Source organism: Kogia breviceps, chromosome 12, assembly GCF_026419965.1.
Source record: "Kogia breviceps isolate mKogBre1 chromosome 12, mKogBre1 haplotype 1, whole genome shotgun sequence".
Taxonomy (NCBI): Eukaryota; Metazoa; Chordata; class Mammalia; order Artiodactyla; family Physeteridae; genus Kogia; species Kogia breviceps.
In genome coordinates, this window is record NC_081321.1 from 95,450,359 (window position 1) to 95,594,537 (window position 144,179).

General features: G+C 40.8%; 4 protein-coding genes, 1 long non-coding RNA gene and 1 other non-coding gene across 8 annotated transcripts; 3 read left to right on the top strand and 3 right to left on the bottom strand.

The window, feature by feature from the left end:
- Positions 1-2,479: 2,479 nt before the first annotated feature.
- ST13 (ST13 Hsp70 interacting protein) lies at positions 2,480-33,308 on the bottom strand. The gene is made up of 12 exons (XM_059081092.2): positions 32,690-33,308; positions 26,388-26,445; positions 24,051-24,126; positions 22,080-22,150; positions 16,654-16,720; positions 12,472-12,556; positions 12,240-12,350; positions 9,895-9,997; positions 8,663-8,779; positions 7,981-8,029; positions 5,531-5,664; positions 2,480-4,958 (listed from the first exon to the last, which is right to left on the bottom strand). Exons 1-12 carry the CDS (start codon positions 32,797-32,799, stop codon positions 4,830-4,832), a joined length of 1,110 nt encoding a protein of 369 aa, XP_058937075.1. The 5' UTR covers positions 32,800-33,308; the 3' UTR covers positions 2,480-4,829.
- Positions 28,067-28,216, bottom strand: LOC131767503 (small nucleolar RNA SNORA62/SNORA6 family). The gene has a single exon (XR_009338713.1). It is a non-coding gene; the product is annotated as a small nucleolar RNA SNORA62/SNORA6 family (small nucleolar RNA).
- XPNPEP3 (X-prolyl aminopeptidase 3) lies at positions 32,552-95,859 on the top strand. 3 transcript variants are annotated; one of them, XM_067010310.1, is made up of 10 exons: positions 32,552-32,601; positions 42,937-43,053; positions 55,122-55,529; positions 57,789-57,991; positions 73,879-73,941; positions 74,783-74,896; positions 81,661-81,746; positions 88,874-89,054; positions 90,132-90,252; positions 92,195-95,859. In XM_067010310.1, exons 2-10 carry the CDS (start codon positions 42,942-42,944, stop codon positions 92,359-92,361), a joined length of 1,455 nt encoding a protein of 484 aa, XP_066866411.1. In that variant the 5' UTR covers positions 32,552-32,601; positions 42,937-42,941; the 3' UTR covers positions 92,362-95,859. The 3 variants fall into 3 exon arrangements, with proteins under 3 accessions (XP_066866411.1, XP_058937072.1, XP_066866412.1); XM_059081089.2 differs by lacking the exon at positions 32,552-32,601 and adding an exon at positions 33,295-33,503; XM_067010311.1 differs by lacking the exons at positions 32,552-32,601; positions 42,937-43,053 and adding an exon at positions 33,336-33,503.
- On the bottom strand, positions 38,392-39,273 carry DNAJB7 (DnaJ heat shock protein family (Hsp40) member B7). The gene is given in 4 exon segments (XM_059081445.1): positions 38,392-38,456; positions 38,459-38,506; positions 38,509-39,189; positions 39,192-39,273. Coding segments are annotated over 4 exon segments (876 nt in total).
- A 1,698-nt stretch (positions 95,860-97,557) lies between the features above and the next one.
- LOC136792227 (uncharacterized) lies at positions 97,558-102,550 on the top strand. The gene is made up of 3 exons (XR_010835695.1): positions 97,558-97,600; positions 100,295-100,399; positions 102,229-102,550. It is a non-coding gene; the product is annotated as an uncharacterized lncRNA (long non-coding RNA).
- Positions 102,551-115,239: 12,689 nt separating this feature from the next.
- Positions 115,240-129,882, top strand: RBX1 (ring-box 1). The gene is made up of 5 exons (XM_059081129.2): positions 115,240-115,411; positions 117,317-117,395; positions 122,581-122,651; positions 125,775-125,860; positions 128,841-129,882. The coding sequence occupies exons 1-5, from the start codon at positions 115,334-115,336 to the stop codon at positions 128,851-128,853; spliced, it is 327 nt and encodes a 108-aa protein (XP_058937112.1). The 5' UTR covers positions 115,240-115,333; the 3' UTR covers positions 128,854-129,882.
- Positions 129,883-144,179: the final 14,297 nt, after the last annotated feature.

Here is a 144,179-nt window from a genome sequence, read left to right on the forward strand (position 1 = left end):
TTGTGCATCTGCCTGTTTCAGTACCAGTAAGTTTACTGTTATAATATCCTTGCTGATAGTCCTTGACTGCTTGCTACAGCTAGGCCCAGTGCTTTACGCCCTTTATCACATTTACTCCCGGGAAAGGGCGCCAACGATGTTTACCTGGTCATGTTTTCACAAAATTTGCATAAAATATTTCAGTTGCTATTGGTTAAGATCCCTTTCCACTTAAACTCCCTTTCATTTACAGTGGTGCTACAGTGACGACAGCTAAGTTAAAAGCAAGTTTGGGCACACAGTCGGATTGAGAGAGAACTGATTTATATGTATTAATACAGGTTACTGCTAGACGTCCTATTTTAGGAATCGCTTCCAGGAATACTCCCACCACTCCCTAATGTCATGACATGAGGTGCAGGTCCAAAAGTCAAAAGAAGATACCGTCCTAGCAGTGGAACATAGAAGCTTGTCCGCTGTAAAATTTAACCAGAGGACTCAGTTCTCAGAGACTCCTACTTAAATTGGAAGCTCTCTCAAGAAAAAACTGGATTATGTAGCATACAGATTTATAAACACACTTCACAAATACTTTCCCTTTATGATGGTAATTGAACACAATATTTTTCAGAATTTCCATTTGTCGGGTATGACCTAGAGCAGACAGCACATCCATCTGTGTGAAATCTTTCGCATCCCAGCTATCAAAAAATATTTTGATCAAGATGGAATTATCTATTCTATTGAAAACACAAGTCATATAATTAGAGTAGGCAGCAGAAAATGTAGCAATTCCATAGGTATATCATTTATTAAATGGAACTATATTAGTTGTGATGTTTGAGATATTTCCAATTTCTAAAAATCATAACATTTTGCTCGTTCTAAACATTCACGTTCACATCTCAGTATTCCTAATTATATAGTTTTCCTTAAAGAGGGCTCCCTGAATTATATAAGCACTAAGTCCCGTACTACATCAACGATATGCTAAAAATTTAGCATCATTCTGTTCACGCCCATACCATCATTCCAAAATAGTTGAAAATAACCTAGCCATAAATGATTACCTTCCTATTTGTTTATACACTGCCATATGGTCAGGTTACTTACACCACAACCTGAAAATGTCCTCGTGATCTGCGAGTGAACTACTTAAGGACATCCGGATTATATACCAGATACCTAGAATTTCACAGCACTTACACACGAGTTTATGCTAATTGTTTACCTCACTACTCTGGTTCTACCTAATATTTAGCATCCATAGTTTTAAAACTTTTGCCAATAGGACATGCCTTACTCAGTTTAGATTTAACTTCTTGAAGTTTACCAGCTATTCTTAACTATATTTTCCTAGGTACTTTAGGTAACACCCCCCCCAACTATATGCACTCCAAAGTATGCTTTATTGGTTGTAAATATTGGTACATATTAAATTTTTAAAATTACGGCACCAAACGTTTTAAAACTAATTTTTTCTTGTCCCTCTAATTGGGCCCATCACAAGTGGACTAATAGCACAATTATGCCATCAGACTTCTCCTCCTAGGAAAAACCCCTGTGGAGGTGCATTATCAGCTGATATGATATGCCTTACTTAACTAATGCCCTTCAAATATACATTTTGTTTTCAATTTCTTAAATGAACAATTCTGCAAGAAGCAACCTAGTACACAGAGGGAAGGCAGCAGAGCATAGAATTCAGGAACAAGACATTTGAAGCCACACGCCTGATGAGAATCTCAGCTCCACAAATCAACTATGTTATCTTGGACAATTTATATAAGTGCTTCAGTTTCATCTATATAAAATGGGGCGGAGTACTCACGCTTGTGGTCATTACCAGAATCAAGTCAATACTTGCAGAATACAAGTGCTTGGCACAGATTCAGTACTCACTTGATGTATGTGCCTACTTGGGTGCATTAATTTTAGATATGGGCAAATCTCTCAAATACTGCTTCTCCCTTATCCCATTAGGCCAGTATTTCCTAGTGTGGCAGATTGCTAGTTGTTACTCTGGGTCTTTTCTCCATTTCTCTGTAGTTGTAATTATTTTTGTTGGGCAGATGACCACACAGCTATGGAATATTTTCTAGGTTTACTTGGAGCTAAATATTGTCTCAAGACAAAACAAAAATGACCAATGGGATATGAGGACAGAATGTTACTTCCATGGATTAGCATCAGTATCTCAGCATACACTTCCCTGGTGCCTTCTCCAGTTTTTTGGGGGCTAGATGAGCACCAGAGCAAGCACCTTTGAACACAGCAGTGGAAGCTCCCTTCTGAATACGGCACAAGTGCTTACCTCTGAACTGCGACCTGAAGAAATGTAAAACTCTGTTTTACTTAAGCTAATATATTTTTAGGGTACCTTGTTAACACTGTATAATCTTAAGTCTACTGTGCTTAGTAAATACCTTAGGATTAGTGATAGAGACAAAAATAGAACATGTGCTGAAAAAAAGGGGAGTGGTGGTGGGAAGAGTCAATATCCAGTCTGAAGCCACACTTTATTTTTAACGTAGCTAGAAATATCCAATAACTATGTATTTTTAAGCAGAAAAAAAGTCCTTTAGTTTTCCTTCTTATAGCATCATTGGCACAAGAACAGAACATTTCTGGTTTAGAAATGATGTTCAGTTTCTACAAAAATGAAGATGTACTTTGTATCAACTTAAAAGTCTAAAAAGCACAGGATACATGTTCAGACCAATTTTACTTTTACCCACTTATGGTAATATGTGCAATGTTAGAAGGTACTTAGGTAATGTGTAAATCACATGAAAAATCCAGAAGCAGCTGGTCCTGAATTACAGCACACACTGGAAATTTTGAGAAAGGAGAACACATATTAACAAAAAGAACACCAGCAAGCTCAAACTCAAGTTTATATGCTGAGTATTTGTAAAGGGTTTAAATTTTCTCACTTAACAGATGCATTTCTATTTGCTTGTGTACAGCAAAGGGTAAAAACTTGAATCAACTTACTTATGATTTCAGAAATGTATTCCATGGAATTTACTTCACTGCTCCTACCACTGATTCTTCAAATAAGCAAAGTACAGGGCTTCCCTAGTGGCGCAGTGGTTGAGAGTCCGCCTGCCGATGCAGGGGACACGGGCTCGTGCCCCGGTCCGGGAAGATCCCACATGCCGCGGAGTGGCTAGGCCCGTGAGCCATGGCCACTGAGCCTGCACGTCCGGAGCCAGTGCTCCGCAACAGGAGAGGCCACAACAGTGAGAGGCCCGTGTATCACAAAAAAAAAAAAACCAAAACAACAAATAAGCAAAGTACAGAGGGTCTCATCCCTTTTAAAAGAAATTGCTTTTAAACTAGCACTTCACATTGAAAAATAAGTAGAAAACTAGCAATTTCTGATACAGTGCCTGGACTTAGCCTCATTTAATATAAGAATTGGATGTACAACAGAAAATTTATCATTTTCTTTATCCTTGGAGGAGAGGGAAGGAGTAAGGACAGGTGGGGACATGGCTGCAGTATTTAAGAGCTGAATAGAACAGTGCATCTTTCACAATGCTGAGAACTCCACAAAGAAGAACCACCATGAATCTCACCAATTTTTTTAGTTCATGCTTGATTAGGAATTTAGATTCCCCTCTTCGTGTATCAATTAATTCAAACTTCTCCAAAAATTAATATTACAAAATAAACTCTAACTCCAATAGGTATTTCCTAAGTAGGAGACCAAACACCAAAGGGAATTCCTTCTTCCAACATCTTTTGGTATGTTAAGATTTCACCAAAGAGGAAATCTAACACTTAAATATGAAATCTCTTGGCCAAGTAAGAAACTACAGCTATTATGGGTATTACCCTACATAGCCACTATTTGTATTACATATTAAATTAAACCCAGCGTTAAATATGCTTGCATAATTATTCTGTGAATGATGGATGATAGCAGTGATGATACTAGAAAAAAAGCATCATCTTTACCCCAAGAAGAGTAAGATGAAAAAAAAAGTGAAAACAAGTAGAAAGCAGACAAAGAGTTGGGCATTTTCTGAAAAAATGTTCTGAAAAGAACATTTTAAACATAGAAATACAAAAAGAAAAGTATTCCCTTATTTTCCCTGTGTGGAAATGTGAAATATTTATTTTAGATATCAGACAAGAACAGAGCTAAGTAATCCAATTTTACTGCAGCAGTATAAAAATCATCCTTTCACCACAGTGTAAGATTTAAATGCATCTGCACAAGGGTGCACATTATATAAAATGTAGTAAGATTACTGCTGCCCTGCCAAGCACTTCCAGTCCCTACCCAGGTCCTACTGCAATACTGGTGGTCCCAATACTTTCATGGAAGCAAATCATTAAAAATAATAATAATAAAGCAATTAAAAAGACAAATCAAAATGCCTCAGTGACCAAATATCCAACTCAAACTTTATCTATTTAAATGTTACATTTGCCTCCCACTAATAAATCTTTATTTCACTCAAACTTGAACAATAAATCTTCCATACTGAAGTATCTTCCTTGCCTAACTAATTCAAAGGAAAAAAACAAAATGATTAGTAAAGAAAAATGTAGGGATTAACACACCCTTTTAATTTGTTTTAAATATTTTTAAGGTTTAAAAATTGTTTAAAGTTTTAAATTTCTAGTAAGAAAACATTATCTGAATGAACACCCTAATGGCAAACCACTGTAAAATGTTTCAGCTGCATGTGGAGCAGAGGGGTAGGGATTATCTTCAAAGCACCCCAGCTTTCTTCATGAGAAGGTCAGAGGTACACTGGTTTGTATTATTGCGACATCCATTAGGTGATCTAAGTTGCTTTTTCTTCAGCAGGGGCTTTATTTGTCAGAGGGCATTATGCTTGACCTCCAAATTTAGCCGACAATTTACTGATGAGATTCATAACCTTTGGGTTGCTCTGATATTTTGACATATTTGCCGGGTTCTGAGCCACATCCTGGAAGGCCACCATAACTTCTGGATCCTGCAAAGAAAGGTGTGTCTGTGTGTGTGTGTGTATGTATGTGTGTGTATATATATATATATATATATACACACACATACATACACACACACATACACACATACATACATACATATATATATGTTTAGTATTAAAAAAATGTTCTATGGGTCATCAATTTTGTTATCCTAAATCCTATCTCTTTATTCAAACCTTTAAATTTTGTCATGGCTAAGTCAACTCAGGTTTGGACAAGTCCCTGAAGCGTAAATATTATTAATGTGTACTTCCAACTCCAACTCAATGATGTCACTTCAGACAATGAAAAAAGGATATACAATTTTGATACAAAGAAAAGGACAATGGGATATAATTACCAACTATTACAGAGTATTTCCCTATAAACCACTTTTAAAAACTTAAGCTACTCATTCTGAAAAAAGAATATGAATGTCACAACTACATAATAAGCTATTTGGTAATTCAGCTCAATAAAATATGGCTAACAGAGTAACCTTAACCCGTCTCCACAAAGAACTCTGAAAGAAATGCCTCAGTGATATAAAGTCCAACTTTGTTCTTCCAAGTCTTACCTGCATGGCTGCAAGAACTTCGGGATCACTAAGAATTTCATTGAGCCCAGGCATTCCTGCCATTCCAGGCATGCCCCCTCCCATTCCAGGCACTCCTCCAGGAAAATTACCAGGCATTCCGCCAGGAAAGCCACCTACAAGAATAAATGAAAGATCTGTACAGACACCAAGCATATTCCCAAGCAGTCTGAGTACACCATTTCCTCCTGATTAAAATAACACATGTGCATGCACAAAGAACAAGGGTGCTACTAAACTCAAAGTAGTCTGAACATTCTAACTGGATGTAACAAGACACAATTTTTAACATTAATTATTTAAAAATAAGGCTGTAAATATCTTTTTCCTAGTAACAAAACTTTAAAAAGAAAACTAGTCTTACCTCAGAGAGAAAACTAACAGTCCCTTGGAATTATAAAATTAAAAAGTCTCGTAAGTCACCTTATATCTTATCTTCTCATTCTTTAATATTGTCTGTTTCAATTTAAAGTTAATTCATAAGAGTTTAGTGTTTTTTTTCCCCCAAAACTATATTCCCCTAAGCTAACTGCTTCCTTCAGTAACTACCTGAAATGCTTGTTATAAAAAGCTGTGGATTTTGGGGAATCCCCTGGTGGTCTAGTGGTTAGGATTTGGTGCTTTTCACTGCTGCGAGCCGAGGTTCAATCCTTGGTCGGGGAACTGAGATCCTGCAAGCTGCAGGACTCAGCCAAAATGTAAAAAAAAAAAAAAAAAAGCTGTGGATTTTAATCTCCACCCTGACTGCCTCAAAATTTCTGAAAGTAAAACTGAAAATCTGCATTTTTAACAAGTGGTCCTGGTGTTTCTTTTTTTACACTGAAAACAATGCTCTAGTAAAAAAGATTTAATCCTTCCAGTATATTTTTAGATTACAAACCCAAATTTTTCTACTCAGTTTTTCACTATCATAAACCTTTTTTTTTTTTTTTTTTTTTTGCGGTATGCGGGCCTCTCCCTGCTGTGGCCTCTTCCATTGCGGAGCACAGGCTCCGGACGCGCAGGCTCAGCGGCCATGGCTCACGGGCCCAGCCGCTCTGTGGCACGTGGGATCTTCCCGGACCAGGGCACAAACCCGTGTCCCCTGCATTGGCAGGCGGATTCTCAACCACTGCGCCACCAGGGAAGCCCTATCATAAACCTTTATGTCCACTGGAGATATTCTAAAATCGCAATTAACACCAATATAGGGACATCTTAAAAAGAAATACAGATAACATTAATCTACAGATCAAGGGTCATTACAAATAAAGCTGTCATAAAGAAGAAACACCTATAACACAGTGATTTCCATCTGTCTCAACAATACAAACATGCCCATAAATAACTAACAATCACAGATACGGAGATCTAATCGGGAGCCTGAAAACAACTTCTAGCTTCTTATGCTACTGCTGAGTTTTTAAAACTACTTTCTACAAAAATTACTGACCCAAGGCAACAATAGTTAGCCGGTCTGCTTGTCAAATCCATATAATAAAACCCACATAACAAAAAATTATCTCTAGTACTAGTCCACATTAGTGGTCATTTTCTAAAACAAAGATACCTGATATAAGATATTATCTTATAAACAGAAAGTAAGCTATGAGCTAAAATTTATTTTCTTGCTTTTTCTCCAAGTAATCCCCAATGTATGTCCCTTTTTTTTTTTTTAGTTCCTTGCATATGACCTTTCAGATTATAGAGGCTACCTTTTCTGGCCTCTGACCATGTGGTAAATTCTAAGCAAGGGAAGCATAAGTGGTGTGCAGCTGCCGCTATAAACCTTTACAAGAAAGCTAGTTGCAGCTGCTGATCCCCCATTACAATTACCAACTTAAAAAAAAAAAACCAAAAAACTCTCTTCTCTTTACGTAAATTTCACACTGCCTCATTCAGGAAGCATTCTGAGTGCCTTTTTAACAGCTCTTCTTCTACCTGAATCCCATAGGCCTCTGCTATCATTCAAGGCTTTGCCTCACTAGTAATTTCTGATCACTTGACATTTGCAAGAAAGGGAAGAATGTGTTGAAATATTAATTTTACACGGGATGCACAACTTTTTGTGCTTAATGATTCCATGCTTTTACCTAGTATCCTCATAAATATCAATGTATAAGAGAACAAAATTCCATTACGGCCATTTAGGAAAACTCTAATACTTACGTCATAATTAATTCTTATATTCTTTTAATAAAATACAGTGCTCAGACCTCAGTAAATTTTATCTATTTTTAAAAAGTATACTGCTCAAAATATGAGGAAAATAATATACTGTATTTCCACTAACAAAATTTTTAACAAGAATGAAACCTACAGGCTGACATTCTAAAGACTCAGTGTTCCAAGGACTAATGGTACAAAATACAATATACATACCTGAGCCTCCAAATCAGAATATTACCCAATTATTAACAATATTAAGAGTTTTCATTTTTCTTTCAAAATACCTGGAAAAGAGCCATACTGAGCTCCTGATTGTCGTCTGGCTTCTTCCTCCTTTAATACAAAAAGGAAATAAATTATGTAATAAAAAGGGGGAAGTCTGCTGTCCATACCTACCTTATCCATGCAAAACCATGAAAAAATTGTAAAATAAGCTAGAGGACTTACAAGAATGACAAGTTTCAAATGGCAATGTTGGACTAAAGGAGACACCCCATCTCCCAAAAAAACAATTTTCAACTGGATTCTCAATAAGTAAGTATTACTTTTGGTAATGCTTTCAAGTAATATTTTTGATTTGTAACTAAAACTAAAAAATAACGAGTCCATTTAAAATAGCTATGAATCCACTATTAAAACGGAAGTAATCATAAAACCTAAAATATCAGGGCTTGCATCCTAAAGAAAGCAAATAATACTGCCAAGTTTTAAATTAATTACTTGATCAGGAAAAAGTCTTGATTTTAGGAGAACACAAACAAGGATATAAATTGGTGCTACACAAACTCACTTAAGAATTTGAAGACTAAGCAATGAAGGGAAGGAAAACTTCCTTTAAGTAGTATCACTATCCTACAGAACTGCAGCCGGCTCTTTTTATTTAAGAAGAGCCAGGAATTAGAATGATATCCAAAAAAGTCTGATCTACTGTATTTCGCTTTAATGGTTTAAGTATAGAAACCTTACCCTCTGGGCTCTCTCATGTTCTTCCCGAGCCTTCTTGACCCTTTCTATTCTTTCTTTGATCTCTCGCTCTTCACGTTTTCGCTCATACTTTCTCCGATGTTCAGCAATTTTCTGGGCCTAGGGAAGAAACAGCCACAGAAAAATGTCTTCTCTGAAAGTTGAATAAGGTCAGCACAAATCAATGGTTTTGTTAAAGAATTACCTTTCTTTGTGGGGAGATTTAATTCAACACATAGTTGTGAAAAATGGGTTAGATTTACCCCATAGAAAAAGACCTAACTCAGGCTTTAACAAGTCCACTGTGAAACAAAGAAGAGGCTGGGATTTGAAGTTAGAAAAAAGTGTTAAAAATTTCAAACAATTACCTAGTTCAAGGATGACAAATAGATGTCAAATTGCATGACAATTTTTGCCTGATACGCAGCTGCCATGGGAAGGCAGAGATTGGGAACACACATACCAGTTACTTCCCACAGTCTAACTATACTGAAGTTTTCCTCATCAATAAAACGAGGGCGGCAGGGAGAAGTATGTTAGTCTTAACTATAAGAATCAAGAGAAAATATGTACCAGGCACTAGTACATAGTCCATGCCAAATATCTGGAATCTAATATTTATTCACAGAATAATATAAACGTAAGAGATTCATATTCAACCATTATTTTAGCTTGTTTATGATTATTTTTTAAGAATCTTGTGTTCTAGAATATCTCATCTGATAACCTTGCTGAGTCAGCCCTGTTACAAAAAGAAAGAAAATCAAATCATCTGATAGATTAAATTCAATAAAACTTCCACCGTCTAAAGCCTAATAGTAAATTCTTGAACTTCCCACAAAGCTGAAAGATTTAACATGTAAACACACTAAGTTGTTTTAACTAACAATTTTAGATAGAAATAAGGACAAACCAGACTCAATCTTGGGCTGCATTTTACAAATTTTCTATTTGTTCTTTTGCTGTAAACTTGATGCCCCTTTTCCATTTCTAACCTTCTGGTTATAATTTTGCAGGCTTGCAAACAAAATAACATAGCTTGCTGTAATACTGCGTGAGAAATTAAAGCATGAAAACCCAATGAGATTTCCTGAGTTCAACACAAATTTAAGAGATTACAGATTATAACTTCCAAAGATTGTTTCTTTGCATCTGGTTTCACAGTTAATTTACTGCTAGGGTGTTAAGTACTAGAGCCATTAATAATGACTTTTCCCCTCTCTACTTTACCATACCCTGGGTTGAACTTCTTTCAGCATTGCACTAGCATCTTCATCATAATCCAGCTTACAGGCAAGGGCAAGATCATGGGCAGCTTCTTCCCAATGGCCCAAAAGTCTGAAACAGATTTTAAGTAATTTTTGGAGCCTTTTACACATATTCACTTATGTACCATGGTGTCTTACTTCCTTACTATAAAAAAGGACTGTTACAAAAGAGGTTTAGATATTCAACTACAAATTTTCATGAACCAATGCAATTAGTATGTTCCACTCTATAAAAATTTAGGAGTTTAAATTTCCTCTATGGTAACTGTGAAGCTGTTCTACTAAAAAATGTTTAAAAGCTTTTAAAAAATTGTTTTAATTCACAGTATTATGATATTTTTAAAAATTATGTAGAGCCACAACCTTCAACTCATTAAAAACAGGGTTAACATGATGCGTATTCAGCATGCTACCTTCTATATGGGATAGAAAACAACATGTGTGCACATATTATTTAAAAAGGAGAGATGGGATGGATCAGAAACTAAAGGTTGGTGGAGATAGGTAAATATGAAGTAGAGGAGATAGCAATGGAAATGAGACTTCTCTGGGTATACCTATTAACTCAGTTTTGACTCTTTAAACATGCAAATGTTTTATATACTCAAATAAGAAAATTAAATCAGGACAGAAATAAAGCAAGCCCAAACCCTGAATACAAACAGAAATAAAAAGAGGCTAATTATTTATCACATTGACAACATAAACCACACAGGAAAAATTAATTCAAGTAATTTTTAAACCAGTATTCTAACTGTATATCTTAAGTGAGACATATTCTAGGGATAAGAAAGAACTGCAAAATAAACTTTATTTAAAGGGTATATTATTTTTAAGGCATGATTCTAGGAGAATACTATCTAAAATACAAAATGGAAAACATTTAATGTTGAATTTTGATTGAGAATATCAGTATAAACTCAAAATTTCTCAATTTCTTTCCCTAAAATCATTATTTTTAAATGTTTTTTCTGACTGTTAATTGAAATGACAATGATGATATCCTGGAAACAATAAACATACCTAGTGGCCAAACTTCAGTTTCCACAAAATAATCCCCACTAAAACCATTTCTGGAGAAATGGTCTATTCCAAGTTGTTTGTTTGTTTTTAAAAATGGTTTTCTTTGATGTTATATATATGTATTTTTAAATTTATTTTTTATTTATTTACTTTTTTGGCTGCGTTGGGTCTTAGTTGTGGCACGTGGGACCTTATAGTTCCCTGACCAGGGATCAAACCTGCGTCCCCTGCATTGGAATGCAGATTCTTTACCACTGGACCACCAGGGAAGTCCCTGGTCTATTCCAAGCTAAAGTACAAGATGAGTTCTTATAACAGAAGGCCAAGACGTGCTCATAGACTAATGGGGTCGACCTCAAGACAATCAACAGCAATGCATGACCTTTCATATACCCAGAGAGCATTAATACAAATTTTCCAATCTTTTACCTGTGTCTTTGACATCTGTCTTCATAATCACTAGAGCTACTTTCTGAGTCACCTAATATAGTTGTGGTCCCAAGCATATTCACCTTCACCTCCATCCACACTTGAAGCACAGTACCTTTTCAATCCAGGTAAGATGTAAACAGCACAGGACATTTCATCCCAAACCACAAAGACTCATCTGTTTATTAAGTTTTGCTTCCAGGTTTGATCACTGATCTGGGTTAAATTCACCTCTTTATTTTCCCCCTTATCTGTTCATGTGACCTAACAGTGACCAAAGTAGTCTGAAGCTAGTATATTCCTTCTTCCATAATATATTGGTTGTTTAATATTAAGTTACGAAGACTAAAAAATAACAGAAAGTTTGTAAGACACTGATATAAAGCCACTCTCTTTTCTTGGAGATAACTGAGAAAAATCCTTACCTTACATTTGGCTGTATGTGGCCAAAAACTGTTAACACTGGTATTCACTGAATGGAAGCAGTGAAAAGAATTTTTATTTTCTTACTTGTTCCTTATGACAGTCTCTCAATTCTACATATTGAGTATGCATTACATTAAAATTAAATCCTTAGGCAATTTTTAAAAGTTTTTTTTGATGTGGACCATTTTTAAAGTCTTTATTTAGTTTGTTACAATAGTGCTTCTGTTTCATGTTTTGGTTTTTTGGTTGTGAGGCATGTGGGATCTTAGCTCCCCAACCAGGGATCAAACCCACACCCCCTGCATTAGAAGGCGAAGTGTCTTTACCACTGGGCAGCCAGGGAAATCCCACAATTTTTTTCTTAAAATAAGGTACATTAAGACATCAGATTTAAACTTAAAGAGCTCTGAAAATAACTGAGTCTCATTATTTACCTGTGTGCTTTCCCTCGCCACTTGTATGGCTGAGCAGAATCAGGATTTATTTCAATAGCTCTGTCACAGTCTCGGATGGCAGCATTTGGCTTCTGCAATTTGATGAAGACACTAAAAAATAAGTATGATATTAAAAAGTATTCATTTCCAATAGTAACTTTTTGGGGACTGCCACAGAAGCAATTCTATCTAAACAAATAAGCAGAAATTAGTTTTTATTTAGAGTTCTCACCTTGCTCTCTTGGCATACAGAATGGCCAAACGAGGATTTAGCTTGATGGCATCTGTGAACAAGTCAATGGCTTTCTGTAGTTCACCTAAAGTGAAACAAAAGTTTATTGAGAAATAGTGGATAAAAAATATTAAAACTGTTGGTCTCTTAAATTAGCCTTTCATATTTCCCTTTTAGCCTAGTAAGACTAGTTTCTAAATTAACATACAAAACTGGCTCTTCAAAGCAAAATCTTTACCATACTTATACTGTATATCACTCAAGACAGACAATTTTGGGGAACATAACCCCCTAAAAAATATTAGAATACCACACATTCTTGGTAGGACTCATTGGCTTTTAAATTTAGATAAAATCAAAGGATAAGTCAATTTTATTCTATTAATTACATTTTCTTTTATCCGTTAAGTTAAAAGGAATAGGGCTTCCCTGGTGGCGCAGTGGTTAAGAACCCGCCTGCCAATGCAGGGGACACGGCTTTGAGCCCTGGTCCAGGAAGATCCCACATGCCGCGGAGCAACTAAGCCCATGCGCCACAGCTACTGAGCCTGCACTCTAGAGCCCACGAGCCACAACTGCTGAGCCCGCGTGCCACAACTACTGAAGCCCATGCGCCTAGAGCCCATGCTCTGCAACGAAAAGCCACCGCCATGAGAAGCCGGCGCACTGCAACGAAGAGTAGCCCCTGCTCACCACAACTAGAGAAAGCCCACGCACAGCAACGAAGACCCAACGCAGCCAAAAATTAATTAATTAATTAATTTTTTTAAAAAGTTCTTTCTATGATAAAAAAGCAAGAACTGTAGAAAAAGAGATGCGGAGCAGTGAGGGTGGCAATGTCCAATCTGATTCCAAGATCTGAGAAGCTGTTTAATGCCCAACATATATCCACAGCTTACTAGAAAATAAACATGGTTATTAAAGAATGAAATTAAATATATTTTCTTTCCATTTGTCTGTATTATTTTTTTCAAACAATCACTAACTTGTTAGGACATAGATACTTAATAAATTGTTTGAACCTAACTACATTATAAACTAAACTCTTATGTATTTCTTTTGGCCTAGGAGTGCTGTGAAAAAAGTGAAAATGGTGAGGACACTATAAACAGAGCAAGTTTGGAAAACTCTGCCCCAATGCAAAGCTATAATCATTAGCTACCTGGACTATAAACATTTCTTCCCTCCCTCTGTGGAGTCATGAAAATGCACCTTAGATTTGCTGCCGTGAGCACAACTGATGGAGAAGACCATCTTCCAGGCTCAAGGCTATACTCCATAAGCTGCTCCCAGCTAATGACTGAATACAGGAAGGATACCCAGGTAGGCCCATTCTTGTGAGACGTGCAACTCCTCTAATGGGCAACCTTGGCTTGCCTAGACTTTTAGAAACACACACACAGCTGAAGATTTTTCCTACACAACCTTCCATCTCTCCTACAGAGGGGTAAGACCTACATGATAGCCTCACTGTCTTCCCAGACTCCTCCAATTCTCCCTGCTCCCCCACCTTCCCTCACAGGTATTTTCCTAATATACCTCTGCCACAAGAACTCATGTCTTGGCTTCTACTTCTCCAATGAACTAACACACCCTTAATTTTCCCCTAAAATCTAATCTACATAGAGTAGCAAGAATAATCCTTTTCAAAGGTAAATTCTTCTCACTATGAAACTCTCCTAGTCAAAAAACCCTCAATGGCTTTGCATAATCAAGGATGAAATCCTAAATCCTTAGCATGATCTACCAAGCTCTTTAGTGAGCTGTCAATCATCTGTCCTCCTCACCACCTTCCCACCATCCATCTCCTACCCCCAGGCACATCTCTGACCTCAACTCTACCACTCTTATCCCTTCGCTCGGCACACTCCAGATAGTCTGGCCTTTCTGCTATTCCTTGAACACATAATTGCCCCCAACGCTCTCCCAATTAACCTCTGTATTTGTTCTCCCCTATGTCCCCCAAACCGCTTCTTTACACGGCTTGCTCCCTGCACTTCATCAGGTGCTTTCCTGACCACCTTATATAAAATATAGCTTCCATCACTGACTATCCCTTTACTCAGCTCTATTTTTCTTCATAGCACTAATTACCACCTAACTTTATATTATAAATTTGTTTATTTTTGTTCTCCCAAAATATAAAGTTCACGAAGTAAAGAACTTGGTCTGCTTTGTTTCCCGCTGTATATCCAGCATCTGGAACATGGTAAGCCTTCAGTAAATACTTGTTGAATAAATACATTAAACTGAAAAAGCTTAACAGAAATACCTCTAATAATGTGACAGCTGGAAACACTAAGGTCTTAATAAGAATAGTACCAGTACCTTAATATTAGTACCAGGTGCTATTCTAGGCATATTATACACATTTACTCATTTATTCCTTATGACTCTATTAGGTAGGTATTATTATCCATATTTTACAAGGGAGGGAACAAAAACAGAGGCAGAGAGAGAGTAACTTCTCTAAGTTTATGTAGCTAGTAAGCCCCAAAGCTGGGATTCAAACCCAGGAACTTGGGCTCCTTAAACCCAGGGTTTAACTATATTCCTGCCTCTCCGACCCCAGGTGGGGCCTGAACCTACAATCCCTAGCTTATAATACTAGTGCTTTATCCCTGTAAGATACACCATAAAATTGCACCTATTCTAAAATTAGAACTAGGCTATATTTACACATAAACATAGCTTGGAAAAAAATAAAAACAAAAATGTGACTTATTAGGTGGTGGCTGCTTCATTTTCACTTTGTTAAATATTGCTTAGACAATATATAAGTAAATTTAAAAAAATACAAGACAATATGCCAAAATAAGTGACAAAAATAATGAGTTGATAGTATGGCACAGTAAGATCCTGGGCAAGTCAAAACCCCTCTAAGCCCTCAGATTATTCACTGATCTGTAAAATGGGATTAGTATAAGATTTTAATGAAATAATGCACATTAAAATATAATAAAGCTGGCAAGAATGTAGAAGGCACAATTATATGCTAGGTAAATAGAAAGCTTAGGTGGTAGGGAAATTAAGAAAAGATTAGTGTGGAAAAGGAATGGTCAGGAAGAGAAGTGGCTGTGATGAATTGATGGGTACAACTTAAAAGGTGATATAGGTGAAGAAGAGCTTTACAGAGAAGCACAAGTAAAGGAACATTCTAGGAAAGTGAGGTCTGGCTGGAATGGAAGGTTAATACTCAAAAAGAATAAGGCTGGGAAGGCAAAATACTGGATCTGACTCTAGCAGGTCCAATGCTATGATGAGCTTCAAAATGTATGCAAAAGTTAGTCACAGGTTACAAGCAAAGGAGTGTGACACACTACACCACACAGCTATAAAGGGGTTTGCACAGAACCCAAGTTAATAAATAATTTGTTCTTATGAATTTTAACTAATTAAACATAACACTTAATACTACCAGCACTCTCCCACTCTGACAGAATTTTCTGAAGGGGTTCTAACATGCAGAGACTAGAACAAGAGTGTTATATCGATGGACAATATTTGTCAAGGGTGTTACTATGTAAAAAGTTGAGGCTCATGGATCTAATACCATTATGGGGGAAAACCTTTCAGCTTTTATTATTATTTTTCCAGGTTTTCCCACCAGGCTTTTATTATAAAGAAGGTTCCAGGGCTTCCCTGGTGGCACAGTGGTTGAGAATCCGCCTGCCGATGCAGGGGACACGGGTTCGTGCCCCGGTCCGGGAAGATCCCACATGCTGCAGAGTGGCTGGGCTCGTGAGCCATGGCCGCTGAGCCTGCGCATCCGGAGCCTGTGCTCCACAACGGGAGAGGCCACAACAGTGAGAGGCCCGCGTACCCGGAAAAAAAAAATAAAAAAATAAAAAATAAAAAATAAAAAAAAAAATAAAGAAGGTTCCAAAGCCTCTTGTCAGTGGAGAAACACTATAGTCAGGAAAGTACAGTCTTTGAGTTACAATCAGGATCTGTACACACCCTGAGGCAAGATAATTGATACCTGAGTGATTTCAGCCTCTTTATTAATGGGAAAAGGGTGAGTGGAGGACAGGACGCTTTCTTCTCCAGTACCATATACTCAATAAATTTAAGTTCCCTTCCAGTTTCCCACCATTAACAGTTACTGCAGCAAAGAAGTAGAGAAGAGAATATTCACACTACTACAGGAAATGTAGCCGAGAAAAAAAAAAAATCACTCACCATCATTTAGGGCATCAATGGCAGCCACTTTTTTATCGTTTGCCTGATCCATCATCTCCTCAGTTATCTACGGGGAAATTGAAGATCAACTAAGAAGTAGTAGAAAAGCAAAGGGAATTTGGACTTTCTTAGGGATATGGCAGTCACAACCCCCATTTCCACTCATTCTTCTCTGGTCTCAAGGGAACAAAGAGGATAATTATAATAAAGGATTAGTAAGAAATCTTAAAGGATACATTTTAATCTTTCATACTAAATAATAAATTTCATTCCCTATACTCTGCCCTAGGCATGACTTTTGCTTCCCTCCATCCTGATCTGAGCAGGTTTTTCTGCCCTAGTTTTTACCAAATCCTTTCTAGTTATTCACAAGTACAGGCATAGCACGTTTTATTGCACTTGGCAGACAGCACTGCACTTTTTACAAATTGAAGGTTTCTGGCAATGCTATGAGTCTACTGGAGCCATTTTTCCAACAACATTTGCTTACTTTGTGTCATTTTGGCAATTCTTCCAGTATTTCAAATTTTTTCATTATAGTATTTGCTATGGTGATCTGTTGATGTACTACTATGACTTGCTGAAGGCTCAGATGGTTAGCATTTTTTAGCAATAAAGTATTTTAAAATTAAGGTATGTACACTGTTTTTTAGACATAATGCTATTGCACACTTAATAGACTATAGTGTAAACATAACTTCTACATGCACTGGGAAACCAAAAACTTTGTGTGACTCACTTTATTGTGGTGGTCTGGAACCTAACTCACAATGAGATCTTGGAGGTATGCCTGTACTAAAACCCAGTCTCCCCGCAAGTGGAAAAGTTAGTTCCTAAGAGGCTTGAATCTTAGAAGAGAAATATCTCATTCTTTTGGTCCAATGAACATCTATTGAGCACCTTTACTAGACAGAACAAACACCGTACAAGATGCTGACAGTACAATGATTATTTGTATCGAAAACATATAGCAAACGTCCTATAAGTTAAGAAGCGATTTCTTTAACAAAAATCCACTTTATCACCATCACTGTAAAATGTTACTGAAGTTGCTGGCTAATCATTAAGAAAATGATTTGATACGCTTAAAAACTGGAAGGAAAATACCAGCTGTCTTTATACACATACCTAGAAAATCTAATAGAACTGACAAGCTATTAGATCTACTATGACAATTCAGTAAAGTTCTCTTTACTGAAGAGAACAAGAGAATACAAGAGCAACATAAAAAACAAACCCAGAGTTCTTCCACATCAGCAACAATTATAAAATATAACAGAACAAGATACCATTCTAAGAGCACACAAGACTTTCATGGGAGGGAGTGGGGGAAAAGATAAAATTCTATTAAAGGACACAGATATATACCATGCTCATGAAAAACTTATCAACTGTATCAATCTACCCCCAAGTGACTCAATTCAAAGCATTTCCAACAAAAATCCCTACAAGTTTTGGACAAACTAAAACTTTTTAAACAAATAAAGGGGGCTTCCCTGGTGGCACAGTGGTTGAGAGTCCGCCTGCCGATGCAGGGGACACAGGTTCGTGCCCCGGTCCGGGAGGATCCCACGTGCCGCGGAGCGGCTGGGCCCGTGAGCCATGGTTGCTGAGCCTGTGCGTCCGGAGCCTGTGCTCCGCAACGGGAGAGGCCACAACAGTGAGAGGCCCGCGTACCGAAAAGAAATAAAAAGAAAGAATAAAAGAAAACACACTTTTCCACATAGTAAGACATCCTACAGAGCCAGGATAATTTGCAAAAAGACAACTTCAGTTTATGGCAATATGATACACATGATACTCTGAACAAGTCTAAAACACACCTTTTATCAATAAAAGCCATCTTTGGCCTAAGAATGTAGAAATCCTCAAAGAACAAAATAAAGTGAAGGCTTGAAATCCAGCCAGGTGCCAAGCGCGATCCATTTGCTATCACCCTTTTGGAAGGTGTCAAACTGGGTGACCCTGCAATTGTTTTTGAAGATAGTGCAGGACACATGAAACAAAGTCTAGATTCAGGTGAAACAAATGTATGTTGTCTAATCAGACATCCACCAAAACAAATCTGGAACCCGAAATGCCTATACCTGCAGGCATAATGCTATACCAAAAATAAACCTGTCCCAAAGAGGGAAACCTATATAGAGAGAAGAAAAAGAAATCTCCCCTGAAAATTCATAACCACAAGCCAGCCTTTCCACTGGAATTTACACTACTTCTGTAGTTAAATAAGCAATGAAAAAACCATGCTGAGAATTTGAAGTGATCCTTGAGCTGGTCACACCAACTTAGCGTCTTGATGGAAGCAAACGTCTCTCTCTTTGGAGGAACACACCTTCTACTCAGGCCTCAAAACCTTTCCACAGGTAAAGTTTACAAGAACTCATGGTCAACACACACACGCATGCGTGCGCACGCACACACACAAACTACAGTAAACAAAGTACCTCAATGAGCAAGAGTCAGGAAAAATAACAGGAGAATAAGACCAGCAAAACAGTCCGATAAAGAATTTAATGTGTTTAAGAAAATAAATGCAAGTTCTGAAAATGAGTAAGGAGCAGGAGACTTATAAATAACCAAGTGGTCTTTAAAAAGAATCAAAGAGAAAGTATCAAAATGAAAATCAAGCATTCAAACTCAAATGTCAATGGAACAGCTGATTAGACAAAGAAAGCATACATAATTTGTCAGAGTGATAAAGAGATGGAACTTAACAGTGAAAAAGTCTGTATCTAACTAAGGCTCCAGAATAAGAGTAAACAGAATGGGAAAGAGGCCATTTTTGAAAGAGATACTAGCTGAAAATATTCCAGAGCTAAAAAAAGTTAACCCTACGATTTACCTTGCCCAGTAAATCCCAAGTAGGATAAATAAAAAGTATTATAAACCTAGACACACCGAGATGAACAGCACCATCAATAAATAAAACATGATTAATTTTTTTAAACAAATATTGACAAAGTATTTATATTTGTTCTTAACAAAGACACATAAGATCTTTATGGAGAAAAAGTTAAATTATTTAAAGACATTAAAAAGGATCTAAAAATAAAACAGATATCACATTCATGGATTATCTCAACAATGAGGAGATGTAGCTTCTCCATATGTTAGTTTAGATTTAATGCAATTCTAACGGAGGGGGGATAACAATCTGATTCTAAAATTTATATGGATGAACAAAAGGCCAATAGCAACAAAAAATTCTCCTAAAGGGTTGGGGGTCCTTGCCCTACAAGATAACAAGACTTAATATAAAGCTATATACAACAATGTGTCATTAGTGCTTGGAAAAAAATTAGACAAGGAGAACAAGAAAACACCAAAACAGACCCACACGTATACAGAAACCGTGTATTTTGGCATTGGTGAGGAAAAGGATTTTTCATTTATGGTGCTGATGCTTAAAGGTGAAAGGCAAACATAAAATTTTCAGAAGGAAAAAAACCAATATATTACAGCAATTATAACCTTAAGGTAATAAAGCATAATATATAAAAGAACTTTCAATTTAACTGCATTAGAAGATTTTGTATGGGGGGAGGGATAAATCAGGAACTTGGGATTAACATACACACACTACTGTATATAAAACAGATATCCAGCAAGGACCTACTGTATAGCACAGGGAACACTACTCAATATTCTGTATTAACCTATATGGGAAAAATTCTGAAAAAGAATGAATAAATGTATATGTATAAGTGAATTACTTTGCTGTACACCTGAAACTAACAACATTGTAAATCAACTATACTCCAATAAAATTAAAAAATTTTTTAAAAGACTATGTATACTAAGACAATGTAAAAAAAGTGAAGAGAAACCACAAACTAGTAGAAAAAAATGTGGAGCACACAGACGACAAATTGTTGGCATCAACTGTTAGCAGAATATAAACTGAACTTAAAAATCAGCAAGAAAGGGCTTCCCTGGTGGCGCAGTGGTTGAGAGTCCGCCTGCCGATGCAGGGGACGCGGGATCGTGCCCCCGTCCGGGAAGATACCGCATGCCACGGAGCGGCTGGGCCCGTGAGCCATGGCCACTGAGCCTGTGCGTCCGGAGCCTGTGCTCCGCAACGGGAGAGGACACAACAGTGAGAGGCCCACATACCACAAAAAAAAAAAAAAAAAAAAAAAAAAAAAATCAGCAAGAAAGAGATGAACCAGTAAAAAAAAAAAAAGGGAAAAGTCAGAATAAAACCTCACAAACACCTGTGAATAACCAATAAACCTGAGAATATGTCAATTTTATTAGAAATCAGCAAAATGCAAATTTAAAAGCCACAAGGACATATCATTTCACACAGTAGGTTGGCAAAGATGAAATATGACAATATCAATAACTGGTGAGAATATGGACCAATCTTTTAAGCTGCAATTAATATACTACAGTGTTTCTCAAGCTTTGTTTCATTATCAACCCCCAAAGAGCCTTTTAAGGCAATTTTTTCTTACTTTTCACCCCCTCCATTTTAATACTGCAGATATAGTGCATATACGTGAATGTGCTATGACTTTTGGAGTACCACTAACCACTGTTAACACCTAAGTTTTTTTTCAAGCCCCCCTCCCAAGAACCAATTTTCACCACCTTGAGGGCACTATCTTTTGTTGAGACAAAACCATTTTAGAAAACTGGCGATAGATATCCCATTAACAGGCAATTCCACTTGTAGAAATAAATGTTAGATGAACTCTATAGTTTCAAGAGCAGTCCAACCAGATGCAAACTGAAATAGGTAAACAGAAAACAAGTATTTCAGAGACTGTTAGAGAGTATGATTAAAAGTAAAGGGAGGGGGCTTCCCTGGTGGCGCAGTGGTTGAGAATCCGCCTGCCAATGCAGGAGACACGGGTTCGTGCCCTGGTCCGGGAAGATCCCACATGCCGCGGAGCAACTAAGCCCGTGAGCCATGGCCGCTAGGCCTGCGCGTCCGGAGCCTGTGCTCCGCAATGGGAGAGGCCACAACAGTGAGAGGCCCGCATGCCGCAAAAAAAAAAAAAAAAAAAAAAAAAAAAAAAAAAAAAAAAAAAAAAGTAAAGGGAGGGCTTCCCTGGTGGCGCAGTGGTTGAGGGTCCACCTGCCGATGCAGGGAACACGGGTTCGTGTCTGAGTCCAGGAGGATCCCACGTGCCACGGAGTGGCTGGGCCAGTGAGCCGTGGCCGCTGAGCCTATGCGTCCGGAGCCTGTGCTCCGCAACGGGAGAGGCCACAGCAGTGAGAGGCCTGCGTACCAAATAAATAAATAAATAAAAACTAAAAAAATAAAAATAAAAGGAATTAAAGTGCTTTCCTACATGCCTTAACTCAGAGAAAGATTCAACTTGTGCTTTTCCTAGAAGAGATATGTCATAAAATTATTACAGTAGGTAGGCTTTCACATTCCTGGCAGCAAGCAGAAAATAAGCCATTGAACTTACCTCTACATTTTCATCTCCCATTTCTTGAGGGGCATCAGTGTCTGGTTCAATCACACCTTCATTGTCAATTTCTGTTGAAGTTAAGAAAATGAAAATAAGACCTGTGCTATCCAATATAGTAGCCACTAGCCGCAAGAGGCTATTAAAAATTAATTAACCTTGGCTAGTGAAACTGATGAACTGAACATTTTACTCTAGATTAATTTAAATGTTTTACTTTTTAAATTTTATTTAAACTGATACACTGTAAAATATTTCCCTGTCAGGCTTCCCTGGTGGCACAGTGGTTGAGAGTCCGCCTGCCGATGCACGGGACGCGGGTTCGTGCCCCGGTCCGGGAGGATCCCACATGCCGTGGAGCGGCTGGGCCCATAAGCCATGGTCGCTGAGCCTGTGCTCCGCAACGGGAGAGGCCACAACAATGAGAAGCCCGCGTACCGCCAAAAAAAAAAAAAAAAAAATCCCACAATCTTATTGTTTCGGTAAAACTATATTTCATCTTAATAGTCACATAATGCAAGGTATTTAGTATCATATTGTAGTAGGTACTCTGGCAAGTACATAGTTTCTATTTGTATTACATATCACACAGACATACTGATTTAGCATCACCAAACTGATTCAGTTGAAATACTGTGTTCTACACATCAATATACTATGTTTTTTTAAAAAATATTTTATGCAGATAGCACAAGTTATAGTGATACTCTGATGTAAATCATGATAAAATATTTAATTTTACCATTTTCTGCCTCTGAAAACACAGTACGGATAAATTTTAAACTAAAGGTATACTACTCATACAGAACTAACCCCCAAAAATAGCACTACAAAGAGCTATGCTGCAAACTTCATGATGGACAACTGTATAAACAAAACAAAGTAACTGTTATATATAAAAAAAATTTTTTAAACAATAAACATTAGGAGACATTTTTAGCAAAGAGTAAATTTGATAAAAGCAGTTTCCTCTCAACAGTCAAAAAAGAATGAAATTAAAATTCGCTACCTGAAATCAGAATTAACATCCAACAAAAAATTTTTAATCAATTTTTAACAGGAACTGAGCTTGTAACTTTTTCTAATTAAAACAGCTTGATTCCTGCACAAAATGCTTTTAGATGGAGTTAATTTTTTAAAAAATATTAGTCATGGTAATTGTTAGAAAATTGTAAGACTAAAAAAATTTTACAAAAAGTAAAAGATCTGATTAAGCCCCCAAAACAACAAACCCTTTCTAACATACCAAAGATCAATGGACTCAAAATTTGAAAAATGAGTATTTTCTTTTTTTTTTTTAGCTTTTAGATAGGTTCTGTGAATTAAGAGACTGCCCAAGTAATAACTGGGGTATATATTTATAGTCTCAAAGGACCTCCAAATTTATGAAGAAATTTGTCAGTTTGCAGTCTAAAAAAAACCAAACCAAACAAACAAATAAAACCCCAAGCCCATGGCATAGACATCAATTCTTCTAAACTGAACCAGTTTTATTAACACAGATGCAGGTACTAAAGGAAAATAATTTTTTGGTACTTGATTCATTTATTGGAAAACTTTTACATATGTCTAGAAAAACCTGGGTATCTGACCCAACTTATTCAAATACAAATTTCATGAAGTCTGAATATTGATCAAGTATTTCCATTAAAAATGTAACATCTGCATTGAGATATGCTATAAATACTCTGGATTTGAAGACCTAGTATGAAAAAAGGAAAACAGCTCATTGATAATTTTCCCATATTGATTACATGCTGAAATGTTAATATTTTACATGTTGTTTAAAATATATTATTTGAATTAACTTCAACTGCTTTAAATTTTTAAAACGTGGTTACTAGAAAATTTTAAATTTCATATGTAGCTCATGTTATACTTCTATTAGATAGCACTGATTTAGTCAATTTAGTAAAAATCAACACAGGACCATATCATGAGATTATCAAATACAAACTACCATCTCCTCACCTAGATCACTCTCCTCACTTGATGGTTCGTCTGTCTTTATGTTTTCCTCCGCCTTCTTACTATCCGTTTTTTCTTCCTAGCAAAAGGAAGGCAAGCAGTGCTATCAGCATTTAATAACACACCCAACATATGCTATTAATTTATACCGATTAATGTATAAACTACTCAGACACACTGTATTTCAGTTGTTGATGCTCCTTCTTGTTTTGTTTTGGTAAACTAGCTTTTGTTTTCTATTTTTATTTCTCTTTTTAAATTAAAGGGACTTCCCTGGTGGCACAGTGGTTAAGAATCCACCTGCCAATGCTGGGGACACAGGTTCGATCCCTGGTCCATAAAGACCCCACATGCAGTGGAGTAACTAAGCCCATGCGCCACAACTACTGAGCCTGCACTCTAGAGCCCATGCACTGCAACCACTGAGACCGTGTGCCACAACACCGAAGCCCGCGTGCTGTAGGGCCCACATGCCGCAACTGAGTCCAAGCGCCTAGAGCCCATGCTCCACGACAAAGAGAAGCCACTGCAATAAGAAGCCCACGCGACGCAACGAAGAGTAGCTTCCGCTCGCCGCAATTAGAGAAAGCCCGTGCATAGTGACGAAGACCCAACGGAGCCAAAAAAATTAATAAATTAAATCAAGCATAGGTCCAGTCCCTCATCCAAACCATTTAGAAAATGAGTTTTAGAATTTTAAAAATTTTGGATTTTAGGAAGCTAATAAAGTGGATATACCACATAGTATGTAACACCCTTATCAGGCACTGTAGTCTACAACTCTCCATAATCAAACACATTACTACTTTTGCAAAATAAAAATTTTTTAGCAGAGATATAAGTTAATACAATTTTGTCTTCACACATCTTTATCACATGGCAAAATATCTTACCTAGGGCTCAAAATCTACCAAACTCTGACAAATGACTCACCAAAAAAAGGAATTACTAATTCTGAAGATTTTACTTAACTTCTCTCATTTCATTGTTCAAAGATATGCTAAATAATAAAACAGCAAATTTTCTTATCAATTTAAGACAGCTAGTCAGAAGACTCTGAGGAAAAAACCCTTTTAGACATGAAGGCAGAAAATAGGAGAAAAAGGAATTCCAAAGGGAGCATTCTTTTTTTAAAAAAATTAATTAATTTTCGGCTGCATTGGGTCTTCTTCGTTGCTGTGCATGGGCTTTCTCTAGTTGCAGCGCGAGCGGGGGCTACTCTTTGTCGCGGTGCACGGGCTTCTCACTGCAGTGGCTTCTCCTGTTGCAGAACTTGGGCTCTAGGTGCATGGGTTTCAGTAGTTGTGGCACGCAGGCTCAGGACTTGTGGCTCGCAGGCTTAGTTGCTCCACAACATGTGGGATCTTCCCAGACCAGGGCTTGAACCCATGTCCCCTGCATTCGCAGGCGGGTTCTCAACCACTGCTCCACCAGGGAAGTCCCAAGGGAGCATTAAGAGTACATCTCCCAAGGGCTTCCCTGGTGGCACAATGGTTGAGAGTCTGCCTGCCGATGCAGGGGACACAGGTTTGTGCCCTGGTCTCAGAGGATCCCACGCGGAGCGGCTGGGCCCGTGAGCCATGGCCACTGAGCCTGCGCATCTGGAGCCTGTGCTCCACAACGGTGAGAGGCCCGCGTACTGCCAAAAAAAAAAAAAAGAGTACATCTCCCCCCACCTCCATCTCTAAACTTTAGATACCAGCAACCTCCTCCTGTTTGTACACACCTTTTTGGCAAATATGCTAAAGCAACTCCATGAACCACACTCAGAAATATCCCTCAGGTGGTAGGACAGAAAAAATTGAGAGTAACTAATTCGGGCTATTTTTTCATTTACTTTCCAAATATTAATAAAGTACCTACAAAAACACCATGCTACGTGCTAAGAAACAAACAAACAAAAATGATGAATGGGAATTCCCTGGCAGTCCAGTAGTTAGAACTCAGCAGTTTCACTGCTGTGGGCCCAGGTTCAATCCCTGGTCGGGGAACTAAGATCCCACAAGCAGCTCTGAGTGGCTTAAAAAAAAAAAAAAAAGATGAAGACTACAAATGCACACAGCCACAGAGCTTACCACTTATAGGTCATGCATATAACATACATCCAGCATTTATTCTCACTTACTCTATACAACATAGTGAACATTCAAGCCCACATTCTCAGTGTTAAATCAGATTATAGAGATTTGACGTCCAAATAGAAATTTTACAAAGATCTTACTTCCAAGTGATTTCTTGGGGAAATCAGGAATGGCAATTTGAGGGCAGAAGGTGACAAACATCCCTAAGAAACCTTATAGTACTTTATCACTAAACACAGAAATGAAATTCATAGCTTACCTTGGTATTTTCTTCCAATTTAGTTTTATGAGTAGCAGGTGGTATTTTACCCCCCATGCTTGAGGAAGATGAAAAAAAAGATATTTGTTTAGAAAACTAAAATTCAGTAAGCCAAGCAACATTTATTTATGCTGAGAAAAAGGTTACATATTTAAATAGTTACCTTTTCAAACCTTTAAGGGTAAACTCATTTGAATGCTTCAGTATTTTAAGGTTTTTTTTCAGCTTAAAAATTTATTTACTTTTAGGATACTAGTTAATAAAAATCTAACCCTTTCATTGTCTCAATAAGTCTAGTAAACTTAATTATATAGCTTCTCTGTCCATTCCCAGAGAAAAAGGAAAAGAGGCAGAAAAACATGCAATGACAAAATCATTTGTACAAATTGTTTAGAACTCAGTGATACACTTGAATCCAAAACTCTGAATTTTTGAATCAAAAGTTTGACATTTAGTAAGAATACCTCAATTAAATTCAAATAGGCAGTTTATAAAATAACCATATGAAGTCACAGTGTAATGATTCAAAACATTTGTTTCCTCTGACTAGTACCTACAAGGATTCTTCTTGGTTATATTCATATGCCCCTCACACTGTAGATTTTCTCCTTATCACCTCTAAACTTCACCCATTAGAATTTCTTCTTGGCCTTGCAAGCCCTTCTTTCCCAAATACTCCAGGCCAACGAAGTGAGTTATACATAATAACGAAAAAATAAGACCATGAAGAATTAGTGTTATATGCTCCTTCTGGGGCAGGCTCTGAAGCATATGGGCCACATGCAACAGTCCAGTGATTAAAAAGTTCAATGGATTAAGAGCACTCCACAATAGTGAGAGCTGGAGATCACAAAGACTTAACATGTGCCTCAAAAAAAAAAAAAAAAAAAAAAAAAAGAGGCCATTAACTTTTATGTAAAAGAGATATGTTAACTTGGAAAACAGAAAGGAACCTAGTCCAAAACACGTGTAAGCATCGATTCTTTATAACTGAAGTTATCAGAGCCATACTTACATTAATTTCAGTTGGGTGGGATATCTGGACATAAGGGATGAGTATACTGGATTGATTGATTGATTTTAGAGTGCCAGGTTATTATAAAGTGATACTTGGCAAACCCCAAACAGCAAGCACCTCCCATTCCACCTAACAGATGGGTCCCTTGGTACTATGTGAACAGACATGTCTTAGTTTAAAAGTGTTTATAGTATAGCAGAAACTAACACAACATTGTAAAGCAACTACACTCCAATAAAAATAATAAAAGACTTCACTTATTTAACAAGATTATTCCATAACTCTGGTTCTCAACCTTGACTGCCACTGGAATGAATCATGGGGATTAATCAAGACTCTGCTCTAGACAACAAAATGAATTACCTGGGGTCAGTGCCTGAACACTGGTAGGAGGGGAAAAAAAACACACCTCTTTGCCTGATTCTTTTGTGTAACCAGGGTTTTGTGACCAGTGACAAACCAGACTAATTTGAACCATATGCAACCCACCTTTTTAGGATCTTACATCAGGATACATCAAGTTAGTCTGAAAACAGAAAGGCCAAGTAATGCCTGAGAGGTCCAGGAGTAAGAAATAATGGAGAAAAGCAGAAGAAAACACAGGCCATTTTTAAAATGTTTTTTCATCTCTCCTTAAAGCTTTCATATATTAAAATCATACATTTGTAGCAAGTACCATTATCAAACTCCAGTCATTGGGCCAGAGACCCTTGTGATGTTAGCGAAAAACCTGCCCCTCATGTAGCACACTACCTACACTTCTGAGCTCATCGGCCAGTGGCCTCAACTGCAAGCTCTAACAATGTGCAAGTATCCTGGATTTAAATAGATATTGGTTTTCCAAAGTTCTTTTACCAACTTACACATCTATCACCAGTGTATGAAAATTAATCTGTTCCACACCTTGGCCAACACTTAGCTATTGTCCATCTTTTAAATTTTCAGCATTTTTAACAGGTGTGTAGTGGTATCTTACTGTAATTTGAGTCTCTTTTCATACATTTAGTGGCCATTTTAAAAGCCTTTTTTGGAAGAATTAAACTTGATAATGGAGGTAAAATGGTCTCCGTAGTCCAATGTGTAATATGCTTTCAGTGAATGGTAACTTTAATGTTTATTATTAAAATAAAACTTAAGCATGTGAAGATACAAAAAATAATAATAATAATAAAAAATAAAAGCCTTTTTTGTAAAGTTCACCTCTTGTCCAGCCTTCTCTTAGGTTGTCTATCATGTTTGTAGGTGCTCTTTGTATATTCCGCATATGCACATTCTGTCAGTTTTACAAGTTGCGAATGTCTTCTCCCACCCTGTGGCTTGCCTATTCACTCAATGGTATCTTCTGATAAAGCCAACATGAAGTAAAAGTATAAATGCAAAGTAACAAACGTAATGAGAAACAAAATTTGCAATTTCTTGTATGTACCATTTAATTAAGAAAAATGTGTACCTTTCCCATTCTGTTTAATGTGACAGTAACAAAAAAAATCTTCAATTACTCAATACCTTTGGTAAGGAAAAATGGCTCCCATGTGCCAATCATTAAATCATTACACAATCCAAAACATCTAACTATGCAATTCAGCAAAGTGAAATGGTTTAATGATAGGGAACAAGCATACAAACAGGACAAAATTCTTTAAAATTCTATTCTACCGAAAATATTTTCGAAAGAGCACAGTAATCAAATACCAGTTCTTTGCAGTTAAATTTTAATGAAGGCACTAGACTTCCTAAACAGTGTTTTTCCTAAGTTTCAAAATGCAGCATCCAGCAATGTATTTAGAGTGACATCCAAACACAGTCCTAACAGTGTAATTTATGTTAAAACTTTGGGAGGTGATAGTCCTGCCAACTAATGTGTTAAACTAAATCTAATCCTAAGGAAATATCAGACAAACCCAAATTGAGGGAAATACTACAAAATAACTGGCCCATAATATTCAAAATTGCCAAGGTCATGAAAATCAGTGGAAGACTGAAGAACTATTTCAGAACGAAGAGACATGACAATGAAGTGCAACATGTAATTCTGAAGATTAGATACTATTAATGTATCACTATCAGTTTCCTAAGTTGATGGCTGTACTGAAGAAGACTGTCCTTGTTTGCAGAAAACACACCCTAAATGGTGTTGGGGACACAGTGTTGGAAACAGTTCAGGAAAAAAGTTCCTTGTACTATATTTGCATTTTGTTTGCAAGCTAGAAACTCTTTCCAAAAAATTAAAAAATTTAAAACTTGGGAGGAAAACCCAAGGGAGTTTATTCATAAACCAGATTTAGAGTTTCTCACATTCCAAATTCTAGTTAACTATTGGAAGGTAACACCAATTTATAGGTACAGAAGTTTCATTTTATGCTTCCAAGATTTAAAACAAGATAGTTCTCTGCCAAAAACTGTAAACTGAACTTTGCCAATACAGGCATTTATGTGGGACCGCACAAGACTTCAGTCATAATTCTCTTAATTTGACCTACTCTGTGCTATATTTACTTACACACATGTACAAAAAACTGGGTGCTATATTTTAAATTCACTGAGGGTACAAATGCATCCTGTTCACTTCATTTAAAATATATGCTGAAAAGTCATGTGCCACGCATGCACTGTGCTGGAGACTAGAATACAAAGATACTCCCTTTGATCTTAAATTGCCATAAAATGAAAGGATAAAAGTAACTGCAAGAGGGGCTTCCCTGGTGGCGCAGTGGTTCAGAGTCCGCCTGCCAATGCAGGGGACACGGGTTCGTGCCCCGGTCCGGGAAGATCCCACAGGCCGCAGAGCGGCTGGGCCCGTGAGCCATGGCCGCTGAGCCTGCGCGTCCGGAGCCTGTGCTCCGCAACGGGAGAGGCCACAACAGCGAGAGGCCCACGTACCACCAAAAAAAAAAAAAAAAAAAAAAAGTAACTGCAAGATACAAAGTAGACTGAGTTGTGATATAGGAGAAAATAGCATCAGAAAATACTTCTCCCCCTAGAAAAACAAAAATATTCCAAAACATATTTCTTGGAAAGAATGTAGTCTCCCTGATTCCCACTGACTATTGGGCCAAAATTTTTTCATATTTCTCTTGTTCAATTTATTAAACTTATATGTTCTTAAAATCAAGTAAAATTTTAAGCTATAAACAATAGTAGAAATTATGGCAAATAAGCAAATGGACTGTCCTTCAATGTCTAAGCCTGGATATCCATGACTAATGTAGCATGGAGTAAAGGAAAACCTGAGATGGTTTCTACTTGAGGAACCCTAAAAGTAGAATTAGGTTTAGGAATATTTCTAGACCTAGAAGTCTCCACGTTCAGCCCTATCTCCTATAACTTTGGACTGCTTTAAGAAGACTAATACCAAGACAGAAAAGAGAGGAACTGATACACTTCAGAAACTACAATACTTGACAGAATTTTCAGACCATAAATCGGAATTCTCTACACAGCCACAATCACTCCAGCACAAGTTACAACACTGTTCTCCGATGCGTGTTAACTTTTTCTTCACAGTGTCCTCTCTCTACCTCTTTAGGAGTGGAACATAACATTGTATCCACTCAATATAACGTTCACTCTTAGTGACAGATATTTCTTCCTGCAGTACAGGTCCGCTTTACCTGGAATTTTAAGAACTTATTAACTGTAGGCTCTTTTCTCCAATGAGTAAATAAAAGGACGACAAAAGCACACAAATATCTTAAGTGACACTTTTGGATCAAGTTACTCAACAGAGAAAACGACTAAAATCTAGACTTCAATTCCTAGTCCTAAAAATTTTTCTGTTAAAAAGCAGAATTTGCAAAACGGTATTAACTGTCAACAACTGTTATTAAGCTACTACAGTAACTAATTTTAAGTGTTCTCAGAATTTTACATAAATAACATGAGCAAAAATCTTACAGTAGCTAGAAAACTGGTGGGGGAAAAAAGGACTGAGAAACTTCTTAGAAGAAAACAATTACTATCCCACCACAGACAACGTTGATAGATTTGAACTTAAGTTTCTTCGTTAGAACAAGCTCACTGGAAGAAATATTCTTTCAAATGTTGGCTAATCGTTGGTTCATCTTCCCCTATAAAAATATTACTAAAATAAACAAATCAACGATTAGGGTAGTACCTTTTAGGAGTCATATTGCATTACACTATTTATCACCTTTTTACTCGCTATTTATCACCGTGAGATGCAATTTGTATGTCATCTCTTTCAAATTCCTCACCAGAGGTACTGACTCTAAAAAATCATCTCGGGGAAGAGTTCCCTTTCTCCCTTAAGTTCCCCTCCAATACGCAGAATACTAATCTCTATTATATGCTAAATATCAAGACGAATTTCTGTACTTATTCATCTGTATCCCTAAACAGATTGTACTTAAACTGTTTCCTAGCTAGCGTCTGGCACAATGCCTGTCCAATTAATTCCACGCTCGTAGCGCCGTACTCTGGAGTTAAAGATAACAAAAGATCGTGTTAACATGTGAGTCCTTGAAAAATCAATTTTTAAAAAGTGTTTGGGGGGAGCTTTCCCTGGTGGCGCAGTGGTTGAGAGTCCGCCTGCCGATGCAGGGGCCACGGGTTCGTGCCCCGGTCCGGGAAGATCCCACATGCCGTGGAGCGGCTGGGCCCGTGAGCCATGGCCGCTGAGCCTGCGCGTCCGGAGCCTGTGCTCCGCAACGAGAGAGGCCACAACAGTGAGAGGCCCGCGTACAGCAAAAAAAAAAAAAAAAAAAAAAGTGTTTGGCATGACGGCACTGCCACTACGGACGTACAATAAGCGATTCCCAAAATAATTCTACGCACTTAGAATTGCTGTAATTGTAAAAGTAATCAAACACAGCTACCACTTTTATTGTAACTTATTAAATAACTTACACATTATCACACCACTTTTTAAAGGTACAGTGCGTAAAGGAGCTGCTTCGGGTCACTACGACCTCAGCAGGACACCAGAGATCTAAAGAAAAACAACTCCATGCGAAAGCGAAGTCTTGCCGCTTTCACCCCTCCCCCTCACGCCTAGTGTCCAGCCCGCAACCATCTGCTACTCCGTATTTCGCCGAAGACACACCCCTGGCGACCTCAGAGTGAAGGGAACCCAGCTCTGCCTTTTCCTTCCCTGCCTCTGAACCATCTAAGCTTCCCGATCCTCCACGAGCCCCTCGAGGTCGCCGCCAGGGAGCGAGACTCGCCGCCGAGCTCCAGGTTCCTCCGCCCCGCGCCAGCTCGGGCCCAGCTCCCCCTCCCGCCGTCCCTGTTCCCTCCCCCATCGGCCCTCAGGCCCGGGTCTCACCTCTCCACCCACTCCCTCAGGAAGCGCATTTCCTCGGTGTGCAGAACGCTTGGGTCCTGCTTGCACATTTTCACGAAGGCTCGAAGCTCGCTCACTTTGCGGGGGTCCATGGTCTGGAGGCGGCGGGAGGTAGCAGGAGGCGGCGGGCGCGGCGGAGGCTGCGGCCCGATCCCAAGCCCGGGCGCTAGCTCAGCGTGACCGAGTAAAGGGGGCGGCTGCTGAGAGGCAGAACAGACTAGAACCTCCCCCGCCGCTGGCTCCGCCCACCCAACGGTCTCGTGACCCCGGGTCCTTCGCCCGTTCCTTCCTATTCCTCTACCGCCGTGCCGCGCACTGGCTAGAATCTTCTAGAAGTGTGGCTGTTCGTGCTGGTGCCTGCCTCTCCACGCACGCATTCTTATCTTCACTCAGAACAGTGCTCTAGATGGATCGACCTCCTATCCGGTGCTTTCAAGGAGGCGGGAGCTGTCAGCCCCTGCGGGGAGTCATTTAGAATAGAATATTCTGTGATTGTGGCCGTTAAATGGAACACGACGTCATGACGCCAAAGTGGCCCTCCGGCCGGAGCGGCGATCACAGCTCTGGGCGTGACGTCAACATTCTGCGCCCCCGTGGGAGGAAAGCCCGGGGAGCAGCGCCGGCCGGAAAGGGAGGGACGCCTGGCCTGGTTTCCGGGCGACTCAACCCTGCCGGCAGCGGCTTCTTCGGCAGTTTTTCGAGTTTCCTTCCTGAAGCGTAAGCGTGGCGGCTATGCCTTGGCTACTCTCGGCAACTAAGCTTGTTCCCGCGGTAGCAAGCTCCCGCAGCCTCTCAGGTTAGACTCACCTCCCACAATGTTTCCTTCGGGGCTTGCTCTGAGAAGCCTGAGGCGCATCAGAGGGGTTCAGGTTGGTCTGAGGCGACCCCTGCTTCACCGGACTCTTCTGCTGGGGTTTCCACTCTCAAATCCTCTGTGCGCTCCTTGGATTTCTTCTCTACCCCGTGCCCCTGGAAAAGGGTGGGCCCTGGGTTCTCTCTGCAGTTGAGGTATTCTGAGAGGTTGAAATGACTGCAGAGAGAAAAGGGTGTGCTGTCTTCCCAGAGGGGCTGTCTTCAAAGTAACTCGGACCCATGGAAGTTGTGTCAGTTATCACACTTGCCCAGGTGACACAGTGTCTCACATCACGTAGCTCTTGTTTCTCTTAGGTTAACTTACAGTCGGATTTTCGTGTTTTCAAAGAGTAGACGTGAGAGCTGGCTGCAGAATGTACAGGAAACACATGTTTAGTACTACAAATCCTTTTAGTAGTTCCTCTCAGAAGAAATACTCCTGAGGCTTTTTATGTCTGAAAGCCTTGCTCGAAAAGGCGAGATAGTAAGTCAGAAAGAGAAAAACAAATATCGTATATTAACGCATATATGTGGAGCCTAGAAAAATGGTACAGATGAACCGGTTTGCAGGGCAGAAGTTGAGACATAGATGTAGAGAACAAACGTATGGACACCAAGGGGGGAAAGCCGCGGAGGGGTGGGGATGGTGGTGTGATGAATTGAGCTATTGGGATTTACATGGATACACTGGTGTCTGTAAAATGGATGCCTAATAAGTACCTGCTGTATAAAAATATAAATTAAATAAAATTCAAAAATTCAGGAAAAAAAACCAAAAAAAAGGAAAGAAAAGGCAAGATAGAGTAGTCCAGGAATGGGGGGCGGGGCATTTTTTTAGGGTGTATTCTGTCGCGAGCAGTGAACGTGAAGCTTGATCAGTGAAAGTTGAATCGTCTTTCAGGCAGATCTGCCATTGGATCATATTTTAGTTTGGGGGGCCGATAGGTGAACAATATGTGAGCCGGAGCATATGGTATTTGACACCAAAGTTATGTCTTGACATGTGTTTCTTATGTTGGTATACCTGAATTTATTGAAAATGGAATGGTAATTATATCGAGACTTACTCCTTACTCTGAAAGGTAAAAATAAAAAGTAATCATTGTTCAGTGCACAGAATTTGCTCTTTGCTTCTAACACTTAAGCTCCAGAAAGCTGTCCCTCTCCATGGGAGTAGGTGAATAGATATGCAGTTAGTCAGTCTTGATCACAGAGGCCATAACTTATGATTTAGAGCTGGAACCATTCTTTGCTTGTAACTTTGTTTCCATTTGTTGAGGCTTTGTGTAAAACCTCATTAATCAAAATTTAGGACTAGATACTGGATTATACACACCAGTGTCCTGGAAAAATGTAGTCATTATGCTTCATTTTGCTTCAGTGGAATAAGTAAATTTAACCACCTCTCATATTAACATCATAATATGCATATATAGGCTTTTTGAATGAATGAATGATCTCCTTGGATCTTCACAAGTCCAGTAAGTTAGAGCAAATATCATTTTACTGATGGGGAACTGAAACTAACACAATATCACAAGTAACAAATCAGGACTGTTAGTTGTATGATTGCCATCTAGTCCTTTTTCTGTTATACTTCTGCTAGGTCTTACTTTGTTTAGTAGAGTCCTTTTGGACCTTTTTATTGAGGCAGAAAGAATGTATATTCATTCAGTAACTTTTGAGTTAGCAGTCATTGTGGATGAATCTCCACTTCCCTGGAGTTACAGTCTAGTCAGATGATAGAGAAGCAACAAATAAATGAGAATATATGTATAGCGAAGGATGGTAATAGAGTCTTGACTCAAGTGACATGGTAGCTCAAGAAAGGCAATAATGGGTTGTAAGTATGTTATTCTGGTATTTTATAAAGTTTTAGAATTTGAAAATTCCACCGACTTTAGATGTTCATAAATAGAATTTCAAATGTGTGTGGTGCTCTTGGTTGCTTTTCCTTAGAAAGGCTCTGGGAACAGGGTGTTGAGTACCATAGGTAACTTCCTATTCTGTGGAAGTCATGCATTCCTAAAGTGCAAATGCTTTGGCTAATTAAGAGTGTGAGTTCATTAGTTGTGATATAGTTATTAACACCTTCTAGTCATTTGAGAAAAAGCAAAATAAAGCATTAAATCATTATGCATCAGCATAAGTAAGTTTTATATTTTAAAAGACTAGATCATTTAAATATAAGTGTGAGATGAGGAAGGGAAATATTGAAAATATTAAAGAATAGGTAGATGGCTTCCCTGGTGGCGCAGTGATTGAGAGTCCGCCTGCCGATGCAGGGGACACGGGTTCGTGCCCCTGTCCGGGAAGATCCCACATGCCGTGGAGCGGCTGGGCCCGTGAGCCATGGCCGCTGAGCCTGCGCGTCCGGAGCCTGTACTCCGCAACGGGAGAGGCCACAACAGTGAGAGGCCCGCGTAACGCAAAAAAATTAAAAAAATAAGTAGAAAATTTTTAAAAGCCTGTTTGCAGTTAATTCTATTAACATTAATTGAGCACCACATAGGAGAACTAAGCACACAAAAAAAGTTTCTATGCGAGATGGACAAAAAAGCAAGTAATTGTAATGTAACATACTAGTGGAGAGAAGGAAAAAGTGTTGATATTTTCTGGGGACAGAGAGGGGCAAAGAAGAAACGTGGGCGTGACTTCAAAGGTTAGGAGAGTTGAGACTTGAAAGAAGGCTTAAATTCACCAAGCCAGCTAGAGTGATGGAGCCATCCTGGCAGAGAGAATGAATGCGAAGGCCCAGAACTCTGAAACAGAATGACTGGTACAAAGCTTTGCATCATTAATAAGCCTGGAGCTTTTTTGAAATATTTTGCTGGGCATGTTAATAGCTGTTATACCAAAAGGGTTCTGTGGTCAAATAAGTATGGGGAATGCTGCATTTTATAGTGCTCATAATAGACTATTTCCATGTCTGTAAGAGGGAAATGTCTTTGGCATTAATTTGCAAAATGTATTTGACCATGGAGCCCTTTTTCTCTGGTGAGTCTTGAACTGGTATCCCTTTGAACACAGTTTGGGAAAAGTTGGGCTCAAGCATGAGATGTGTAAGAAGACACATTATAGAAAGTCAAGTTGGGAAGAGCTGGTGGCTGGCTGGTGGAGTGCCTTGTATATTATGTTAAGCAACATTGAGTTTTCCTCTAGGAAATAGGAAACGAATAATTTTAAGTTATTGAATAAGATTAAATCTGAATTTTTAGTTATCTGTTAAGAATAAAATAAAAAATGGACCAGAGGGCATGTTATTGCATTCTCAAATTTTCAGAGACACTGGTTTTTGCTTTTGTTGAAAAATTGCATTTTTTTCTAAGTCTGATTAGTCCCACATGTGTAACAAATAAATAAATTCTACTAAATGTCACATTTTATATAAGTGGCATTTAAAATACTCTGAGCTTTTATGATTTTATTTCCTGCAAATAAGCATTAAATGCTAATTGTCCCCAGTCTCTCCTGTAGAATAAATGAACTTTCCTTCCCACCCACCTACCAACTAAAACTCAAACAAAACAAGAGCTCATGCTTTATTCTAGCAGTCATTTAAAAATAGTCGATCCTAGAATTTTTTCTGGTTTCCACATTTGTTGCCTTGCTATATATCACTGAACTATGTTTTTTGAAAGGTGATTGGGTTTTAAGTGGTACTAGGTTATTTGCTCCCATCTTTTAGTCACATTAAAATTTATAGTAATTATATTTCTAAGATAAAAGATTAATATGATCAATAAGATATTTTTGTTAAAAAAAAAGAATTCAGTGACAGGGAACATGCAGGATGCAAGTCAATGTAGGAAATTCTTTTTTTGTTGCTTAATAAATTCAGGTACCTTGAATGTAGCACATCCAAATTTAACACCTCCAGGCCTATCTCAGATTAATGGCACCTTTCTTCTTTCAGTTGCTAAGGCCAAAAATCCTGACTTCTGTCATACCCCACATCCAGTCTGTCAGCAAATTCTGTTTGGCCCTACCTTTAGAATATATCCAGAGTCTGATCTCTCTTTATCACCACCGCCTCCACCACCCTGGCCAAGCTACTGCAGTCTCTGGCCTGGATTGTGGCAGTAGCCTGCATTTCCCTGCTTTTACCCCTGCTTGCTTAGAGTCTGTTTTTAATGACGGCAACCAGTGTAGGCCTGTTTAAGTATGTCAGATTATGTCACTCTTCTGCTCAAAGCCTCCATTGGCTTCCTGTCTGACAATTATAACATAGTTCATACTGTGATCTAGCAGTCCCTGCATAATGTGGTCTTCTGTTACCTTTCTTACTTCATCTACTTGCTCTCATAACTGGCCACACTGATCTCCACGTTCCTCAAACACACCTTACACAGTCTGCTTTAGGGACATTTCACTTGCTAGTCCTGCTGCCTGGAATCTTCTTTGACCAAATATCCACATGGCTAACTCCTTCATTTCATTTAGATCTTTTTCCTGGCTACCTTAGCTAAAATTTCAAAACTCATTCATCTTTGCTGTTTTCTAAATTCTTAATATCACTGTTACCACAAATTCATCTTTTTCTAACATACCTAATCCAAAGAGCCACTCATCAGATGTTTATAGTCCTGCTAAATACGTTAAAAATGTAATCTTAGTGTGGTATTAAACAAATATTATCTGCAAAACTCTAACAGAAACGCACAAAGATGGTGTGATGAATTGGATTGACATATATACACTAATATGTATAAAATGGATAACTAATAAGAACCTGCTGTATAAAAATATAAATAAAATAAAATTTAAAAAAAGAAACACCTAAAGAGTTGTGTTCAAATGTTATATGAACATAATGTGTCTGAAGAGTCAATTTAATGATTCCTTTTAGTTGACTTCTTCTTCTGGACCTCTTTATGCTTCTTTTTTTTTCCTCTTAACCACCTTCTTTGAATCCTGCTGAGAAAATAGAGGGATTCCAGTTGCAAAAGTATATTGAGATACATGTTTGGGGCTGCAGGATTTTGGTGAATAATTGTTGAATGACCGTCTTCTCCAACTGCATTCTTCTGCAAAGTTCTCTTCATCTGCCATACCATTTAAAAGAAAGGACTTCAACTCACCATCGTCTTTGTCTCTTTCTTGATCATTCTCAATAATTCTCTTTGTATTGGTATTTCTGCCATTAACAATTTTACCTGAAGTTGTAACAGATATGTAGTTGCCCATCCCACTGTCATCAAATGTCAGGGAAGAGAATGAATTAAGGCCCTCATGGCCCAGTGAACCACATAGTATATATCTTATATCATATGAAGAAAATCTCTCAAAAGCTGGATATTCACTGGATGTAGAGAAAAAGGATCTTTCACCTCTGTTTCTGCTTCCATAGGAGCTTCTTGGATTATTTAAAAGGTCTTCAAAGAAATGAAATGAAAATGGGTCCCTTTTACGAAAAATTTCTTTAAAAACATCATCTGGTTTACGGAATGTGAAGCCATACTCAGAAGAATCATCAAAATGACTTCTGCCTCCACCATTTACTCCTTCTTTGCCATGTTTATCATAAATGTCCCATTTTTCATCATTTGATAATACCTCATATGCCTTAGCTACTTCTTTGAATTTTCTCTCGGCTTCTTTATTTTCTGGATTTTTATCAGTGTGCCATTAAATGCCACTTTTCCATAAGCCTTTTAAATTTCCTCAGGTGAAGTATATCTCTGCAATTCTAGAACTTCATAGTAATCCACCATGTTGTAACAGATGGTTGGAAAGGGGTGCTCAGGGTAGTGAGAACCGTGGTTTCCTCTCAGCATAGGCTCTGCTGGTGTTGGTGGTAAAGGCAGTGACTGCAGATAGGCACATTTTTACATTGAAAACAATGTTATTACCATGGACCACTGCTAGGACACATTAGGATACTGATTATATGGCAAGCAGAGTTACAAGCTTATGTCAGGGAGGGCTGCCTTATTGTGTCATTATGGGGTTGGGGTAGGGACTAGACCTTCCAAACGGAGCTAGTCCACAGTCGTAGCAGACCATCCTTAACCCTCTGTGCTATTTCCCCTATATTTTCCTGGAAGCTTCAAACAGTTCCTTATAAACCAGTGGGAGCTGTTGTTTATGGCCACAGCATGCCCCTTGCATAATATGACCTCTGGGTTACTGAGCTTTAATAACTTCAAAGTTGTTCCATGTTTTGGTTTGAAAAAATGAAGAATTTGTGAACTACGAAAAAATATTCAAGCACTTGACATTTATTTCAACCTTAGTAAGTCATTGTATTAGTCCTGAGGCTGCCATAACAAATTACCATGAACATGTTTGCTTAAAACAACAGAAATGTATTGTCTCACAGTTCTGGAGGCCAGAAGCCCGAGATCATGTGTCAGCAGGGCTACACTCCTTCCAGGGGCTCTAGGAGAGAACCCATTCTTCCCATCTTCCAGCTTCTGGTAGCTATACATATTCCTTGGCTTGTGGCCACATCTCCTGTTTCTACCTCCATGGTTACATTGCTTCCTCCTCTTCTGTCTCAATTCTCCCTGTGCATTTCTCTTACAAGGACACATGTCATTGGATTTAGGATCAACCCAGATAATGCAGGATGATCCGTTCATCTCAAGTTCCTTAACTACATCTGCAAAAACCCTTTTTCCAATTAACAGTCACAGGTTCTGGAGATTAGGATGTGGACATATCTTCTGGGGGCCACCATTCAAGACATTGCAGTAATAAAATCATTTTAGTGCACTGAAGCAAGCTTATTTTTAATGGAACAGGGCAGCAAAAATAACAGTCACAGAAAGAATAGTATTTAGTGAAATTTCTATATACATTATACATATATATGTCTGTATATACTAGGTTACTGTGTAAAATATATTTCTTACTGTGGGTCTTGGTTTTAAAAATTTGAAAGCCACTACCTAATCTAACGGCTTTATTTCACAGGTGAAGAAATAAGTGCAGAGGAGTTACATAATATGCCAAGATCACGTAGATAGTAGAACTAAACTAGAACTAGCACTTTTTTCTACCATACCATGCTGCCTTTAATTCTTTGTCTTAGATTGCCTTCCGGAGTACATACTTATTTCCTTCATTTTTCTCTATGGTTGCTTCATCTTTCTTTTTTTTTTCAACTTTTTCATTAAGAAAAATCTCAAACATATACACAAGTAGAGTAGTCTAATGAACTCTGATGTACCCATCACCCAGGTTCAATAATTATCAACTCATGGCCAGTCTTGTTTCATTCAAACCCCATTCATCCTCTCCGCAATCCACCCCACCCCCATATTATTTTGAGACAAACCTGAGGTCATATCACTTCCTCTGTAAATCTTTCAATTTATATCTCTAAAAGATAAGTTTCTTCCTTTTTAACATAATCACAACACCATTATCACACGTTAAAACAAATATTACTTCCATAATACCATCAAATATGCAATCACTGTCCCAATTTCCAGTGATCTCATAAATGTAATAATGTATTTGTTTTACAGTTTGTTGCTTGAATCGGGATCCAGTTAAGGTTCACATATTACAGTTGGATGATAATGTCTTTTAAGGCTTACTTAATCTATAGATTCCCCCTTCCATATCTTACCAACCCTACCTGCCTTGGAATTTTATGTGGAAAAAGCTGAGTTGTTTGTCTGGTAGTGTCTCTCACAGTCTGGACGTTGTTGATTGCTTCCCTGTGGTGTCACTTAGCAAGTTTCTCTGTATTTTTATAAATTGCTTGCCTCATCTTTGTTAAGCTTTCAACCTGTGTAGACTGGGCATATTCCTTAATTAATACGTATTCTGTACATTTTCTAAAGACAGATTCCAGGAAATACTTGTTTAATATTTTGCCCTTTTTCTCATTTTCCACTATTCTTAACTGTATTTTCATACTGCCTGGAAACCTGTACCATTTTCTCTGTCTTTTTAATCATTCAAGAAGCTATAATTTTTCTCAATATCCCTCTGTAAATTTAATTCAGAGTTAATGTTTAAGACTTCTTAACTCTCCAAATACACACGCTGTCGTTCATACTTTATAATCCCTACTAAAACCTTTAACTTGATCCAGACTTAACACGTTTTGCTGTTGTAGTGATTGTATGTTCACAGGGAGATTGTACGGTACTAATTGTATTGTTGGGATTTAGCTGAGAAGACTTACTGAGTGACAGCGTAGAGGGATAAGAGCAAAGATTTTGAAGTTAAATAAAACTGAGTTTGAATCCCAGCTTCCCTAGTACTAACTATGTAACATTGCACAAATTACTTCTCTGATTCCTTATTTGTTAAAAAAAAAAAAAAAAGGCGATGATAATGCCTACCTCATGTAACAGTTAAAAATCTAATTCCTTAGTTTGGTGTACAAAGCCTTCAATGGTCTGATTCTTACCTTGCTGATCTTTTCCTCTCCCACCAGCAGCAACACCGACCTGAAATTCTCTTTCTATCCCTTTCTATCCCTTTTCCCTCTACACGCACACATGGGCACATGTGAATGTGGTGTTTTCTATGCCCTCCCTTTCATAATCTCATTCATGATACCTTCAGCTCCCCTTGTCACTTTCACTCACTAATTCCTACTCAGAGTAGGCATCACCTACTTCTGCAGTCCCACACAAGCGCCTTTTGTGTGCTTCTCTGTTGCCCAGATCACTGTGTCCTATCATCGTTGTACCTGTCCCACAGCGTTGTGTTGGTTTTTGTGCTGTCAAAAACCTTGTGCATGAATCCACCACTGCATTCACCATGTAGTATTGCTCTGTCTCACCTCCACTAGACTATATGTTCTTTGCAGACCAGGACAGATAGTCTTGTGTTATTCTTGTGTCTTTCCCAGCATGTGCCCATCACACACTTAATAAATCTTGCTGAATGAATGCTAATAATATTGCTTCTTATGGGCTAAATATGATTAAGCATTTTTCAGACATTATTTCACTAGCTCTAGCATTCCAAGATTAAATGAGATAGGATGTGCATATTTTCTCAAACTTCACATATTCTCAATAAAAATGTTAATTCTTTTTCTGAATTTTAGGATACAGCATAACACTACCTCAATGAAATACTTCCTACCTCCTCCCTTGCTTTTGTTTGTTGTCTTTCTTCTGTTCCCATAGCTCCTATTCATACGTTAATCATACTGTGTGTATATATACCTCTATTATATTCCAGTAGACTAAAGTCACTAAAGGTAAAGATGATCTTATTTCTGTATCCCTAAGGCCCAACACAGGCTTCTGGCTGGCCCAGAGGAAGGGCCATATAAATACTGAAGGAGATACTAATTTGCATTTTTCTAAAGCATCCTACTACTGGAGGTAGATAAATGTGTATATACTGTGGGGACTTTCTAGGTACACTATTCCATTTCATCCTCTTTATCTCTCCTTCAGGATGCATGTCATGTTCACAGCGAAGGTACTCCCTGCAGCCCATCCCAGAGAGGAGGATTCCAAACCGATACTTAGGCCAGCCCAGCCCCTTTACACACCCACACCTCCTCAGACCAGGTGAGGCCTTTTAACTGTAATGACTGTCTCTCTTTAGGGGCTTTGTCTAGAACTGTGCTATCCAACAGAATTTTTGCAGCAGTGGGAATGCTCTAAAGCTGTGCTGTCCAATACAGTAGCCACTATGCACAAGTGACTACTGTACACTTAAAATGTTGCTAGTGCAACTGAGGAACTAAATTTTTTAAAATTTTATTTTAATTAATTTAAATTTAAACAGCTACATGTGGCTAATAGTACTGTATAGACAGCACCATCTAGAGCAATAAATACGATTACCCTTATAATTCAGAAGTATCAGTGAAAAGTATGTATTTCAAGATTTTTTAAAGAAAAGTTCTGTTACTTTCTAAAACATGGTGTCTAGAATTGTGTTCTAACTATTGATTCCTTGTGAACTACTGTGTTAAAGACATTTTAGGAAACATTTTTCTTGAAAGCATTAAATGCTCATTTCAATATTAAGAAAAATATTTTTATATAGGTTACACAAGATTTCCAGATGTGATTGTCACAGCTTTGAGAAGTGATAACAGTGATAAACGTGATGCAAAAAGTTGATAAAGGTTTACTTCACTAATTTTTTTTTCTACTTTAAGATTCCAGTGTTGCTGCTGGAAGATGTGTCATCACTATTGTTCAAATTCATACCTAAGGTTTTTTGTTTTGTTTTGTTTTTTTAAAGACAGTTAAGGGATGAACTATGGTGAATGAATATCATCCCAAAGAAGTAGGCAGGGTAAAACCAAACGCTTTGTAGAAAAAGCAGTCAGGTTTTCAAGGGAGATTAATTGTTGCTTCTGCCATGGGAAGTTAAATCTGTATTTACTGTGTAAGCATATATATTAATAATCTAAATTGCCTTTGGAAATATGTTGCTCTTTCACTGTCTCCACTCAGTGAATGATACCAGTGTGTCTCTCAGTGAGGGCTTCCTTTTGCTGATTCTTCATCAGACTGGAATTCCTGCTGGGAAGTCGGCTGAGACTCAGGAAATGCAGCTCACCACTGAAACACACAGGAAATCAGAGTTTTTCAAAGCTGTAAGGTAAGCTTAATAGCAATACAGTTGGTATTAATTTAAGTATTTCTCCATCCAATCAACCTACCTGTAGCTTCAATTTAATACTAAGCTTTACCAGCTTTGAAAATTACTGATTTCTCGTGGTGAGATACTTTTACATGGTGAGCTGCATTTTCCAGGCCTTGAAACTAGTAATCATATTGTCAAGATGATGGCCTCTGTATCTAGACTGTTATTTGTGTTATGTGCATGTTAACTATGTAAAAAGTGAATGTAAATAAATACACACATACAAGTTCATATATATACATATGTTCATATAAACTATGTGGGAAAAGGAATACCTATCATAATTTTTATTCTCCTGTACAATAGGGATTGGGGTAAGTGAGAAGGGATAGAGGTAGATAGAATTTTAAAAGAGAATTGTCAGTGTTAAAGAAACCACCAGATGTACAATATCCAAAGTGTTAATCACTTATCTTTCTCCATGTAGAGAAGCAAAACTTACAGAAGTGTTCAAATAATTGTGGGGTGGAGGAAGAGTCATTTATTAAGAAAAATTAAGAGGCATCTAATACTTTTTTAAAAATCTCTTTTATAAAGCCAAGTTCAGTTTGTTAGTTTGGGGTTTAAAAGTATGTTTCTATTATGTGGTTTGCTCCAAAAGGTTTCATGTTTGGCATATTTCCCCAGTACTTGCCAGTACTTTAAACTTTTGGAAAATATCTCAGTCCCTTTCCTAATTATTATACAAGTTCCATATATATGATAGACAAATTAGAGAACACAGATAAGCATGATTTTTTTAAAGAAAAATTTAATAATTTTTTTTGATTTGATGATAATCCCACCATTCAGGGATAACTACTATTGAGATTTTAGTATATTTATCTTTCTAGACTTATTTCTTATTTAGAATTGTGTGTACATGTATACACACTCTATATGCTGATCAACTATTTCCTTAAAATAAATTCTTAGTGGGAATTACGTGGCAGTCCAGTGGTTAGGACTCGGTGCTTTCACTGTGGTGGCCTGGGTTCAATCCCTGGTCAAGGAACTAAGATCCTGCAAGGTGCGGCACAGACAAAAAAAAAAATTCTTAGAGGTGAAATTACTGGGTCAACACCTTCTGGATTTTGAATTGCCCTGGATTTCTTTCAGCCATACCTACCCAAGTTTCCTGAAGCAACAGTAACTTGGAAGGTATTCAGCAGAATGACATGGGAGATAAGGAGTTCTGTGCTGGCTGTGCTTACTACTGCTTTAGATGGATATAAAGAGTCAGATTCACTCCCCCAAGTCCTCTTACTGATTTTTAAAACTTATCCTTTGCTTAAAGAAATCTGAGCATTGTAGACTATTTCCTCTTTCTATGACATTGCCATCTCTGTGTTAAGGACCATGTCTGTAGAAACAGAAAATGTCAGTTCATCCTCCTCGATCATTAATATGCCCTCCACTTATTATCACCCAGGAAGAAAAGTGAGAAGGCAGGTGGCATTCTGAGCTATATACTATTATGAACCATAAATCTACTTTTTATAGTAACTGTATAAGAAAGACACTTACGTAGTTCCCTGACATTGCAAGGTGTTCAGCTCCATAAACAGCTCCCTTCCAGGGAATAGGAAGAATTAGTGCCTAATTAAGCATTATTTCTGAAAACCTATATTTCTAACATTTTTATGTTCCTAAGCAGAATTAATTTTGGAATATGTGATATAGTATGGAGCTTAAGAAAGGGCTATGCAGAGTTAGGCTTGTCACAATGACTTATCTGACATATCCAGAACCGCTTCTTGGTTTTCTTTCAACTACAGCAGTGAATAGATTCATTGGGAAATAATTAAATTGTGTGGGTCACAATTTGAGGGAATGCTTTTACCATATGCTTTTTTGTCCCTTATCATCAAAACAATGGCTGAGACTGTATAGTTATTGTCAAGTATAATATTTAAAATGATGAAAAGTTTGGTTCTAGAGTGGGTTATAGATAATAATTCCCAAATCTTCTTCCCTTAAAAGTTTCAAAACCAGTTAGGTATCCATCTTTAGTTTAGTGATAGTTTAGTTGTAGTTCTGCCTTAAGCAAGGGGTGTATTTTTTTGGTTTGTTTTAAGTTTTGTTAAATATGGTTGACTTTAATAACATCTAAAAGATAAAGATTTATTTTGATGGGGTGAGATTTTTATACTATTTAAAAGATTTAAATATATGTCCAAGAAATGACAGAAATTGAAAGTGGTTTAAATCTGCCTAGACCATTGGGTGAGCTTTTTCAAAATATATGTACAAGTCAGGATCCCATAGACTTACTGAATCAGAATCTCAAGGGAAGGGCTTAGACTGTGAGTTTTGAAGAGCTCCCTGGGTGTTTCTGATGCATACCGTTAGCCTAATGGGTACTCACTCACTCCTCTTGGGTGCATGAGATGCCTACCAACTTAGGAAGGCAAGCTAGATCTTTAGCCACAGGCCATGTTTTGAAGCAGAGTGTGCCCTCCCCATGCCTCTCTGGTGTCCTCATCCCCAAACACTCAGTTTTTAAATCACCACCATCAAACATTTACTGAATGATGACTTCACATTAATCTGGCCATTTCAAAACACATTTTATAGATTTCACCTGATAAGCAGAGTAGTAATCTAAAGTTTTGTATTCTAGAGTTTTTAAATTTAGGCCTACTTTTTCCATAGATATTTCACCTTGAAGTTAACCTGTTTTTATGAAGTAATGTATTTTCTTTTCTTACTCCCTTTGTACCTATGGAATTTTAAAAATAATATATATTCATATTGATTATACAATTTCCTCTAATCTTCATCTTCTGAATTAGATTTTAATGCACAGTAAAGATTGGAGTCTTTACATATATAAGTTTATAGGTAAATAAACGTATATTTAACCCATATGTATGATACATGTTGACTACTTATTTCAAGGTACCATTATACTGATAACTAGCTTATAGAAATGCCATAAATTGCCATCCAGTGCAGAGTTATAGAATATTTCTCTTTTTGTTACGGAGAGAAGAAAGAAAATTTTGAAATGTAATAATTTTCATGTGGTTTAAATACTGGTACATTAAAAATATATGACTTGTCTGTTTCTCACTTTAACCTTTGTGCATATTTCTCATTCATATCAAGAAATTCTCTGAGTTAAAGATTAGCAAGAATCTACCCCAGGAAATAATCAGGAATCTTCTAAAAAACTGAATAATAAAAAGCTCCTGAATCACTTGAAACTCATTCTTGTCATTGTGTGAGAAAACCAGATAATTCAGGGCTTTCATGTAAATAATTACTTTGATAGGGATAATGGTCATCCCTATAAATTTTACTCTTTCAAGATCCTACCTGGCTTTGTATTACCAGGATGACAACCTCTTCAAGTGTAAATTATTTATTGTGGTAATAATTTTAACTAATATTTATATAGTGCTAACTGTTCTAAGTATTTCATTAACTTATTAAATCCTCCTGACAACTTTGTGAAGTGGATGTTATTATTATCTCCACTTTACAGTTGAGGACACAGGCACAGAACAGTTTTGTAGCTCTCCCAAGTCACTCAGTAGGTTGTTAAGCCAGAATTCCAACTCAACAAAAGTCTGAGTCCACACTTAACCACAAAACAGCACATAACACCCATGCTAAAGAATACTATATGGGAGGTTTTTTTAAGTCTTTTTTTTTTGCTATAATATTTTTGGTAAGAAGAAATTCAAGTGAGAGAAGTATTGGTGTAAAAGTTATTTCAGCTTTAGAGAGTGGTATAGTCATCCCTTGGTATCCTTAGGGGATTGGTTCCAGGTCCCTCTCAGATGCCAAAATCTGCGGATGCTTAAGTCCCTTACATAAAATGGCATAGTATATGACTGCAATCCATGCACATCCTCCCATATACTATAAACCATCTCTAGATTACTTATAATACCTAATACAATGTAAATGCTATGTAAATAGCTGCTCATGCACAGCAAATTGAAGTTTTGCATTTTAAGACTTTCTGGAATTTTTTTTCCAAATATTTTTGATCTGTGGTTGGTTGAATCCCCAGACGCAGAACCTATGGATATGGAGGGCCAGCTGTACTTTTTTTTTTTAAATGTGGTAAAATTTACATTAGGTGAATTGCACAGATCTTAAATATGCAATTCAGTGAGTTTTGACAAAGGTACACCAATATAACCCATACCCCATTCAAGATATAGAGCATTTTCATCACCCCAGAAAGTCCCCTCATACCCTTCTAGCCAGTCCCCACCTCCATGCTTAACCACTGCTCTAGTTTCTATCAACATGATTGTTTTGCCTGTTCTTGAGTTTTGTGTAAGTGGAATCATACAGTATGAACCCTTTCTGTCTGGCTTGTTTTGCTCAGTATATGCAAATAAAATCCATTGAGAGTATTTTTAAATTATTTATTTGATCATTTCATTTTTTCAGAGAGGTCTGTGTTTTACTTTATAAAGAAAATGTTTATTAGCTTTTTCTTTACCCCCATTTTCCAACTATATAGTAATAGATCATTTTATGCACTACTTCCTTATATACAATAAAAACTACCTAAGGGGTTCCCTGGTGGCGCAGTGGTTGAGAGTCTGCCTGCCGATGCAGGGGACACCGGTTCGTGCCCAGGTCTGGGAGCATCCCACATGCCGTGGAGTGGCTGGGCCCGTGAGCCATGGCCGCTGAGCCTAAGAGCCCGTGCTCCCCAATGGGAGAGGCCACAGCAGTGAGAGGCCCTCCTGCCGCAAAAAAAAAAAAAACAAAACAAAACACCTACCTAATGTTAAACAATTCAACGACACGTTAAAATCCTAACCTAGTTAGTTTCAGGAAATAATTGAAATACATACCTAGATTGTAGCAAAGACTTGCATCTTTCCATCCATTTTCAGTCTTCATAAAACTTTTCCTTTCTGGGTTTTCTGCCTGGCTGATAAAATATGAAGAACATTTTTCTTACTTTCTTGAGAGGCCCAATCCTAGATGTCCTGGAAGAGCTTTTCTTCTTGGCTGCACAGTCTCAGGATTGATTGTGAGACTTTGCTATTTACAGAGTCCAGATTGTGACATCTAGGCATTTGATTGATTAAATAACTTGTTAGAGTAGCCCTTCTATCCTTAATTGACTCCACATGATAGAATACTGACTTTGCTTCTTAATAGTTTACAATTTGACAAAGTTACCAGAATGTCTATTCAGATACAGTTTCATCTGAAGAAAGTCAGCCTAGATTGACTATAATGGTTAGTTCTGTGATCAAAGGCCATAACAACTGCCAGGTTTACCTCTAGGGTTGAAGTTCATTGCTTTATCACACTTTTTTTCCCTCCTTCGGTTGATAAGGTGTGTTTTTCCTTGGATAATTTTTCTGTTGTGATGAAGAATTCTTTGGAATTTCAGAAGTTTGGAAGCATATAGTTAATGGTCACTCTGTAGTGTTTACAATTAGTAAGCTTGGGAAAATGTAGTCAGTGTTTTAAATAAATATTTCTCATATAGTCATTTGTATGAAATTAGATTCAGCAACGAGGAATGCTTTGAAGGGCGAAAAAGATGGTTTTGCAATCCTGCTTTGATTTTTTTTTTTTTTTTTTTTTTTTTTTTTTTTTTTTCCTTTGCGGTATGCGGGCCTCTCACTGCCGTGGCCTCTCCCGCTGCGGAGCACAGGCTCCGGACGCGCAGGCCCAGCGGCCATGGCTCACGGGCTCAGCTGCTCTGCGGCATGTGGGATCTTCCCGGACCAGGGCACGAACCCGTGTCTCCTGCATCGGCAGGCGGATTCTCAACCACTGCGCCACCAGGGAAGCCCTCCTGCTTTGATTTTTAAATAATTTTATCTTTTTTTCAGAAGTTACTTCCTAATATACATATATGTATACTCTGTTATTAATGAAAATGAGAGATAACACAAAGTTTTTTAAAAAACAATGGACTGATTTTTTAAGTTTAGTTTTATTACATCGACCATAGCTGGGAAATGACCAAAAGCAAAGCACAGGTTAGGGACCAAGTAAAATGACTAAAAGGAAAAGTTGGATAATCTACCAATTATAACCAGCCTCTGCTGTTAGAAAAGAGTATTTGCTGCTTGGGTAAATTAGGAAATTTCCAATATTGAGTAACAGTGTCAGACTTAACATGAATAATTATCAGGGAGATAAATAGTTAAGCTGTTCTTGGGCTCTGGTACAAAGTTCGATATTCTGCCCTAGAGCCCTAGGGGACTCTTAGCCAACTCAATCCTCAGAGAAAGAAATGTGATGTGAGCCTTTCTAGGACCAACTCTGTTGCTTTGCCTGGCCTATAAGGCCCTCTCTTATTTATCTCTTTTGTTTCTTACCAATTTCATTAATAAAAATGTAAATTTTTCTATTGTAGGTAAATAAAAGTTAAATAAAAAATTATTAATGCGATACAACTACAGAATTTTCTGGAGAGATAAACTATGCATAGGTAAAACAACTAGACAGTTCCAAAGTAGTCATAAACAGCTGAGTTGCATGTACTGAACATGAGTACTAAGAAAACTGGAAGGACTGTGATCCACTAATTTCTCTCCTGGGACTGTCCCACAGAAATAAAGCAACAGTACATAGGGCATTTAAAAGTACCCTATATATATAAGTACAAAGATGTTCATTATTGCAGCAAAAAGCTGAAAATAATATGAATGCCCACCAGTATGGAAATGGATCAGGAAGTTATGATACATTCCCCCAAGAAATAATATGGAGACATCAAGCAGAATGAGTTGAAGCTATGCTAAATGAGTTGGTGGGAGGGACTCCTATGAGGTATTGTTGTGTTAGAAAGGCAACATAAACACAAGACTGTGTGGTATCCCATTTTTGTAAAACACTAGTGACTCAAAAAACCGTAAATGCAGGTATATGTGTATGTGATTATATGAGTATTGAGAAAAATAAGAAAGGATACATACTAAACTACAAATATGGGGGTGGTTCTAATGTGGGTAGAAGGAGGGAAGGGGAGTGAGGTCTCAAACAATGAAGAAATGGGGGAAAAGTGTTTAACTGTTGAAAGAGTATGATATGATTACACTTATACACAACTATAAGATGTGTATATGAAAATGAAATAGTTGACTTTAAAAAACATGTAATTCGGGCTTCCCTGGTGGCGCGGTGGTTGAGAGTCCGCCTGCCGATGCGGGGGACGCGGGTTCGTGCCCCTGTCCGGGAGGATCCCGCGTGCCGCGGAGCGGCTGGGCCCGTGAGCCGTGGCCACTGAGCCTGCGCGTCCGGAGCCTGCGCTCCGCAGCGGGAGAGGCCACAACAGTGAGAGGCCCGCATACCGCAAAAAAAAAAAAAAAAAAACCATGTAATTCAAAGGAACAGATCAACATGATCTGGGCTAATCAAGAAAGCCTTTTGAACCAGAAGGGTCTAAAAACAAACATATATTGAGCTCCAAGTCTTGAGTGGAATTGCTTTGGAGGGAGAAGAAATTTTAGAAAGGGGACACATTATAAGCAAGCTAACAGGTTGGACTTAAGTAAGGTATAGAAGGAATTAATTTCAGAATAATTGGGGGAATGATAAGAAAAAAGTTGGCCAAGTCACCAAAGACCACATCTTGTGTGATTTCATTTATATGAAATCTGTACTATAGACAAACCCAGAGAGGCAGAAAATAGATTAGTGGTTGTCAAGGGCTGGATTGGATTCGGAGGAAACAGGGACTGACTATTGATTGGCTTGGGATTTCTTTTTGGAGTGATGAAATATTCTAAAATTGTTTAGGGTAATGGTTGCACAAATCTGTGAGTATACCAAAAATCATTGAATTGTACACTTGTAAGTGGGCAAATTGTATGGTATGAAAATATCTCAGTAAAGCTGTTACCAAAAAAAGTTGGCCAGATAAGTTGGAGTCACCTGGTAGAGAACATTAAAATGTTACATTTAAATGTAAATGTTAAAGTGGCTTAAGAGTATGAATTTGATCTGACAGATGATAAAGAACCATTGTAGGTTATGAGTATGGAGTGGACTGTCCATGGTTTCCCTTTTTTAACCTCATTTTCTCTTTATTTGGGACTTTAATTATAAGAGTATATACTCATTGAAACAGAATTCAAATAATAAATCATGTTAAATAGAAAATTTCAGTTTATGTCACTCTCCATAGGTTACCACTATAAAAATTCTGATTCTTTTCTAAGTTCTTTTTTCTCTCTCCTTTGTTTTTCTTAAACATAATGAGAACATATTGTCCATCTTCTTATTTAACTTTCTTACACAGCGTTGTTTCATGGCTATCTTCCCATACTTGCATGTGGAGACTGGCTACCACATGGAATAATAATGGTTCCCCACATCATAGAGTCATTGTAAAGATAAAATAAGTTGATACATGTAAATAATTAGAATAGTACAGACACGTAGTAAGCGTTCAATAAGCATCAGATGTTATTTTACTATTATTGGTTTTTGTTTTTGTTTTTGTTTTGCGGTACGCGGGCCTCTCACTGTTGTGTTCTCTCCCGTTGCGGAGCGCAGGCTCCAGACATGCAGGCTCAGCGGCCATGGCTCATGGGCCCAGCCGCTCCGCGGCATGTGGTATCTTCCCAGACCAGGGCACGAACCCGTGTCCCCCGCATCGGCAGGTGGACTCAACCACTGCGCCACCAGGGAAGCCCTATTATTATTGTCAAGTGTAGGCTTAAGGATACAGCTTTTGTGAGTAATTGTTTTAGTAGTTCTTTTGTTTGGGAACCTAAAGTGAAAGCAGGCATAATTTCCATTTCAGAAGTGAAGCATTCACCCAGTCATCACTGGGCTAGCAGCCAGGCAGTCTGCTAGGTACTAGTATTAAGAACTAACACATATTACAATAGCCGGGACATGGAAGCAACCTAATTGTCCATCAATAGATGAATGGATAAAGATGTGGCACATATATACAATGGAATGTTACTCAGCCATAAAAAGAAACGGAATTGAGTTATTTGCAGTGAGGTGGATGGACCTAGAGACTGTCATACAGAGTGAAGTCAGAAAGAGAAAAACAAATACCGTATGCTAACACATATATGGAATCTAAAAACAAAAAGGTTCTGAAGAACCTAGGGGCAGGACAGGAATAAAGACGCAGACGTAGAGAATGGACTTGAGGACACAGAGAGGGGGAAGGGTAAGCTGGGACGAAGTGAGAGAGTAGCATTGACATATATACACTACCAAATGTAAAATAGATAGCCAGTGGGAAGCATCTACATAGCTCAGGGAGATCAGCTCAGTGCTTTGTGTCCCCCTAGAGGGGTGGGATAGGGAGGGTGGGAGGGAGACGCAAGAGGGAGGGGATATGGGTATATATGTATACAAATAGCTGATTCACTTTGTTACACAGCAGCAACTAACAACATTGTAAAGCAGTTATACTCCAATAAAGATGTTAAAAAAATAAATAAAAAATAAATAAAAGGAGAAAAAGCTAAAAAAAAAGAACTAACACGTAACACTTCAGAACAAAGTTTATTTTTTTATATATATATTTGTTTATTTATTTAGTTTTGGCTGCATTGGGTCTTAGTTGTGGCACACAGGATCTTCTTTGCGGCATGCAGGCTTCTCTCTAGTTGTGGTGCGAGGGCTTCTCTCTAGTGTGGCGTATGGGCTCTGTAATTGTGGTGCACGGGCTCAGTAGTTGAAGCTTATGGGCTTAGTTGCCCCATGGCATGTGGGATCTTAGTTTCCCAACCAGGGATCGAACCCACATCCCCTGCATTGGGAGGCAGGTTCTTAACCACTGGACCACCAGGGAGGTCCCACAGGGGTTCTTAATATGGGTTTTTTGCGTGCGCTTACAGGAATCTGAGACTCTTGAAATTGTATGTCAAAAGTTTGTATTTGGGCTTCCCTGGTGGCACAGTGGTTAAGAATTTGCCTGCCGATGCAGGGGACACTGGTTCGAGCCCTGGTCCAGGAAGATCCTACTTGCTGCAGAGCAACTAAGCCCGTGTATCGCAACTACTGAAACCCGTGCGCCTAGAGCCCCTGCTCCGCAACAAGAGAAGCCACCACAATGAGAAGCCCGTGCACCACAACTAAGAGTAGCCCTGCCGCTCACCACAACTAGAGAAAGCCCGCATGCAGCAACGAAGACCCAACGCAGCCAAAAATAAAATAAATTTTTAAAAAAATGTGTGTGCCTGCATGCCATTTAGTAAACAGAATACATCCATAGCTTTCAAAATATTTTCTGGGATGTCTTCAAATCCTTAAGAACCACATGCTTTATCAAATTTGATTCTCATGACAGCCCCAAGAGGTGGATAATATTACTAGAGTTTTGAAGGATTCGAAGATGGTTCTGACCATCAAAGAGGTTATATATACCCAGCTCACTGTTAATACAAGGTAGAAAGTGAAAAGCCCTGTTAGAAAGATATTATTATGCCTTGGAAATTCAGAAGGAGAAATTTATTCTAGCTCTTGAAATTGGGGAAAGCGTTTTGGCCTTAAACTCTAAAAATACTATAGCTCATTTGACAATTATCAAATGCCTACTGTATTCCAGTTGTTATTCTAGGCCCTGGGAATATAACGTTGAGCAAACAGACAAAAATCGATGTCTTCGAGGAGCTTACGTTCTTTTGGGGAAGTCTTATGCAGAAAATGTGGTCCTTCTCCTTACCTTGTATATTGAAACTTAAGGGCAACTTGGATTATTTGCCTAACAATGCCTTCCATATAATAATGTTTAGTAAATATTTGATTGAATGAGTAAAAGAATGAACCAAAGAGCTGGAAGAGATCTTAAGTGGTCATGATCCCGGTTTTCAGGCAGGACCACATGTAATTATCATTTCTTCCAAATTTTTGCAATGGAATAGAAATTTGAAACCTGGGTTATCTCCTTAATTTGCCATGTGCTACGAGAAGATTGGGCATAAATTGAAGAAATGAACTTGGGTGTCTCCATCTAATATTAAGCTATCTTAAGTACTTCGGCACTATAGAAACGCAAAGCATCACTGTTATTTGTCATTTCTAGGGGAGGTGACACCAGGACTATCCCAGGTGGAATATGCACTTCGCAGACACAAACTAATATCTCTGATCCACAAGGAAGCACAAGAGCAGAGTGGTACAGACCACACAGTGGTACTGCTGTCCAACCCTACATACTATATGAGCAATGATATCCCCTATACTTTCCACCAAGACAACAATTTCCTGTACCTGTGTGGATTCCAAGAGCCTGATAGCATTCTGGTCCTTCAAAGCCTCCCCGGCAAGCAGTTACCAGCACACAAGGCCATACTTTTTGTGCCTCAGAGAGATCCCAGTCGAGAACTTTGGGATGGCCCCCGATCTGGTACTGATGGAGCAGTAGCTCTAACTGGAGTGGATGAAGCCTATACGCTGGAAGAATTTCAACATCTTGTACCAAAACTGAAAGGTAACAAATGGGAGCAGAAGTCAAATCATTGGCCAGATTGGGACCAAGACCTTCCTTGCCTGTTTAGACAAAGTTCTTCATTTCCTAAAATAATTATCATAGCAGCATTGCCCTGGGCACCATGAAAAGAATATAAATCTTTTCCACGAGACTTTAAAGATTTCATTTGTTCATTTGCTAAACCTTCATTGGATTATTCATTCACAGAGACTTTTAACTGTTCTAGTTTGAAATCCCAGACAGAGAATTTTAAAGTGGAGGATGAGCATGGGCTGCTTTTCAAGATTACTGACCAGTCTATTGACCTTTGATTACTACTTACCTTACTGCTTTTGCCAACTCTTCAAAAAAGGGCAGTATTCTCAAAGAATGATTTATTCATCACCAGCATCAGAATCACCTGGTGATGCATTGTAGAATTACAAATGCATAATAGATACTGGAAATGTAAGATCTGCAGCCCCCACTCCATACCTACTAAATCAGGATCTGCATTTTAACAACTCAGGTGGTTCATGTACACGGTTGAATTCATGCCCCTTGAAATAGTTACTTTCTCTACGCTTATTCTGGTGAAATTATGATTGCTCAGAATGTTTTGGGATTCCTTTTCTGGAACTTTTCAGAATGTACACTGCATTATAAACTATCCTTAGTGATTCTTACAAATCCACAGCTCTAGTAAGCATGTTATTTTTTGAAGTGTCCAAAAGTCACTTAGAGCCAAATTTGATAAATAAAAGATAGATGATCAAGTTGGAAAATAGTTGATTTTAGGCAAAATAATGTATGATCGTAAAATTTTAGTCTGATATTCTTGTAAGGTTTATAAACATTTCTGAAGTCAGTCTCTAAAAGAGAATTTCAAAATTGTTTCCAGTGATAATAGACTGAAAGTTTAAAAACGTAAAAAGGTTGGTATGTGATTTTATAAGCTGATAGCAGGTAGTCATGGTTGTTTTACTTTTTAAAAATTACAACAATTAAATTTCTATTGAAAATAAGATTAGAGTTTTACATGTAATCTACACTTAAAATCACTTTTATTTTTAAAGTGAAAATATTTAGCAGATTGTACCACTAATACATATCCGATCAAAATTTTTAGGATTTTTTCCCTCTTCGGTCCCAAAGTCCATTGTATGAAACATACAAACACACCTTCAGACTTAGATTGTCATGAATACTACTCATAGGTTTCTTTTTTATTATTACTGTTTTTTTTTTATTTATTTATTTATTTTTGGCTGTGTTGGGTCTTTGTTGCTGCACACGGGCTTTCTTTAGTTGCTTCGAGCGGGGGCTGCTCTTCGTTGCAGTGCGTGGGCTTCTCATCATGGAGGCTTCTCTTGTTGCGGAGCACGGGCTCTAGGCACACGAGCTCCAGTAGTTGTGGCACGTGGGCTCAGTAGTTGTGGCTCACGGGCTCTAGAGCACAGGCTCAGGAGTCGTGGCACACGGGCTTAGTTGCTTCACAGCATGTGGGATCTTCCCGGACCAGGGCTCAAACCTGTGTCCCCTGCATTGGCAGGTGGATTCTTAACCACTGTGCCACCAGGGAAGCCCCTACTCATAGATTTCTGTCAGAAAAAAAAGAAAGGAACAAATAGAGACCTGATGTAATTGGAAAAGATTTTCATAATGAGCCTCATCTCATATCTCAGGCAAAAATTGACTATTTCCTTGGGTCTCTAAAGTGAAATGGTGAACTCTGGTTGTCTGTAATGAGAATACATGGCAGATGGAAAAGGAAGGATTTCCTGGGTAAGTGTGGATTAGCATGTATTATCAACTATGAGAGCTCCTTTCACCAATACTGAGATTCTTTGTAAAGGATGGAACACTTTTCACCATAAGGTCATGCGCTGAGTACTTTTTTTCTGTCCTTTTGTGTTTAGTTCTTTAATGATGCCTCTGGCTCAGTTGTGTGGAGAACAATTGTCATAATTGTTCTTTAACAGTTAATAAATAATAAAACCAAAGCTTGAGTAAAGCTTTAGTCTCATCTATCATCTTTATTTAAAACACTGAAGTTTGAGGGCAGAAAAAGCTGTGTGTTCAGTCTCAGAGTATCTTGCTATTTTCAGGGAGTGGCCTTTCCAATGATTTACTATCCAATCCTTCAATTACTTTGGTCCTGAGAGTTTGTGTTCAACCCTTTAGAGTTCTATACTACATATTTTATAGTTTTGACTCTTGTTCAAGTCATTATGACAGGTGGTATTTCTTGTTGCTGTTTTATTTTAAATCTGTTTTAAGCTGAGACACATACACTGTGGTATGACTGGATGAGGCCCCCTCACATTCAGCTCCACTGTGACTACATGCAGCAGTTGGCAGAGGTCAAAGCCAGGAGCAAGAACAAGGTTCGGGCTGTGCAGCAGCTGGTACAGCATCTCAGGCTGATCAAATCTCCTGCAGAAATTGAACGAATGCACATTGCTGGGAAGCTGACATCACAGGTATGGCTCCTACTGAAAAAGTTCTTTCCAAATTAAAAAATCTCAGCTCTTAGGGTTCAGTGGGCACCTTGAGGTTATGTACCCACTGTAGTAATCTCATGGCACAAGGACATTTAGCTTCTGCTTCAATGTTTACTGAATGTGTCTAGAGACTTGCTCAGTACCTTGCAAGGCATATCAAATATCCCTCTTGTATCTTTTACCCATGATCTTAGTTGTTTCTCCTTGCAACAACATAAATTAATTCATTTTATTTCCTTTCCTTACCATATCTACAATAATAGCAGCAGTTAGAGTTTGTTAAAGAAGAATCGTAGGACCTAAAATGACAGTGCTTACAAATCTGCAGTTTATTACGGGAGAAGGGTACAGTATAGCAACAGCATTAATGTAAGAATACCTGTCACACCCAATGGCTGTCTCACAGCCAGGTCCAGAGAAGCTGGGTGTAGACTCCTATTGTCCTCCCTCAGTAAGGACCGGGCAAGATGCATTTTCTCTGTGGCTCAGGAACCACAGATGCATGTATAGAACACCTGGGAAACAGGGAGCCCCAGATAGAATCTCAGCTAGGGATTTTTGGGTTTTGGTCTCATTGACGTATTCCTGCTAGATAATAGAGCTCTCACAGAGACCAAGTATAAACCTTTAATCTCACTGTTACCAATACTGACAGGATGATACAAACTGTACTGACCTGAAATTTCTTGCAATACTTTTTTATTGTGGTGAAATAAATAAAAAAAATATATATATAAAATTTTACCATTTTAGCCATTTTAAGTGTACAGTTTGGTGTCATTAAATACTTTCATATTTTTGTACCATCACCATGACTGTACATCTCAAGAACTTTTTCGTGATTTCATGCTGAAACTGTGCCCAGTAGGGAGTAACTCCTCATTCCCCCTTCTTGTAGCCCCTAGTAACCACTGTTTGACTTTCTGTCTCTGAATTTGGCTACTCTAGGCAACTCATATAAGTGTAGTCATACAATATTTGTCCTTTTGTTTCTAACTATTTCACGTATCATAATGTCTTCAGGATTCATCCATGTTGTAGCATATTATTAGAATTTCCTTTTAAGACTAAATAATATTCCATTGTATGTATATACAGTGTTTTGTTACCCATTCACCCATTGAAGGTCATTTGGGTTGTTTGCATCTTTAAGCTGTTATGAATAATTCTGCTGTGAACGTTGCAGTAAAAGTATCTGGTTAAGACCTGACTTTCATTTATTTTGAATATATACCCAGAAGTGGAATTGCTGGATCAAATGTTAATTCTTTGTTTAATTTTTTGAGGAACCACCATACTGTGTTCAGCAATTCATAAGCGTTCTAATTTCTCCATATCTATGACATTCTGGGTTTTGTGGGGTTTTTTAATAATAGCAATCCTAATGGGTATGAAAGGGTATCTGTGTTTTTTTAATACAATTTTTAAAGGTATACTCCATTTACAGTTATTACAAAATATTAGCTATATTCCTAATATAGCTAATATCCTTGTAGCCTGTCTTACACCCAGTAATTTGTACCCCCTACTCCCCGATCCCTATATTGCCCCCTTCCCTCCCTCTCCCCACTAGTAACCACTAGTTTGTTCTCTGTATCTATGAATCTGCTTCTTTTTTGTTATATTCACTAATTTGCTGTATTTATTAGATTCCACATATAAGTGATATCATACAGTATTTGTCTTTGTCTGACTTATTTCAGTTAGCATAATTAATGCCTTCCATCCATGTTGCTGCAAATGGCAGAATTATTTCTTTTTTATGGCTGAGTTGATTGTGGTTTTGATTTGCAGTTCCCTAATGGTTAGTGATATTGAGCATCTTTTCATTTGCTTTATTGCCCTCACAACACTTTTAATCAGTATGTTTCATGCCGTGCCTTGACCAAAATAGTGCCATGCAGAAATTTAGCAAAACAGCTCAAGCTAATTCTAGGAATTAACAGTTCACACCCCCTGACTCATTGTCAAGGCTTTTTCTAATAAAATAAATCTTTAGTTTGATAAGTTACTTGCCTTACAGTGTCATACAATGAGATAGACAAAGTGCACATGCTGAATCCATTTACAATATCTACAAAATATGGGGTTGGGGTTGGTATAGATTTAAACAGACAGCTGAACCTTCCACTTACACTTTCTCATGTTTTTGTACTAACCGTACAGTTCTTTTTTTTTTTTTTTTTTTTTTTTTTTTTTGTGGTACGCAGGCCTCTCACTGTTGTGGCCTCTCCCGTTGCAGAGCACAGGCTCAGCGGCCATGGCTCACGGGCCCAGCTGCTCCACGGCATGTGGGATCTTCCCGGACTGGGGCACAAACCCGTGTCCCCTGCAAAGGCAGGCAGACTCTATGCCACCAGAGAAGCCCCATACAATTCTTCTGCTTCTCAGATATATAGCTATCTGTTCTTTTTGGCATATATTGTCTGAATTATTAAGAATCATAATCTTTCATTAATCAGCTGTAAGTATTCATCAGACCAGTTCTGCTGCATAGGGAATAAGATCCTGAGAAGGCTTTAACTCAGTCTCCCAACATATTAGATCACTATTAGTATCTACAGTGTTAATTTTACTTATGACTCCATATTATACCTTATCAATACCATTGTAGCTACAGATAAATCAGACAAAATAGTGGTGTTATCAATTTGTCCCTCCCAACCCAATCTACCTTTTCCCATATACCATGTATTATTCCTCAAAGGAGTATAAATCAGAGACCATATCTGTTTTTTCAGGATTCAGAACATCTCGAGTATATAGCCAGATTTCTTCTCTCAGGTTACTTGGTTTGACAGATACTGGTGCCAGTGAGAAGAGTCCTGCAACAGAACCCATTTATCTACCACAGGAAGCACTATAATATTTAAAGTTTGTCCAGTACTCACAAACTACACTATAGGGAAAGAATGGTTAGCCATCATTTGGGGTGCTGAAGCTGGTAAAGAGCACCTCAACAGGTTGCATCTTCTAGTTAATATTTTCCATAGACTACAGGGCCCAAAAGTCTCCCACAAATGCACACCCTGGATTTCTGCTATGGGAATTCCTGGCCATAGGGCTTGGGATGCCTTAGACTCCATTTGAATTAAGGTATCTATTAACCTAGCTTATATTAACACTTAAGTTTGTTCCCTTCTCATTGCCGGGTTGATTTGGGCATGTTGTCTTAGTGTATGCTGTAATTAAAAGATTCATTTTGTGAGCACTGTGTTATTACTTCAAGTATCTTGCCACTTTTGTCTTTACTCCTGGAATAGGATGCCTTCAAGGCACCCTATTCATGTTAGTAGATCTTTTTCATTTGTAGGTCTTCCCTCACTAAAAACAAATCTGCCTGGCCAGTTACTCATAGCCCAGCTCCTAATTCCTCTAAGGCTCTCATTTCGAATGGGCCAACACCAGACATGTTGCCATTGAGTACTAACTGCTTTAGTACGATTAGGAAATAAATTTTGTACCCCAAAAGTGGTAATTCCTCCAGGCCTAGATCATATGAGTAGACTTTGGTCTACTCCTAAACAGACTTTGGTTTGAGTTTTCCGTAGCACTTCCCATAACCAACCACAACAAATTCCAAAATTCTCAGGAATGTAGGCCCACTGTTTTAACTTTTTCTTTGTCAGTGATCCAAGTGTCCCAAATGTCCCTCCTCCTCTTCATGCCTATTCACCCACAAGAAAAGAGCAAATAGCTATTTTTACACATAATGTTGTTATGACAGATGGGACATGTAGTAGATGCCATTCTACTATCACATTGTGGTACCTTTTTTTAACCATCATCACAATTAATGGCTATATAATGTCCATTTAGATTATTATTAACCAGTGTTTTTCAGGCTCAGCCTGTCAAACATGCCCACAGGTTTCTTCCCAACACAGGTCCTCTATAATAGATCCATCCTATGAAATGAGAATCAAAAAAACTAGCTACATTTGTATTGTTTCACATAGTCAAACACAGAGCTCCCATCTCTTCATTTTGAGGACATATATCACTCTGGGAAGTGTGTTTGTTAGGTTGGCTATTGTCTAGCTCTCTTTTTGGCTCTTCAAAAGAGGAAGAGATTTCATCAGAGCCCTTCACCCAAGGGCTTCTGAGTCAAGGCTAAGAGAAATATTATTCTCTTGCTTTAAGCATCTCTTGAGGCACCAAAATTGTTAGATTTTCCCATTTGTGGCACTCATTTATTGGCTCCCTTTCCCTCAGCAACAACCTTACCTTTCCATTTATCATTAATTTTAACCCATACCTTTCCCCCCTAAAGCAGAATTTTCTGGTCCAGCCACTGAGCTAGTCCATTCTCAATTACAAGGGGACAGATTGGATAAATACAGAAAAATGGAACTGTACTGTTCCAAGAAGGAGAATTCTTTTTAACAATTTGAGCTTCGGTAGGGGCCAGTGGTCTATGTCATTGTCCAGTGCATCTGCCTGACCTGAGTTCCTCCATCTCCACTCATTTCATGGACCTTTTTTGACATTTCAGGAGATCAAATTAGGCCATCAACTAGTTGATTCCAATCACCTTCAAACCCTGGCATAGGGTTTCTTTGGTGAACATCAACATGGCCTACTTTGTTTTACCCTCAGAGTTTCCATAGAGATTTATATAGAGTGGTGGCCCACATGTGGGAATCTTATTCAGTTATTTATGGCCGATTGTTAGACCAATTTCAAGTGCATTGGAGTCAGTATTTACCCAAATAGTGAGGCTTTTATTTGTGTCCATTTCTTCTATCATGGCTAGGAATACAGCATGTAATTCAGCTCAGTGGACCAATTTGTTCTTTGATAAGGATTTTACCTTCTGCTGCACTCAATATCTGCTTTCCATACAGAATTGCCTTCAGTTCTGAACTACCATCTGTGAACCAGACCAATTGCCTGGCATCCTTGGGCAGTTGGTCAAAAGGAAGGATCTGAGGAAAAAAGGCCCATAAAGATGATGAGTCTGTCCCATGGATCCCCTGGTAACATACTCCATATAGTGCGTTTCCATTTTATGATGGAACTCCTTTGGGCATTGCCCTTCCTGTTGGAATGCTTTCTGGCATGAAATAATACTGTACATGTATATTGGAAACCATTCTACCTGAATGCAAGTTGTTGTAGGTTCTTACTGGTGATTGATAATGAGGAAAATGCATTAACCAGATCAATACAGGATACCAGTCTCCTTTAGCTTGTTGTATCAGTTGAATAGTGTGGAGTGTATTGGGGACAGCTGAGTCTGTGTCTGCTGTTAGTGACCTGGTTCATTAGCCTTCCTTATTGGCCACTGGGCTAGTACAGTGAATTTATGGACACTAATATACCTGCATATGACGTTTCTTTATTCAGGGCAGTACTGCCTTCCAGGTATCCAATAATGTTTCCAGTTTTCTAGTTGAGTTGGCTTAGGTTACTTCTAAAGGCTCCCGTGTTGCATGTCCAGTGAGTACTGGATGAAGGGAAGACCCAAGTTATTCTTTTCTTCATATTACCCAGTAGGGGGAGGATTTTCCATTCAAACATTATATCCATATCAGTTTATACATTCAGGTAAGGGAGATACTACAGTATATGCTGTTTTATCATATATTCCAACTTTAACCAGACCTTAATTTTTTTTTAAGTCTTTATTGAATTTGTTACAGTATCACTTCTGTTTTATGTTTTGGTTTTTTGGCTATGAGGCATGTGGGATATTAGTTCTCCGACTAAGGGTCGAACCCACACCCCCTGCATTGGAAGGCGAAGTCTTAACCACTGAACCGCCAGGGAAGTCCCCAGGCCTTAATTTTTATTCCTTTCACAGTAGCATCCCCTTATCCCCCTGAATTAATTCTGTCATCCCTCAGGGGCTTATTTTCAGCCCTCAGCAGTACTGCACACTGTGCTCCTGTATCAAACAATTTCTTCTCGACCTCCAGTCATTGACTTACACATTTGTAAAAGGTCTTGGGTCCCCTGCCAGGAATTGGGTCAAGAGACCTTGGCCTTTATATCAATCTTATTCTTCCATTACCACCTTAATATTGAAATCCAGTATTTTGGTATCTGATGATAGTGGCTCATTGGAATCTCTCTCTTTCTAAAATTCCTCTAAATCAGATTAATTGAGTGTATCTGCCTTGAGATTTTTATATCCTGAGGAGTTTGAGGACAAGCGGTGGCAGGCTCTCCACCTTACTGGAAAATTATCATTGTTTGGCACGCTGTCATTTTCTTCCTTTTCATAACATTTTTAATTAGCCATATAAAAATGAATTGCTGCCCCCTTATTTTCTTTCCATTTGCTACTTCTTATTGTAAAATACACACTACCATTATAACCATTTTAAGTGTACAATTCAGTGGTATTAAGTATATTCACATTGTTTTGCAACTGTTACCATTATCTATTTCCAGAACTCTTTAATCATCCCAAACAGAAACTCTGTAACCTTTAAACAATAACTCCCAATTTCCCCTCGCCCCAGCCCCGATAACCTCTAATCTACTATGAATTTGCCTATTCTAAGTAAGAATAGGCAAATATTCTTATATACGGAGAATCATGCAATATTTCCCCTATTCTGTCTGACTTGTTTAATTGAGCAGAACGTCTTCAAGATTTATCTGTGTCATATATATATATATATCAGAACTTCATTTCTTTTTGTGACTGAATAATATTCCATTGTATGTATAGCCTGTATCTGTATTTTATTTATCCATTTATCTGTTTATGAATACTTGGGTTGTTTCTACCTTTTGCCCATTGTGAATAGTGCTGCTATGAGCATTGATGTACAAGTATCTGAGTCCTTGCATTAAATTCTCTTGGATATATGCATCAGAGTGAGATTGCTGGATCATATGGTAATTCTATGTTTAACTTTTTGAGGAACCATGTGGCTTCACCATTTTACACTTCTGCCAGCAATATACGAGGGTTCCAATTTCTCTACATCCTCACCAATGCTTGTTTTTAGGTTTTGGGGGGTTTTGTTTGTTTGTTTTGATAATAGCCATCCTAATGGATGTGAAATGTTATCTCATTTTGGTTTTGATTTACATTTTCCTAGTCACTCATGGTATTGGACATCTTTTTGTGTGCTTATTGGATCTTAGTATATCTTCTTTGGAGAGATGTCTGTTCAGTTCTTTTGCCCTTTTTGTAATTGGGTTGTTTGTCTTTTTGTTTTTGAGTTGTAAGAGTTCTTTAGGTAGTATTCTGAATACTATGTAAAATATCAGATATATGGCTTGCAAATATCTTCTCCCAGTCTGTAGGTTGTCTTTTCACTCTCTTGATAATGCCCTTTGACACACAACAGTTTAAAATTTTTTAAAAAACATTTATTTATTTATTTATTTTTGGCTGCGTTGGGTCTTCGTTTCTGTGCAAGGGATTTCTCTAGTTGTGGCGAGCGGGGCCACCCTTCATCACAGTGCACGGGCCTCTCACTATCGCTGCATCTCTTATTACAGAGCACAGGGTCCAGATGCTCAGGCTCAGTAGTTGTGGGTCACAGACCTAGTTGCTCCGCGGCATGTGGGATCTTCCCAGACCAGGGCTTGAACCCGTGTCCCCTGCATTAGCAGGCAGATTCTCAACCACAGCGTCACCAGGGAAGCCCCAGTTTTTAATTTTGAGCAAGTCCAATTTATCTAGTTTTTTTTTTTTGCTTATTTTGTTTTCATATCTAAAAATCCATTGCCAAATTCAAAGCTATAAAGATTCAGCCCTATATTTTCTTCTAAGATTTTTAGTTTTAGCTTGTAAGGTTCTTTCATCCATTGTGAGTTAATTTTTGTATGTGTTTCTTAGCAGAAACATAGGGGTGAATCTTCATGACCTTGGATTTAGTAGTGGAGTCCTAGACGTGACATCAAAAGCACTAGCAACAACAACAAAATAGATAAATTTGGCTTCATCAAAATTACAAACTTAAAAAATAATTGAAACCTTTTGTGCATCAAAGAATATTATCAAGAGAGTGAAAAGGCAACTTTGGAATGGGAGAAAATATTTGCAAATCCTATATCCGATAAAGATCTAGTATCCAGAATATGTAAAGAACTCAACAAAAAAAAAAGACAAGGGTTCAACTTCATCCCCTTGGTGTCCTCTTTCTTACTGATTTTATTTCTCTTGTAAAGTCCTAAACTCCATATTATCCTTTTATTATCCATATGAGGAAGTTGAGATAAAAAATCTGAAACTACCTGTTTACATCCTCCTGAGATCCAACAGCAAAGCCATATATGAAGCCCCTGCTGGTAAGCATCCTTTATCACAGTGTCTGTTATAAATTTAGTAAGGGGCATTCCATAAGGGTGCTCATTTCCTTCATCATACAGCCAGTGCAATACTGCCTACATCTACAGCATTTCTGCAGCTTCAGTAGGCACCAACCATTTATAAGACAAGGGAGAAGCAGGGCAATTGCCCATCTCTGGATATGTATGGTGGACCCCTCCCTTAATGCAGTCTAGTAAACTAGGGGTTTCTCTGTAGCTACAGTGAGCCCTAATTACCCTCCACTCAACAGTGTTTAAAGCCAGTACACTGCTCCTTGATCTAAAATTCTTAGGAACCATTTTTAGTTCATCAGGGTGTTGCATGTAAATCTGAAAAATGACTCATTTCCTTCACCGAATAACCCCTTCCGTGATTTTTTTTTGTCCCCCATCAAACAGTTTGCCATACCTGAATTATCTTAGTTGTAGTGTGTATCACAAGCTTAGCTGGTTCATCAAAAATTACAGTGGCCCAGGTTCCTTTGGTTAGAGCTTTACCTGCCGCTCAAAGTAGGTGAAACTCATCTGAAGAGGATTCTGAACTTTCTCAGATCAATGCTGAAAGCCGCAACCATATCACTGAGTTTTTAATGAGACCACTATCAGTTTGCAGTTCCTTTCTAGTCCATTATGCTAGCTGCTAAAGTTCAGGTTCTGTCATTTTCAGATTCCACTGGTTTCAAAGCCAGTGCTACTTTAAACCAGTGGTGGCTTGGCAATCATCCAAGCTCATAGTTTTTCTTTTCACCCTTTTTATCAGAATCATTCTTTTTCTTTCAAAATAATGCCTTTACCATATATTAAGAATAATTCAGATATGCTGGAACAACTGGATGTCTACATGCAAAATAATGATCTTGGACCCCTACCTCATACCATATATAAAAATTAACTCAAAATAAATCAAAGACCTAACCTTAAAAGCTAAAACTATATAAAACTTAACAGGGCTTCCCTGGTGGCGCAGTGGTTGAGAGTCCACCTGCCAGTGCAGGGGACATGGGTTCATGCCCCAGTCCGGGAAGATCACACATGCCGCGGAGCGGCTGGGCCCGTGAGCCATGGCCGCTGAGCCTGCGTGTCCAGAGCCTGTGCTCCTCACTGGGAGAGGCCACGACAGTGAGAGGCCCACGTACCTAAAAAAAAAAAAAAAAAAAAAAAAAAAAAAACACTTAACAGAAACATAGGGTGAATCTTTATGACCTTGAATTTGGCAATGGGTTTTTAGATATAAAATGAAAATAAGCAAAAAAAAGAAAAACAGATAAAGTGGACTTGATCAAAATTAAAAACTGTTGTGTGTCAAAGGACATTATCAAGAGAATAAAAAGACAACCTACAGAGTGGGAGAAAATATTTTCAAGCCATAAATCTGATAATGGTCTGTATTCAGAATACTATATAAAGAACTCTTGCAACTGAAAAACAAAAACACAAACAGCCCAATTACAAAATGGGCAAAAGAGTTGAATAGACATCTCTCCAAAGAAGATATACAAATAAAAAGATGCTTAATATCATTAGCCACTTAGGAAATGCAAATCAAAATCTAAATGAGATACCACTTCACACCCAATAAGGTAGCTTATTAAAAACTAAACGAACAAACAAAATAACAAATGTAGGCGAGGATGTGGAAAAACTGGAACCTTTGCACATTACCAGTGGGAATGTTCAGTCACTGTGGAAAATACTTGGGGGTTCCTGAAAAAATTAAACAATTATCATATGATCTGACAGTTCTTCTCTTAGGGATATACCCAAAAGAATTAAAAACAGGTACTCAAACAAATACTTGTACACAAATGTTCATTGAGACACTATTCAGGATAGCTAAAAGGTGCAAACAACTCACATGTCCATCAATGGATGAATGGAATAACAAAATGTAGTATATATATCAATACATCCAGTGGTATACTATTCAGCCATAAAAAGGAATGACATACATTCCACAGCATTGATGAACCTTGAAACCATTATCCTAAGTGAAGCAAGCCAGACACAAAAGATCACATGTTGTATGATTCCATTTATTTGAAATATCCAGAATATGTAAATCCATAGAGACTAAAAGGAGATTCATACTTGCCAGGGGCTAGGGTGAGGGGGATATGGAAAGTAACTGTTTACTAGGTATGGCATTTTCTTTTGGGGTGATGAAAATGTTTTTGAGCTAGATAAAGATGATGGCTACACAACATTGTGAATATAGTAAATGCCACTGAATTGTTCACTTTTTTTGGTTAATTTTATGTAATGTGAATTTCATCTCAGGTTTAAAAAAAAATGAATGAATTAGATGCCAACTGTACTAACAGTGGCAGTTAAACAGGTCAGTTGTTAAAGAAGACTCAGTGACAGTGCTTACAAGTCTACAGTTAGTACAGAAGAAGGGTACAGTATAGCAACAGCATTAATGTAAGAATACCTGTCACGCCCAATGGCTGTCTCACAGCCAGGTCCATAGAAGCTGGTGCAGACTTCTGTTGGCCTCCCTTAGGACCGGGCATGGTACATTTTCTCTGTGGCTCAGGAACCACAGATGCATGCATAGAACATCTTGGAACCAGGGAGCCCCAGATGGAATCTCAGCTAGGGATTTTTGGGTTTTGGTCACATTAGCATATTCCTGCTATGAAACAGCATAGCCCTTCAGAGGTCCCAGGGAGACCAAGTACAAACCATTAATCTCACTGTTATCAGTACTGACAAGCTGATAACAAAGTGCTTGGAAACTCTTCTCAGCGCTGTTAACCAGCATATTTCAGACTTTGACCAGGATCAGTGCCGAGTGGGAACTTTAGCAAAACAGCTCAGGCTAATTCCAGACCTGCTGGAATTAACCTCACAGCAGAATAGCACACAGACATTTGAAGGCTGCTTTCCTGTATTCTACCTTAGTCCTTCCAAAGTGAAGACTTGTTTTCCTTAACTATTCCTCGTTTGTTATATTTTCCCTTATTCTGGTAACCCTCCTCTGTGCTGTAGTTTGTCGGTGTCCTTCAAGTACAGTGTCCAGTGCTCTTGCCATGGCCAGACCAGCAAAGACTACTTATAGCTAATTATAAATGTGATAAGCATATGTCTTTGTCTTCCTGCAATCACTGATTTTTAAAATAAGGAAGAAAAACTAAGACTAGCTCTGTGGGATAATGTTAAGGGCTCCAGAGGAATTGATATCAGTCCAATGATCAGATGTCTTTGAATAAGGTGTAAAATCAGTTTTAAATCTACCTAGGAGTATTCTGACCCACATTTCCGTCACTTGTCCACACATAGTTATCCTGAGAGACTATTTTAAGTATTGTCCTAAAATATAGAAGTATTAAGTCTGTGGTATTCTCTTTATCTACCAATTCAGTAATGACAACAGACAGGGAGATGGAATTTGGCCTTATTTTTCTTTTCTTTTTTTTTTTTTAAGAAATCCAAAGAGGATTTTTAATTTTTTTTTTAATTTTTATTTATTTATTTATTTTTGGCTCATTGGGTCTTTGTTGCTACCTGCAGGCCTTCTCTAGTTGTGGCGAGTGGGGGCTACTCTTCACTGCGGTGTGCAGGCTTCTCATTGCAGTGGCTTCTCTTGTTGCGGAGCATGGGCTCTAGGCGCATGGACTTCAGTAGTTGTGGCTCGCGGGCTCTAGAGCACAGGCTCAGTAGTCGTGGTGCATGGGCTTAGATGCTCCGTGGCATGTGGGATCTTCCCGGACCAGGGATCGAACCCGTGTCCCCTGCATTGGCGGGCAGATTCTTAACCACTGCACCACCAGGGAAGTACTGGCCTTATTTTTCTAGCTAAACAATTTCTAGCTGTCAGTGATTGTATTCCCTCAGTTTTCCCAATTCTAATCTAGAATGTTTCTGTAAGATTTTTGGATATTTGGACAAAATAGTTTCCTTAAGAATAGTTACGCTAAGAAAAGCAAAAACAAAAACCCCAAAACAACAAAAATGAATAGTTATGCTATATTTCTGTGGCTTAGCCCAAACAAAAATTTCCCTTCTTTTGGGGGGCAAGCCAAATATAATTTGTGCCTATGTGATACTAATCAGTTAGACTGTGTGGCACTCTGATTTGGCTTAAAATAAGTAAAGGACCTTGCCATTAGAGTTAAGTAATGTTTACAGACAGAGAATTGCTAGAATATTTGGGCAGAAGGAAAGGTGGGGTGGGAGTCAGACTTCCTCCAGGTCTGATCTCACCTGTGGCTGAACACACATCCTGCCTCCTGGACATCTCTCCCTGAATTTCCTGTAAGTATCTAAACTTGTGCTCTCCCTCCACCAAACCTGACTCTCCTCCTGTATTCTTACTCATGGTTAATAATATCAATGTTTACCCAACAACCGTAGATAGAAATATGGAAATTATCCAGATAATTGCTTCTCCCCAACCCTTATATCTAATTAACTAGTCCACAAGTGCCCTCCTAGGGAGGCAGAATAGTGTAGTAGAGAACAGACCAGGGTTTAAATACCTAGCTGTGTTATTTTGACCTATGCCTAGCACAGTAGAACACATAGTATCCTTTTGCTGTCCACTTGCTCCCATTATTGCCTGAGTATAACTCTACCGTGGCAGAGTGGTCTTTATAAATCTGATGTCCCTCTTCTACTTAACAACAGGGTGGCTCCTTGTTGTTTTCAGGATTACATTTCAACATGCTCATGCAAGGCCTTTCATGGTGTGGCCCCTGCTACCTACCCTTGCAACTTCATCTCTTCTCGTTCCTCCATATGTGCTGACATAGGTGCTGGCCATCCTGAACTCGCTGACATGGACCATCGTCCTGTGTCTTCCCTCTGCCCTGAGTGTCCTTCCCCTCCTTTCCAAATGACACAGTCTCCTTATTCTAACATCACCTGTGTGGGGACACACACAAAAAACCTTTATGAAATCATTGGTGAAATGCTTTTTCTCTCCACTCTCCCTTCTCCATAAACTATACAGTATCCATTCATGATGTACTCTGATTATGAGATGCACAGGGTGAAATGCAAAGAAAACTCATTTTACATTTTTAAAGAGTCAGAACACAAACATTTAAATAGCACCTAGTGGGACTTCCCTGGTGGCGCAGTGGTTAGGAATCAGCCTGCCAACGCAGGGGGACATGGGTTTGATCCCTGGTCTAGGAAGATCCCACATGCCACGGAGCAACTAAGCCCATGCGCCACAACTACTGAGCCCACACGCTGCAACTACTGCAGCCTGCACACCTAGAGCCCATACTCCGCAACAAGAGAAGCCACCACAATGAGAAGCCCACACACCACAACGAAGAGTAGCCCCCGCTCGCCGCAACTAGAGAAAGCCCGTGCACAGCAACAAAGACCCAGCGCAACCAGAAAATAAATAAAATTTTAAAAAATAGTAAATACATAAATAAAAGTTTAAGAAAAAATAGCACCTAGTGAGGTAAGAGAGTTAAGTGTTAGTTGGGAGTGTGGGCTACATTGTGACAAGACGACCTAATGAGTGGCAGTCATAAAGTTTGCCCCTTTGCCCCTTGGTCTTTACAGACAAGGTATCACATACATAGGGAGGATAGGTGGCATGAAGCACGTACCATATATACCTGGAATCATCTGTGAAAAAATGGATTCTTAGGAAGCACATTGATTACAAAAAGAAGTAAAGCAAAATCAGGCATTTGATCACCTACGAAGCAAAAGGAAGTTTTCTATCTTGTTTAGTCTGCATAGCAGTGTAAAAGGACCATGACTTCAAAAATTCTCTGTACTATTCATTAACAGCTTGAAAGGACATAAACAAAAAGGCAAATCCGTCTTTTAAGTTTATGAACCTCAAGACTCCCCTGGTGGGTCCGGTGGGTAAGACTCTGCGTTCCCACTGCAAGGGGCCCGGGTTGGATCCCTGGTCGGGGAACTATATCCTGCATGCGTGCCTCAACAAAGATCCCACGTGCTGCAACTAAGACCTGGCGCAGCCAAAATAAATAAATAAAATAATAAATAAATATTTTTCTTAAAAAAAGTGTATGAGCCTCAGCAGAGCTACCACACTTCTCCTTTTTTCTGTCACGTTTTTTTATTTTCTTTCCTTTTGGCCGCGCCTCGTGGCCTGCGGGATGGGATCTTAGTTCCCCTGTCTCCAACCAGGGATTGAACCCATGCTCCCTGCAGTGGAAACTCGGAGTCCTAGCCACTGGACTACCTAATTATCCTTAACTAATTTTAATTGCTAATTTTTTCAGCAGGTATTTATTTTAAGTACCTCCTGTGGTGGCAGGCACTGCTTTAGGTTCTAAGGATATAGTGGTGAGCAAAACAGACTGTCCCTGTGTCCCTATCCTCAGTCTGCATACATTATTGAGGAGAGACAGTAAATAAATACATGATATATAGTCAGCTGGAATTAAATACTGTGAGGAAAAATGAAGCAATGGAGGGGGATAAAGTGTGATGGAAAATGCTAATTTAGATAGGGTGGTCAGGAAAGGCCTCTCTGAGGTTGAGACATCTGAAGAAAGATCAGAATGAGAAAAGGCAGCAGGCCATGCAGATATTCCCATTACATCCCACTTGCTTTTCCTTTCTTGAGCTTTATGATGATGTTACCTTGTATTAAGAAGTGTTATTAAAAATATTTCTTCCTTAATTCATTACTTCATTTAACAACTTGAGAGGAATTCCTTTCTAGTTGTAGTATCGTATAATCATATTCCTGTGCAACTGGTTTGTTTTTATCCCACAGACATTGGAAATTATATAGCCGACAGTTTCCCTTTTCCCATTGACTGCTAGAAAACTCAGAGATTAATTTGTGGCCTGTCCATATTAGCCATAGTAGTTGTGAAGGTCATTATGGTATGCCTCTTTTTGGTTTGGTTTTGTTTAGCTCCATGCCTCTCAAGCCTTCATTTTTTTTAAACTCTACCATGAATTCATGCTATCTTGTATTTTATGTATCCATGTAAGCTAATCAGAATCCTTTCTGGAACAAGGTACAGTGGTGAATTATAAACATGTATGTTTATAAAGGTAGAAAACATGACACACATATAATGTGGCTATCACAGAGAATTACAGTACTTACATTGGTAGTATAGGCCGGTGGTTCTCAACTGAGGGCAGTTCTGTGTCCCCCAGGGGACATTTGGCAACATCTGATTATCACAGTTGGGAAATGCTACTGTCATCCTACATTGAACAGGTCAGCCCTCAAGGAATAATCTAGCCCAAAATGTCAATAGTGCCAGGGTTAGGAAACCCTGCTGTAGACTGGACCAGTCATCCACAATTTCATACATTCCAGGGCTGTAGAAGCATTTTGTAATGTAAATGTCAAATGTGTTTCCATGTAGCTTATTCTTATATACAATGTATATTCTAAGTGGGTAGGTTGGGTGCCCTTCCACTAAGTCTGTCATCAGTCAACTATTACTGAAAGCAGTATTTTCCCCTTTGGAAATCTGTATTATGATGCCCACAAAACCATAACTTGAGGTTGACAAAGCTGGAAGAAGTGTGCTTTTCATTTGAGCTCCAGTATTTTGAACTTTTGAATAAGCAGCGTAGTTAAAATGAGACTATGTTCTTTTCATTCTTCATTCTTTTTGCAGGCTTTCATAGAGACCATGTTTGCCAGTAAAGCCCCTGTCGAGGAAGGCTTTCTTTATGCTAAGGTGAGCATTAAATGGCTGGAAAAGTTTTGTTGGCCGCAAATGTAATTTCATTGATTTGCGTATGGCATCCAGTTGGCTTTCATGGAAGTGAGCAAGATATCAGTGGAGAGGATTTGGTTCTTAATTGTCAGTGGTAATTTATTAGATGAGTCTAAAATATGTAGAGCTACAATTAGATGGAGAAAATTGCGAAGTAGAACAGGTAAAGAAGGAAGGACTTTCGCAAGTGTGAGTTAAGAAGAATAATACTGTTTAAGTAAATGTAAAGGCAAAGCATCTGAGGTGGTGTTGCAGATAGTAGCAGATATGAACCAGTCTCCAGCTCCATCCTAGGATATAATGAAATTAGTAGAATTTACCATTTGCCTAGCATCCTTTTTCACATTTCCAGAGCATGTAGGTCGGTAACTATTTGAAAGGTTGAAATTGGTAATTTAGAGCTGTTGTTAAAAATGCAAGCCATATTTCAGTGTTGATGTAAATAAGAAAAAACAAATAGTAACATGTAAAGTATCTGACCGTTTCTCTGTACTCAGCCCAATCATAGGTTTTCCATGTTCTCTTCTGGACTTAACAGTTTGAAAATCACAGGAAATTTAGAGCACTCAGGAGAAAAGAACAGATTTAATAATAGAGTTGAATAACAGTATTGGGGTGAGCATAAAAGAAATGGCCTGAAGTTACAGCATAAAAGTTTGGTTAAAAAGATGTGACGAATAGTTTTCCATTGTTAAGATAAGTACTTGAATGGAGGTATGGGCTGTTGAAGAGAACCTGGGCTGGGGCTGCCCTGAGGAAATCTCAGTCAAACTTGCAGTCGTACTTTGCTGTTGTTTTTCAGTTTGAATTTGAATGCCGGGCCCGTGGTGCAGACATCTTAGCCTACCCACCTGTGGTTGCTGGAGGTAATCGGTCAAACACTCTGCACTATGTGAAGAACAATCAACGCATCAAGGTACACAGATCCCCTTCAGTGCTGCTTCCTCTGGGTCCAGATGCCTTAGTAGAAAACTCTAACCTCATGGTCCCCTAAACTTCAGCTTTCACAAACTAACTGCTATTTATAAATCCCTTACAGACATGATCTCATTTGATCTACACATTAGCCCTGTGAGATAGGAACAATTATTAACATGCCTGTTTAATAGATGAGGAAAGTAAACTAAAAAATTAGGTAACTCATTAGTGCAGAGCCAGCTATTCTAATCTAAAGCCTCTTCTCATTTCATTTGATAAAACTCCTTTGCTAAGGACTTGTGGCAACAGTGGGCCAAGCATATTTTGGGAGCAGACAGGTTTTACGGCTATCTTGTTAGCTTTGAGGGAACTTATTTTTTATGTTTTTCTCCCCAAGTGACTATACAAGTAAAGAATCGTGTATTCCTTTATTAAGTCTATTTTAAATTATCTACTTTAATTTACAGTAAATTCAAAAAATAAATATAGCAAACATAAATTATACAATATAATTTTTTTTAATGAATACCAATGAACCAATGACTCAACTCAAGAGCCAGAACATTACCAATATGTTACATCTGCGTGTGTACCCTTATGCTCTGGCACCCTACTGCCTCCCTCCCAAAGGTCACTAACCAGTATTCTAAATTTGTTTGTCATTCTCTTGATTTTTTTCAATAGTTTTATCACATAGACATGATTCCCCAAACAATATTAATTAGTTCTGCTTGTTTATGAAATATATAAAAATCATATATTGCTATGTATAGTTTTGGGGACTCAAACTTTTAACTCAAGTATGGTAAGATAATACAAATTTTTTCTCAGGTATTTGTATCTGTTTACATTCCTACCAGCAGTGTACAATTCTTTTGACCACATCCTTTCCATCCCCTGATATTATCAGACTTCTTAATTTTTGCCATTTTAGTTGGAATAAAACAGTATCTCATTGTGGTCTCAATTTCCATTACCTCAATTACCAGTGAAGCTAAGCATCTTTTCTTATCTTTGGCATTACTGCTTTCAACTTGCTAATGTGTTGTTTAGGATATTCTGATTTGTGTACATGAGTGAGATTGTCTTATAATTTTTCTCATACTGACTTTATGGTTTTCATTTCAAGGTCAAACTAAACTCATAAAATGAATAGTTTACTTTTTAATATTGTAAAATGGTTTGAATTAATGTTTCTTGAAAATTGGGTAGAACTCTCGTGTGGAATTATTTGGGCCAGATATCTTTTGTGGGATTTTTAACTATGATTCAATTTCTTTGATATACTGAGGCTTTCTATTTCTTTCTTTTTATTTTTATTTATTTACTTATTTTACATTTCTTATTGTAAAATATAACTACTGGAAAAGTACTTAAACCATAAAAGAATAGTTTAATGGGTAATTATAAAGTTAACACCCATGTGACCATTACCCAGGTCAAGAAATAAAACGTGTTGGCAAGCTACAGCCCTCTGGGCGAAATCCAGCCTGCTACTTTGTTTTTTAAATAAAGTTTTATTGGAACACAGTGGTTTCCACTCCCCACCCCCACCCCATGGCAGAGTTGAGTAGTTGCACCAGAGGTAGTACAATCCACAAAAATTATCTAGCCCTTTACAGGAAATACTTAACCCCTGAAATAGGACATTACTGTGTCCCCCCACCCCCAAGAAGCTTTTCCACCATGTGGTTCTTCTCTCCCTGTGATAACTCCTTCTCTCCCTGATAGGGTAACACTCTCCCAGTTTTGATGGTGATCATGTCTTTGCTTTTCTTTTTATTTTACAATTAATAAATAATGTTAAATAAATAAATAAATAATAGTTTATATAGTTTGGTTTTGGTCATGTTTGAACTTTTATGTATTTGAAATATTATGTCTGTGTCTTCTTTTCTACAGCAGTATATTGTTGTAATTGCTGGAGTGTAGAATAGCAGGTAGAGTATGGTCTGTGAAGTTAAATGTATTTTCATAAGAATGCTAAGACATTATATTATGTGCTCTTTTTCACTCTTGTTTTCTCTCAGCTGTACGCTGAAGTATCCCAGAGGCCTTATGACATTCAATATCACACCAAATTGAATGCAGAAGCAAATATGAGACTCCAGCTGTCTTCTATTTGTCTATGCTAGACAGAGATTTGCAAAAATGTAAAATAATGCCACTTTTCTAATAAATATTTTTATTTGGAAAAATAGTTATTTTCATTAAAAATGTTATTTTAGCATGTAATTAATGGGTTTATTGTTATTTTTAAATGAATAAATATTATAAAATTTTCTCAGTTTGAATTTCTTAATGTGATAAATATCCATAGATGGATATTTATATATTTTCCAGGTTTTTACCATTATGAACAATGTTCTGTGAACATTCTTGTATATTATTCATGGTATGTAAGTTATCAAGGTTGCCTAAGAGACACCTAATAATGGAATTGCTGGGTCATAGGATATGCATATTTGCAACTTTCATAGAAAATGCCAGACATTTCCAAAGTGTTTTTATCAATTTATATTTCCATTCTTCCTGAGACAGTTTGGTAGATTATATTTTTGTACCATTTTGTCTAAGTTTTTAAAATTACTTGTAGTATTATCTTACATTTTAATCTTTTGTGTTTGTAGTAATGTACCCTTTTACATTCTTTTTTCTTTTGTTTTTTTTTGTTTGTTTTATTTTCCCTTTATGTACCTTTTTACATTCTTGATATCTTTGTTTGTTTGTTTATTTATTTTTGGCTGCATTGGATCCTTGCTGCTGTGTGTGGGCTTTCTCTAGTTGTGGCGAGCAGGGGTTACTCTTCGTTGTGATACACGTGCTTCTCATTGCAGTGGCTTCTCTTGTTGCGGAGCACAGGCTCTAGGCACGCAGGCTTCAGTAGTTGTGGCACAAGGGCTCAGTAGTTGTGGCTGGTGGGCTCTAGAGCACAGGCTCTGTAGTTGTGGCTCGCAGGCTTAGTTGCTCCACAGCATGTGGGATCTTCCCAGACCAGGGCTTGAACCTGTGTCCCCTGCATTGGCAGGCAGATTCTTAACCACTGCACCACCAGGCAAGTCCCTTTTCCAATAAATCTTAATAGACAGTTTCTTTAAAAGTAAACATACATATTCTCTGTGAACCAGCAGTTTCTTTTTAGGTATTTTTCCAAGAAAAATGAAAACATATGTCCAAAAAATGCCTTGTACAAGAATGTTGATAGCAAGTGTACTCATAATAGTCCAGGGGTCCATAAACCAGGATATTAGATATGGAAATTACTATGTGGTATATCCTTGAGATAAAAAGGAGCAAACTACAGCACTGCCAATAGCATGAATGATCCCAAAAGCATTACACTGAATAAATAAGCCAGACACAAGAAAATTACAAACTATATGATTCTATTTATATGAAGTTGTGAAATAAGCAAAACTAATCTATGGTGATAGAAATCAGATCAGTGGTTGCTTCTGATGGGGTGTTGACTGTTAAGGCCATGAGGGTGTGGTTACATGGGTGTATACATTTGACAAAACAGACTTAATTCTGTATACTTAAGATCTGTTCAAAGACATCTCAGCAGAGGTTTGTGGGTTTTTATTAGTCTTTTAAAACCAACTTCCCTCCCACATGCCTCAGTGAAGATCCCACGTACCACAACTAAGACCCAACGCAGCCAAAAATTAATTAAATAAATAAATAAATAATTTTTTAAATAGATAAAAATACTAAAAAAAAAACCTTGCACATCATTAATGCTATTTTGTCTTTGTTTATTATCTCATCACACTGTGCCCTGGCCTTTGTTAATTTCACTCTTCTACTCTTTGTGTTTATTCTCTTGTTCTTTTTTTAAGCTTCTTAATTAGATGCTAAACTCTTTTTTCTGGCCATGCCACATGGCTTACAGGATCTTAGTTCCCAGACCAGGGATCAAACCTGGGCCCCCTGCAGTGAAAGCACCGGGTCCTAACCACTGAACCACCAGGGAATTCCCTAAACTCATTAATTTTCATCCTTTCTTCTGTTCTAATTATAATTATTTAAGGATTAATATTTCACTTTCATTATATTCCATGTGTTTTTTTTCATTATATTCCACTGTTTCTTTTTGCTTTTGCTGCATTAAGATTTCTTTTTCTTTGGTATTTCTCAGTTTTATTATATTTCTAAATACAAATTTATCATATATTATAAACAATAAATATAATGTACTGTTTAAAATAATGAAAAATGAACAACCATGTATTCACCATCAAGGATAAGATCATTGCTTATACCTTAGTAGTCCCTTGGGCAATCTCAAGCACATCTCCCTTTCTGTCTCCTACCGTCTTGACTTTTGTTTACCATTTTTTTTTTGTTTTTCTTCATAGTTTTACCACCAGTGTACCTATTCCTAAACAATATAGTATTCATCCTTGAAAAACTAGAGAATAAGCACAAATCTAGCTTTACAGGGAGAGAGACATATTGTCATTATTAGATGAAGTGATCTAAATAAGAAATAAGAGAAAATAGTCAAAAACTTCTAGGTCATAGTCTGGCTTCAGTTATTTGAAACTTTTCAGCTTAGCCAGCAGAGTCATCAAGAAGCCATGAGAAATGCAGACTTTGGGGGCATCTGGAAGGACTCTCATGGACTGGCTGGTAGGCATCTGGCAGAGATCTAGTCAGAGACAGCAGGCTGCCCTGTGGTTCTGCCTCTGAGCTCACCACAGCTACATCTAGCTGTCAGGAATAGGTCAAAGCAGAACCCCCTTCTAACAGTTTGTTTAGATTTACCTGCAAGTTGATCTTTCCTTCTTGCATCTTAGATGGCCTTTCTGGGATCACCTTCCTTCTACCTGAAGAATATCCTTTAGATGAAGGTGTGTAGCTGATAAACTTTTTCTACTTTTGTTTAGCCAAAACATCTTTACTTCATTCTCATTCTTGAAAGATGGCTATGCTGAGGAAAACCATCCTAGATTGACAATCATCAATTTTAATAGATTATACCCCTTCCTTCTGACTTTCAGTGTTGCTGATTTTAAAGTATAATAATTATCATTCCTTTATGAAATTTCTTTTTGCTTTTGCTGCATTAAAATTTCTTTTCTTTGGTATTTCTCAGTTTTATTATATATCTAAATACAAATTTATTTTTACATGTCCTCATTATGATACCTCTGCTTCCTGAATCTGTAGATTCATGTCTTCATCAGTTCTAGGAAATTCTCAGACATTATTTCTCCAGATATCATATCTCCTATATTCTCTCTGTTCACTCCTTCAAGATCTTCAGTTAGATGTATGTTAAACCTCTTTATTATTTTCAATAGCTAATGTTTCTTTCATGTTTACATTTGCCTTGTCTGTCTGTGTCATACTCTAGGGGATTTTGGTAGGTCTGTCTTCCAGGAAACTAAATGTTTCTCTTCATTTGTCTAACCTACTACTTCAGCCATACACTGAGTATTTTATTTCAGCAGTTGTTTTTATTTCCATTTGGTTCCTTTCAAATCCACAGTTATTCTCAATTGTCTCTTGTTGCTTGTTATCCTTTGTGATTCCATTTTTTATCCCTTTAAACATTTCATAATAGCAGTTCTGTATCTGATAACTCCATTGTGTGGAATGCTGGAAGATCTAAATTTGGTATTTGTTGTTCCTGCTGACTCTCACTCACAGTGACCTACTGCCTCATGTGCTTGACAGCCTTTGATTGTGAGCTCATATTTGCTTGTTGTTATTTTTGAGAAATTATGCAATCCCAAATTTGGGTGCTATTTCCTCTAAATGTTATTTGCATATGCTTTTGCCAGAAGTGAAGTGGGTCCTAAAGACCTGGGGCCCTATTATCTACTGTGAGCGTCCTGGGTTAATGCAGGAGTCTCCACTTCATCTTCCCCACTTTGCAACACCTTCTTTCCTATATACTGTAACACTTAGACCTTATCACTACTCAGCTCTAGTTTCAGTTCTGGGTTGTTTTTATACAGGAAAAAAAGTCTTTAAGATGTCTCTTATATGATGTAATGTCAACATTTCATAAAATATATTTTTGTCCAGGATCTAGTTGTTACCTAAAATTTATTCTATCATTTTTCCAGAAACGAAAACCACATTCATTCTTCTTGCCATTATTATATATGTACTTATTTGACCATTATTCTACTGTGTGCCAAGTTCTGTGCTTATTTAGATATGAATAAGATATGGCCTGTCTTCAAGGGCTTAAATAGAAAATTTCAGTATAACATGACAAGTAGTAAAAGAGAGATGTACCCAAAGTTTTTTGGTTTTTTCATTTGGTTTTTGTTTGGGGTTTGTTTGTTTGTTTTCCCCCCACATGTATTTTGATGGAGAGCAGAAGGGGAAATGATATTCTAAAGTTAAATGGTTATGGGTAATTATATTTGAATAAAGGCCCTGGATACCAACCTATATAGGATTTTTTAAATTAATAGTGATAATGGTAATATTTATGATGTTAATAAATCATAAATGCTAATGCTTACACCTAGTAATTCAAACCCAAGCACTCTGGTTCCAGAGCCAATGCACTTAACCACTCTACAGTGCCATCTTTCTTGAGCCAGTATGAATTCATATGAAAAACTTAGACGCTATTTCTTGTGAGAAGGAACCAGAGAAGATTAGTCTCCTTTAAAGTAGAGTTTTTGTTTTGTTTTGGTTTTTATAAAATGAAAGGCATGAAGAGTTTAAATTAGAAGAAAAAACAACTGACGGTCATTAAGTCACGTACTTTTACCTGTCTTACTTTTGTTCCAGGATGGGGAAATGGTGCTGCTGGATGGAGGTTGTGAGTCTTCTTGCTATGTGAGTGACATCACTCGTACCTGGCCTGTCAATGGCAGGTAGGGCTTCCACAGATCCCACTGCTTCTTAGGAGTATGAGTTAGAATATGGGTATATTTGGAATAGAACTAAAGAAATATACAGGTTACCTCTAGCTCACATTAACTACCTTTACAAAGCTCCTTATTATTTTCTAAGACTGTTTTTCATTCATCATATCAAGGATCAGGCACCTAAAAACACCTAGTTAACATGTGCACACACTTTTTTTTTTTTTTTTTTTTTTTTTTTTTTTGGCGGTACACGGGCCTCTCACTGTTGTGGCCTCTCCCGTTGCGGAGCACAGGCTCCGGATGCACAGGCTCAGTGGCCATGGCTCACGGGCCCAGCTGCTCTGCAGCATGTGGGATCCTCCCAGACCAGGGCACGAACCCGTGTCCCCTGCATTGGCAGGCAGACTCTCCACCACTGCGCCACCAGGGAAGCCCTGCACACACATTTTTTAAAAACAAATTTAAGTTTTTATTTTCTGAGTACAAAGATAATATGTAGGTTATGGTAGAATAGTTTAGCCAGATTAACCCTCCGATAACGATTATAGAATCTGTACAAAATATTAAAAACAAGTATTTGAAGTCACTAGAGAGCTTCCTAAAAGCCTGCAGAAATAGCAGCATAAGTCTGTCCTTGAAAGAAGAGCTATAATGGGTTAGATGTAAGTGGTTAGAGTTTTTTACTTGAGGGCACTCCCCAATCCACACAGCTTGGGCAGCAAGAAGCCACAGCCTTATTGGCCTGAGGTGTCAAAGGGCAGAATTAGATACTAGCCAGGAACCAGAAAGATGGGAAATCCTGAAAGAGAGGGTACAGCAAAAAAGAGTGAGGTCCAAAATTTGCATATAAAATATTCCAAAATCCTTGGCTGATCACTACATTATATTCTAGGGCGAGATCCCATGAGGCTCAGCAAAATACTGGCAGCCAGAATTTGAATGGACTGAGCAGAGATTGTAGTTGCTTCCCACTAAGAGCAGAGCTTGCAGTTTGAATCCAGCCAAGTTAACAAAATCACTCTTCAGAAGAACATAACAGAATTTTAGAATCTCTACATTGTATCATTCATAATTTCTACTGTTCATTTCAAAAAATCACTGGACATAAGAATCAGGAAAATGTGACCCATAATCAAGAAAAATATAGTCAATAAAAACATCCTAAATAACCCTAATGTTACAATTAGCATATGAGGACTTTAAGGCAGCTAACAATAGCTGTGCTCAAGGAGTTAAAGGAAGATATAAGTGTAATGTGTGAACAGATAGAGAATCTTAGTAAGAAACCAAAAACTATAAAAAGAATCAGGGATTCTGGAGAGATGGCAGCAAATAATAGTTTTTCAGTCTTCCAAATAAGAATAGAACAACTAGGTAGTGACTGGTATACCAAACACCAGGTAATGGGGTATTACTAAAATCTCAAAATACAAACAGTTATGAACACACTGTACAACCACAAGACCTGGGTGGTATCAGTATCTGTGTGGAAGGAGAAGGAAGCAGCAATGGTGGGGGAGGCTAACTGACAGACCTGAAAACAGGAGAACCCCCAAATAACCAACAGCTATTCACAGTCAGGATGATGAGCCTATTTCAGAACAGAAGCTGAAAACGGGAAGGATTTGCCAATCCAGTGGCCCAAGAAAGTCTGAAGGTGCTGGGCTCCCTTCTAGGACAGGGTCTCACACTTAAGGGAAACTGCTGGAAGTAGAATAGAAATTGAGCAGGTTAGGAACTAAAGAGAGGAAGGAATGAGATGATCCAAATCAAAGAGGGGGGAAAGAGAGTCCCCTGGCTGTCCAGTAGTTAGGACTTGGCACTTTCACTGCCATGGCCCGGGTTCAATCCCTGGTCGGGGGAAAAGATCCCGAGGGCCATGCAGTGCAGCCAAATAAATAAATAAATAAAATCAAAGTGAGGGAGAGGAACTAAGGAAGGAACTGAAACAAGCTGCCTTGTTTTTTACCACTACACCAAAACAACAGAAGATTACACTCTGAAGTTAAATCTTTTATAAATCCTGCCTTATTCTAAAAGTACAGGAAATTAATTTCATATAAAATAAGCAATTAAAAAAGCATCTAGGGCTCCCCTGGTGGCGCAGTGGTTGGGAATCTTCCTGCCAATGCAGGGGACACGGGTTCGAGCCCTGGTCTGGGAAGATCCCACATGCCATGGAGCAGCTAAGCCCATGAGCCACAACTACTGAGCCTGCGCATCTGGAGCCTGTGCTCCACAACAAGAGAGGCCACGATAGTGAGAGGCCCGCGCACCGCGATGAAGAGTGGCCCCTGCTCTCCGCAACTGGAGAAAGCCCTTGCACAGCAATGAAGACCCAACACAGACAAAAATTAATTAATTAATTAATTTTAAAAAAGAAAAAAAGCATCTAGGGGACTTCCCTGGAGGTCCAATGGTTAAGACTCCTTGCTTCCACTGTAGGGGGCGCAGGTTTGATCCCTTGTCAGGGAACTAAGACCCCGCATGCTGCTCAACACGGCCAAAAAAAAAAAAGCTTCTAGGTTCAAACTCATAAAAAGTTATTAAAAGCAAAAGGAGAATAAGGAGCAGAATAACATCCCTACAGAAATGAAAGCATGCCAGAAAGACATGACTACAAAATAGATCAAAACAATACCCTTTTGTTTTAAAACAAGCTAAAAATTTTTAAAGCAAATCATTCAAAACATGAAAAAACAACATATATCAGAATTAGAAAATCTTGGTAATGAAGTGACAAACTCAGAAAAGAATTAGAAATAAATTTAAAATCACTTCAGGGGCTTCCCTGGTGGCGCAGTGGTTAAGAATCTGCCTGCCAATGCAGGGGACACGGGTTTGAGCCCTGGTCCGGGAAGATCCCACATGCCACAGAGCAACCAAACCCGTGTGCCACAACTACTGAGCCTGTTCTCTAAAGCCCATGAGCCACAACTACTGAGCCTGAGTGCCAGAACTACTGCAGCCTGCACATCTAGAGCTCATGCTCTGCAACAAGAGAAGCCACCGCAAATGAGAAGCCTGCGCACCACAATGAAGAGTAGCCCCCGCTCGCTGCAACTAGAGAAAGCCCGTGCACAGCCACAAAAACCCAACACAGCCAAAAATTAAAAATTTTTTTAAATAGGCAAAGAGTTAGAACATACACATGAAGGAAGCCCTGAAGAAGAAAACCAAAGCAAGGGAACAGAACAAATACTAAAAACTATAATTTAAAATTTTCCTGAAAAAAGGAAAATTGAAACTACCTTAGAAAGAGCACACTACATACCTGAGAATATCAGCCCAGAAAAAAACAACACCAAGACATAGTCTAGTAAAATTCTGAACCTGGAAGGAAAAGAAAAATTCTTTTGGGGACTTAGAAAAAAAGAGCACACTATTTATGAAGGAAGGGAAACTAGACTGTTACCAGACTTTTCAAAAGGCAAGCTTTATGAAAGAAGAAAATAGCGTAATGTATTGAAGATGCTCAGAGAACAAAAGTGTGAGCCAAAGATTTTATCTGCAGCAAAAGAAACTTTCAGCTATAAAGGGTACAGATTGTTAGGTGGGAACTTAAAGAACATTACTCCCATGAATCTGCTGGAGCTGTGTGATCAGGAAAGAGGATATTACTATAAATCCTACAGCTATCAGAAGGATAATAAGATAATATGTGAACAAATATGTGTATTCATCATTGTTAGTGAGGAAAATGCATGTTAAACCTCTACACATCCACTAGAATGGCTGACATTAAAGAGACCAACCTTACCAAGTGTTGGCAGTGGTGCAGTGCAACGGGAACAAAAAGACTTGTACAAAAATATTCATAACAGTTTTATTCACAGTAGCCAAAAACTGGAAATGACCTAAATGTCCATCAGCAAGAGAATAAATACACAAATTGTGGACTCTTCATACAATGGAGTACCACTCGGCAATAAGCAGGGAGCAAACTACTGATCAAAATAACACCGTGGGGCTTCCCTGGTGGCGCAGTGGTTGAGAATCCGCCTGCCGATGCAGGAGACACGGGTTCGTGCCCTGGTCCGGGAAGATCCCACATGCCGCGGAGCAACTAAGCCCGTGAGCCATGGCCGCTAGGCCTGCGCGTCCGGAGCCTGTGCTCCGCAACGGGAGAGGCCACAACAGTGAGAGGCCCGCGTACCGCAAAAAAAAAAAAAAAAATATCACCGTGGACATTATTCTTAATGAAGGAAGTTCAACACAAAAGAGTACATACTGTCTGATTCCATTTATATGACATGCTAGAATAGGCAAAACTAAGGGGAAAGTAATCAGAACAGTGTTTCCCTCTCTAGGTGGGGGTATTGATTAGAAATAGGCATGAGGAACTTCCAGTAGGGGGATGGCAATGTTCTGTGTCATAGGGATATGGATCTGGATCAGAGTTCTCCAGAGAAACAGCCAGTGGGATATATTATGTATGTATGCATATGTAGGTAGGTTGGTTGGTTGATGATCGATTCATTTTAAAGAACTGGCTCATGTGATCACGGGGATTGGCATTTCTGAATTTCAGAGGGCAGAGCTGCAGGCTGGAAACTCAGGCAAAAGTTGATGTTGCAGTCTTGAGGCAGAATTCTTTCTCCAGCATAGCAAAGTAGTTCTGGTATTTGAATTCATTTAGTGCAGGCTACCTTTTGATCCATGTTTCAGCCAACCAACCAAATAAATCGTTAGAGCCTTTCTGAGCCCTCGAGCTTCATTGAATCCAGAATCTCTCCTTAGTGGACCCCTATCAATAAATTCAGCCTGATCCAACTTTATGTTCCTTCTACCATTACCCACACATGAACATCCATTTCTATACATATTCACAGATGTTTGTCTATATAAATAGGAAAAATCATGCAGTTCTTTTTGGATTATAGTGCATCTCATCATGGGTCACACTTTGTACCTAACTTTTGGGGACCTGCTGGGAGTAACGTCTAGCTGTGGGTCTAGAAACAACTACCAGGGCAGCTGCCTCTGGGGAGATACCTTTAGGTTCTCAGTCAAAACAGGGTTGACCTCCTCAGACGGGTAGAAGGGCTGCTTCTCCTAGCAAACATGACTCAGCAGAATTCAGGAGTTCAGTGTCCCCAGCTTCATCACCGTCAGCACATCCATTTGTCAGAGTTGTAGAGCTCAGATTTGTACATTTCAGTGTATATAAAATTTACATCAGAAAAGGAATTGTTAAAAATGTTTAGTAACTACTGAGACGGGGTGGAGCATGGTTATACTCGTCAGTGACAAACATGACAGTGTTGATAATGGCGGAACCTGGGAGACGGGTGTGTAGGTTTTCGTAATAGCATTACCTTGCTGACTTTAACCATTCTTATTAGGGGACATTTAGATTGTATCTGTTATAATTATTTTTAAAATCACAGTGAACATTTTTGTATATTCAGCTTTTTTTGAATTTCAAATATTTTGTCAGGATGGCTTCTTAGAGCAGAATTCCAAACTTAAATTTGATGAGCACCTTTAAGGCCTTTGATTTAACTGGCTGTACTAATTTTTTGTTTAATGGAAATGCATTTCGTTTATTTATTTATTTATTTAATTTTACTTTTGGTTGTGTTGGGTCTTCGTTTCTGTGCAACGGCTTTCTCTAGTTGTGGCAAGCGGGAGACACTCTTCATCGCGGTGCGCGGGCCTCTCACTATCGCGGCATCTCTTATTGCGGAGCACAGGCTCCAGACGCGCAGGCTCAGTAGTTGTCGCTCACAGGCGTAGTTGCTCTGCGGCATGTGAGATCTTCCCAGACCAGGGCTCGAACCCATGTCCTCTGCATTGGCAGGCAGACTCTCAACCACTGTGCCACCAGGGAAGTCCCTATACATTGTTGATGTAATTGTAAATTAGAACAGCCAGGGGCTTCCCTGGTGGCACAGTGGTTGAGAGTCTGCCTGCCAGTGCAGGGGACGTGGGTTTGAGAGCCCTGGTCTGGGAGGATCCCACATGCCGCGGAGCAGCTGAGCCCGTTTACCACAACTACTAAGCCCAAACACCTAGAGCCCGTGTTCCGCAGCAAGAGAAGCCACTACAGTGAGAAGCCCACACACCACAGCAAAGAGTAGCCGCCATTTGCCGCAACTTAGAGAAAGCCCGCGTGCGGAAACGAAGACCCAATGCAGCCAAAAATAAAATAATTTTTTAAAAAATTAATTTAAAACACATATCATTTACCACCCCAGCTTGGTTTTTTCCCTCATTTTTCCCCATTATTGATGAAGAAATTATTTTACTAAGGACACCTGGAAACTAGTAAGTTATTAGTAGCCAAAGTATTTTTTTTAAACAAATACATTTTATTTATTTTATAAATTAATTTATTTTACTTTATTTTTGGCTGCGTTGGGTCTTCAGGTTGCTGTGTGCAGGCTTTCTCTAGCTGCAGCGAGCGGGAGCTAATTTTTGTTGTGGTGCTCGGGCTTCTCATTTGCAGGGGCTTCTCATTTGCGGTGGCTTCTCTTGTTGCTGAGCACGAGCTCTAGGCACACGGGCTACAGTAGTTGCGCATGCGGACTCAGTAGCTGTGGCTCGCGGGCTCTAGAGCACAGGCTCAGTAGTTGTGGCACATGGGTTTAATTGTTCTGTAGCATGCGGACCAGGCTTAAACCCGTGTCCCCTGCATTGGCAGGTGGATTCTTAACCACTGCGCCACCAGGGAAGTCCCATAGCCAAAGTATTGATTAGTTTATCCCATGACATCTGCTTTGCCTATAAGTGGATCCTTAGGCTCTGTTTTTTTTTTTTTTGTTTGGTTGGATTTTGTTTGTGTTTTCTTAATGGTAAAAAAAAAAAAAAAAAAAAAATGGAGAGGATCAAGAGTAAGCCTGATCTGGCCCTCTGACTGCATTCATGGCTGGGTACATCTTTTAGCCTCACCCCGTGTCTGTCATTTGAAGGAGAGATTGTTGTTGCTGCCCCAGCTTGAAGGGTTATTGCTCTTCCTGTTGAGCATCTAGGCATGATTGAGGTCCTGTCATTAATGATATACTGGTACTGACTAAATATCAACAATACCCCATGATCATTGCCTTGGAGTTTTTCTAATCAAACTTAGAAGCAAACTTCCTACAATATCAGAGTTCCAAATTCGAGTTCTTGGGTTTTTCTGTCCCCAGGTTCACAGCACCTCAGGCAGAACTCTATGAAGCTGTTCTAGAAGTCCAGAAAGATTGTCTGACCCTCTGCTGCCCTGGAACAAGCTTGGATAACATCTACAGCATGATGCTGACACTGATAGGACAGAAGCTTAGAGAGTTGGGGATCATGAAGAACATTAAGGAAAATAATGCCTTCAAGGTACTTTGCTTCCTTGGACCCCATTTCTTAAGAACACCTGACATGCTGCTTAGTTTTTATCCTATGTAAAGCTGATTAGATTTAGAAATGGTGTTTGTGATTCTTCACCAGTAAGAGGGACTTTTTTTGAACATGGATTAAAGCAAAAGGTGCAGTACTTATTTCTACCAGAAGATGGCAGCACATCTGGTTCATTGCATACTGTGTAACTAGCTCAGTCTTCAGAAAACAAAATGAAGTCTGGTACAGACAGGGTGGAAGAGGACATAAAAAGGAGGAGAGGTTAACTCTTAATTCTTTTGTAGTGATTTTGAAAAGATAGGGGTCGAAGGGGAGGGTGTTTCTTGCTTCAGTAACATTGTTGAGACTTTTAACAATATACTCAGCTGCCATGTTTAGTGAATTTCATCTGCATCCAAAATGTGATGGTGTTCAATAGAAATTTAAAGCCTCAGCTTTAAATTAAATGGCATGTGACCATGCCAGGTGGTCAAACGAAACAGACCAGTAAGGCATCTCCTAGCTCCAAGTTTAGGCTGCCAGGGTTATTTTATCAATAGGAAAAAAGCTATAAATTCCTCCTTTTCATGCCAGCAAATGTTTAATCAACAGATAGAAATATCCAAGCTAGTAAATGCCTAATAATTACTGTGTTACGTGGTGTTTCATACCTACTTCACAAGTTGCTGTGAGATAGTTAGGGTCTCCAGAGTAGCCTTCCTAAGAGGGACATGCGAACACTGAAAAGAGAACTATTCTAACATAATTATCTTCCCTCCGCCAAGCAAAGAGATTTTCATTTGCCATAGTCATTACTGGGCTTACCCCAGTTAGCACGTGTGTAGTATATTAAATTGTAAGAATAGAAATGTGGATTCGTTAGAATGCTGTTGGCAGAATTACGTACAAGAGGTGGCAGTTTTCAAGCCTCTTAAGCATTAGCCCAAGGACAGGGGAAACAAGTGGCAGAACTGGGGGCAGGGGGCAGTGCTAACACATGTCTCACGGCGTTACATACGCCCACCGTGCCCTGTGAGGGGTCATTGCTCTAATAACACGAGGTGATATCTTTTCCAGGCTGCTCGAAAGTACTGCCCGCATCATGTTGGCCATTACCTCGGGATGGATGTCCACGACACTCCCGACATGCCCCGCTCCCTCCCGCTGCAGCCTGGTATGGTCATCACAGTGGAGCCAGGTAAGGGGAGGTGCTAGCAGCCTCTGATCCCTTGGGACATGTAATTCTAGGGTTAGATAGAAAGGTAAACACTTTATTTTTACCTGAACAAATGTAATTAACTTAGAGGAGACAGGAAAATTAATCTCTCCAGTGTAGAAGGGAACTTTATTTTAGATTTTTCTTGAGCTTTTTTATTTTACATCACACGATTTGTTTAATTTGACTTCTCCAGTAAACAACAGATGGGGAATACTTTCGATCAGTAGATATTAAGAAATAAATCTTGGGCTTCCCTGGTGGTGCAGTGGTTGAGAGTCCACCTGCCGATGCAGGGCACACGGGTTCGTGCCCCGGTCCGGGAAGATCCCACATGCCGCGCAGCGGCTGGGCCCGTGAGCCATGGCCGCTGAGCCTGCGCATCCGGAGCCTGTGTTCCGCAACGGGAGAGGCCACAACAGTGAGAGGCCCGCGTACTACAAAAAAAAAAAAAAAAAAAAGGAAGAAATCTTTTTTTAACCCTGCCTTTGCCAGGGCCAGTTTGTACTAGTCCTTCCCGTCATCTTGGTGGGCTGCTGACACTTGTGAAGCCCCTGGCTCTTTTCTGCAGAGACACTCAGACTCCCCATGTTCTCAGTTGCAGCTCCTCTTCATTGAACTGCCTGCATTATTCCACTTTTTAGTATCCAGATCCTTTCTTCTGAGCTTCAGAGAGAGCTGGCAGTCTAACGGTTCTCCAGCTTGAATGATGCTGGATATTGGGCAGGATTCAGTAGAAAAGTGGTGGCCGCGGTGGAGTGTGAAGATTGATAATACCAGTCAGTTTTTTTGTTTGTTTGTTTGTTTGCGGTACGCGGGCCTCTCACTGTTGTGGCCTCTCCCGTTGCAGAGCACAGGCTCCAGACACGCAGGCTCAGCGGCCATGGCTCACGGGCCTAACCGCTCCGCGGCATGTGGGGTCTTCCCAGACCGGGGCACGAACCTGTGTCCCCTGCATCGGCAGGCAGACTCTCAACCACTGCGCCACCAGGGAAGCCCTTACCAGCCAGTTTTAAACATCGATGCTGCTTCTGTCATGAAAGCAGATCTCAATCTTAGATTTCAAGTGTTTTCACCTCTAAATTATGTAAGTTATAGTTGGGACACATCTTTTATGCCACCCTTTAAGTCCAGGCATATGTTGCTGTCTGTGACCTTACGTACCGTTAAGTCCAATCTAGTTGGCGCTTCCTTAGACTTCAACTACATTTTCCTTTGCTGGTCTTTTTCTTCTTATCACAGAACAGCATCTGTGAGTACAGAGAAGGAAGTGTACAGTTTCTTTAATATGAAAAGACCTGGTGTCTGTCTGACTTCATGATTAGAAAGGGAACCTTGGTTTCTTAGAATTTTTCAAACGTCCATTAAGGTCTTCCTTTTTCCCTCTTTACATCATGTACACGTCAGTTACATTTATGACTTATTTGAGTATTTCTGTGGCTTCTGGTTGTTGAGGCTAATAATCTCTAAGTAAGTGTTTTTTAAATACATTTTTAAATGCCTTAAGTCTTTATTTTAGCAAAGTGCCCTTTTTCCAGGGGACTGTTAGGCAGAGAAAGAATGCATTTATATAATCTACTGGGTCCCAGCATATATTGACATACTCATAAATTAAGTAACTTTAGTGGCCCAGTTGAGCCATTAGAATGTGACAGAATCATGATCAACATTATTGTAGTTGTATAGATCTTGTAGTCTAATATACAAAATAACTATAATAATAATTCTAGTAATGATAGGCAACATTTAGTGACGATTTATGTACCAGACATTTTTATATATATTATCTCATTTAATCTCCACATTTCTATTAGGTAGGTACTGTTAGGATGCCAACTTTATAGAGGGTAACTAACTTGCCCCAAATCATCCAGTTACTGCCCTTTATGAAGAGAATGTTCTGCTTCTTTTTTCTACTTCTCAGGCATTTATATTCCAGAGGATGACAAAGATGCCCCTGAGAGGTTCCGTGGTCTTGGTGTACGAATCGAGGATGATGTAGTGGTAACTGAGGACTCACCTCTCATGCTTTCTGCAGATTGTCCCAAAGAGATGAGTGACATCGAACAGATATGCAGTAGGGCCTCTTGACCCACATTGTGGTCCACATGCATTTCAGGTTCAGAAGGGGTGGACGTTGGCCTCTGTGCATGTGTGCTTTCTGGGGGTCTCTGTGTGGACATTTATACATGTGTTCCACTGGGGAGTGCAGCAGCTGTATGAGTGTATGTAATTGTGTATGTGGTCTTTTCTTGTTTCATGTAGCTAGAAATCTGGGAAATTGAGTTTTTGGATTGTATGTTACTGCAACTTTAGTAACATTAATTCTGTAGAATTAATGACTCAGACAAGTTTAGTTTTAAGATGTAAAGAAAGATCTTGGTTACATATGTCCAAGCATCCCAGTTAGCACATGGAGAAAACTCTCTGCTTCTCTCCAGGTCCTTCCCCTTCTGCACTTTTCCTGAGATCCACCTAATATCATAAGATTTTTGTGTAATGCTTATATATTTTGAGCCAATCACCAAGGTCTTTGCCTACACTGAAAACCACCCATCAGTGATTGTGGGTGGCCAGTACGTACCTTCCATAACACCTGCCTGCCTATCCAGGAGCCCACGTATCTACCGGAGCCATGTGAGCCCTCAGGGCACTGGTGTCCTACAGTCACACCATTCAGCCACAGTCCAGGTTCCAGCAACACTAGCTACCGAACAAAACATTTTTGAGCCTTTCTTGTTATATGGTTACCTGGGACCTGGAAGGTGTTTAGATTCTTGATAAGGAAGGAAATGAAAGAGAAAGAAAAGTATATGTGTCTGCTATAGATCCAGACTGCCATCCGTCCGTTCTCAATCTAAAGAGGATTCCTTTTCCAGACATCCATGCTTTCTTTATAGATTCTTAATGCATTGACCCTCAGCACACCCTTGAAGCTGCTTCCCTGGCCAAGGGCAGATCCTCTACTTACTCTATTAAAGTCAGAGGAATGGCACCCAGCATTCAGAGAGACACCCCAGTTATCATTCTGTGATTTCCTCTAGTGCCAATAAAAACAAAATATGCAGCCCACTCAGTACCTGTAAACACCCTGTGATCCTTTCCTTCCTTGGACGTTAGCACTGGAAGGTCAATGGTAAAGACTCATGTTTCCCTCAACACAGCGTTGGATGCAATTATATAATACTCAGTTTGCAAAGTGAACAGGGCTAAACTGCTGCAGATAGGTTATTTGGGAGCTTCCATCATAGGGGAAAGCTTTAAGAACTAGTGTGTTCACCTCCTTTAAACCTACATATGAGCCCAAGATGTATAAAACGTGCTGATTGTTAGAACATAAATTAGAAAAATTTTAAGAAAATATTTGCATTAGGGAAGAACAGGCTAGGAGATTAACACTCCTTGCAGTGCTAGAGGTTTGCCCGTCTTGTCAGAAAAACCCAAGGTACAGAGCCCAAAGCAGACAGGCAGTGACTTCATCAGGAGACAGAGATAATGTTAGCCACCAAAGTGATACATATTGTGTCCTGACAGTGCCCACCCGCAAATGCTCGGCCATGCTCAGCAGCTGTGGGAATGGATGGCCGCACAGCTGGAGTCATCACCCCTGCGCCTGCCCTCCTCACCCCCCTCCAACTTCTCAGTCCTGTGCTTGTTACTTTCTAAGAGGGGACTGAAAAGAAACCCACAACTCTGGCTTCTCACTCCCTCGGCCTCTATGGCCTCAACAACCTTTTTCTGGAATTGGGTTTCCTTTGTTCACTTACAATCCTGGAATAAGGAATTTCCTTTTCTTCCTATAAATCATTTTCTGTAGTCTTCAACTTTCTAGCTAAAAGCTTAGGCAGCTTTTATGAAGAGCAGCCTACTTGGACATGAAACAGACTTCTTCCAGCTGGATTCCTGGCAGGTTCTACAGGTGTTGCAAGTCACACGTAGAAGGGCCGTTGTGGAATTCCTCTGGTTTTTTATAGTCCCTGACCCAGGCATATTGTCCTTTGAGTCCCCAGTTAACCACAGCAACTAACATTGGCATCAGACTGTCAGGACCTTCAAGAAGTGACACAGTGAACATCTCAGAGCAGCGGTTTAGGAACTGTCTGATCCATTCAGGATTGGTTGAGCAGATGATTGTGCACAGTGCAGGAATCTCATTAACTCTTAGCCTTACCGCAGCCATGCCCCACATTTCCCTCCTTGTTGCAGTATAATAAATACTTCATATATACACCAAGCTCTCCTAATGAAAACCTTAATTTTTAAAAAATGCTTCAAATGTTACACTGGAATTTTTCTCCCTGAATTGAAGAGATACAGCTAAAATATTAACAATAATCTAAAGGCAAGAAGTATATCTAGATGGCTGCTGCCACATACTTTTATGGTTTTATTTCAGGAATTGTTATTTTTCTCTATAATTAAACTGGGACTGTGTTTTTTATTTGAAACACAGCAGTAGAAAAAGAATAATAACTCTCCTCTTCCCATAGTCATACCCAAGTTAGGAAGGTACTTCTCATGGTGACTTAAAGTTTTCTTTGTGTGTCTTCTTTCAAAATATTGTTATCTTTTTTGTTAATTTTTGTAAGGTCAGAAAAGGAAAACTCCTGCTGTAGACATTGTATCTTAATTGGGTTTAAGATCCATAAAATAAGTTAAATCCCCAGATAAAGACACCGTAACTCATTAAAATATGAAACTTGGACTTTGTTATGTTTTTCAAAACATACATAACCAACATCCTCCTTATCTTTTTTAATAATAGAAAGATTGCAAATATGATGCCTGAGTGCTGCCTCTGCCTGTCCTGTGTCCATGTCACATCACATGTACAGCATAGTGGCTGTCCCACCAGTTCCAGCTGTGACCTCAGAGTCCTTTGTAACACAGTGTTTCCAGTAACTGCTGTCAGTAAAACAAGAGTTGGGATTTGAGTGAGACTCTGTCTACCATCCCTCAACTGGCATATGATCAATAATAATGTAACTTATTTGTGGTTGTGTGTTAGAAACTAAGTGAGGGCCCAGGATGGTGGCAGCATAAAGGATCTTGCTTGGAAGAGGTTTTTACGGTGTGGTTGTTTGTTTGTTGGTTGGTTTTAATTTTTAGTTTCCTGAAGTGGGATCTGTATCCCAAAACTTAAGCTGATAGGGTTAAGTTTCAAGCCTGGACAAATATACTTCAAGCTGAAGTGTTTAATAATCCTAATATGAGAAGGTGAATACATCATTAAACCCTAATTGTCGAGCAGAATTCCACTGTCACAAAGCACGTTTGTCTTCCTGGCTCCTTTCACCTCTGCCTGTGTGTCACTGAGGAACTTGGGGTAAGCATCAGTATTATTCAGATCAGGGATCACCACTGAAACCAAGGCCTCTTGGGGTGTGCTTCATGAGAAGCTGAGAGAATTGCAGTCTTTGTGAGCATTTCTTAATGCTTTGTATGACTTTTGTGCAATTATATAAGTGCAATTTGGACAAAATGCTGTTACTTTTTAAGGCCCTATTGACTGAAAGTAGACATGTCATTCCCCAACAAGGGAAGACCATTTTTACTGTCATTTAAAAAATAAACTATAAAACAATGTAAGAGTGTTTAGTTTGTGCATGTATGTGTGTTTCAAATCTAGAGTTTATAGCTTCAAATGTGACAACATTTTGTTTTACAAAGTATTTTATTTTACAGAGTATTCATTAACTACTGTCACAAAATCATTATAGCAAACTTGAGATAATCTTACCAGTCATAGAAGGGGGAAAACCAATGGATTAGATTGACTCAAGGATCAAATGTATTAACATGGTGAATATACTTGATAACATTGTATTTTATAATTGAAATTTGCTAAGAGAATAGAACTTAAATGTTCTCACCAAAGAAAAAAAGAAGATAAATACGTGAGTTGATGGATGTGTTAATTAACTAGATGGGGGACATCTTTTCACAATGTATACGTGTATCAAATCATCACAATGTACACTTTAAATATCTTACAGTTTTGTCAATTACAGCTCAAGGAAGCTGGGGGGAAAAATGGTTGACTCTCCACCAAACTGACGCATAGGTCTGCAGACAGCCCCTGTAGAACTCAAGACATTACACTATAGCCATGAGCACTTTATGAAGGGTGAATTTTGCAAAATTATAACTATGTGAACTTTCTCAGCAAGCCATATAAAGAATCCTAAGTGTAAGCATGTCTTACTATTAGGAATCCTCTTTAAAATCTGGGGCTCTCTAAGATGTGCTCTCCAACATTTTTCACATCCTGGAACACATAAAAAGATATTTTTTATATGGCACAATGGAACAAACTTAAGGGGACTTAGAAATGTGTACATGTGACTTAGAGAAGAAAATTAATTACATACCCTTTATATAATTATAAGCAAAAATTCGTGCAAAGTTTTACAGGAATTTTTAAATTTGTATAACACTTCCAAAAGATAAATTTTAAAATGTCAATAAGAGACTTAGCTTCCTTTGGAAACATGACTTTTTGATAACAGGCTGAAACACCTACACACAATTCCTGATCCAAACTTTGTAGTGATATTGTCTTCAGATTCTTCATAATCACCATTTATAAGAAACTGTTTGCACAAGTAGGTGACAAGAAATTTAAAACCATTTTTATGATCATTCAAAAATGTGTAACTGGGGACTTCCCTGGTGGTCCAGTGGTAAGGAATCTGCCTTGCAGTGCAGGGGATGCGGGTGTAGTACCTGGTCAGGGAACTAAGATTCCACGTGCTGCGGGGCAACTAAGCCAGCGCGCCTCAACTAGAACCCGCATGTCGCAAACTACAGAGCCCACATGCCCTGGAGCCTGCGTGCCACAACTAGAGAGAAGCCTGCGCACCACAACAAAGAGCCCGCACGCCGCAACTAAGACTGATGCAGCCAAAAATGAATAAAATAAATACAGAATAAATCTTTTTTAAAAATAAAATAATTTTTAAAAATGTGTAATTGTACTGATGAATGGATAAATGAAATGTACATCCATCAGCAGATGAATGTATGAACAACATGTGGTCTATTCATACAATGAAATATTCAGCCATAAAAAGGAACAAAGCACTGATACAGGCCACAACATGAAAGAACCTTGAAAACATTCTAAGTGAAAGAAACCAGGCACAAAAGGCACATATTCTATATTTCCATTTATATGAAATGTCCAGGATAGGCACATCCATGGAGACAGAAAGTAGATTAGTGGTTGCAAAGAGCTGAAGGCAGGATGAAATGGAGTGACAGCTTACAGGTATTGTTTCTTTTTTAGGTGATGAAAATGTTTTGGAATTGGTGGTAGCTGTACAACTCTGTGAGTATACTAAAAAACATTGAATTGTACACTTTTAAGGGGAATTTTATGGTATATGAATTAAATCTCAATAATTTACAATTGAAACTAAATTTCAAAGACTCTGATAACTTCCTTTCATTGACAAATGCAATGTGAAATTTTTTTTTTTTTTTTTGCCTCCCCTGGCGGCATGTGGGATCCTTGTTCCCTGACCAGGGATCAAACCCGCGCACCCCCTACGTTGGAAGCATGGAGTCTTAACCACTGGACCGCCAGGGAAGTCCCAATGTAAAATTTCTTATAATGTGGATTTCCAATCAAATCGAAATCATTTCCATCAAATACTTCAAGTTAAGCTGTAATTCACAGAACGTATGTGAATTTTTGGAACAGTCATCCTGCTTATACCTTTGACCACAGAGGTCAGAGGTGTCCAGTGTATATGAAGCAGAGGGCAGGGCTGTCTAGAGCTGCACCTGCAAGGAGCGCTGGCCCAGTCTTCACCCCCATGACACCCTTGGCCAGCAGCACCTTAGGCATTGGCACCTGAAACACCAGCTGCTGCAGTGACTCCATGACTCCCTTGTCTTCGATGAACAGCAGCATACTCAACACCTGCTGCTGAGCTGGGCCAGGTGGTCATGCTGAATATGACCAGGTGGTAGCACCCCTCTTGGCCATATTTCAGTGAGTCCACAGCTCCTGGTGATATGGTGACAGGTAAGGGGGTTCTGGCTCATCCAAGCTCCATCCATCTGGCCATCTTAAGGACAGGAGGGACCAGTATCTCCCAGCATACTAATTTCAAGGCACATCACTTAGGGTATTTAATTTAGGATTATAAAATCTAGAATTATGCTGACTAGAGCTTACTTACCTTGGACATAAAAATGTGTGGTGCTATGTAAATATTGATTCAAATTTCCAGTTTTTAAAGCTCAGTGGTTCTGGATAGTTGCCACTAAATTCTGTCTTTCTTTTCCTAGCAACCTTGAGATTGGGAAGCCTACAATGGTATACCAAAAATGTTTATAAAAATAGTCATCTTGAAAAATGTTATTTAGTGTTTCATTGATTGATGTGTGGTTATGCTTATCTTCATGTTACATGGATTAAAATCTCTAATGAACTATAACTTCTGCATTGATTATAATGTGGGCAGTGGACTATATGTTATATGTGAATGATTCTACTTTACTATAGGGATTGCTATGCATAATAAATTGTACTTGACATTTCATGCAGTAGTTAGAGCAGGCCCAGAGTCCACCTGCAGAAGCCTGACAGAGTTGCTCTTGACAAAAATATGAGTATGGTCGTTCCTCAAAAAATTAAACAGTTATCATTTGATCCAGCAATTCCACTTCTGAGCATATACTCAAAAGAATTCAAAGCAGGGACTCAAACAGATATTTGTACACCCACATTCATAGCAACATTATTCACAAAAGCCAAAAGATGGAAACAACCCAAATGTCCACCAACGGATGAATGCATAAACAAAAATGTGGCAAAGCCATACAATGAAATATTACTCAACTTTAAAACAGAATGAAATTCTGATACATGCTACAACATGGATGAACCTGTAAGACGTTGTGCTCAGTGACATAAGCCAGGTACCAAAGGACCAATATTCTGTGATTCCACTTATACGAGGGGCCAGAGGAGTCATTCATAGAGATAGAAAGTGAAATGATGGTGGTCGCCAGAGTCTGGGGGAGGGAGGGGAAGGGAGTCATCGCGCAAGGGGAACAATTTTAATCTGGGAAAATGATAAAGTTCTGGAGACGGATGGATGGTGGTGATGGTTGTACAACAATGCGAATGTGCTTAATGTCACTGAACTGGACACTTAAAAATGGTTAAAATGGGGGCTTCCCTGGTGGCACAGTGGTTGAGAATCCGCCTGCCGAGGCAGGGGACGCGGGTTCATGCCCCGGTCCGGGAGGATCCCACGTGCCGCGGAGCTGCTGGGCCCGTGAGCCGTGGCCGCTGAGCCTGAGCGTCCAGAGCCTGTGCTCCGCAACGGGAGAGGCCACAACAGTGAGAGGCCCGCGTACCGCAAAAAAAAAAAAAGGTTAAAATGGCAACTAGACTTGGGGTGATTACTCTGTGGTGTATACAGATGTCAAATTATAATGCTACACCTGAAGCATAAAATTTTTTAAATAAATAAAACGAGGCTGTCCCCCCAAATGGTTAAAATGGTAACATTTATGTATATTTTACCACAATAAAAAGTTTTCAACTATTGTAGCTTGTGGGCAAGGGGAAGAGGAGGGCTAAAGGCAAACTGAGGTTGACAGTATTTAAGTATTTAAAATAAGAATTAATAAAATGCTAAACCAGGGACTTCCCTGGGAGTCCAGTGGTTAAGACTCTGTGCTTCCACTGCAGGGAAGTTCTCTGACCAGATCTTGAACTCGAGCCCTTGGCACTGAAAGCGTGGAGTCCTAACCACTGGACCACCAGGGAGTTCCCTGTTGCTCTATTTCATAGTTACATTTCTTGAGTGAATCAACAGATTCTCTACTAAGCAGGTACTACTACTCTGAAACCAACCAGGGTGACAAAAGGATTATTATTCATTATCATAATACTTAACCACTAAAGGCTTAGAGACATATGTATCAGTCAGAGTCCAGTCAGGAAAACAAGCTACTCTAAATATTTAAACAGAAAATGTAACATCCAGACTTGGTTTCACAGGAACTCAAAGAGCAGCCAAATGGGATGGTGAGGCATCCTAAAGATTAGCAACAACAGGAAGACACTACCTCCAGGCTGGAGGAGGAGAGAAGTAAGTGGAGCGAGGTAAGTAAGACCAGGAGCGAGGTCAACTGCAGAAGTGGGGCCACAGAAGGCCTGCCTGCTGGCAGGAGCTGAGATCTCAGACTCAGCTGCTTCCAGAGATGCCGCCCAAGGCCAAGAGAGGGAGGGACATCCACTGACTGTCCTTTTACACCATCCTCTCCTCTCCAGCCAGTGCATCCCACTGGCCAAGCCAAAGGCCAGCTGACGCTAACCTCTAGGTCAGGGCCGCCCCCACCTAATGACATGGAGCGATACAGGGAAAGGGCAAGGAATAGACCTGAAGGCAAACAGATTTTGTGATTTTTATGAACGTACAAATAACTAAGTTACACAGTGTATAAACCTTCTTCCAACAAAATCACTAAGTTTGATACCATTCTTTCTAAAAATTATCAGCTTTTCTGCCATTTTATTGTTTTACATCAAGTTGCTAATTGATATAACACACCTTGTAACTTGCACAAGGTGACACTGACAATGAAATACATTCTTTTATTAAAATATTTATTTTGGCTGCACCGGGTTTTTGGTGGCACACGGGATCTTTGTTGTGGCATGCGGAATCTTTTTTTTTTTTTTTTTTTTTAGTTGTGGCATACGGGGGTCTTTAGTTGCAGCACACGAACTCTTAGTTGCAGCATGTGGGATCTAGTTCCCTGACCAGGGATCGAACCCGGGACCCCTGCATTGGGAGTGTGGACTCTTAGCCACTGGACTACCAGGGAAGTCCCCAAAATATGTTCTTTTTTAAAAAAATAAATTTTATTTATTTATTTTTGCCTGCATTGGGTCTTTGTTGCTGCACGTGGGCTTTCGCTAGTTGTGGCGAGCAGGGGCTATTCTTTGCTGCGGTGCATGGGCTTCTCATTGTGGTGGCTTCTCTTTGTTGCAGAGCACAGGCCCTAGGCACGCAGGCTTCAGTAGTTGTGGCACGTGGGCTCAGTAGTTGTGGCTCACGGGCTCTAGAGCGCAGGCTCAGTAGTTGTGGAGCACGGGCTTATTTGCTCTGTGACATGTGGGATCTTCCCAGACCAGGGCTCAAACACATGTCCCCTGCATTGGCAGGTGGATTCTTAACCACTGCACCACCAGGGAAGTCCCCCCAGAGTATGTTCTTGATTGAGTTCCTTCTCCATTTTCTTCCCAACTTTTGGTTCTGGACCATCTAGAATCCATCTTACATCTGATTCCAATCCTGGGCAACCACTTTGATCATATTTACCTAAATCATTTCTGTACAACCAAAACACACTCTGATAAACTAATGTACAACCAAAAGGTGTTTTCTGAGAGACTTCAATTACTTGTTTTAATATGTACATGGAGAGGATTAAAAACAATCCTCAACTCATTTATCTTTTACTTTGGAATTTTTTTTATGGAATGGTATCATTTTATGTTAAGATTGCATTCCAAGAAAGCTCCAAGTTATAGAAAAGGGGGAATTATTTCATAGGAATTAATATAAAAAGTCTAGCTGCAATCCCAGCCAGCTCCATCCAATATATTACTTGTAAAAAATTGTCCCCCGTAAAGCAGCTATACTCCAATAAAAATTAATTTAAAGAAAAAGTTACAAACTATGTACTGTATACACAGGGAATATAGTCAGTAATATTGTAAGGAGTGTGTATGGTGACAGTGACTTATTGTGATCATTTCATAATGTATAAAAATATTGAATCACTATGTTGTACACCTGATTCTAATATAATATTGTATGTTAAAATTTTTCCTCTCAGCACTATTTTAGCAGTGTCCCACAAATTTTGACAAGTTCTGTTTTTATTTTCATTCAGTTCAATATACATATTTTTATTTCCCTTAAGACTTCGTCTTTAGAACTTCCCTGGTGGTGCAGTGGTTGAGAATCTGCCTGCCAATGCAGGGGACATGGGTTCGAGCCCTGGTCTGGGAAGATCACACATGCCGCGGAGCAACTAGGTCCGTGAGCCACAACTACGGAGCCTGCGCATCTGGAGCTTGTGCTCTGTAACAAGAGAGGCCACGACAGTGAGAGGCCCGCGCACCGCGATGAAGAGTGTCCCCCGCTTGCCACAACTAGAGAAAGCCCCCGCACAGAAACGAAGACCCAACACAGCAAAAATAAATAAATAAATAAATAAATTCCTACCCCCAACATCTTCTAAAAAAAATGCTAAAAAAAATTATAATTCAATAAAAAATAAGTGAAAATAATTTTAAAAAACATGGTGGCACTAAGAATGATAATTTCTTTTCTTTTTTAACATCTTTACTGGAGTATAATTGCTTTACAATGGTGTGTTAGTTTCTGCTTTACAACAAAGTGAATCAGTTATACATATACATATGTTCCCATATCTCTTCCTCTTGTGTCTCCCTCCCTCCCACCTTCCCTATCCCACCCCTCTAGGTGGGCACAAACCACCTAGCTGATCTCCCTGTTGCCATGTGGCTGCTTCCCACTAGCTATCCACCCTATGTTTGGTAGTGTATATATGTCCCTGCCACTCTCTCACTTCGTCACAGCTTACCCTTCCCCCTCCCCATATCCTCAAGTCCATGCTCTAGTAAGTCTGTGTTTTATTCCCATCCTACCCCTAGGCTCTCCATGACATTTTTTTCCCTTAGATTCCATATATATGTGTTAGCATACGGTATTTGTTTTTCTCCTTCTGACTTAATTCACTCTGTATGACAGACTCCAGGTCCATCCACCTCACTACAAATAACTCAATTTCATTTCTTTTTATGGCTGAGTAATATTCCATTGTATATATGTGCCACATCTTATTTATCCATTCATCTGTGGATGGACATTTAGGTTGGCTCCATGTCCTGGCTATTATAAATAGTGCTGCAATGAGCATTGGGGTACATGTATCTTTTTGAATTATGGTTTTCTCAGGGTGTATGCCCAGTAGTGGGATTGCTGGGTCGTATGGTAGTTCTATTTGTAGTTTATTAATGAACCTCCATACTGTTCTCCATAGTGGCTGTATCAATTTACATTCCCACCGACAGTGCAAGAGGGTTCCCTTTTCTCCACACCCTCTCCAGCATTTATTGTTTGTAGATTTTTTGATGATGGCCATTCTGACTGATGTGAGATGATATTCTATGAAATTGTGCCAGTAAAAATTCAACATTAAAATTATAATCCCAGATGCTAAGTAGACTTATTATGCTGATCATTTCATGATATATACAGATATCAAATCATTATGTTGTATACCTGAAGCTAGTATAATGTCAATTATGCCTATATACAAATTTTTTTAATTAAAAAATAATTGCCCCCCCCAAATTATCCCCAAACTCTTTGAATGACACGATCATTCTTAACTTTCAAATGTTGACTCTGAGCTTGAGAGAAGATTATGCAGATATCTTTGGTATTGCCCCAAGAATGACTTTCCAAGTGTAGCTCCTGACCAGAGCGAATTAGGCAAAGGGTGAGGGCGGATGCATACCAGGAGACAGCTCAATAGTGAGTGTGGGGGTACACAGCTGACTGAAGGACTGAATGCCCTTCTTTTTTCTGAGATAATGAAGTGTCCATTTTCCCTCTACAGTAAATCTTGGCCTCAAGACTTTCACAATAGCACACATCAGCACAACATAAATACAGAATGCAATGATTTATACCAAAATGCATCCCAAATCAATAAACTTCTCAATGCAAAGGGGAACAAGACAGAATGGGTCAACGTAGAACCCTATAGACCTTTTCTTTTAATAACAAATGTAGTTTTGTATTCTCCACAAACAAACAACTGGCACAAGAGAGAGGCATGCAGATGTGTCCCTGCTGGGCCACAGGAAGAGCCTCCCTGCAATTGAAATTTTGCTGTGGGGGAAATACATGAGTGGAGCAGCCACACGAAGCTGCTAGGTGAGGGAGGAGTCCCCAAGCGAACACAGCACCCCATGTGCGAACCCAGGGGCAGGGTCCACACTCACTCAACTTTCCCTACCTAGCTGCATCTGAGTCAGGTGCTAGGTGAAGGGGCAACACACAGTCCCTCCCTCAAAGAGTTCTTAGTCTGCTAAGAGACACTGGCCTATAAAGAATTACAATGCAGAGACTTCCCCGGCTGTCCAGTGGTTAAGACTCCGTGCTTCCAGTGCCCCCACTGCAGGGAGTACGTGTTCGATCCCTGGTTGGGGAACTAAGATCCCATATGCCACGTGGCTCAGCCAAAAGATTAAATAAATAAACAAAAATAAAATAAAAGTACCTCTCCCTTAAAAAAGATAATTACAATGCAGTGTCATGTCGTATTAGAGCTACAGTGATGGCGCAAAGATCGGAGGCATGAGCTGCATTTGAGAAGAAATTCGGACCACTGGTCAGAGAGAATACCCTATGAGTTTTATTGCAGAAGTGCCACATTTGGATAGCACTCTCACTTACATTATCTCATTTATGCTTGTGATGACCCCGTGAGGCACGCCATTATCCTAATTTTACAGGTGAGGAAAATAGGTTCCCTTAGGATGTGATTTACACAACTTCAGAGTAAGTAGAAGATCTGGATGGAATTCAGTTCTTTGGACTTGAAACTATGATTTATAAACTCATTGAACACTTACTAGGTGTGATGCACTGGGCTGATCGTTCCATGTGTGGTATCTCATTTAATCCCTGTAGCAACAATTCCTATCACTCCTCATTTTATAAATGAGAAAAGCAAGACTTTTTCAGGAGTTAAAATAATCTGTCCAAGCCAGCATTTGAATTTAGCTATGCCTCAGAACCTGAGCCCTTAAAAACTCTACTACACTATGCTACTTCCCATCGTTACGGGAAGTAAGTAAGTACTTTGCAAACTGTCATGGTGCAGTTGGTGTCAGACACATGCGCGTTAGAATTTCTCCTCGGCCGTTTGCCAGCTCTCTGATCTTAAGACAATTTGCTTAGCCTTCTCTTACCTTCACTTTCCTCCTCTATAGAATAGTAATTGTACATATCTAGCCACCCTGGTTATTCTACTCACAGCATCTCCACTTATTATTTTATTTTGCATTTAACCCAATTTGTAGTTCATTGCTGTTATCTGCCTCTACCTGTAGGTTATAAGCTACATGAGGGCTAGGACTATCTATATGCATCTTGTTCACCATTGTGTCTCTGATGTGTAACACATGGAAGATACCCAATAAATATTTGTTCAATAAATAACTCACCCCAGAAGAAACAGAGTTCTCTCTCTCCCTGCTTTATTATATATGACTTCCCTGGAAGGATTCTAATAGAAGTAACCAGGGCAATGAGCTATTATGAATGACCACTCCTGGGTGATTCAGGACCATCTCCTGCCAAGGGAGGTGAGAAGGGGATTTTCAATCTAACCAGAATCACAAGCAGAGCCGGCATCACAAGAGTGTGACCTGTGCAGTTGCACCGGACTCTGAGTTCAGAAGGGCCCTCCGCATGTTTTATGCTCAGCTGTTGCCGTCTTGAAATTCTTAATCATTTCTAAACAAGGACCCTTGCATTTTCAGTTTATACAGGGCACTGCAAATTTTGTAGCTGGTCCTGATCACATTGAATGGATGGTGAGGGAGGAAAAGGGGGAACAAGAGGCAATATTTCTACCAAAACAAGGTCAGAGGATTCTGGAAAGTCCAACACTCTGGACACTGTGTACATCTACCTTGAGCAATGCAGCTATATGCTCAACTCCTCACGAGATAGACTATGAGTTCCTTGAAGGCAGATATAATACCTTATTCAGTCCTGTCTATAGTTTAAAATGGTGCCTAGCATTTTCTTTTAATTAAGCTGATTATTTTGAGATAATTGTAGATTCTACTTGTAAGTTGTAAGAAATAATACAGTAAGATTCAATGCCCTTTACTTAGTTTTCTCCAGTGGGAGCATCTTGCAAAACTCTTGTACAACATCAGCAGCAGGATATTGACATAGCTACCAAACATTTCCACCACCATGAGTTTTCTCAAGTTGCCCGTTTATGGCCACACCCACTCCCCTCCCACCTCCTTCCCTCCTTTCTTTTTTTTTTGAATTTTATTTATTTATCTTTTTATACAGCAGGTTCTTATTAGTCATCCATTTTACATATATTAGTGTATACATGTCAATCCCAATCTCCCAGTTCATCACAGCACCCCCCAACCCCTGCCACTTTCCCCCCTACCCCCTTCCCTCCTTAACGCCTGGCACGCACTAATCTGTTCTCCATTTCTATAATTTCATCATTTCAAGAATCATTCCGTATGTAACCTTGTGGGATTGGCTTCTTTCACTCAGCATAATTCTCTGGAGAGTCATCCAGTAGTTGCGTGTGTCAATAGCTCATTCCTTTTTCTGGTTGAGTGGTATAGAGGTACCACAGTTTAACCATTCACCCACTGGAGGACATTTGGATGCTTCCAGTTTGGGTTTACCGTAAATAAAGCTGCTAAAACCTGCTTATGGATGTTAAAATGGACAGAAGTCTTCATTTCTCTGAGGAAAATGCCCAGGAATGCAATTGCTGGGTTGTATGGGAGTTGCATGTTCACCTTTTAAAGATACTACCAGGGCTTCCCTGGGGGCGTGTCGGTTGAGAAGCCGCCTGCCGATGCAGGGGACACGGGTTCGAGCCCTGGTCCGGGAACATCCCACATGCCGCGGAGCAACTAAGCCCGTGCCCACAACTACTGAGCCTGTGCTCTAGAGCCCGAGAGCCACAACTACTGAAGCCCACGTGCCACAACTACTGAAGCCCACGTGCCTAGAGCCTGTGCTCTGCAACAAGAGAAGCAACTGCGAAGAGAAGCAACTGCAATGAGAAGCCTGCGCACCGCAGCTAAGAGTAGCCCCCACTCGCCGCAACTAGAGACAGCCCGCGCAGCAACAAAGACCCAACACAGCCAAAAATAAATAAATAAATTTATTTTTTAAAAAAATACTACCAAACTGTTTTCCCAAGTGGCTGTACCGTTTTGCGTTCCCACCTGCAATGTATGAGTGATCCAGTTTCTCTGCATTCTCACCAAAATTTGGTGTTGTCACAGCTTTTATTTTAGCCATTCTGACACGTGTGTGAGATCTCATTGTGGTTTTTTTAATTTGCATTTCTCTAATGACTAATGATGTTGAGCATCTCTTCATGTGCTTATCTGCCATCTGCATATGCTCATCAATAAAATATCTCTTTCTGTCTTTTGCCCATTTTCTAATTGGTTTGGTTTTTGACTGTTGAGTTTTAAGATTTCCTTCTATATTCTAGATACTAGCGCTTTGTCGTAAACTGGCTTTGCAAATACTTTCTCCCACTCTGTAACTGTCTTTTCATCCTCTTAACAGTCTTTCACAGAGCAAAAGTTTTAAATTCTAATGAAGTCCAATTTATCAATTGTTCCTCTGATCTCTCTCTCTGTCTCTTTTTTTTTTGGGGGGGGGGCGTCATATGCGGCATGCAGGATCTTAGTTCCCTGACCAGGGATCCAACCCGAGCCCCCTGCAGTGAAGGGCAGAGTCTTAACCCTGGACCGCCAGGAAGTCCCACGTCTAAGAACTCTGTCCCTAAATCCTGCATATTTCCTCCTATGTTTTATTCTAAAAGTTTTATAGTTTTATGTTTTTATTTAAGTTCATGATACATGTTGAGTTAATTTTCATATACGGTGTGAGAATAGGTCAAGGATTTTGTTTGTTTGGTTGGTTTTGGTTGCCTATGAATGTCTAATTACTCCAGCACCATTTGTTGAAAATGCTCTTTTCTCCACTGAATTGCTTTTGCACGTTTTTCAAAATTTAGTTGGGCATTTTGGGTGGGTCTTTTCCTGGGTTTTCTGCTCTGTTCCATTGATCTATCTGTCTATTCCTCTACCAGTACCACACAGTCTTGATTACCTGTAATAAGTCTTAAAAGCAGATAAAGTAATTCCTCCAATTTTATTCTTCCTTTTCAAAATTGTTTTAGCTGCTCTAGTACCTTGGCTTTTCCACATAAACTTTAGAATAATTTTGTCTGTTAACTAAAAACTAACACAAAAAGAAATTGCTGGGATTTAGATACGAATTTGTTCAACTTTATCAGTTTGGTGAAAATTGACATCTTTACTATGTTTAATCTTTCACTCCATGAACACAGTAAGTGTCTCCATTTATTTAAAAAGGTTTTTTTTGGAATTCCCTGGCAGTCCAGTGGTTAGGACTTGGCGCTTTCACTTTGGGGGCCCGGATTTGATCTCTGGTCAGGAAACTTAGATCCTGCAACTTGTGTGGCATGGCAAAAAAAAAAGTCCAAAATGTTTTCTTTTTTAAATTTCTCTCATCAGTATTGTTTAGTTTTAAGCATACAAGTCCTATACATGTTTCATTAAATTTATAACTTTAATTTTTTGATGATTATAAATGGCATATTGTTTTTAATTTCTATGTCATGTTCATAGCTTGCACATACAAATACAATTAATTTTTATATGTTTGTCTTGTATCCTGTGAACTTACTGATCTTACATATTAGTACTAAGAGTTGTTTTTTTTATAATTCCTTGAAATTTTCTACACAAACTATGTGTCATCTAAAAATAGGACAGTTTTGGGCTTCCCTGGTGGCGCAGTGGTTACGAATCCACCTGCCAATGCAGGGAACACGGGTTCAAGCCCTGGTCTGAGAAGATCCCACATGCCGCGGAGCAACTAAGCCCGTGCACCACAACTACTGAGGCTGCGCCCCAGAGCCCGCGAGCCACAACTATTGAGCCCACGTGCCACAGCTACTGAAGTTCACATGCCTAGAGCCGGTGCTCTGGAACAAGAGAAGCCACTGCATTGAGAAGCCCGGGCACCGCAACAAAGAATAGCCCTGCTTGCTGCAACTAGAGAAAGCCCGCGTGCAGCAACAGACTCAACTCAGCCAATTTTCTGATCTATATGCCTTTTATATCGTCCCCCCCCCATTATGGAACTGGCTAGAAGTTCCAGTGTCATATTGAATAAAAGTGATAAAAGAAGCCATCCTTTCCTTGTTCCCAATTTTAGGGGGAAAGCATTCAGTTTTTCACCATTAAGTATGGTAGCTGCATGTTTTTGTAAGTGTCCTTTATCAAGTTCAGGAAGTTCTTCTCTATTCCTATTTCTCTGAGAGGTTTTTTTTTTAATCATGAATGGATGTTGAAATTTGTCAAAAGTTTTTTCTGTATCTACTGATATGATCATGTGATTTTTTTCATCTTGAACCTGTTAATATGGTAGAATCCACTGACTGATTTTTAAATATTGAACCAAACTTGCCTCCCTGGAATAAACCCCACTTGGTCATGGTAAATAATTCTTTTTATATATTGATAAATTATGTGAGCTAATATTTTGTTAATTTTTTTTTTTTTTTTTTTTGCGGTACTTAGGCCTCTCACTGTTGCGGCCTCTCCCGTTGTGGAGCACAGGCTCCGGACGCACAGGCTCAGCGGCCATGGCTCACGGGCCCAGCCGCTCCGCGGCACGTGGGATCTTCCCGGACCGGGGCACGAACCCGCGTCCCCTGCATCGGCAGGTGGACTCCCAACCACTGCGCCACCAGGGAAGCCCCTTGAATCTATAGTTTTATGTTCCTTGCCAAATTTGAGAAGTATTTCAGCCATTACTTCATCAATTACATTTTCAGCCTGGCTCTCTTTGTCCTTCCTTTCTGGGACTCTTGACGACACAAATGTTAGATCTTTTGTTATTTTAGCTCTGGAGGTTTTGGGTTTTGTTTTTTCAGTCTATTTTCTCTCTCTTGTCCAGATTGAGTAGTTTCTATTGTTCTACCTTCCATTTCAGTGACTTTTTTTTTTCTTCTCTGTCACTTCCTTCCTGCTGTTGAGCCTATCCACTGAGTTATTTCAGTTACAGAATTTTTCTGTTCTAAAATTTCCATTTGGGTCTTCTTTATCTCTTCTATTTCGTTCCTGAGATTTTCTGTTTTCTCATTTGTTTCAAGCTTGTGTGCAATTGCTTGTTGAAAAATTTTTTATCATTGCTGGTTTGAAATCTTTGTCAGATCATTCTAACATCTATCATCTTGGTATTGGCATCTATTGATAGCTAGTCTTTTTTCATTCACTTTTAGATCTCACAGCTCTTGGTAAGTTGAGTGATTTTCAACTAAAATTGGACATCTTAATATTATTTTATGAGACTCAGGATCTTATTTAAACCTTCCTTTTTTGACACCGCTGCTGCAAGGGAGGGTAGAGGTAGAAGTCCAGATTCCCCAGTTAGTCTCCATTAACACCCAAAGGTGAGGGTGCTCCTCATTACCGCTGGGCAGGGGTGGGAGTTCCATCTCCCTACATGGTCTCTGCTGACACTGCAGTGGCGGTTGGGGGCCTCATTATTGCTGGGTGACGGTGAAAGTCCTAACTCTCCATTAGGCCTCCTCCAATATCACTCCGGCAGGGAAGGTAAGGGGTGCCTCATTACTGCTGAGTGGGAGTGGAAGTCCATACCCCTTCATGGTCCCCTCTTACACCACAGGGGTAGGGGAGCTGGTTAACACCTGGAAAGTTCCAACTCCCTAACTGGCCTATACCACCTGGTTACAGACTTGTGAACTGTACAGTCTAAGCTCCCCACTTGGGCTGGAGTGGGGCCACTTTTTTTTTTTTTCTGTGTAATTTGAATGGAGTAGAGAAGTTATTGTCTAAAACTTTTCTGTCTGCTAGAGAAAGCAACCTGTTGCTATTGTTTTATCTGCACTCACTGGCATTTCCAGGTGGCTGGCTTCTTCAGTTCCAAGACAGGGACATAGGAGGTAAGAAGAAGACCTAGAGAACTCACTACCATGTCATTCCTCAAGTCCTGAGGTCCCTAACAGCTCTTTCCTCTTCTCTCCATCTTTCAGAGTCTTACATTAAAAAATATATATATCTTGGGCTTCCCTGGTGGCGCAGTGGTTGAGAGTCCGCCTGCCGATGCAGGGGACATGGGTTTGTGCCCGGGTCCGGGAAGATCCCACATGTCGCTGAGCGGCTGGGCCCGTGAGTCATGGCCGCTGAGCCTGCGCGTCCGGAGCCTGTGCTCCACAACGGGAGAGGCCACAACTGTGAGAGGCCTGTGTACCGAAAAAAAAAAAAAAAAAAAAAAAAAAAAAAATATATATATATATATATATATATATATATATCTTATCCAGGGATTTTAGTTGTACTTAGAGAGAAGAATAGGAAAAAGTATGTCTACTCCATCTTCCCAGAAGCGTAAGCCCGGCCAAGCACTTTTGAAAAAGGCATATCTGACCATGTGGCTGACCGGTTAAAATCCTTCAGTGGCTTCTCATCACTGAGGATAAAGACCAAAACTCTTTGCATGGCTCTACTGAACATTCTTGCAAGACCTGGCCCATACCAGCGGTAAATGTTTAACAACTGACTCTAGGAGGGTAAAGGGACCCCTGGTTTGTAGTGTTGGCTGATTTCCACAGTGTAAATACTCGATTATGGCCAATTTCAAGCTAACAACATGACATTGCTAAATAGAGAATTGGGAAGAGAGACTCACAATTGATTCTTGCACATCTTTGCAGACATTTTATATCACCCTCATTCTCTTCATACTGCAGCCATTGCAGGCTTCTTTAGGAGTGCACTATGCACTCTCCAGCTTCCAGCTCCTTCTGCACACTGTTGGCTCAACCTGGAATGCCATCTTCTTCCATATTCCTCAGTATGTGTGAGTGCTGGAGCCAGCTTGCATCAGCTTACGGAAGCAATTGTTACATTTTCAGGAATTTTGCAATCTGGCTGCTAAAGCTACAAATCAGGGCTTTTTTTCCCCCCCTCTTTCTTTTTTTAAGAGCTGGTTTTTTTTTTAACATTTACCAGCATACCACTGCATCCACTCCTCTTTGTCTGGCTCATCCTTCAATCTCAAAACATTTCCTCTAAGAGGACTTCCCCCACCCTCCAGACTGTCCTTCTGCTTCAAGGTACCCTGTACTTCCCCTTTCCTAAAATTCACTGGAATTATCATGAACTGACTATTGCCTCTCTGTTACACATCATAAGTTCAATGATGAAAGGGGACTTTTGCAAGTACTTAAAATGTCAGATGTCTTTTTATCCAGATCAGCATGGTATAATTAACACACAGCAGGTTCTGTAGATGTTTTAGAAATATTTGTTGAGGGGCTTTCTTGGTGGCGCAGTTGTTAAGAATCCGCCTGCCAATGCAGAGGACAGCCTTGGTCTGGGAAGATCCCATATGCCACAGAGCAACTAAGCCCGTGTGCCACAGCTATTGCGCCACAGCTATTGGGGCTGAGTTCTAGAGCCCATGAGCCACAACTACTGAGCCCACGCGCCTAGAGCCTGTGCTCGGGAGCAAGGGAAGCCATCGCCATGGGAAGCCCGCACACCGCAACGAAGAGTAGCCCCGCTCGCCTCAACTAGAGAAAGCCCATGCACAGCAACAAAGACCCAACACAGCCAAATATTTAAAAAAATAAAAAAATAAAAAAGTCCAGGTTGTTACCTGTGCTTCTGACCTACCATTGTTGAGGAGAGGAAAAGTTTTAAATAAATAAATAATATTTGTTGAATGAAAGAATGGATGGATGGATGAACTGAATAGAACTAAAGTAAAATTACAACCTATGGCATTGTAAACTAAGTAAAATTTTGAAGGACAGGAAGCTGTATGGGGTCTACAAAAAGTTTTCTTAGGTTTATGCAGCAGGATCTAGTATACAGAACGCGGTGGCCAATCATCACAGCAAGGTAAGTCTCCAAAGGAGAGATCCGTACATGAGGTTTTCATAGCTTAATGGAACTGCCCCACTGTAGCTCTTTACAAAGCAAACAACTTGTAAATTGTTCTTGCTTCCTCTCTTGTACCTCTACAATACCTTCTTCCTACAAAGCATAAAAATTTAAAAAAACTTAAATATGATTATGTCACTGTTAGTCCCCTCCTCTACTTTATCCCTCCAATATCTTCCCATAACATCTTCATTAAAATCCCTACCTGATCTGCCCTTGCCTGCATGTCCAACATCTCTTACCACACTCCCCTTGCTCAATAAGCTTCAAATTTATTCATTCAACACATACTGAGCACCTACAACTTACCGAGCACTGTTCTAGGAGTATTTGTTGCCAATAAAGAAAACAATTTAAAAGTCCCCTCTTGGTGGGACACACAAAAAACAATAAATCTAATGAGTAAGTGAAAAAATATGTTAGAAGGCACATGTACCATTAAAGAAAAGAAGAAAAGCACAATAAAATGAATGGGAAGCATATCATACAGGGCCTTTTAAGCCCTTGGAAGGACTTCAGCTGAAATGTTACTCCTCATAGGGGCCTTATCTGATCACCGAATTTAATATTGCTTCCATCTCCCTTCAGTCTCATGACCTTGTTTCCACTTATTGATATCTGCGATTTTCTAATGTGTTTATTTGTTGACTTGTGTATTATCTCCCTACCAGGAGTTACACTCCATCACAGTGTCTCTCCTGTTTATAACAGGACCTGGTACATACTCAGTGAATTTGTTGAATGAAGGATAAATATGCACTCAACACCTTAGTTTACTAAGCGTTTCAGGTATTCCTGCAGGAACACAGTAAATAAGATGACAGAACTCTTAACATGGAAGCATGAATTTAACAAAACTTGGGCTTAGAAAAACTTTGTAAGGTTCATATAATGCTTTAAGGTCTCACACAATTATTCTTTATTCTAGTCTGGTTAAACTGTGATGGTGTTTTCACAGATTTGTTGTTCTTGTTTATGATTAAGACAAGGAAACAAATCCTACTTCTTCTGGTTTAACAATGGAGTCAATACAATCAATCACTCTTCAATTCTCTTTTAATAGAAAATATGAGATTTCAAACAAGCTAATACAAGATTTAAGAGTGATCTAGCAGAGTCATACCTCTGCAAGATTAGAGATGAAAAAGGGGGGGCTGGTCTAGAAAACGGAGGGTGACATAAAGTTCAGGTGCTTTGGCTGGGAAGGAATGACCAGTAAGAATAAGTGGCAAATGCCTCACACAAATACTTAAAGTACAGTGACTGCAGATGTGATCATGGCTCAAAGAGAGGAAAGAGGACCGAAATTAAGGAGAAAGGACCCCATAGTCCGATGGTCAATTGAGGAATGGGAAGTGTGTGCTCAAGTGAGTTAAATGTAAATCGTGTTTTTAACCAAAGGCCATTCCGAGTTGGACTGGTATTTTGGGTGGGCTGTGGCTGTCATCTCCCAGTCTCCTAAGCCTCCTCCCTCCACCTATTTCAGGTGGGCAGGTGAAGGCAGGGCTGCATAATGCCTGCTCAATTTGATCCTGCGGAGGACACAGAGGCGGGGGGCTCCAGTCTCCCCATCGAATCTGAGTATTTCCCGAATTGGAATTAGGAAACCAAACGGTGCTTCAGGCGTCCCAGGGAGGGTAGCAACTCAGGCCGGGCTCGTAAGCGGGTCAGGATCTGGAAAGACCAGTGTGAGGTCTCGGGTTTCGGCAGCGGGAGGCGGGACGCCCACCCTCACCCGTTCCCCAGAAGAACGCGACGAGGACCCGCGAGCCGGGGAGCTCCGCGGCGCCGGGGAAGGCGAGGCGGGGCCGGTGCTGCAGGTCGCGGCCCAAGCGGAGGAAGCAGCCGCCGCCCCAGCTGAGGGAGTGTAGCCGGGGGCTTCCCGGCGGAGGGCGACGAGAACGAGCCCTTTCGAACGTTTCCACCCGGCTCTCTCACTTCGGCCCGGCCCCGCCCGGCCCCGCCCCAGACGTTCGGGCCACCGCCTCCCCTCCGCCAACTCTGGGTAGGTGGGGGGTGGGGGAGGACAGCGCCAGCGCCTTTAAGAGGCGTGGCCACATGCTCCGCCCCCACCTGCCCCTCGCGCGCCAGTGAGGGGTGGGGCGCTGGAGGAGGTGCCGGGGCGGGAGGGGGAGCGAGGCTTGCGCTGACGCGCAGGCGCAGTAGCCGGGCGACGGAGCGTGTGTTTCCAAAATGGCGGCAGCGATGGATGTGGATACCCCGAGCGGCACGAACAGCGGCGCGGGCAAGAAGCGCTTTGAAGTGAAAAAGGTTGGGTCTCGCCAGCGTCTTCCTCAGGGAAGCTAGAGAGGCGTGGATCTGGCTGGCAGGCCCGAGGATGGCCAAGGCGCGGAGAAAAGGGCTTCACTTCAGGGCGTTTCTGGCACAGGGTACCACGAAAGGAAGCCGGGGGGCGGGTTTTAGGGTTGATCGGCGTGACTGCCGCCCACTGTCAGTGGCAGTATTGGTTTCGTTAGGAGGTTGAGGGGCCAATCACGGAGGTGCTTATTGAGATACGCGGGATTGCGACTTGGCTGCAGGAGCCAAGCGCCTGAGCTGTCACTGGAGTGGTGGAGGGGTGGGGAAGGAGAGGGTGGGGTGGGAGGAAGGGGGAGCCGGAGTGCTGCGGTGGGTGGAGGATGGGGCGGTGTGGCGAAAGCCGGGAACCTGAGGTCCTACCGCTTTGGAGGCCTCTGAGGACCCGGACTGGCGATCTCCGTGCCCCGCCTCTGTCCGAAGCTTGGGGTCCCTCTGAGGGACCCCGACCCGGTCCTCGCCTAATCGAGGCCTCCATTAGCCCTCTCTGGTCCTCGCCCCTGCCGAGTTAAAGTGTGTCGAGTGTAACTCTTGGCTCTTCTGAGAGGTCTATTGGTTTGCCACACAGCCGCCCCAGTCGTGTGGTCATATTCAGAATCCCGCTGTCCAAAAAAAAAAATGGTGGAATTTGTTAAAAAGAAAATGCGAGCCCAAATCTTGTGCCATTTAGGGAGGGTTGAGTACTAGTTGCGAACGACCTGGTAAAAGTGGGAAAGCAGAAATGTGGGACGTGTCTTTTTGCATGAAATGCCTTATAGTTGTTTGCCAGCAGTTTGGGAGAAAAGTGCCGATTCCCACCCAAGAGAAAACAGATCTGTACAAAATGAAAACCTGAAATAGGGAAGATGTTATTCCTGGAACATCTGGCTAGACCCTGACAGTATTCCCCCTCCTAGTGCTTTTTGGCGTTTCATTGTGAGCCCTGCGTGCTCAGTTACAGCCAGCAGCCATGTTGAAGAATAGAAGTAGGATTTTTTTCCTCCCAGTTGAAGCTGTAGGGTGAAAAGTGCTGAAGAAGTTACTAGACACTGAGAATTAGGCTTGAAAGATATGAAGGTTTGAGAAGTAGCACCAAATTCGTGGATGAAAGGGAGTTTGGGAATATTTATAATTGCAGGAGCCAGAGGGTTGAGTTACTTAAATACTACTTTTAGATAAACTCTTATGGAAATTATCTTAACTGAATATAACAGTGAGCATGTAAAAGTTGAAAACAGTTTATTTGATGATAGGAACTAAACAAAATTCTAGTGAATTTTAGAGTTTGTTGTGCAGTTATCTTGTAAGATTTAAGTGATGACCTTGTTCTGTGTATTGACACTGGGTAATTAGTTATCCAGCTTATCCCACGATTACCCGTTTTATGATCCAGTCATCATCTTAGTTCATTCTGTTCCTTGTTTTCGACCTCCCCATTCCTGCTTCCAAAGTCTCCTTGAAGAGCAGATATTTGTTTATGCAGAAATTGAGCTCTTCTGCAACTGCCAAGAGAACCTGCACAGTGATTCAAGTTTGTGATTATTAGACCTAAAACAGGCACTTACAAATTATTCCTGATTTGTTTGCATTGATATGGCTGACTAAACTGTAGGAAAAAATAAAAGATGGCATTCATTTCTGTATTTATATACTCAACTGTTTGGAGAATGGGTGAGCGTACGTGTAGCCTACTCTTGCTGTCTGATATAATAAATATGAGTAATGTAACCTCTAGAAGCTCTTTTGTTTAGTGGTCCTTGTGGCCAAAAAGATGATAACTGCGGCATGAAATCCTAGAGTGTCGTGTGTGTGTTCTATGTGTGTCTGTGCTTGTGTTACAAGGAGAGTAGACTGCATTGTTCCCCCTTTTTCTCTTTGCAGTGGAATGCGGTCGCTCTCTGGGCCTGGGATATTGTGGTTGATAACTGTGCCATCTGCCGGAACCACATTATGGATCTTTGTAAGTAATTGGAGGAGGATGGGAGGAAGTTGAGAAGGTTACAGAGATTGCGGCCATCCTGATGTGACCAGTTTTCTTCTTCACAAGGAGATATAAAGTACAGTCAGAGCACTTGGGTTCTTCTGCATCTAGTCCATTGGTATGTTTGAAATAAAGTAGTTTTTTATGATGTCCTGCAGGCATACTCCTCGCTCAGAATAAATCTACTCAATCTAAAGATGGCTGGGCTTCCCTGGTGGCGCAGTGGTTGAGAATCCGCCTGCCGATGCAGGAGACACGGGTTCGTGCCCTGGTCCGGGAAGATCCCACATGCCGCGGAGCAACTAAGCCCGTGAGCCATGGCCGCTAGGCCTGCGCGTCTGGAGCCTGTGCTCCGCAACGGGAGAGGCCACAGCAGTGAGAGGCCCGCATACCGCAAAAAAAAAAAAAAAATAAAAAAAAAATAAAGATGGCAAGGCCACATTTAGAATGAATTGTGGACACAGGGGTACTATTGATTATATCCTCTCTGTTTCCCATCTGGTAACCAGACTCAAAGGCAAAAATAGTGAAAGAAAGAAAAATAACTTTGAGCTAAAATATTCTATTAGAACTAGTTTTTGCTGGGGATTTATGAAGAAAAGAAGCCTGAGTATGGATTTTCAGTGTTAACCCAAGTGTAGTTAAGGGGACATCACTGCCGACATCTAAATAGGCAGTTAATTGCTCTAAGGAAATTTAATTTAAATTTCACATATTTCATTACACATAGTGGTCAACACATAGTAAGTTTGATTATAGCTGTTGATGGACTTAGTATCCTTGTAGTAATAGGGGCAAGAATGTTGATCACACCAGGGACAGTCACTATTCATCCAGTTACTGTTTCATCCAGGTACTAAAATGGTTTGTTATTGAGATCAGGAATAGGGCAAAGAAAGTGCAACTTTCTCGAATTGAAATTACAACTTATTTTTTAAATGACTTACCTGCCTCTTCAGCTTTATCTTGAGCCACTCTCCTGCTTACTCTGGTGGTTCCTCTGACTTGCTTTCCATTCTTCAAGTGCCCATGCTCTTGTTTAGAGCCCTTACATATCCTGTTCCCTCTGCTGAAGTGTTCTTCGCCTCTTCTCCCCCATCTTTGTCTAATGCAGCACTGTCTAATCTAAATGTAAGCCTCAATTGTGAGCACATACATAATTTAAAGTTTTCTAGTACTCATATTAACAAAGTTAAACAGATGATTTATATTTTATTTATCCTACTATTTCCAAAATATTTTTATTTCAACATGTAATCAGTATTTTAAAGTGATATATTTTACTTTTGTGTGTGTGTGTATACTAAGTATTCAAAGTGTATTTCACACTTCCAGAGCATCTCATTTCAGACTAGCCACATTTCAAGTGCTCAATTCTCACACGTGGCCAGTGGCTACTTTATTGGGCAATGTAGAACTAACCTATAGCTGGTCTTCAGATCTCACCTTGAACTTGCTCAAAGATGTTTTCCCTGACCATACTTACATACACACAAACACAAGCTGTGACAGTTCTGTTAAATATTTCCAAGACATCCTATAGTTTCCTTTGTAGCAGTCATTTAATTTAGTTGGTTCTTTATAATTCCATGTTATTTACTGATGTGTTCCTAGCATCTAGCATAGTGTCTCGTACTATAATACTTCTATATCTAGTGAGAAACTATAATAGGTTCTCACTAGATATTTGCTCAGTGAATAATAAAAACACAAAATAGGAGACTAGTCTAGTCATTGCAACTTGGAAAGCACAAGTCAAATATTTTGTGTGGGAAAACAATCGTGGCGTGTGTTGGTAGTTTACTGCCCTTGGTTTCTTTGAATTTTGACCCTGTTTACCTTTTCACACAACAGTCAAAGCAGATCAGCACCTACCATGATGTTTAATGGAGAGAGAAGGAACCCATCGCAGAAAAACACATGCACAGTGTTAAATGTGCTAGGGTGGGGTTTTTGATTACGTGTTTGCCAATTCCTTGCTGTGCGTTTTCACAAGGAGTTGTGTCCAGAGAAAATTTTACTTTCTTGGGGCTCTTTTCTGTAATCCTGACTTGTTTTTAACCTCTGTACTTAAGTCATTGTGTGTCTCTCTGGATGCAAGAGAATGCACTTCTTGGGAAGATGGTGACAGACAAAGGCCACTGATATTCTGTCTTCTCTTAGTGTTGAACACTTGAGGGGTCAGTGTGGGCTTTTAGTTAGACACCTGCTTTATCATATATTTTAAATGTCAGATGCAAAAGTAGGACATTGAATTCCTATAACAAACAAAGTATTTTCAAGTCATGTCTTATGTTCATTTGATGAATATTTATATCCTTGGCATTTTGCAAGGTCTAGGATAAAAGACCTGAGACCAGGTCTTTACCCTTATGGAACATACCCTTCTGTTTATTACAAACACTAAAGAGAAATCTGGTTGCTGCAACTGGGTTTGTCTTCCTTTCAAAAATAGATGAATTATGATGCTTGTAAAAAGACACTTTTGTTAAAGATGAAAAATAAGAATCTTGATCTAGCAATGGCCATTTTCTAATAAATTCTGGTCTGGCATTAAATGAATAATTGTATACAGAGCCGTAAATAAATGAGTGATTATGGCTGTACTCCAGCTGAACTCACCTACAAAGCATTCTTGGTCTGAAGACTTCCTCTTTGGAATCCAAATTGATACTATCTGTCCTACTATAGCTTCATACTTATTTTGCATTGCCCTATTTCTTGGTTCTTTTAGAGAACACAATCTGCTAGGTGTAATTTTCTCCATTGCCTCATGTAATCTTCCAGATGAAGGGGGCATCCAGAAGTGCTTAGACCCAGCCTCTACCCGTAAGTTAGTCTTTTCCTAAAACCACAGGTCCATCAATATTTTCAAAGTGTGAAATCCCTTCACTTCCAAGAAGAAGCCATTGCCTCCTTAGCAGTCCTCTGGTTGTAATGCTCTTGTATTGAAGTATAAAAGTCCTCAAGCTTTATAAGTCACATGAAATAAACTTCTGCCCTTGCAGGGGTCTGATAGAAACCTGTTATGTGCTGCTTTTCTGTCTGCTTTAGGCTGACAGAGAACAATTCCTTCCCCTGTTTAAACAAATGACTAAACCCCAATGCTCAGCCTCTGGACCAAAAGCTTGAAAACATTTTATCTTTGAGAACATTTTACACTTGTATTTAGTAATTTTTCATGCCTTATCCGCTTTTATCTGACGTCCTGTATTGCAATCCTATTTCTGATTTTTTTAATTATTATTAAAGTATAGCTGATTTACAATATTATATTAATTTCCGGTGTACAACATAGTGATTGAATACTTTTATAGATTATACTCCCTTTAAAGTTGTTATAAAATATTTGCTATATTCCCTGTGCTGTACGGTATATTTTTGTTCTTTGTTAGGAATTTTCTGATAAGAATAAATGTATATTTGGCCCCCGTTCTCTCTATTTATAGAAGTGTTTTTTGTTTGTTTATTCAGGTACTGAGAGCCTACTTTGCGCTAGGCACAGAACGACAGCCTCTTAAAAATACGTAGACCTAGAAAAATTTAAACGTGATAATGTACCTTGAAACAGTTTCATTATTTACTTAAATAATAATAATTGTGCCTCTTGCTTAGCTAATTTCTTAATACATAGTCCTCATCTAAGTGAGAGGATCCAATTTGAAGGACATCAGATTTTATCTTCTCTGCCATCTCTTTGAATAGGGTGCATTCACAGCCCCCATACATTCTTTAATATATGGCATAGGCCCTAGGTTCGCCACTTTTATCAGAAGGAAAACCAGTTGTTCTCTTTGTAGTGTGAATCTGGGTAGCATAAGCAACTTCTGTGATTTCAGATCCTTTGCTTTTCATATTTTTGAAGGGTGGGGGAAAAAACATGATGGTATCTCTCTTCCCCTCAGACCAAATGTATGCATTCACATCTCAGCATTGCTTTCGTACACTTTTACTATTTTCCACCTATGGAAGTTTGAAGTAATTGTCTCCTATTAAATAGTCTCTCCTGAAGCTTTTTGTTCCTCAGAAGGGAGACTCCATTTAGTTACCACCTTCAGAGAAAGCAAGTTACACATTAGTAATTCTTGTTCATTGAATATTTATCCCCAGTAAAGCTTTCCTCATCCTTTCTGGATCTCAGTCAGATTTTTTAGTCTATTTAAGTTCCCTCCCTTTCCCCCTCTAGGAAATTGATATTTGGATACATTTGCAGCAATTTGCTCCATTCTCCAGTCGGAATCACCTCAGGGGCAGTAAGTGTCACTAAGTGGTAGCCCCGAGTCTCCTCTAACCCGTTGGCCTCACAGGTCTGCTGTGTTGACGGTGTTTTAAGGACTTGAGTTCTGACGTCCTCATGCAGAGCGTACACTGCACTTCGCCACAGGCCTATTCATCCCCTTTCACTCGCTCTGTCCCAGCTCCGTTTGTCTGCCTGACTCCTTTAGGGACTAGAGCTTGTCCCCCAGCTAGGCTTTCATGTGGCAAACCTGGGTGTCGTAAGGGCCTGAGAGGAAGCATTCGCCAAGAATAGAGATGCTAGTTCTCAGAACAGGAAGACTTATGAGGTGGCTTTAAGAATTTACTAAATTTACCAGGTTAGGGCTTCCCTGGTGGCACAGTGGTTGAGAGTCCGCCTGCCGATGCAGGGGACGCGGGTTCGTGCCCCGGTCCGGGAAGATCCCACATGCCGCGGAGCGGCTGGGCCCGTGAGCCGTGGCCGCTGAGCCTGCGCGTCCGGAGTCTGTGCTCTGCAACGGGAGGGGCCACAACAGTGAGAGGCCCGCGTACCGCAAAAAAAAAAAAAAAAAAAAAAAAAAATTTACCAGGTTAGGAGGAATCACTGTCATTTGGACAAGTCGGGTCATGTTCAGAGTTTAAAAGTGCTCTTTCCTTCGTTACTCTGTTTTTGAACAAGGGGAGGGATTCTTTGCAAAGCATGCTGTTAAGTCATATCTCTGCCTTCTCTATTCTTCACCCCTTTCCACATTCATTAAGAAACAATTACGACTAATTAACCGCTTGAGATTTTGTTACGTCTATGCCATCACCGCCAACACCCCCCCAGTCATGTCATCGTGTCCATCGTGTCGTGGTGCAGGTGGGGCAGCTGTAGGTGAAAAGGTTGTTGCCGGGGTCCAGTGCTATTGTGCTCTTGTTCCCACAGGCATAGAGTGTCAAGCCAACCAGGCGTCTGCTACTTCTGAAGAGTGCACCGTTGCGTGGGGAGTCTGTAACGTAAGGAAACATCTTTCCCTATCAGCATGGCTTGTAGACATGGTACCACTTTTCCTGCTTTGCCAGTCTTAAAACTAACTAGGAAAAAAATGACTAGCCCACTTTTCTCCCAAAAGGTACACAAATATTAAAAAAAAAAAAAGATTTAAAAGCATTGTACTGTTCACCTGTTATAGAGTAAAAATTATTAGTTATTGCAGAGACAATAGTTTGTCTTAATTATAAAGTGTACCAACTTTAGTCAGCAACATTTTGGGGATTCATCTTTGGGAATTGCCTTCAAAGCAGTCTCTGGAATATTCTGTTAGTGGACATCTTTACTTTCGTAGCACATTTTTAAAAGGCTAGGTGTCTTGTGGAACTAAGGTGAATAAATTGAGTGTCCGTGTGTGTGTGTGTTTTAGGTGTGGCAAATGTACTAAGTTAGGATTTGGGGTTTTTTTTTTTTTAATGTGGCTCATGCCAGAAATGTTTTGTACAGCATCTCTGGACTGAATGTACAGCCTTCCAGGGAGTGACAGCTGTGAAGGATAATAGACATCAAATATGTTATTTCCAGCACGTGTTAAAAATTCATCCTTATAGACATGTAGTCCCCGTCATAGGAGCTAAAATTGTCCTGTCCGGGCGTCCTGTGCCCAGGGGACAGAGGGCTCCCAGCATGACACAGGCCTAAGAAGTCAGACTCTGGAGTCAGACCATCATTCCCTGTCTCTGGGACTTGCTAGGTGACTTTGGGCAAGGTATTGGCCTCTCTAAGCCTCATATGAAATGGAGCTGATAGTAGATTGCATAGTGTCACAATCACGATGAAGTGATTTTATGTTAAAAAGTGCTTAGAGGAGTTGGGGGTTTTCTGGGACATGAGCCACCCATCTCCTTGCATGCCCCTGCAGTAAACCTTTCTCTGCTCACACAAAAAAAAAACTGCTTAGAACACCTCCTGCACGCAGTAAGCGTCTTTGTTAATAAATATAAATAAATAAAATTTGGGGTGGCTGTAGTTCCTGAAGAGAGAGCTATCAGTACTTTTCTCCCTCGGGTTGAGGCTCTCCTCCCAGCCCACACCTTGTGGGGCCCCTTCTCCATGCCGTCAGGGCCCTTCGACAGTTTCACAGTAGCCCCTGGCCAAGGGACAGTGTTTGTCATTTATGGGGATAAAGAATAAAGCTTATCGGGCTCTTTTCTCTCCCTGACATCGAGGCGTATACTGAGAACCTTGTCATTTTGTGGTGGAAGGAAAAGGAGTGAGCTTCTCCTTAAATTCAGCTCAGGAGAGTTGAGCTCAGAGAGCCTGCCACCAAGAAGAGCCAGCAGGTGTGCCTGAAACCTTTGGACTAGTCCCAGGTTCTAGTGCTGGGTCTTCTACTAACCTGCTCTATGAATTAGGCAAGTCACTTAACTCTTCTGGTTTTCAGTTTCCTGTCTGTAAAATGAAGATAATAATAGCTGTCATGCTTGCTTGCCTGGGTTACTGGAGGCTCCAGTGAGGTAATAGATGTTTACAGACTGCCTGCAAAGTGTGAAGCACCAGGCAGTGTATTTTGAGACTGCCCGGTATACTCATTAATATGTCTTAGATGGTTAACAGGAAGAAAGCTGGGAACAGGGACATTCAGGGATGCTGTCACCAGCCCTGCAGCCTCATTTGCAGCCCGTCTCTCCCTCTGTCTTCGGAGGTGGCTGGGGAGTACAGGACCCTGTACTGCTGCAAGGTGCCTAACGGGGCAGCTGGGAGGTGGAGAAGGGTGTCCTGAAAGCCCTTAGGTGAGCCTGTCCCCACTGCCTGGGGATTGAGAAAAATGCCTCTGCTTTCTGCCTTTTGGAAATTTTGTTTTTTCTCTTTTTCAGAAATAATGAGTTGTGTGAGCCTCAGGAGGAAAGGGATCTTGCAAAGGTCCACTGCTCTGGGAGAGTCTTTGTCCTGTTGAGTAGCCCCAAGTGCGCTAGCCGTGGACTCTAGTGTTTGTCACTGACTTCTCTTTCTGTCTTTGTGCAAAGACAATTCACAGATGATAATCCACATTATGATTCTTAAGTTCCATGTTTGTTTGGGGGGACACGCTGACCAGAGTTCAGGGCTGTTATTAAGCCAAGACTGCCAAAGCTTTCATGGTGTGTTGGGGTGTCAGCACTTCTCCCCCGTCCCCACTCAGCCGACCCATCATGGCTCAGGTGAGGGGACCCTTGTTCCGTCCAAGTTCGCTGCTCACGCGAGCAGGGGCGGAGGATAAACATCCATCGCAGAGGTGCTGTAGTTAGCATCTGCACGTCATTAACTCATACCAAAAAACTGCACACGGACTTTCCCTCTCCCCGTATCCGAAGGCCAACTCCTTGCTCCCTGTCAGTCCCCAGTAGTCTTGCTACTTTTGCCCTTTTACTTCCTGTCTTGATGATGGAATAAGCCCTTCGACGCTCTTTCAGCTGTTTGCATGCAGTGTGCCCATCGTAATACTTCCTTTTGCGCTAATTTTTTATCTTATTCCTTTTTAAGACACACTCTCACCCACTAAAGGCTCACTGAGTACCAGGCTGTTGTCATATCAATACACCTTTAAACAAATGGGGAAATAAAGTCCTTTGGAAGGAGTTGAGCTGCATGTGGAAGGTCGGGGAAGTGCCCCTCTCAGCTCCGGGTGGTGGCAGGGATGGCGCGCTACCCACACTGAGTAGATGCCTCTGCTCCTGGCGTTGCCTTCTCCAAGGTGGGGAGGGCAGCTGGGGACCAAGAGGGGGGAATGTTTGAAATCCGCGTGTGATCAAGGGCCTCCCTGCGTGAGTCCCAGTAGAGTAAGCCCCCCCTACAGGCCGCATAGGACAAGGCAGCCCAACTCCATCTTCCCTTAGGGAAAGAGAGCTCACTGCTAGAACACCACCGTGCTTCCCAAATGCATTCTTCCTTTTGTAGGAATGACGTTTCTGACATGTTTCACTGGACTTAGCCTCGTACTTAACCAAGGTGTAACCCGTTGTTGACCTTTTGTCTCCCGTTGTGTGCTGCTTTCCGTCACTCTTCTCCAGCCCCTGTGTGTAACTGCGCCACTGCCCTTGAGATGTATTGTCATCAGAGAGCTGAGCCTTCACAGAATTATTTTTAATAAAATGTATCTTTTCTTCCAGCATGCTTTTCACTTCCACTGCATCTCCCGCTGGCTCAAAACACGGCAGGTGTGTCCGTTGGACAACAGAGAGTGGGAATTTCAAAAGTAGGTGTCTCTGGATGTTTTGACGTTTTAAGGTTGGGCTTTGTGGTCAGTATCATTCTTGGACTCACGTCAAGCTGGAGGGTGCACAGTCTTAGAAGATGGAACATGCCTTGTTTTCATAAACTAGCTTTTGGTTAGTTAGACAAGGACTCATCTATGTGGAAAATGCATAGGTGAATCCACATTAGAAGCTTGCAGCCTAGAGTTTCCCAACTATCCAGGTTCCGTGAAAGCAGAAAATATGAGAATTTGCAAACTATTAAATATTTCCAAAATCACATCAGTAATAAGGCTCCAGAGGCTAACTAATGTCAGGTGTCTTTGCTTTGGGCTAGAATTATATCCACCTATCATGTGTCATTGGTTTATCTCATGCTGATTAATTCTGATACAGCGTTTATGGCTATCTCAGCTAAATCATTATTATTGTGGCTGTTAGTAGTATGTAAATAAAACATGACGTGTAAATTTTCAAAAATTCAAGTGGTCAAAGGGTATACCACAAAAGATGAGTCTCACCTTGTCCTCCTCATCTCTTTCCTGGAGGCGACCGTCAGCAACAGCTTCTTAGCAGCTTTCCCAAGTGTCCCCGTATATGTACTTGAATGTATTTGGATATGCATGTAGAATTTTTTATATCTGTAGTAGTAATTCCTCAAAGAGGAATTTCTGATTAAAGAGTATGTATGTTTTTATTTTTGATAGTGTCAGATTTTCCTTTCCCAAGAATATGTACTAATTCACAGCCCCTACAAACAGTGAAGCAGGAGGCTCCATTCTCCATTTCTTGCCAATGTTCTGTTATCACACTTTTCCATCTTAGCTACCGACAGGTAAAAATTAGTATCCAATTGCATTTTTAAAAATTTTCAGTGAAATTGGGCTACTTTTTATATATTTTTATGCCTATTATATTTTTGTGAGAAACGCTCTTTTTTATCTGTTGAATTTTCAGTCATTTTCTTGATCAAATTTTTAATGAAAAGGGAGATTTTTACTTAAATATGAGCTTTGACGAGCAGAATATTCTTATGTTTAAAAACCAGTAAATAGGGTTCTTTAGTTTGTGAAATGTTTACAAATCACTTATTGGTACAGTTATTTTGTTTTTAGACTTGATTATTTATTTTGGTAAAGAATTTTGAAAGTCTTGTGAAATGCATGTTCATTTTTAAGAAACCTGCCAAATACTCAATATCTTCATACCATCACATTCTTTTCAGCAAAGTATATGCTAAGTAATGTGTAAGATATAAAAATGTATGAGATGGTGGCACAGTGGTTGAGAATCCGCCTGCCAATGCAGGGGACGCGGGTTCGTGCCCCGGTCCGGGAAGATCCCACATGCCGCGGAGCAGCTGGGCCCGTGAGCCATGGCCGCTGAGCCTGCGCGTCCGGAGCCTGTGCTCCGCAACGGGAGAGGCCACAATAGTGAGAGGCCCGCGTACCGCAAAAAAAAAAAAAAAAAAATGTATGAGGCAGTCCTTCCCTGTCCTTGGGGAGCTTGCATTCGAAGTGGAGCCATGACAGGTAATACACGTCAAGGCAGAAGCACTGTTCTAAGTTCTCAAGAGGGCTTTGTAATTGGCTCTGCCCTGGAGCGGGCTCCAGGTTCCATCTTGGACCAAAACTGTCTCACGTAGCCCATTACATGTGCCTGGGGCTGAGCCTAAGAAGTGGGGGGTGTAAAGAACCCTCCTGTTGGGCTTTGACACTGTCACTGTATCCAGCTGGTGACTTTGCCTGGCCATGGTTATCAGTGCACTGGGAAAACAGATTCGTAAGAAGCAAATTGCAGCATGCTTTAATCTGATGAACAACTTCTGGGTTATTCTCCAGCCTTCTAACACACACTGGAGCTCTACCCTGTGAGGACTTGTTTAGACAGTATTTAAGTGAATTTCTTATGTGAAGTGCTTAAAGAATTTAGTACCCCTTCAGGATGATGGAAGCAGTGATGCAGAGTTCTAGCGCCCTGGTTTCCATCCATATAACAAAGTATTTTAATCAGAGGTGAACTGCCCACAAAGAACCACGACAAAAGATTATTAAGTAAGATAATAATGAAGGATTTTGTGTTCACGAAATCCATTTAGGGACTTCCCTGGCCGTCCAATGGCTAAGACTCCACGCTCCCAATGCAGGGGGTCTGGGTTTGATCCCTGGTCAGGGAACTAGATCCCGCATGCTGCAACTAAGAGTTTGCGTGCCACACGTAAAGATTCTGCACGCGGCGGTGAAGACCCTGAGTGCCGCCGCTAAGACCTGATGCAGACAAGTGAATAAATAAATATGTTTTTAAAAAGAAGAAAAATCCATTTTTATGTGGAAGAAATTTCCTGCCCTTGTTTATAATCTTGCTGGAGCCAACTTTTGGCTTCTGGGGAAATCAGAAAGGACCTGAGATACATACCTAGTTTCTCTCCACAGTTCTCTTTCTGCAGTGCTGAGTGGACTCAGGGCTATAATGAGAACTGGTGATAGATTTTGAAACTGAAGGCTGTTCAGTTACTGGTTTCTGTATTTGCCTTACCCTAAACTTGCCTGAGGAGTGGAGTTTAGGTGAAGAGGCCGCCACGGGCAGGGGAGGCCAGGAGTTCCTGCTGTCTGAGCCACTGCCTGGGGCAAACAGGTGGAGCTCCCTTTCACAACCACTGCCTCTGACTTCTCCCTCTCGACTCCGCCTCCCGGTTACTGCGGGGGCAGCTGCCTGGTAACTGGGAGGAGTCAGGTGGGCGCCGCTGAGTCCGGGGCGGGGCGGGCCCCATCATAAGAAGGGGGCGATACGTAAGACGTTCTGGGGGCCGGTGAGATGAAAGCGGCGGAGACCAGGGTCGCAACCGGCCTTGGCACACACACTTGTGGTCACTTACTTCTTTTCAAAGGTTTAACCAAGTTGGCGGGTATATTTAAGCAGGTTTTATAGTCTCGGACAGGAAATTCCTAAGGAATTAACTAAATAATTTACCTTGTCTTTCAGGTATGGGCACTAGAAAAAGAGAATTCTTCCATCAGGCTCAACTGTTTCATTAGCCATTTAATGATTTGCCCTCCTGTTACTTAATTATAGATTAGATAGAACCGTGTTTTTTCTGCTTTGTCTTTTCAGTTTGCTACTCCTGCACCCATACTGTATTCTGTGTCAAATAAAATCCAGTTGGATTCTGGAAGAGGTGCCGCCTCTTGTGTATGTGAAAAAAGTGAACATAAAGGGCCGTCTGTCTAGGTTGGAAAGCCAGCTTTTGAAAGTGAGATGTTTGTTCGTTAGGGCCAGAGCGGAGTTGTCCTGCGAGCACGTCTCTTGGTCATGAGGAAGCCTGGTCCACAGCCCGGCTACCGATGGCAGTCTTGGGCAAGTCGCCTCTCTGCTCCGAGCTCTTCTTCTGTAAAGTGGCTGCTGAGGGCTAAATGGCGTCATATGGGCACAGACAGAGGCTTTGTGAACTGTTAAGAACACTTATACAAATGTTAACTTTGTGTATGACATGTTGCTTTCTCTTCTTAGTTTAGAAAAGTAAACTTGAAGAAACCTAATAAGTAATCTTGGCTGCCAAAGGAGTAATCGATGAACTCAAGTTGGAAATCGATGTTATTTAAAATTGAGTTAACAGGAGAATTCAAGTTTCCTTCCCCACCACCACCCTTTGCAATTTGTTTAAAATGCCTTGGCCATGGAAAGAACTGCCAGGTCTAATACTAATTCAATGGCTACATAGTCTTTAGCTGAGAGGCAGGTTAGTTTACTGCAGTGGTTCTCAAAGTATGGGCTGAGGACTTCCGAGGGTACCAGGAACCCTTTCAGGAGGTTCACAAAGTTCCTTTTCTGACTGCATGACTGTACGAGGCCAGCTTTTCTTTATATCCTTCAACCAAAGCAACGTATTGAATGAAGAAGCATAGGTGAGGATCCAGTTGTCTTCTACTAAGTGGGATATAAAAGAGATTTGCAACAATGTAAAATGATGCCACTCTCCTAATTTGTTTTGAAAAATAGTTACTTTTAATAAAGATATTTACGTTAACATGTGATGGGTTTTTGATCTTTTAAATTTCTTGGTCTGATTTCCATTGTAGTAAATAGATATAACCCACACCAAATCTCTGTGGGGTCTTCAGCTTTTAAGATCATAAAGGGATCCTGAGACTAAAAAGTTTGAGAACCTCTAGCTTAGTAATTAAGAACTTCGAATTCAAACCTGGATCGAGCCCAGCTTCCCCACGTTGCCACCACACAGAGCAAGTGCTCACGGAGAGGTGGCTGCTGCCATCGCTGTTACTTTAGGGCTTCCACCCTCGGCAGAAACCCGCTCCTTTAAACCCTTTTCAAGTGGCCATTCCAACTGCATGAATACCTGAGCCGTGAAGAGCCCAGCACTTTTCACACAGGTGGCATCACACGTTTGGAGAGTTCTGCTTGGGTATTCATTGGGACCCTTGGTTGCAGGGTACCCGAATCCAGCTTCTAAGGCACGGGACATTTATGAGAGGGCTATGGGGCTGTGTCCTGTAATAAGAGAAAGGGACAGAGTAGCTTTGGTTTTTTTGGTTTTTTTTTTTTTTTTTTTGGCTGTGCTGTTCGGCTTGCAGGATCTTACTTCCCTGACCAGGGATCAAACCTTTGAGCTCCGTAGTGGAAGCGTGGAGTCGTAACCACTGGACTGCCAGGGAATCCCTGAAACTAGCTTTATATACGGCAGGAAAACCCTGGATGCTGACACCTCTTCTGTCACCTCTTCTCCCAGTTTCTGCCACAAGAGAGGGACTTACTCCAAGTCCTGATTCCAAAAATCCCTGCTGTGTCAGGTGCCGACACCTGGACTAATTGGTAGGTTCACTTAGAAAATCATGACCATCTTGAGAACCTCAGAGTTGAAAGGTAGAGTGACAGTTCCCAGAAGAATGGGAGTGGTATGGGGCAGACCAAACAAGGTGTCTACGTCTGCAAGACTTGCTAGGAAGTTTTTCTTACATTAAGCCAAAATGTCTCCTGTAACACAATTCAGTTATTCTTGTGTTGCCTCGTGAAACTGGTGGACATAATTCTTCCCTAAGATATTAGTGGAATTAATTGAGCGCTTACTGTGTTCCAATCCTAGAGGACACAGCTGAAGTAGACAAAGTCTTTTCCCTCAAATAGCTTACAGTCTAGCAGATTTTCTCAAAATGAATGAGTGGTGGAAGCTTCCTCTGGAGAGCTTGACAGGGCCCAGATCTGGGCTTGATCTTGACTTGCCCATTCTCTCTTAGATTCCCTCCGGCAGCCCCTCTTCTTCAGTCCGTCCCTGAAGATTCTGTTCCCCGGGTTCTGCTCTGTCTGGGAGACCTCAGCCTCACCCACGGTCACCACAGGGGACCCCCAGGTGGCCTCTTGACAACTGGCTGTGGTTATTTCCTCATTCTCACTTCTTATTTTGTTTGGAATGGCCTCAAGAAGCTATTTTCCATATTTCAAGAAGGCCAAACCCTTACAGGCATGCACTGCTTAACAAAACTGTCAAGTGTCTGACTTTGGGCTAAAATGCTATCAACCCTGGGTGGCGGGGGTGGCTGTCTCCTGCTGATCTGAAGCTCCGGTGGTAGCTCTGTAACTGCTGATGTATAAAGAGCGGGGTTACAATTTCGTTACCACTTACAGGGAGATGTCCTCAGCAGATACCATTTTTTAAACCATGGATGTGTGGTGAAGGTGGCAGCGGTGGGGCAAACAAAGGGTCCTTGGTCAACAAGGGTGGTCAAGAACAATAAGGTATGTTAAGGAATCTCTCCTCTTTGCTGCTTTGTGTTAACCTTTGTCAGCTTGGACAGAAAAGCCTTAACTAGTGCAGCAAAAGAAGGGTTCACTGGTTTTGTCCTGGATTGCCTGCAGCTGCTATTTCTAAAAGTTCTAAAAGTTCAGTTACCATGGCAACCATGTGACAGCCCCAGAGCATCTGTTCACTCTGATCAGGGTGAAGCTGGATGGAGGTGTGGGAGACTGGAAAGAGCTTGGTTCATTCATTCATTCATTTCCTCCGTACTGGGGATACACATGTGAAGACAGATAAAGGCCTAGCAAAAATTACGGATTGTAAGAGTCAGGTAGACCTATATTCAACTGCCAGCCCTGCCTCTTAATAGACGCATGATGTCAGCCTGGTCCCTCAACCTCCCTGTATCTCATCTGCAGATGGAGCTGCCAAGAGCTGTTTGCCAGAGTGGTTGAGGTAATGTCCCTGAGGCTCCTGGGCATGGAGTAGGTGCTGTAGCCACGATGGTTCCCTTTCTCCTAGTCCCAGCTCAGCCGTTCACTGGCTGGGGTACTTGGGAAAAGGTATTTATCTTTCTGGAGTTTCCATGTCCTCATAGATGATCCATAAAGTCCCTTCCAGCTCAGGAGCATTGACCCCGAAGGGTTAAATAGGGCAGCTCTGAGAAGCCAGGTTGGCTGCTCCTGTTCCTTCCTCCCGCAGCACCGGAACAGACCCGGAAGTACAGCTTCCCTGGGACACGAGCAACCCCCGACCACAGGTTTTCCAGGGCAGGGCTGATTTCAGATGTGAATCCCACGCTTGTCAGACCAGATTCCCTGGTTTGGAGTTTGGAAAATCCAATTGCCCTAAACTGACCTTCCAGGGGATACGTTCCTTTGCTTCACTGGGCTACTTTACTCAGAAGGGAGACGGGGAGCTGGTGATAGACCCTCACAGGCTCCTGGGAAAATATCAGTGGGAGTCACTGCTGCATGGTGCAGGGCGCCATAAGCCTGGCATTTGGTTCTTCATAGAGGGTGTTTTTTTTTCATTGGGATAAAATTCACATAACATAAAATGTAAACGTTTTAAAGCGTAGAATTCAGTGGCATTTAGTGCATTTTCAATGTTGTACAACCATCACCCCTATTAATTCCAAACCATTTTCATCACTTCCAAAGGAGACCCTGTGCCCATTAAGTAATCATTCCCTATCTCCTCCTCCCACCAATCCCTGGCAACTACTAATCTGCTCTCTGTCTCTATAGATTTAACTATTCCGAATATTGCACATCAATGGAATCATAATATGTAGTCTTTTGCAACTGGCTTCTTTCATTTAATATAATGTTTTTTAGGTTTATCCACCTTGTAGCGTGTATTGGTCCTTCATCCCTTTTTATGCCTGAACAATATCCCATTGTATGGGTATCCCACCTTTTACACGTCTGTTCATCTACTGATGGACATGTGAGTTATCTCCACCTTTTGACGACTGTGAATAGTGCTGCTGGGAGCATTCATGTGCCCGTATTTGTTTGGATACCTGTTTTCAATTCTGTTGGGTATACGCTCTATAGGATTTCCATTCTGTCAAGCTGGGGGGAACATCCCTGGCCTGCCTTCCTCACTGGCTGGCGTGAGGACTGGGTGTGAAAGTGGAGGAGAATAATCATAGCAGCAATAACAACTCTGTTTTACATCAGCAGCCTGTTAGATATCTTTGTGCGCGTGTCTGGCATCTAGATCTTAATACGTCCAAATTGAACTCTGGATCTCCTCCCCAAACCCGGTTCACTTGCAGCCTTGACCATCTCAGCTGGTGGCACCTGATTCCTTCTCTGCTAGTTCAGGCTCGGCACTGCTGTCATCTGGGTCTCCTCTCTTTCTTACACTCCAGATCCAAACCCTCAGGAAACCAAGCTGGCCCCACTTTCAAAATACAGAATCTGATGACTTCTCACGGCCACCACTGCCCCGCCGAGACCTCTGCCCCTGTTCTCCCAAACTCACCCCTCACCCCGTTCAGTCTATGCTCAACCTGGCTGCCCAGGTTATCCTTTTAAAATGTAAGTCAGATCACGTTGCTCTTCTTCTCAAAACCCTGCAGTGGCCCCTTTCCACCTGGAGTAAAAGCCAAGTTCACCATGGCCCGCACTACCCCGTGGGATCTGGCCGCCTGACCTCTGACGTCATCTCCCTGCTCACTGCCTCCACGCCACTCCGCCCTCAGCCAAACCAGGCCCGGTTCACCTGGGGAGCTTTGCTCGGGCATGTGCCTTCTGTGCAAATACTCTTCCTTGAGATACTGGCACATCTGTCTCCCTCACCTAAATTCTTCACTCAAACGCCACCTTCTCAATGAGGCCCACTCTGTCACCCTATTTTAAATGACAATCCAACCCCAACCCCTGCACTCCTCATTCCCCATACTTTTCTGCTTTTTTTCCCCCTTGGCTTTTATCACTTTCCAACATGCGGCTTCAGTCACTCATTTGTTGCTGTTGTTGTTGTTTTTACAAAAATCAACTGTATTCTTTAAAAAAAATTTTCACTGGCATATAATTGCTTTACAATGGTGTGTTAGTTTCTACTGTACAATGAAGTGAATCAGCTATATGTGTACCTATATCCCCTCCCTCTTGGACACCCCCATCCCACCCATCTAGGTCAACACAGAGCACAGAGCTGAGCTTCCTGTGCTTTATAACATGTTCCCACTAGCTAGCTATTTTACGCATGGCAGTGTATATATTTCAGCCCTAATCTCCCAATTCGTCCCACCCTCCCCTTCCCGCCCTGTGTCCACATGTCTGTTCTCTACGTCTGTGTCTCTATTCCTGCCCTGGAAATAGGTTTATCTGTACTATTTTTATAGATTCCACATATATGCATTAATATATGATATTTGTTTTTCTCTTTCTGGCTTACTTCACTCTGTATTATTGTCTCTCTCTCCTCTGCCTGAATGCAAACCCCGTGAGAAGAAGAGTCTTGTGTTTTGTTCAGTGAACTCCAAGTACCTAGAAAGTTTGATCAGCCCAAGTACCTAGAAAGCACCTGGCACATAGTAGGTGCTTGATGCACATTTCTCGAATTAGTAAACAATACTAACAACAATAGTAACGGTTTATTAAGCCTATTATGTGCCACATACCCTACAAAGATGCCACACAAATCTCATAAAGAAGGTAAAATGTTTTTGCTTCCATTTCACGGGAAGCTGGGGCTCAAAACTTTTCAGACAGCTATCCCAAGTCACACAGTTATACTTGGCAGCGAATGGACTGGAACCCAGGCCTGTCTGCTTGACTTCGGAATTCTTGCTCTTTTCTACTTTACCCTGTGGTCACTGCAGCTGTACTTAACCTGGTTCGCTCATTCATTCATTCAGTAAATATTTCCCAAGCCTCCTGCACCCCTCCCAGCTGAAAGTCCAGGCCCTGTACAGCCGACTGGGGACCCTCACAGAGGTGGGTCTGGATCCTGCCGCGAGGCGCTCAGGTCCTACGGTCTGGGCAACCGTGTCCCCCCGGGCTTTGTAAACTGATCAAGGGGGCTCCCTCTCCCCAGCAACTCATTAGCTCTGCCAAAGGGGAGACCATCTGAACTGACGTCCCTCATTTACAGCAGAAACAAAACAGCTTCCCACGCTATAGCCCTGGCCCCCAGTCTGAGCGAGGCCGAAGGAGCACACCTCAGAGCATCCGGCACCTGGCCAGGTAGATAAACAAGCCCGAAGGAGGGAGGCCGGGGTGCGGGCCCAGGGCCAAGGGGCGGGAAGATTGGGAGGAAGTGTGGGGGGCGGGGAGCGCTGGCTCTGGAGCAATCACGATTGCCACACGGGAGACGCCAGCCCCAGACACCCGCCCGGGGCTTCCTGCCCGCTTTCTCAACCCCAGGGACTCACGGAGCGGAGCACAGCGGCTGGACGAAGGGGCCCTTCCTCCTGCACTCGTTCCTCCTGCCCAGAACCAGCACCCCTCCCTCCCCCTTTGTCCTTCCTCCCGAGCCTCCCAAGGGAAGGGGGGAAAAGTTCGGCCAACTAATCCTCAGCTTCTCGGCGCTTCGTTTTGTAAAGCGTCGCTGAGGAGTTGGTATTGGGGTTTGGAGTTTGATTAAACACGCGCCCTCTTGGTGCTGCACGCCGATGGCTTTTCTTTCCTGTTTAGTCAACACACGTTTATGAGAACTTCCTCTGGGCGGGACCCTCTGCCAGGCGCTGGGGGCCTGAGGAGCCCGGGGTCCGCCGGGGAAGCTAGAAAGGCGACTGCAGCCACGGGCTGGGGCTGGGGCGGGGGCGGGGGCGGGGGCGGCCTGGGCCCCGGAGGAGTCCCTGCTGCAGCCTGGAAGGCAGGGACACTGCCCCGAGAAACATGCGAAGGACAAGAGTGATAATTCAGTGAGGCCCCGGGCGCTGAAGTGGAGCTAGGGAATATATTAATTTAAGTGCCAACTATGCAAGGGACACTGTCCTTCAGACGCCTGGAGGCCACTGGGGTGGATCCTGGCAGTTGTTCCCTGCCTAGAATCAAGTCCAGGTCTCCCTTGGAAGGGAGGCCTGGGCAGCAGAGTGAATATTCTCTCCTTGAAACTGTGCAGCTGGGAGCGAGAAAGGGCACTCCCATTGCAGAGAGGGGTAAACTGAGTCACGGGCTGCGTTTGCTCACTCTCTTAGATCGCAGGCTCCCTTGGAGGTGGGAAATCAGGCTTAACTCTGCATCTGCAGCACCCACGGTGTAAAAGACTTAAAAAGTATCCGCTGGTCGGTTATTTACTGGTATGGCAATATATGATAGAAACAGGTTGCTAAAGGATTATACATTGTATAATCCAAATTTAGTAAAATACACAGGCACATACACATATTTTTTTAAAATGTTGACACTGGTAGACTACAAAATGTTAATAGCTGTTATCTCTAGGTTGTAGATTGCAGGTGTTTTTACTTTTTTTTTCTTTTCTTTTAGTTAGTTAGTTAGTTTTGGCTGCCTTAGGTCTTCGTTGCTGCACACGGGCTTTCTCTAGTTTCGGCCAGCGGGGGCTACTCTTCGTTGCGGTGCGAGGGCTTCTCATTGCGGTGGCTTCTCTTGTTGGGGAGCACGGGCACTCGGGGGCTTCAGTAGTTGTGGCACGCGGGCTTCAGTAGTTGTGGCTCGCAGGCTCTAGAGCGCAGGCTCAGTAGTTGTGGTGCACAGGCTTAGTTGCTCTGCGGCATGTGGGCTCTTCTGGGACCATTGCTTGAACCCGTGTCCCCTGCATTGGCATGCAGATTCTTAACCACTGCGCCACCAGGGAAGTCCTCTCTTTTCACTTTTTATTTTGAAATAATTATAGACTTACAGAAAAGTTGCAAAAATAGCACCGAGAGTTCCCGTATCTCCTCTTACCCAGCTTCCTCTCAGGTTAACATCTTACATAATCACAGTACAATGATCAAAACAAGAAAATAACATCGGGACACTACAATTAATTAGACTACAGAGTTTTTTCAGATTTCACCTATTTTTCCATCAACGTTCCCCCACCCCACCCCATTTGTAGGGTCCCATCCAGGATCCCACGTCGAATCTACTTGTCATGTAACTTTAGTCTCCCCTAATCCATAACAGTCCCTCAGTCTTTCTTTATCTTCATGACCTTGACACTTTTGAAGAGTACTGGTCAGGTGTTTCGTAGAACGTCCCTCACTTTAGGTTTAATCTCATGTTTTCTCATCATTAGAGGGAGGTTATGCCTTCAGGGGAAGCATAACACAGAAGTGGCCCTCTTTTCAGTACATCAGGGGGTACAAGATGTTGAGATGTCTTATTCTTGAGAATAAGAATAAGCTTAATCACTTGGTTAAGATGGTGTCTGACAGATTTTTCCACTGTCCAATTATTATTTTTCCTTTTGTAGTTAGTAAATATCTTTTAGACACAATGCAAATATTCTGTTTCTCTTAAACTTTTCCCACTAATTTTTGCATCCAACAGTGGATCCTGCCTCCCATGATTATTATTATTATGGTGTTCTAATGGTGAGCTCCTATTCCCCTCATTCCTTCTGTATTTATTTTTTTTTCCTTCTGTATTTATTAATTGGAATCCTTCTGTAAGAAAGAGCCGTCTTTTCCTCCCCCGCATTTACTTAGTTATTCATTTATTCATTCACTCATTTGTATCAGTACGGATTTGTGGATATTCTATTCTATGGGTTATAATCCAGTACTGCTGCTAGTATAATAGGCTTTGAATCAATGTTTCTGGAAGAAAGCAAGGCAAGCACAGAAGGAGAAAGACAAGGAGAAGAAATTGGTAGGGAACTTGTCTTAAGCATTTATATCTAACAAATCTTCATCAGAGCACACTACACAGGTCAGGCAAAGTGTTCCAATCCATCCGTGTGCTGGTGGGAGGGGCTTTTCTAATTGGTTGGGGGGCACACCACTGCCCTGGAAGCCGCTGAGGGGCTGTTTTTCTCTCTGTCCGCAGGACTCAGCCTGGCCAGGGCAGGTGCTAGGAATGCTCGTTCCCTTAAGTCAGATCCTGCCCCTCCTGAGCCTACGGCCCTGCAAAGTTTCCCGCCTCACTCGGAATAGAAGCCCAGGGCCTTCCAGAGGTCTCAGAATCTACACACTCCGGGGCCCCTCCTCCTCCTCTCTGGCCCTGCTCACTCAGCTCCAGTCACATTGGCTGTACTCCTTGGGGCAGGGTCTCTGCACTGGCCGGCACTGCTCTCCCTCTAGATGTCTCTGCTTTGGCTCCCCAGTCCCTCTCCTCCTGCTGGTCTTCTCACGAGAACTCCCCTGACCACCCTGCCCCAAACTGCCACCTCCCTTCCCACACTGCTTCCTTGCTTCTCCCCATAGCACTACGTATCTTTCCCTGTTTGTTTGCGTGTCTTCCACCCCCCTTCCACTGGAATCTAAGCTCCAGGAGGAGCAGAGGTACTGACTGCAGTGTGACAACAGGAGGGGACAATTGTAGCACAGTGTGGAAGCCCCGAGGGGTGGTCAGGGAGGACTTCTCAGAAGAGGGAGCCCCCATCGGGAGCCAAAGGTTATTCAGGTATTCGTGAGCTGAATGGAGGCACGTGAGCGAGGAAGTCTTTCAGGAAACAGGTGGGAGGGAGCAGGTCCCTCAAGGGGCATTGTGGGTGGGCCAGATGGCCGGACATGGAAACTCAGCATGTGACTGTCCAGGGTCTCCTACGTGCCAGGCCCCGGAGACATTCGGGGAGGCAGTCGCAGGGAGAAGCGGGAATTGGCAAATAAAACAAAACAGCTGGGCTTCCCTGGTGGCGCAGTGGTTGAGAGTCCGCCTGCCGATGCAGGAGACACGGGTTCGTGCCCTGGTCCGGGAAGATCCCACATGCCGCGGAGCGACTAAGCCCCGTGAGCCGTGGCCGCTGGGCCTGCGCGTCCGGAGCCTGCGCTCCGCAACGGGAGGGGCCACAACAGTGAGAGGCCCGCGTACCGCAAAAAAAAAACAAACAAAAAACATCTGAGGACGAGCTGCCTGGGCCGAAGGAAAATTCCTGGCCCACTCTCGGGTGCTAAAGCCAGATATCAGAGGAATGGCGGGGGTGGGGCCCGATTTTGGTGGAAAACATGGAATTGGGTCTTTATTCCCAGGACAGAGAGCCACTGAGGGGTTTTAAGCCTAGAAATGACACTATGCAACTTGCGTTTTGGGGGCGATTCCATCCACTCTTTTCTGAAGAAGCAGAGACTCCACCCAATAATGTGTAATTCTCAGCTTCTTTTTAGTAACCTTTCTCCCGTCAGCATGAAGTCTCATTTTCCCTCATTCCTGAGTACTGAATTCCCATGGTCTGGGTAGGAGGCCCCCAAGCCTGTATCCTCCCCTTGCTTGCTGACTCCCACGCTTGTCCCTCAGGTCCGTTTTCCTGCTTTGCATTTATCATAATTAACAATTACGTGTTTGTGTGAGTGTTTACTTGCTTATAACGTCTGGGTCACCAACCACTGTTATGATTGCGGAGTACACACTTCCAGCGGTTTCCAAAATAATTTTAAGAACAGTAAGAATGCCTAACATCTACTGAGTGATTACCAAGTCACAGGCGTTGCTCCTGTCATAGGAGCATAAACTCATTTAAGCCTCACAACTAACTCGTGAGGTCCCACTATTTTATATCCTCATTTTACAGTTGGAAAAAAAATGAGACCTTTAACATATGGGATTGGACTTCCCTGGTGGTGCAGTGGTTATTCCTCCCCCTGCCATTGCAGGCGACAAGGGTTCGATCCCTGGTCCGGGAAGTGCCCACATGCCGCGGACCAACTAAGCCCGTGTGCCGCAACTACTGAGCCCATGTGCCACAACTACGGAAGCCCACACGCCTAGAGCCCGTGCTCTGCAACAAGAGAAGCCACCGCAATGAGAAGCCCGTGCACTGCAACAAAGACCCAATGCAACCAAAAACAAAACAAAACAAACAAACAAACAAAAACATATGGGTTCATACTCCACAGGCCCTCCTGAAACCTTCTTGGATTCAGCTGTGTTTTAGAGCTCATTCCTGGTTGGTCTATGCAGATATAGTTCATCCATTTTCACTGTGGTTGTAACGTTCCAAGGTAGGGCCAAGATTTTTTTTTTTTCAGTTACCTCCTATTAAAGTATCCCTAGTGTTATAGTGACTTGACATTTTAAAGCTCTATTCCATTATATATTAAACTTCTAATTTACTTTGAAAAATAAAAAGTCCAAGTTAATGGGGAGGGGGTGTGGGCCCTTTATTGTAACCTCAGGTATCCTAGAATGGATTAGGGAGAAGCAGCGAGAGAGGCCTGGCATAGCCTTTCCCCAGCCTGAGAAAACTTCCTGTGTTGCAAATCTGACCTTTCTCTAGGGTTTAAAATTGTTCAAAGGTTTGGGGCTTCCCTGGTGGTGCAGTGGTTGAGAGTCCGTCTGCTGATGCAGGGGACACAGGTTCGTGCCCCGGTCTGGGAAGATCCCACATGCCGGGCAGAGGCTGGGCCCGTGAGCCATGGCCGCTGAGCCTGCGCGTCTGGAGTCTGTGCTCCGCAATGGGAGAATTGTTCAAAGGTTTGAAAGACTATCTCACTCAGTCCCCCCTTTTTACAAGGGAGACCAAGGCTGGAATTGTTATCGGGTCCCAGGGCTATCCTGGTGAGCCCATGGTGGGGTAGTCAGGTTAGAACTTGGACAAAGCCGGGACTTCCCTGGTGTTTCAGTGGTAGGACGCCATGCTTCCACTGCAGGGGGCACAGGTTCGACCCCTAGTCAGGGAACTAACATCCCGCACACCACATGGTGCGGCCAGAAAAAAAAAGAAATTGGACAAAGTTGTTGCCTCTCCCTGTTGCCCTCAGTGGACCCCGCATCCATTGCCTGCAGTGTAATATGTATGATGCCCTCTGGGCTCCAGCCCTGCCCAGCCCTCCAGCTTCTCATCTCTCTGCCCTTCACCCCATGCCTCCCCGAGCTCACCTTTGTCCTTCTGAGCATTTCAGGAACACCTGAGCTCCCCATATCTTTACACTCAGCATGACCGGGTTTTGACAATGGCTGGTGTTGCGTGCACTTCCTGCTGGACCACCAGCTCCAGGAGGCAGGAGTGGGCTCTACTCTTTGGAGTCCCCAGCTATAAGCACAGCCTCCAGCTAAGACATACTTGTTGAGCAAATGGATGCTTGTAGTAGGAGAATACGGGAGAAATTATCACAGGGGTCAAGGTGAAAATTAAAGTAGGTCTGTGCTGGGTCCATGGGGTGCGGGGCTGAGAAACAAGCCCAGATGGGAGAGGAATTGCAGAGCTAGAATTTATTTTTTTATTTTATTTTTTATTTTTTGGCCACGCTTGCGGGATCTGAGTTCCCCAACCAAGGATTGAACCTCGGCCCACGTCAGTGAAAGCAACAAGTCTTAACCACTGGGCTGCCACGGAATTCCCTAGATGTTTTTTTTTTTGTTTTTTTTTTTTGCGGTACGCGGGCCTCTCACTGTTGTGGCCTCTTCCGTTGCGGAGCACAGGCTCCGGACGCGCAGGCGCAGCGGCCATGGCTCACGGGCCCAGCCGCTCCGCGGCATGTGGGATCTTCCCGGGCCAGGGCACGAACCCATGTCCTCTGCATCGGCAGGCGGACTCTCAACCACTGTGCTACCAGGGAAGCCCTAGATGTTTGTTTTTAATGGTGAGAAAACACATTATGGCCAGCTCACATCCTATTCATCCCAAAGGGGTAAGTCACAGCAGATTAGTTGGAGCCACTGACGGTTTTTGAGTAGAAATGCAATTATTCCACAATGGGCGCTGTCCTGCATGTTTTATATTTTGGAAGTTGCCTCAGTCTGACACAATATAATAGGGCCCCTCACCCCCCGGGCCCACCTCTGTGGCTTGCCGCACTCACTGCCCTGGAACCCTAACAGGTGCAGCCACTTTGGTGCTGCCTGAGCTTCTCAGGCGAGGCATGTGCTGCTATGGCTGATATCCTGCCTGCAAAATCCCAGTTGCAGTGACAGGGCTGTTACTGTGGTAACAAGGTCACTTCTGCAGTTTCCCTCAGATTCCGCTTCTCAACCGCACTGAGAGGGAAGGAAGACCAGCTTATCACCAGGTAGCCCACGGCCCCTGCAAGCCAGTGAGCCAAGAAAGGCCCACTGTTTATCCTAAATCCAAACCATAGTGGAGACAGACAACCTATGATCAAATCCCAGCCCTGACACTTCCTGAAACTTTGCATCCTCACAAGTTGCTAAACTTCTCTGTGCTTCACTTTTCCCGACTGTACAGTGGGAATGTGAGGATTAAATGAAATTTTACATAGAAAGCCTTTCGCAAATCCCTGGCAGGTGGTAAATGTTAGCTAATTTAAAATCCCATCCCTCCCGTCCTCTGCAGAAAAGTCTGACAGGAAGCCCAGAGGTGTCCTCACGCAGCGCAGCCGAGGTACGGGACAGTTTTCTGGGGTCATCAGCAACAGGGTGGCCTGAGGCGAGGGAGGGATGGGATTTGCTTGGCCTTCAGCAGTGCCCTGTGGCAAGGCCTGGGCCTTCCTGGGTTCATAGCTCCCAACCTCCACCTGCCCTTGATCTTCTCTGTTGGGTGGAGTGTAACCAGGTTAAGGTTATTTGCTCGAGGTGTGTCTGGGAAACTCAGTGGAGACCACGGGGACAGGCTGGCCTCTTGTGCAGCCCCTTCATTCACCTATTGTGTCATTCATTCGACTCACTCAACACACACTGTGTTGGACGTTAGGGAGTCTGTGCGAAATGACAGTCCTGCCCTCTAGGAGCTCACAATCCTTGCAGAGGAACCAGAAGAGCAAACAGGTGACTTCGATCTGGCAGCCTCCGGACCACTGGGCTCTTCCTGGAGAGGCAGGTGTGGATGGTGGGACCCCAGAGGGAAGGCCCAGCTGAGGCAAGGCAGGGAAGTGAGAAGTGTTCCGTTTTGCTGCATCGTAAAGCCTGCAGCGGGGTGGCTGGAGAACAGGCTAAAACTATGGAGCCTGGGCTGGCCAGAGCCTCCTGAGCCATCCCCAAAAGTGTGGATTTATTCAGAGGGCAAAGAGCCCACTCCCTGGGGTTTTGAGGTCAGAATTTGCTTTTGCCAGAAGATGTAGGGTAGGGATGGATTAAAAAGGGAGTGCTGGCAGTCAGAGGGGTATCATCTGGATGATGATCTGGGGACAAATGGTGAGACCTGGATGGAGTTGAGGGACATTTAGGGGTAGAATCAGTAGGACTTGGACCCTGGCTGAACTGATGGTCCTGCAAGCTTCCAGAATGACCGCCCAGGTGCCTGCGCTGGGAATATCGGGCCTCTCTGACACTGGAGTTGTGCAAGCCTGGCCGAGGAGGCCGAGCATCCCATTGCCTCCGGAGTCCATCCAGCGCCAGCGTCCAGCTTGGGCTTGGCTGCACTGCCCAAGTGACCTGTCTATGCCGCCTCTTATAGGAGAGCATGAACTTAGCACCTGGCGTAGAACCTGGAACAGCACAGACACTCAGTAAACGGTAGGTGGGATTATTAATTAGTTACGTCTTGTGGGGTGCGTGCAGGGGGGGACAAAAGAAGACTTCTTCCATTCACTCAATATTCACCTACCGAACAGCCTGGGGGACAGGCCCTGGATAAAACCAAGTAAGCCACAGTGTTGGTACCGACTGAGGGAAGGCATAAGGCACTAAGCACTGCAGGACTGAGAAAAGTTGGGGAGGAAAGGGGGGCCCTTTGGAGCTCTTTATAATGCAGAGGTGGCAACAGAAAAGGATCTTTCAGCCTACTGAAGGGTCAGGGTCTGGCTTCTCACAGTCTACATCGAGTAATCTCACCATCATTTAGAAGCACCAACCGTATTCAGGTCACGTGCCTTTCTAAAACCAGTTCAGGGAGCAGATACTCCAAGTTAATGGCACTACCTGGAAACGCTGGGCCGGGGCACACGGAAGGGCCCAGGGCAGGCAGGCTGGCTTCCGGAGGCTTCCAGGGCCCACTTCCTGGCCAGAGGGAAAGAGTCTCTTCTATTGGCTCCTCCAGGCCCAGCCTCCTGCCTTCGTCGGCAGCCTCCGCCCAGCACAGACGCGGGGCCAGAAGCCTCAGAATATTTA

Excerpts from the sequence above, each read along its gene's own strand:
- ST13 (XM_059081092.2), bottom strand. The coding sequence starts at position 32,799 with ATGGACCCCCGCAAAGTGAGCGAGCTTCGAGCCTTCGTGAAAATGTGC. Across the intron at positions 26,446-32,689 it reads CTGAGGGAGTGGGTGGAGAG|CATGGGGGGTAAAATACCAC; the intron begins GTGAGACCCGGG and ends ATCTTCCTCAAG. Across the intron at positions 24,127-26,387 it reads AATTGGAAGAAAATACCAAG|GAAGAAAAAACGGATAGTAA; the intron begins GTAAGCTATGAA and ends TCCTTTTGCTAG.
- XPNPEP3 (XM_059081089.2), top strand. The coding sequence starts at position 33,440 with ATGCCTTGGCTACTCTCGGCAACTAAGCTTGTTCCCGCGGTAGCAAGC. Across the intron at positions 73,942-74,782 it reads AAGGCTTTCTTTATGCTAAG|TTTGAATTTGAATGCCGGGC; the intron begins GTGAGCATTAAA and ends GTTGTTTTTCAG. Across the intron at positions 74,897-81,660 it reads AGAACAATCAACGCATCAAG|GATGGGGAAATGGTGCTGCT; the intron begins GTACACAGATCC and ends CTTTTGTTCCAG.
- RBX1 (XM_059081129.2), top strand. The coding sequence starts at position 115,334 with ATGGCGGCAGCGATGGATGTGGATACCCCGAGCGGCACGAACAGCGGC. Across the intron at positions 117,396-122,580 it reads GAACCACATTATGGATCTTT|GCATAGAGTGTCAAGCCAAC; the intron begins GTAAGTAATTGG and ends TTGTTCCCACAG. Across the intron at positions 122,652-125,774 it reads TTGCGTGGGGAGTCTGTAAC|CATGCTTTTCACTTCCACTG; the intron begins GTAAGGAAACAT and ends CTTTTCTTCCAG.